Source organism: Camelus bactrianus, chromosome 15, assembly GCF_048773025.1.
Source record: "Camelus bactrianus isolate YW-2024 breed Bactrian camel chromosome 15, ASM4877302v1, whole genome shotgun sequence".
Lineage (NCBI taxonomy): Eukaryota > Metazoa > Chordata > Mammalia > Artiodactyla > Camelidae > Camelus > Camelus bactrianus.
The window spans coordinates 39,999,549-40,113,923 of NC_133553.1; the positions used below are offsets into that span (position 1 = coordinate 39,999,549).

Consider the following 114,375-nt stretch of genomic DNA (forward strand, 5'->3'; position numbering starts at 1 on the left):
CCTTCCTATCTTGTCGTTGAACGTGACCACAGAGCCGATGAGTCCTTTCTGTTCTCAGAAAAGGTTCTACTTTTTCAGAGACACCTTGCTAACTCCCGGGTTCCTGTGTTTATTATCTCCTGCTTTGGCAGAGAGGAACGAATACAAGTCAATGCTTTAAAGCAGACATATTTTTAATATTTTAAAAATAATACCTACATATTCTAATATAATCTTCTATTATAGTCACCTTTCTCTTGTATCATAACTATATTTTTATACATTTATTGCTTTAGAGAATTATTATGACCTCATAGCCTTTTGCAGTCTCACCTCCTGGATGTTTAATCTCTGACGGACACATTTTACTAAAGGGAGAGACTTGTGAATCGTTTGGTCTATTTCCTGAGGCTCCAGTAATATTCAAATAGTTTCCACCAAATTCTTGTTAATCAACAGCACAGCCTTGACCTTAGCAAAAACATCCGGCAGATTGAGTGGATTCAGTCACAAGACTGTCTCCTCTCTTGCCTCTTTGGGCTTAAATGGAAGGGACTTGCTTTCCTACCATTCCTAGAGTGGAAATTCATATCACAGAGAAACAAAAGCTGCTAATGCTTCTGAACACTGAACGGATTCTCACCTTAGGGTCTTCGCTCTTGCTGTCCCTTTTATTTGTTTACCCTAGAGCTTCAGACAGCTTCCCCCTCGTCTGCAGGTCTCAACTCAAACACTATTTCTCCAATAAGCCTTCTCTTGTTGCCTCAATTAAAGCAGCTCCATGCTCAGCCGCAGTCACTAATCATTTGTAGTAGCTTGAAAATTGTCTCCCCCCAAATTCACATCTAATCTGAACCTCAGCATGTGACCTTGTTTGGAAACAGATGTAATTAAGGTAACTGTTGCGATCAGATCATACTGCTTAGGATGGGACCTAAATCCAGTGAGCGTATCCTTGAAAAGACAGAAAAGTACACACAGAGACACAGAGAGAAGGCCGTGGAGAGACAGAGGCAGAGATTGGAGTGATGCTGCCACAGGCCAAGGAATGCAAGGAGCCACAGAGGCTAGAAGAGGCAAGGAAAGATTCTCTCCTAGAGCCTTTCGCTGCAGCATGGCCCTACTGACACCTTGATTTCAGACTTCTGGTCTCCTGAACTGCGAGAGAATAAATTCCTATTGTTGTAAGCCACCAAGTTTGTTATAATCTGTGAGGGCAGCCATAGGAAGCTAACACACCATCACGCCACCGCCCCGCATTATACTCCACACAGCACCTAGCCTCTTGTGGCTTCCCCACAGCCATCCTGCCTTCCATCTCTTCCTTGTTCATCGAGCCTCCAGTTGGTTTGGGGTGTTTACCCATCCGTGTGTTTAGAGAAAGTGAGCCCCCACCAACCTGGGGGCAGATGACCCATATAGTCATCCCACTCCTCTGACCCATGACTGACTTCAGCACGGGCACAAAATAAACTGCTGGACAATGAGCAGTGAGAGGAAGGGCCTCTGATTGTCTTAGTCTGCTGGGGCTGCCACAACAAAATACCATGGACTGGGTGGCTTACACAACAGAAATTTATTTTCTCAAAATTCTTGAGGCTGAGAAGCCCAAGGTCAAGGTGCTGGCTGGTTTGGTCCCCAGCAAGGGTTCTCTTTCTCACTTGTAGACAGCCACCATCTGACTGTGTGCTCACATGCCCTCCTCTCTGTGCACATGCACACGGAGACAGTATCCCTTCTTACAAGGGCACTCATCCCATCAGGAGGGCCCCACCCTCAGGACATCAGCTAACCCTAATTATCTCCCAAAGATCCCATCTCCCAATCCCACCACAATAAGTTTAAGGGCTTCAAGATATGAATTTGGTGAGGACAGAATGCAATCCATAGCAATAGTCATAAGAGATGCAAGGAAAAGAAGCAACCATTCCTGCTTTAGGATATGACTGTGTGAGGAGATGGTGCCTGGAGCTGCAGGAGACAGGCTGGTTCGTGAGGGACAGGCCCCGGGAGCAAGGCCAACATCCTGAGGGTGGCTGTGCAGTGGATGGAAGAGCTAGGTCTTCAGTTACACTGTTGGGTCTATGGATTGATGACCTCTGGAGTGGCCCAGTCTGGGCTGTTTCTTACCTGGGGATGTGTGTGTGTATGTGCGTGTGTGTGTGGTTATCCTCTAGGCCATCTGTAGTTGGATATTTTGTTGCTTGTACCCAAAAGCATCCTAAGTGATTCCTTGATATCTATAATTATCATGTATTATCTATTTCATATCTTTGTGTGCAATCATATTCCGCCCACTGGGGGGTAGCCTCCTCAACAGCAAGGCTCATCTGCCTTGTTCCTAGGACTCTCAAGTTTTTAGGTCTATGCTTAGCAGATTGTGAGTGTTCAACAAACATTTGCTAAGTGATCTGACTTTGATGATTCTTCCTACGTCCCCTTACATTCCCACCACCGTCACCTTGGTTCATCTTTATCAGCCCACACCTGGGCTCTTGCTAAGGGCTTCTCACTCATCGCCCTCCCAGTTTCTTCCCACATAAGTGCATGTTATGCTCCTCTCTTAGATTAACCTTATTAAAGCCTCCCATGGATAGATCTCTTGCCTTTTCAAAAACATTTGGTGGCTCCCCAGTGTCTACAGAACAAACTCCCAAATCCTTCCCTCTTCCTTAAAACCCTCCGTAGCACGACTGTCATCTACTTTGCCAGCCTTAGCATTGTGGGTTGCTACACTGACCATCCACTCCTGGAAAACTGATTTTTCTTCTGTCCCCAAACTTGGCCTTCACTTTTCTTCATGCATCTCTCTGTCAGTCCATTTTTCTACTGGGGAGCTTCTCCCTCTTCACACTTGAATTTGTCCAAATGTTACTCATCCTTCAAAGTATGATTCAAATCACAGAAATCTCACCTCTTCCATGGAGTCCATCCTGATGTGGCCCCACAGGACATAATGTCTGAAAGACTCTAACACCATTATTCACACACACCATTATGTTGCCTCTGTGTGTGTGTGTGTGTCTGTGTGTGTGTGTGTGTGTGTGGGTGGGTGGGTGTCTCCCTCCAGTGGGTCTTATGTGCTCCTGGAGAACAGGAGCCATTTTCAAAGCTGTCATTTGTCTGTCTGTTTGTTTTAGTTTTGTTTTTAGTATCATTTTCTGATTTATCCTTCCAGAGCCTTGAACGATATATAGAATGAGGGACAATATGTGGAATGAGTGACAGATTGCCTGCGTTATGTAGACAGATATACAGTGTATTCCTCTGCCAGCTCTGACCTTTAAAGCCTCCCCAAATGCCCCCAGGAGTCTCCAGGGGCCCTTAGGTGTGCTCTGTGTGTTCTTAAACAAGTCTCTCAGCCACAACCTGCTGGAACACAGTCTTCACGTGGTTTCTTGGTCAACATTATCAGATGGATCCAGAGGCAGAGAAGAGGGAAAGTGGCCAGTCCAGATGGCTGCTGAGATAATTTGAGAGGACTCAGGAAGCACCTCTTTGGGATTCCCAGAAATAATCAGGGAAACATTTAGAGGTCCCATACGATCAAGTGACGAGAGTCGGAAGCATATGCTGCCTACTTTGGGGTCACCATTACTGCCGCCTTCACCGCAGTGGTTGCTCCCTACTGTTGGCTGCCTGGAGTCACAGGGAGCCCAAACCACATGTCACTGAAATGTCTCTGCAGACAGAGAGCACACACCTTCTACACACACACAAACACCTAGGTCATTCACTGGACCAGTAGTCCCAGGCAGGGCTGTGCTGTCCTCCCAAAGTCTCAGAGACTTTGCAGAACCACAGTTTCAGTTCTGTGAGCCAAGCCTCTGTCCCTAGGACTCAAACAAAGCCAGTGAGTGCTGACTCCAGACGAAATCTGGCCCAGACCCCTTGGTGTGCTGCATTCCTCTAGCCATTCCTTAGGCGTTATCTTCTTTACCCCCAAATACCCTCCCTTCTTGCCCCAAACACGCTCCTTTCTCTCACCTTTGCATGCTCACAGGTCCTTTAGATTCCACAATCAGTCGTTTCAATACAAGGCTTATTTTTCACTTTGAAACTTTAAGGCTTGATACCCAGGAAACAAATTTTTACCCACCATCAAATTGAATCTGTTCATTGTGAGATGCCGCACCACTGAATTTCTCAGTGCAACAATCCAGTTGAAATACAAGTGAATGCGAACACTGTATTTGAAATACTTCCTCATGAAATATTCCATTCATCAAATAATTGAAAGCCCAAACCACTGATCAGGTTATAAAACTGTGAAATTATCTCGGTTGCCAGAACTAGTTTGAAATTAAACTGAAAAATGTCTTAGGGTCTCTAAGGAACAGGTATTAATTGTGGGAAGAGCTACGAAGAAAATGACACGCTCCAGTAAGATGCCAGCGTTCTTCCTTAGAGCTCTCCCGAGGTCAGAGGGCCAGTCACCTCCCTGCTGCCTTCCATGGCCCCCTCATGGCTGAGAAGTGCTCGTTCACCATGGAGTTTACTTCCAAACAGTAATTTACCATAACATACTTAATCTTACTTTCTGAAAAAAGTACTTCAACTTTGTATATTGACACCAGCTAACTATGAACATACTAAAGAGAAAGTTCCCATTTAATCTGGCCATTTATGGACACAGCACCCGGGGGAAAACTTTAAACTCTCTATCTCATAAATTAAGAAATTTCTTTGAGAGAGCTCTTGTTGAATTATAGCTGACAACAGTATGAGCGGCGCAGTCACGCCACTGAATTCTTTCCAGCTCCAGCTCCATAATTCACCCTCTCCCAAGTGTCCTCTTTTCTTGAACTTAGAAAATGCTTCTTAATAAGTGTCACTTATGGGATCCTAATTGCAGATGTAAGAGGGAAAAGGCTTAACAGCTCTTCCAGGACTTACAACATTGTAGGGAACAAACGCTGGATTTAAAGACTAAAAATTTAGGATTGAGTGCAGCGTCTACCAGATACAAGATGTGTTTTTCCCTGAGAAAGTCACCTGCCTTCTTTGACAAGTTCTCTTCAGTTTTCTCACCTATTAATTATTCAGTGGGTTCAGTCATTCACCATTGTTTTTATTATCTTCTAAAATCCCCTTTAGGTATTGTGATAGAGAGATGGCTGGCTGGCTGGCTAGATAGACAGACAGACAGACAGACAGATGATGGATAGAAGAGATGGGTAGGTAGATGGAGGGATAGAAACTGTTATGAGCTGAATTGTGTTGTCCCCTCCCAAATTCATATGTTGGAGCCTTAACCCCCAGTACCTCAGAAAGTGACTTCATTTGGAGATAGGGTCTTTAAAAAGATATTCCGGCTACAGTGGGATCATTTGGGTGCTTCCTAATCTAATCTAACTAGTATCCTTGTAAGACTAGGAGGTTGGGACCCAGAAACACAGAGAGAGAAGACAGCCATTTACAAGCCAAAGAGAGGGTCCTCAGAAGAAATCAACCTTGATCTCAGACTTCTGGCTGCCAGAACTGTGAGAAAATAAATTTCTGTTGTTTAAGCCACTCAGTCTATGGTGATTACTATGGCAGCCCTAGCAAACTAGGATAGCTGATAGATGATGATGATAGATAAGTAATAATAATAATAATAATAATAATAATAATAATAATAATAATAATAATAATAATAATAATGACTGATGATAGGTGGATAGATAGGCAATATGGGCCAGAGAGATCTATTGTAACTAAGATTCAGGTGTTCAAAGTGAGCAAACCCAAGTAAGAAGCATCTTTTTTTGTAATGCTGTCCTGGCAGAGTCAATAGTTCCTGTGTGGATGTGCTATTACAGAGATACAAATATTACCAAGATATGGGTTGCATTTTTTAAATGTAAAGAGCTAGAGGGTCAGCGGAGAACTCCAAATCCCCACTTTTCAGCTGTTTCCAAAGGCTCCTGAGGGAATTATGAAAACAGGAGGGCCCAAAATGATGTAAATTCCTTATTACCAGCGGGGCCTTAGGCCTGAGCCCTAGCCCTGCTGATCTGGGCTGGACATGTGAACAGGGAGGACTTCTCTTGCCCAGAAGGCCAGACCAGCACAGACCAAAAGCAGCAGAGTCGCCAAGTTGGCCTCGTCCCTGTGGCCCACACTCTCATCTGGGGGAGCTAAGGTCTTTGCAACTTGAAAAAGGAAGGAAGGATGAACCCAAGAAATGAGAGGAACGCGAGCTCTTCTCCTGGGGCTGAGAGCAGCTGCTCTGAGTCATCATTCCCTGTGCCTCATCCTGTTCTTGCTTGGCCTTCCCAGAACCAGACGCTCCCACATGTGAGGCAGCCCAGTGCCCTTTGTACTGCTCCAGAGGCCTGGGGAGTAGGATTCCAAATGGGCAGATCCAGCAGAAAAACCAAAGGGTCAATGCCGTAAATATATGAGCACCTTTAAACTCCCCTAACGTCTCCCCAGTAGTCTCCTCTCCCTGGTTGTGGGTCACACCCCATTTTCCCAATGAAGTTGGGGTCGGGGGATGGGGAACCAAGAAAATAGGCTGGAAAAAGCACCTTAGGAGTACAAATAAGAAGTCATAGGCTTCAGTACCAAGATGTCCATGTTTTGTCGTGAACAAATTTGGGGTGGTGCCTCTCCATGCCAGGCACTGTTGTAGGTACTCCTTCTGTTGGACCTTACATTCCAGCCCTGGTGAGAAGCGTGATAATGAAGTGTAGGACCTCACAGCCTGGCAATAATTCATTCTCTTACCTCTCTTCTAGACTCTTATGGTCCATTCTTTGTATCATTCTTTTTGTGTTGCCTTCGGGTGGCGCTCTCTGAACACCTTGCCCATGTGAAGCCCTCCAGGAATAAGACTACGCTTCAGTCTCCAGTGCGCTGTCAACGGCTCCCAGCCCAACACCTCCTCATAGAACGTTATGAGGTTAAACGTTAGTGGAAGGAAATATAAGAAAGGAAGAGAGTTTCTTATGGCTTTCTTTGGGAGACTTCTTACTTATTCAAGGAAGAATTAAATTAATAGTCATATATCATATATTTTGAACTCTCCACCTCACAACTGCCATATGTGGACCTATCCAACTGAAACCAACTTCCATTTTAGATGTGTCATTTTATAAAGCAAAGAATAAATCACCAAGGGGCTCTCAGAAACAGGTCATACTGCTCCACCACCGAGAGTGGTTGCCCCAGCAGCAGACACTGGGGTCTCTGACACTGCGTATCCTTGATTTATCGGAGGGGCTTTCCCAAGTGTTATTTTCATAAACAGTCAGATTAATATAGGGGCTTTTTCTTGCATTTGTTTGGAAAAATCTTGTCCTGATGTAGAACATTCAAGCTGCTCCCTACAAATAAGATAAATCTTTCTTCTGAGCTGTTGTCCCTGAGACTTCAATCTCATCTTGTCTGAAGCACAAAAAACAGGCTTAATTTTGTTTTGTTTTCCTTAAAATACAGAAACCACTTCAGGTCAAAGAACTGGAGAGAATGTGAATGCTGACTCTATGTTACGCTTTTAGTTATCTGTGGTTTCCTTCTGGTCTTACTCTACTGCGTTAGCACTATGTACTCCCATTCATCCCCTTTCCCCTACCCCAGGTATCGTTCTAACCTTGAAGGAGTGGCTTCCTAACTTACCTACAGCCACGAGAGGCCCACCACGTTCTAACAATCGTAGAGTTACACTGGGAGTCCAGATTTGCCAGTCACAAGTCTGAGAGGTCTTCCTGGGTCCACTGGGCTCAACGCTGCCTCCTCCAAGGTCCCATAAGCCACCCAAGATGGTTGATTGTCAGCGTCACCCTTTTCCTTTTCTAGCCAACAATCTTTGAAAGGAAAAAAAAAAAAGACCACTTTGCACCCATTTCTTTCCCAAATAATTCTGTTTAATGAATTCCTTATTAGGCCATATTCAGTGCTCTGTAATATCTGCCAAGCATGTCAGTCCACACAAAAGGGGTTTGAAAATAGCCAGGAGCTAGTGCGAGGAAAGAACATGTGAAAAGACTCGATGAGGACTTTCCCATCCATGGCCGGAGGTCCACCACTGCCTCGCTGTTTGCAGATTTGGGCTGAGCTATGCATCACATTGTTCATGTGAAGAAAAAGCAACTGTTCTCCCCGAGCGCCCCTTTCCCGCTCCGAATGGCTGTGATCAACAGCCCCAAGACCCTAATTGCCACAGCCTATTAGAAATAATGAGACTTACATGGCAGAAGCCAAGGGTAAAAGCGACATCTCACAACACGAAAGGTTAATATCAACATATACTGCTAGTGAGTGCAAAGGGCACATCAATTGGTGACTCATTACTGGGGGTTGACCCATGGGGAAAGTGTCATTCAGCAGAGGGGCTTTCTCAGGATGTGGCAGCAAAAGTTACAAAAGATAAGGACTTGCCTGTGGAACGCGCTCAACTAATGAGAGCTGAAAATTGTTTGAAACATCCCAATGACCTCACAGATGGGGGATGCTGATTAAGGTGGCTACATGAGGCTCCTTTCTTGTCTGACAGCCCATTGAGAAGCTTTGGTGAGATGTGACTAACAGGCCGTGAAGGTGTCTCCATCTTCTCTGACATGGTCCATGCTTTGGGCAAAACAAACACGAAAAATAAGTCCAAACTGATACACATGTTTGAGTTTAGTTTCCAGAGACCTGTTTTGGGAAAAGAGCACTGGTGGGGCCGTCAGCTATGATTTCTTTATGGCAAAGGGGGTTTGTGACTACTTGCGTGACTAATCGCATGACTGCGCTGGGGGTGAGCCAACGGCAAATTTAGGTCTTGAACACTCGACAAAACAATCCCACTGTTCTGTGGGTGAAACGCTATGGAGCTTCATGTGTAATTAAATGAAAATCTCACAAGAGTCTACACCTTAATCATTCTCAATGCTGATCTGTGGCACAAAAGAAGGCTTTTTGCCATATCAAATTGCATCCATGAAACAATGGAGAAATGAAACCAGATTTTTGTTTGCTTTGTCCAACATTTTCTGAGACAGAGACATTCCACCAAAGAAACCCTGGAGTTCTCTGGTTCTTCATTTAATGCCTGGGACTTTGAAAAAAGATCACCTTTATGGATACCTTGCCTGCATCTCACACTAGAGATGAGGATGAGAATGCATCTCATTGTTCATCTCAACTCCTTCTCCAGCAGAACCAGAAGTCAACACTTGCCCATTTGCCACCTCATTTAAAATTACGCCACTCACTCATGTCTTACAGCAATCGTCAGATCACCTCATAAAAAGAGCCTATCACTATATTAAATAAGGTTATACAAAGGTTTTTATAGTAAGATTTTGAAAAAACTTCTTCAAGATTTCCTAACTAGTTGTACTAGTTATCAACTGCTTCATAGCAAATCATCATAGTGGCTTAAACAACAATTAACTTTTATTATTTCACATAGTTTCTGTGGCCAGCCTCATTAGGTTGCAGTCAGGATGATGACCAGAGCTGTGATATCATGTGAAGGCTTGTCTGGGACTGGAGGATTCACCTCCGCACTGGCTTACTGTATTCCAGAGGCCTCAGTTCCTTGCCACTCAGCCTCTCCAAAGAGCTGATTGAGTGTCCTTAGCACATGGCAGCCAGCTTCCCCCAGAGCAACAATCCAAGGGAGAGACGGAAGCCACGACTTCTTTTATAACTCAGCCTCAGAGGTCACGCACCATCATACCCACAGGATCCTAGTGGTTACCCAGGTCAGTCCACGTGGGAGGAGAGTGAATATCAGGAGGCAAGACTCTTTGGGTGCCATCCCGCCTCAATTTTTAAAATATTAAAAGAATACCAGCCTGATTAAAAAATATGAAGAATATAGTTGTTGCTCTAGTCAACCAGAATTCTACAAAGAAGACAAAAAAAAAGAACTCTGCAGTAAAATTTCTGAAGAAAATATACTTCATTTGACTAAAAACTTGTTTATGATACTAACTAATATACACTTATATGTTATGCCTGTAAGGCCAAAGTGAAGAGGTGAATTAATATGTTATTCAAGAAAAGTTGGTGTTGGTAGATATAAAAAAAAAAAAAAAAGCAAGGTTTTTTTGTAAAACAATTTACTTTTTTTTTTTTTTACCTCAAGAGCAGGATTTTTGGATTTTTGACCTAAAGCAACTTAAAAAGTTCAGAGTTGCCCTTTTTCAGTACATATCTATGGAGTAATCTTCAATCATTCACCAATGTGCCAGGTACAGAGAATTCAAGAGTAACAAGGTGGAGAAAATCTAAATTGGCTGATTCTAGAATCCATGTTTGGGAGACATCCACCTCTTTAGGGAAATGAACTTGATAAACCTATTTAGGAAAAGTGAGTCCCTGTGAGTATGAATGTGGCCAAGGTTTATATATGTTCTCTATATATTAGAACTAAACTGATTTATAAATTTTATCAATATCTTATTTCATAAAAGAAATTCCTATTTAAACACTTGATGAACCAGTTTAATGAATCAATTTTTCCTATCTCTCTATAAATTATGTGGTAGACTTGTTTACTGAGTTTGATATTTTCACAAAATTAGATGTTCTATTTTTTTCATTTATATTGAATTCTTATATTCTGAATAAGAACCAAAATTTTCTTAGACTGCTTTTGTTTCATTTCACTTCCACCATCAACACTAGAAGTTGGTTTTCTTTTCTAGGCTATTTTTCATCAAAAAATAGAATTTTCATTACCTCATAAGAGTTATTAAATGCACCCTAATGAGTAGAGAGCTCTAATCAGATTTCAGAGGTGAATTCTAGGTAGTCAGCAGGGCTCACCCACTTCGTAGGACTCAAGACTCAAATTCCTGGGAAATGACTCTATGTTGTGTGTCTTCAAGATCACACACGCAGAATCAAGCCACAAATGTGAAATCCACACATGCCAAGGGTCTACTGTCTATTGTATATCTTCCAAACACAAGTAATAAAAGTAAGAGTTACTTACTTACAAGTAACAACTTAACCACTATTAAAATTGTTCATTTAATAGATCCATATATATTACACAGGGCTAAAACCTAGGTCCAAATGACCATCAATATATATTAGTCTCTCCTTTCACTGAAATATTTGAAGTCATTATTATCTTTTATTAGTAATGTAGATGTAATAGAATGTTCTCAGCACAATTAATAGAAATAGGGAAGTCAAGAAAAAGGCACATTTGGGTAAGGTGATAAGTTTAGTGTTGATCATCTAGATCTGAGCTACTTATATATGAAAAGGTAGAGAAGTTCAATAAGAAGGTATCAGCGTGGATCCAGCACTAGCTCAGGTGAGGGGCTGAGAATGGAAATAATCATATGCTTGGAGGGGGGATAGTAGAAGGACTAAGATAAAAATCTCTGGTAAATGCACAAAGAGAATAGGACCAGGCAAGGATCTGAAGAGCCAGAATCCAAGCCAGATCTATTAAATACCAAAGCATATATCTTTTCACTCTTTGGAACAAAATCCAGGAAAGTTTGTATGGCTCACTGGATGAGGCCGCTTCCAAGGTTATAGGTAAGTGTTTAACTTTAGTCTATTTCTCTGATTATGAAGTAAACAAACTCAAGCTATTACTGCTTCTTTGGCTCTAAGTCCCTATCATAAAAAACAAAACCGGTTACTTATGAGACTAGACTATGTGCTACAACAAACAGCTCCAAAATCTCAGTGGTTTAACATATTAAAATTTAATTCTGTCTCATACAAAGTTCAATATAGATGCCCCTGGTGGAGTAGCGCTCCTCTTCTCCGAGTGGTGACTTGGAGATCCAGGCTCCTTCCCTTCTTGGGTTGTCACCTCTTTAGCAGGAGACTCTTAAGGTCACCATGAAGGGTAATAAGCACATGGGAAACTCAACCACCTCGACCTGGAAGTGCCTGTCATTCCAGCTCACATTCTACAGACCAGAACTGGCCACACAGCCCCACCTGTACGCATGGGGACTGGGAAATGTCATTTCTGGCTGGGCAGCCACTTCCCAACAGTATGCTGCCCTGCAAAAAGGAAGCATGGATTGTCAGCTAGCTGTCTCCGCCACAGTTTGATTTTTCATTTGCGTTTGACCTGAAAGAATGATTTGCATCAATTAAATAAAACAAAAGGGTTATTTGGGCACCTCTTTTAAATAAAAACATGAATAACAGCGCTTTGCAGTTTTAGAATGGCTTCTCACATGCTTAGCTCATTTGGTTCTCATGGCAGTCCAATGGAAAAGGCAGTCCAAATGGCTATTGTCCACTATGCTAGTTACAGTTTTATGTTCCTATACTGGACAATGTGTTATCATGCTGCATTTGTCTACACATTTCTAAATATAATAGATATTTAGAAACCAAAACAGTGTAAAAATCTGAACAATGGAAGAGGACAAAGGTAGGATATGATTTAAAACCTGAGCATGTGATAAATTTGCTTTCAAAAAAGCAAAAAGATGTAGAAGAAGAAAAGGAAAAAGGAGAAGGAGGAGAAAGAGAAAGAAGAGGAGACTTTCTTCCAACTTTTGACACCAACAGTTAAATAATAATTGTGAGACTCATGACGGTTTAATGTTGATGACAAAATATTTTGTCTCCTACTCTAATTTCTTTGACTTAAATAAATGGAGACATATAGCATGTTCATAGATTAGAAAATGCTAAAGTGTTAAAATAGCAATGCTGCCCAAATTCTCCCCAAGATTCAACATGATCCCGCTCAAAATTCCTACAGAAATTTTGCAGAAATTGACAAGCTGATTCTAAGATTTATAGGGAAATTCGAATAACCTAAAATAGCCAAAGCACTTCCAACAAGGAACATAAAGGACTTACTCTACTCGATCTCAATATTTACTACAAAGTTACAATAATTCAGACTGTTTGGTATTGCTTAGGGATAGGCATATAGGTCAATGGAACAGAACAGAGTCAAGAAACAGGCCAATTGATTTTTGATAAAAACACCAAAGCAATTCAATGGGGAGAGGAAAGTCTTGTTAATAAACGTTGTTCAATCCACTAATTATCGATATTAAAAAATAATCATCATCCTTACTGCCTATCATCTACAAAAATTAACTCAAAATGTATCACATAGCTTAATGTGAAACCTGAAACTATGAAACTTCTAGAAAAAAAGGAAAAATGTTTGAGAACTTACGGCATGCAAAGATTTCTTAGATATGACACCAAAAGCACTATCCATAAAAGAAAAGATATAAATGATTTAACTTTATCAAAATTTAACACTTCTGCTCTTTGAAAGGTACCAGCAAGAAAACAAAAAGGCAAATAAAATACTGGTACAAAATAGTCACAACACATTTATCTGATAAAAGATTTGCATCCAAAATATAGAGAACTCTTAGATACTCAAAATGATATGAACAGAGACTTCTCACCAAAGAATAGATATAAGTCATCAATACATGAAAAGATATTTAACATCATTAGTCATCAGTTGTGACATATGTATAACGATGCAAATTAGAACCACAATGAGATACCACTACACACACATTAGTTTGGCTAAGATTAAAAAGACTGAACATACCAAGTGCTTGTGAAAATGCAGAAGAATTCAAACTCGGAATATAAAATGATGTAAACACTGCCAAAGCAAAACATGTACACAGAAAGCTGTAGTCCAAGATAGTATTAAAAAGAAGCAAATATGATATGAGAGAAGGTAATGGGAAGACCTCACAGAGAAAACAGTGCTTAAGCTGAGCCTGGAAGGATGGCAGCATCTCACCAGGAAATGCTGCTGAGGATACAGAAACTCTAGACATAACAGCACGGAGAAAGAAAGCAGGCACACTGGGAACACCAGACAACAGAGCAGCACCAGAGGGGCAAGGTTGTGTGAAAGCACGTGTGAGCCATGAGGGCAGATTCTAGAAGGTCTTGGATAGTAGACAAGGAGTTTGTGCTTCATTCTGAATATGCTGGGGTACTTTTGGATGTTTTGAGCCAAGGAATAATACTGTGTTGTATTTTAGCAGAATCACTATGGCAGGGATATGGCCAAAGGAGATATGAAAGGTGGAAAGAGCGACTCAGAAGCTTTTGTGATGAGCTAAATGGAGCCTAAACAGGGATGGTGGCTGAAAGGATGAGAGGTATGTAAGAATTGATTCTAACGTAGCAGCAAATTGATATAGTGACTAATTAAATTGGACCAGAGGAGAAAAACAAATCAAAGTGGCAAACTTGCTTGACTGGAAAGATGAGAAGACCATTATTAGAAGTACAGAAGTCAAAAATAAAAGGATATTTGAGCAGGATAAAAGGAGTGCTAATAATAAAGAGGAAAAAAAATGAATATTTGGATTACATTAAAATTCATAGTTCTGTTCATCCAAAAAACACCATTAAGAGAATGGAAAGCAAACCACAGAATAGTTGAAAATATCTAAAAAAGGAATCATCTCCAGTATATATAAGGGACTAGAATAAATCAATATGAAAAAAACAAACCAATGGAAAAATGGACAGAAAGACATGAACAGGTACTTCATAGGATGATTTGCAAATGGGCAATAAACATGAAAAGTTGCTTCACTTCATTAGTCACTAGGGAAATGTAAATTAAAACAATAATGAGATAACATTGAACACCAGAAATTACTAAAATGAAAAAAACAAAAAAGAAGCAATACCAAATAGTGGCAAAAATGTGGACCAATTGGTTTTTCATGCGTTGCTGGTAGAAAGGTTAATTGGTCTAGCCACTTTAGAAAACTGTTCAGCAATATCTACTAAAAATGAACACGTATCCGTGACCTAGCAATTCCATTCCCAAGCATGAACACAAGCGAAAAGCATATGTCCACCAAAAACTTACAAGAATGTTCAGAGCAACATTATTCATAACAGCTTGAAACTGGAAACTACCCAAACGTCTATTAACAACAGAATGGATTTTAAGAATTACAGTATATTTGCATAGTGGAATATGATTTATTAATGAGAATGGATAAACTATCTCTACATGGAACAACTTGGAATGATACTATAAACATGAGGTTGAGTGAAAAAGGACAGTCACAGAACACATAAATATAATTCCGTTTAAGTTCAAAAACAGAAAAAACTAATCTATTGTATTAAAAATCAGCATAGTGGTTATTTTGGGATGGCTATTTGTGGTAATGACTAGAAGAAGGGAGGAGGGGTGTATCCGGGGTGCTGATAATATTCTGTTTCTTGATCTTGGTGCTGGTTACAAGGGTGTGTTCCTGTTGTGAAAATTCCTTGAACTTGAACAGATTTCTCTGTACATTAATAAAAAATACATTCCTAAAAAAAGCAAGTTTACAGGTTAGATGATGCAGTCAGAACTAGAAATGATGGTTTTGGTGGAAATGCAGACGTAAAATAAGCAGGAAATATCTATGTTAGTAGTTGACAGGATGTTACTGGAGATAATTATATTTGTGTCATTCATTTCCATAGTCCTAGATAATGATAAAGAGAAATGAGGGAGAAGACTAAAGAAAGAATCTTATGCAATGTTTACCCATCGGTGTTAGAAGGAGAAAAATAGAGAAGAAAACAAAGAGAGAGAAAAGGATCAAGAGATGCATGCACATAAGCGACACAGAAGAATCTGTGGGGAGAAAATCATTAGAAGGATAGCACATTTCTCTCTTCAGAAACCATGGGGGCCAGAAGACAGCGTTACAATATTGCTCAGGTGCAGAACAAACAGAACTGTCAGCTCAGAATTCTAGACCCAGTGAAAATGTCTTTCAGGAATGAAGGGAAAAGACAGACATTCTCAGATGAAGGAAAACAGAATTTACTGCTGAAATATCTATCTTAATGGATGGATAAAGGAAGTTTTCTAAACAGAAGGGGAATAGAAAAAAGGAAACTTGGAACATTAGGAAGGCAGACAGAACTCTGTAAGCAGAAGTGTAGGTAACTATAATAGGTTTTCCTTCTTTTGAGTTTTCTAAATTGTTCGATATTTGAAGAAAAATTATGACACCGATGAGATTCTAAATGTGCATGCAAAAGATATTTAGGACAATTATATTAGAAGCAGGTAAAGGGGCATAAATGGAAGTAAAGTTTCAATATTTCACTCAAACTGGTAGGATGACACCAGTGGCCTGTGATGAGCTATGTGTATATATAATGTAATGCCTAGAACAGGCTACTTAAAAAGTCCTACAAAGAGATATACTTAAAAACACTATAGATGAATCAGTACGGAATTCTTTAAAACACTCAGGTAACTAATAATAATGCAGGAAAATGAAAAACAGAAAACAAAAAAAGGCACATTTAAGCCTTTATACATCATTAATTACATGAAATATAAATGGTTTAAATACACCAATTAAAAGAGATTGGTGGAGTACATTAAAAAAACATGACGCAACTATACTCTCTCTACAAGAAACTCATTTCAGATATCACATCAGCAGGCTGAAAGTAAACCACACTTGAGATGTCACTACACAACTATCAGAATGGCTAAAATAAAAAATAATGATGATGCCAATGGCTGGCAAGCCTGTGGAGAAACTATATCAGTCAGACTCTTGCGGTGGGAACATAAAATGGTACAGCCTCTCTGGAAAATAATTCAACAGTTTTTAAGAAACTAAACACTTAGTTTTCCTATAAAACTGATCTATCATAAAATTCAGCAATTGCACTCTTGGGCATTTATCCCAAAGCAATGAAGACTTATGTTCATACAAAGGCCTGTATACAAATGTTTATAGTAGCTTTATTCACAATAGCCCCAAACTGGAAATAACTCAGATGTCCTTCAATAGATGACTGCTTAAAAAAATTAAAAAAAAAAAAACCTGTAGTATAGTCATATGATGGAATACTACTCAGCCATAAAAAAGAATAAACTATTGATACGCACAACAACCTGGATGAGCTCCAGAGAATTATAAAAAGTTACATACCATGTGATTTCATTTATATACCATTCCAAAATGACAAAATTACAGAAATGGTGAACAAATTAGTGGTTGCCTAGGGTTAAGGAGGGGGTGAGGGTGAGAGGGAAGTGTGTGTGGCTTATAAAAAGGGACAACACAAGGGATCCTTGTGATGATGGAGATGCTCTTGACGGTATCAATGTCAATTTCCTGGTAATAGGATTACATTATAGTTTTCAAGATGTTACCTTTGGGAGAAATTGAGTAAGGGGCACATGAGATCTCTCAGTATTATTTCTTACAAGTGCATGTGAATCAGTAATTGTCTCAAAATAAAACCCATTTTTTATGTCACACTCTTTTTTGTAACAAACCCTCGATACTGAGAACAATATGTCCAAATCTTCAGGAATCCCCAAATATAGAAAATGGATGTGCTCCTACAGGCCTTCTCCCCCATCACACTTCCTCTAGAATCACAGGTCTCCTGGAACGTCCTCAGTTCACCTCACCACATTTTCAACTTTTGCTAGAGTTTTACCCCTCCCTTTATGTTCACTTCCACAGAGCCAGCCTTATTTCCCCAGAGTCACTGCACCCAGGGCCAAATGAAGAGCCATGGTGCTGCTTCAAGGGGCAGCAGATGCCAGGTCCTGGGCTGCTCAAATCTGGGCTGGGCAGGGCATGCCAGTCACTTTCTTTGTTCTCTCTCTCTTTTTTTTTTTATGAGAAAAAGGAGTCATTGATATCTATTCAGATGTGCCAAAAACATATATAATGCCAGGTAGGAATTATTCGTAAGTGAAGATAATGAAGGCCTTCTGTTTACGACACGCTTCTCTTGATTAGAGGCCTGTTTGAGTATTTCAGTGTAGAGCTACAGTCTAGATCTTCATCGCACTCCATTCAACCTGTAAGTTAAACACGAATCGCTCCCAGTGGAAAGCTCCTTACGTTTACCCAAGGTGTTGTCTTAGCCCGGGCTGCTAGAACAAATATACCATAGGCTGGGTGCTTATTCACCAAAGGAATTTATTTCTCACAGTTCTAGAGACTGGAATTCTAAGATTATGGTGCCAGAGGGGTTTGGTTCCGGTGAGAGCCCATTTCCTGGGCTATAAACAGCTGTATTCTCACTGTAACTTCCAGGAGGTAGAAGGGGCTAGAGAGCTCTCTGGGATCTCTTTGATAAGGGCACTCATCTCAGTGGCTTTCTTGATGATTATTTTTATAAAAGAAAAACCAGGATCTGCACCTTGCTGCTCACAGACACTCAGCACGGCGTCGGAGGGGTGAGACTTGCTGGTGGCAATAGGGGAAAAAATGAATGATTCTTCCTATGGACTCACACTCACTTGGGCGGGGGTCCTGGGCAGGAGGAGGCCCAGAAAGAATGCTCAGTGGGCACCTGGTGCAGCTGTGCTTGGGGCCCCGGGGCTGATGCCGAAGGCCCTCTGAGCACCTCCCCAGATGAAGTCCCAGCTGGATGCCAGAGCTGTTTTTTTAACCTTAACAAGATCTGTCATTAAACGTTACTGGAGCCTGACTTTGCCTCTTTCCCTCCGAGCCTTGCTGATGGAGGTCAAAGGTCACATCAGCCTTCAACACAGGCTCCTGGGCCTCCGGCTTTTGTTTGCCAGACCGCATAGTGATGATGAGCAAGCAGCCTCTGAGTCCAGGGAAGACACAAGAAACCAGCGAACCATGGTCTTTAACGAACGGGGCCCCTCCGAGGCCAGCCAGCAACAACCACTTATGATATTTACAGCTTTCTGTCCGTGCAGATTAAACACAGGGAACGAAAAATGGAACTCCTTTGTCCAGTAAACTTATGTCATTCCTTGTTAAGACAAATTGAGAACAAACCTAGATTTTGATGGGAAACAACTTTTGCTTCTAATGATAGTCCTGGAGGAGGATAGGAGCGTTCCTGGGGACAAGGACATCTTGTACAATATTTGTATTAAGTGACAGTGCTTTCTGGTAATTTCATAAACAGTTTAGCTGTATTGTTTTCTAGCAACAGAATATATTCTGGCCAAGGGCAATATTTCTCACTTGTTCGTTGGCAATTAGTGTTGTAAACAGATACCTTGCGGGTACATTCCTCAGCAAAGAATCAACACCAAAGCAGCAAGAGCTTGGCAGCCTGGGTTATCACTTTTGTTTGAACTATGGACATTTTTGTAAAGATTCATCAGCACTTTGGGTGCCGAGCTTAAGGGAAGTGTTCGGTTCACTGTCCTTGCAATCTGAGAACCATGGTTTAAGGGCAATGGATTTTGGCAGAGAAACTTTTTTTTTTTTTTTTTTTTTTCAAAAAAGACGTATGTGTGAGCCCAGTATGTTAATTTAAATTCAGAAATGCTCTGATTCAAACCAAGTAGGAAACTAGAGCTCACTTGATCAGCAACTCTCCTTCTCATGCCCACCCAACCCACTGTCCCCATCCACGGTGTCCCTGGACGAGGCTCAGCAAAGCATAGCTGGAAAACCACAGGTCTGTCGAGTGTGTCTGGAATGGTTGCCAGAAGACCTCGATGGAGGCGAGAACTTCTGCAAAGCTGTGTGAAACTGGGGACGCTCCATGGTCTCACTGTCTGGCTTTCTCGTCTGGTAGATATGAAATCCCTTATTCCACCTGCTCGGTGGAGCTGCAATCAATTCAGGATAGAGAGGGAAATCTGCCCATAAGCCCATGGCACCCCACCACTGCCCATAATAGTTTTCAAAAATAACTTTATTGAGATATAACTCACATATCATATAATTCACTCATTGAAAGAACACAACTCCACGGTTTTAGTATATTCCAAGTTTTACAACCATCACTACAGTCAGTATTAAAACATTTTCATCACTCCTAAAAGAAACCCTCATTAGCCGACCCTGCAAACCCTACACCCATTTCCTGAGAGGCTGCGTGGTTTGAGACAACTGAGTGTCTGTGGGTCTGCGTGCAACAGCGTCCTGGGACCTTCTCCGTGCCATCCCAGCCCAACTCAGCAGGCAGGGCTGTGCATGCAAAATTGCATGAAACTGTAAGAGCCTGGGGTTCAGGGGCAATCTCCCTCCTTATCTGGAGACTGGTAGAGGTGTCTCCTTTCAGGGAAAGACTAGATGTAAATAAGGACTCACATTTCTCTTTTCAAAATGAAGGACTCCAGAAGCAGCACATGTATTGACCGCACATCTGCTATGAGCCAGCATCTGCTTTGTGCAACATGATTGTTAATGAACTGAAAAGGATCCTGCTGCTCTTGATTTGAGGGCACAGGAAGCAAAGTGAGGAATTTATTCGCTCCTTAGTTATTTTTTCAGCAAATCCATATTGAGCACCTCCCCTGTGTAAAACAGAAAAGAAAACTAGAATTAAGTTATGGTCTGTTTTCTCTAGACAACGTGGAGGGAAAGGCCACAAGGTTGAGGAACTATATACCGTTGATGTGCCTCATGCGTGTTGAGCACTCAGCAGGGGAACTTATAGTCTGAAAATTACAAAACATTGTTGAAAGAATTTATAAGATCTAAATCAATGAGAAAACATTCGTGTTTAGGGACTGGAAGATTTAATATGGTTAAGATGGCAGTACTCCCCTATATGATCTACACATTCAATGCAATCTCTATCAGAATCCCAGCTGAATACTAAAATTCGTAAGGAAACTCAAGGAAACCAGAATAGCCAAAACAATCTTAAAAGAGAAGGACAAATTTGGAAGGCTTACACATCCTGATTTTAAAATTCACTATCAAGGGTAATAATAAAAAAAATCAATACAGTGTGTTACTGGCAAAAGGACAGATCTATCAGTCAATGAAATAGAATTGTGAGTTCAGAATTAAACCCATATATCTACATAAAAACTGGTACATGAATGCGTACAGTGGCATTATTCACAATATCCAAAAGGTGGAAACAACCCAAATGCCCACCAACTGATGAATGGATAAATAAAATGTGCATCCATTCAGAGGAGTTTTATTTGACCATAAAAAAGAAAGAAGTACTAATACATACTAGATGAATCTTGAAAACAATACGCCAAGTGAAAGAGAGCAGTCACCGAAAGTGATTCCACTTATATGAACTGTCCAGAATAAACAAATATATAGAGACTGAAGTAGCTGAGCTTAGGGCCAAGGGGGATGGGGATGATGGAGGATGATAGCTAGTGGGTATGGAATTTCTTTTTGAGTTGATGAAATGTTCTGAAATTGATTATGGTAATGGTTGCAGAACTCTGTGAATATACTAAAACTATTGAATTATACCCTTTATTGAGTCTATGAATTATATCTCAATGAAGCTGTAAGGAAAAACCCAGATATAAACATTCCTTTAGAGAACTTAATGCTCTTTTTTTAAAAGTGGCTTCAAACTGCATCCAGCTAAACTGTACACTAGGCACCCTTATATCCCACAGAAGGACAGAAGTGCATGACTGACTTCTCCTGGTTTCTGTTCCTATAAAAGAGGTGAACAGAGTGTTTGCACTGTCCCTGACTTCAATACCCAGAGTCCTACCCAGGGTCTATCCATCATATTCAGTGGATTCCTGGGAGTGTGTGTTGTCCTGGATGAATAATGTAATAGGATATTTTTGAGGCTTATCAAAGACTGCTGTTTCCAACACCCACTGCTTGGTACAGAACTCCGAGGGAAGGAGATGGGAAATGCTAATGGGGCTCAAGATACTTCCAAGGAGGAAACTGACCAAAACTTACATCTTCTCCTTCAAAAAGATCAATGTTATTAGAGTCTGTGTAATACAATGAGTTTTAACAGAGGTTTTCAGGCAAGAAAGGACACCAAAAAGAATCTCAACAGGGAGGAAAGGAACATGTAGAACAGAGACTGTCTCAGGGGAAGCTCTTGATTGGGGTGGGGCTGGGTGCTAGTGAATCCATCCAGGTGTCCCTCGCAGCCCCAAGACAGGAGCAGGCAGAATGGTAAAGAACACCCAGGGTCGTGGGCCTATAAGGTAGAGGGACTCTTGAGAGGGAGAGTCTGGGATTCCTGCCCAGAATACACATAAGTATACTATGCAGAATGGTGTGACTAAGACACAGCTCTGTTTGCTGGTTTAGGAGACTGAGATCTCATATGTAGGGAAAACTCTGCCAGCAGACAATTCTCCAATGCCAATTTTAATAAGATGTTACTTGCTAATTATGTAAAGGTGATTATCTTCAGCTAAAGACAGATTAGTGGAAGCAGCATGAAATAGGTATCTAACTTCATTATTTCTGGGACAGAAATTAGAAATGGAATTAAAAGTTGTTTGTTTGGTTTTTTTTCAAATGTGGTCATTACCATGGCCACTACAGTTGTTACTGAGCTGTAGCAAGTCAGCACACAGACAGGACATCCACACTGTGTGGACCCCCAACATGAATCCGGTTCTGTCTACTTCAGGAGAGATTCTTTTGCATGTTGCAGGATCTGTTCTCAAATTTCTCATATGATTACTCAGTTCACTCTCTACTTTTCTCCTTTCAAATTCCCAAGAAACCTATATTTGAAATCTTCATTTGACCTCATGGTCATAAACACAAACACCAACACTGAACAGAATCATATGAAGATCTTCTAGAGTAAAGGTAGTGAACTCTTTCTGTGAAGTGCCAGATGATAAATATTTTAGGTGTCATGGGCCATACACTTTCTTCACCATTTTCAACTGCACCACTGTAGCGTGAAAGCAGCCATACACATTACATAAACACGTGAGCACAGCTGTGTGTCAATAAAATCTGTTATACAAATAAACAGGTGGTGGGCTGGACTTAGTCCGTGCTTTGTTCTAGAATATCTTTAAATTATCCTAAATTTTACTTTATAATTAAAATGCAAACATAAATTTTTAAAGTGTTCTTAGAGAACTCTTGAACTCTTGAGAATGTGGATCTATGGACTTGTCTGAGGGGAAAAAAAAAATGTTGCCTCAGGAAGCCAGAGTATAAACACACAGATCAAGAATGGGAACCTTGACCCAGTCTGAAAGGCAAAGTATACACCATAAAAATTGACCTCAGATGGTCCGAGGACAGAGGCTTGGGTCGGCTGTGCCTATATCCCATGTTACATTTAGTGTAATGTCTTACCATCAGATAGTGCTCGATAAATGACCATTAAATGAATCAAGTAAAAATCAATAGACGACTTCTGGCTCAAACTCTGACACTGAAGAAGCTTGGAAGTTACCATTCCTGTACTCACAATAAGAAAAAAAAAGCTAAGCAAATTGAACATCAAAACTTTTCTTGGAAACATTAGAGAATTAAATTCACAGGGCAAACCTCCATCTAGAAATCTGGAGAGACAGGTGCATGTGGAAAACCAAAGCTAAGATCAGCTTACCTGAAGCAGAAGCCACTAGTGCCAGTAAGTAGCAGGAACTCTTTAATGGCAATTTTGAAGAATTAATAGAAGCTGAGTGTGGACCACTTGCAATTTAAAAACCCCAGTGGCCGAGGTGGTGGGAGGGGCATTTTGGGGGAAAAGGAGGGTAGGCTACATTTTCATGGTTTTTACCTCAAGGATCTCTACCAGGTTCTCCCAGTAAAGACTGAAGGACAATCCCCTCTTGTTTCCAGCAGAGGGAGGAGGGAAGTAGCCACTTTTTAAATGTACTAGGGGAAAAGTAATGATTTTGACATATGTCCAGAGTACTCTCCATAAGAAAAGCCTGTACTCTAAGGGAAATTATTTTTACTAGAGCCTTATCTGACCCAGGAGAAGGACAATTAGCCAACTCTAAGCCCCTCTAGTCTTCTTGTCTCACATAAGGGGAGAGAAAAGGTTAAGGAATGTTTCTGAAGGTCACAGCACAGGAACTCAGGCCCATTAAAAAGCTGAGATTTAATCACAATATTATAGAACACCTCCCCTCCCCCCATATCCAACTACCACCTCGACAGGGCTCCAGTACACTAACCATGGTATACAACGGAGAGCTCTGAGACACAGATTCTATGTAAGAAGTGTTTGGAGAGACACAAAAACAACAGGAGGAGGGGGGAAAATACAGAAACCAGAGGAAAATGAAGCCTCTGGCACCTACAGCTGTAGAAGACATTAAACATAGCACAGCTCATGCTAAGAACCTAATTACCTCAATTTCTTAACCTAATACATCATGTCCAGCCTTCAACAAGAAAATAAATAACATGCTGTGCAGAAGTGTCTTTGGTGGCCCCAGAGGCCAGACCCAGTGGCTCTCATGATGGATTTCACTCAGTGGCAGCAACCCTTGACCACCGCTAACCACAGCTGGCTTTGTGATCCTGAGAGTTTTTAACACTTGTGAATTTCCTCTGCGTTTCCTCCACAGTGTGTTCCAAAGGGTGTGTCACAGAAAACTAGTCCCCCAGATATTTAGTAGGTGGATTTCCATGTTTAGATGCTTTTGATAAATGCTAGACTGAACAATGAATAGCTCAATGGTTGATAGCGAACATCCCAAAGCCTTTATTATTCTGTGATATAATGTGTGGCTCCAGAACAGAGTATACAGTACTTACCAAATTTATTTGAGGAAAAAAAAAAAACACCCTCTCTACTTCAGTTGTTTGTTTTGGTGGGGGCAAGAGAATTTTATGGAATTGGTGTCATCATTTGGTACACACTTTGAGAAGTATTACTCTGTCATACGTCACATCAGTGATTCATGGGCCATGATTTATCTTGTTTGTCACTATGTCCCCTAGTATCTCCAGAACCAAGCACAGCAGTGAGTACACAGAAGGCTCTCAAATATTTGTTAAATAAGTGAATGAACAAATAAATTTTATTAAGATAATTGACTTAACAAAACTCTACACCTTCTGTATCTCTTCTAGATTTTAGTTACACTTCCCTACAGGGAACATTCCAATTTGAACAATCCACATAGGTGTGAAAGAAGGCAAAATATACATCCTCTCACCAGGACTTTCTCTCTTGATCCCAGAGGGTCTGCCACTTGCAAATGAAATTCTCTTCCCAGCTGAGAGTTAGGGACAAATCAAGGAAGATGGGCCTGTGGTTCATCTTACCCTTCCCCCCCCCCCCCAAATGCAACGTGCTTCACACGAGTCAGTTGAGAATGGCTTCCAAAGAAAACAACCAATTGGATGATGTGAAGTAAATGCGTGACTGTCAAAGCAATAAAGCCTTGCCCTTTCCCCTGCTCCACCAGAAGTTTAGCAAGGACATGCTTTCCCCACATAGCCTGATAACAGCTGTCCCAGAGGATAGATTGCACATGGATTACAACTAATTGGAGTCAAGAAAAGACTGCCTACAGTTTTGTAATACAAGAGCACTTCTTGGGCTGAGAGAGTGCATGTTCCCTCAAATATCTCCCTGCCTCCAGGCTTAGCCCCTGTGACACTTGTTTCTACCTTCCATGGGCTTCTGTCATTGAACAACTAAAGAGCTATTAGCTTCATTTCTTCTAAGGGCTGGAGCACTAGTCCCTCAAAAATACAAGAAAGGAAAAATTTGTTTGGCCAAAATTCAAGCATAAACTTTAAATCCAAATACTTGAAGTGGTCATGATGTCCACATGCTACAAAAATGCAACTTAAAAAAAAAAAACCTGGTGATTGTTGTACTATTTTATGCAGAATGCTGTTCAGTCTAGGGCCATTTCAAACTCTCAAAACTTTATACATGCAAGGAAAGCACACTGAAAGTGAAAGTCACTACGTTTACTCTTATTTCTAAGACTAGTTTCAATCTCCCTAGTTTTCAACATTCATGCCATTGTCCAGACTACTAGATGCAGCCACAGCGAGGGATTTCCTAAGTCACATAGAGAACCTGGACTAAATTACTCCAGAGGGATGTGTGCCATTTCTAAGTTTGTGGCTTGCTTCACCGTGTTTAAAGCAAAGGTTATTAGACACTAATGCTGCACAGATTTTCTAAATAATCTATATTGCCAATGGCAGAGCCAGATGTGAACCACATCAGGAGAGACATGCGTGACAGAGTTTTCCTAAAATGCCCGTGATGAATTATAATTTGCAAAGGGGAAAATTGCAGCTGTGTGGTGCCAGGGTAATTTCCTCCAAATACCACTCTCATCAGGTCATTTTCTCGTCAGGGAGAGTCAGGGCTCTCTTGTGTGTGAAATCGAAAGACGTCAGTCGTCTGCCTGCCCTACTGTGAGACTAGCCAAAAGGATCCCTGCTTCCCAAGACGACCTCTTTATTCTCCTCCTATGTATTTTGCTTGGGTGACTCCCTTTGGAATCCAAATCCAACTTCCATCAGAACCTGACTCAAACCTCATTATTTTCAAGGAGCCTTCCCTATCCAGCCTCTCTCCATGCCGACTACCCTCCTGTATTTGGCGTTCTCTGTAGTTATTTGTAAGTTGTCACTGTGACTGTTGGTGGGGCCACTGGAAAGCTTAGCATCAAATATGTGTCCCCCTTAAACCAAGTGTGTGAAACAGACTCCTTGGTGTGCATTTTCTGCACTTCCTCCTTTCCACTTTCTGTACCTTCCCAACTTTGATTTTGCTTTTTTTTCCATCACATCTAAGTTGTTACCTTGCTCTAATTTATCTATTTTTACATGTTATCTTAAATCCCTTCTGGATCAATGCAGAGAGTCAACGTAATTTTTCAGACCTCATTCATATGTGCTTTTCCCTTAGTACGTGTCCTCTCTGAGTGTTGTACCTCCCACTGCTTCATATGCTCCTCCGAGGAAAAAACTCTCTCAGAAGCAAGTTACTGTCTTCTGTTCTAGTTTTTGCAACTAACATTTTTTGTTCCTCATTTGATTAAAATACCGTATGTACAAGACCGTTTATATATATTATCTGAATCCAGAATTATCATCCTTTGTGATATCCATGAAGAATCATATAATGAGAAAAATTAGATGGTTGGCCCAGTGTCACTCAGCTAATAAGGTGGAGCTAAGGCTCAAACCCAGGTCTACCTGACTCCCAGACCCTTGACTCCGCATCCCCTAAACATACCTAGCACCATAATAGGCACTCGGTGGTCTGTACTAACTGATTGTTAAAGTATGACCAGGGAAATGATCAGGGAAACTTGGTCCAGAATTGAATAAAACCCTGGAGGCAAAGCTATAGAAGGTTGAAGTTGTAAAACTGAATTGTAAAAACAAATTGGCTTCATAAAAAGACTGAAGAGACCCTAAGTAGGTCTCTCTGGGAAACAAGTCAGATCTGTGAAGGGAACCAGAACATGTAGGGTGTAGGGTGAACACAACACTGAAAGAGATACCGTGTGCTGATGTCCAGGTTTGGGATACAGAGAAAAGAGTGGATGCGGCACACTTGTTTGGATTTAGGTCCAGGGCAATCTGATCCTGCTGTGCAACCATCATGACAATTTTAAGGTTTCAGTGAGGGTAACCTTGGTGGTTATCTCCTGAGGGAGGTCTGACAAAATGGGACAGACATACTTTTCACATCTGAAGCCAGAATACAGCATTTTTGTTCACTGCGAGCCTTCACACGTGGTATCTTCTCTGTAGCACTTCCCCTAACTCCTCCTCTGTGCTTCGTGTTTATGTAATATTTACCACATGCTGTTATACCAATGTGTCTGTCTTCCCCACTAGAGGACCACAGTATAATCTTTTGTAAACATCACACATGTCATTTCTCCCCAAACTGATCTAAAGATTGGATACAATTCGAATAAAAAGTCAAATAGAATTGTTGAGGAACTTGACTAATAATTCTCAAATTTGTATTGAGAAGCAAAGACCTAAGGATAAACAAGACACTCCTGAAGAGGAATATCAAGACTTCTTACAAAGCTGAAGTAATGAAGACAGTGTTGTACTCGCACGGATGCAGACAGTTTGCCCGTTGGAACAGACTAGAGTCCCCAGAAACACAGACAGAAAGAAAAGGGGAGGGGTGGGTCCTTGAGACATGATGGAGAAGGCACTGCACATCACTAAGGAAACAATGAATTCTTTAATAAATGGTGTGGGGTCAATTGGTTACCAATATGGGAAAACAACAACAACAGAAACTGTAATCAGATCCTGCTGCGCACCATGCAGAAAAATCAAAGCCTAGTGGATTTCAGACTTAGACGTAAAAGGCAAAACTCAAAAATTTTTTAAGACAGTGTAGGAGAATATCTTTAAGACCTCAGGGTGGCAAAGATTTCTTAAACAAAACATGAAAGTACAAACTACAAAAGAAAAAATAATAAATTTGGCTACTTTCAAATTAAGAACTTCTGTTTCACAATAGATCCTGTGATGAAAGCGATCAGAAAAGCCACAAGCCAGGAGAAGACACTTGCAGTATGTATAGCCAATAACACATACATAAAAAGGACTTTTTAAATCTTCAAAGTCCAATAAAATAAATGAATAAATACAAAGCCAATAGCCCAATAGAAAAATGGACAAAAGATAGGAACAGGCAGTTCACAGAACAGTAAACATGAGTCGTCCCTCAACACATCAAAGAAGACTCAACCTCATTAGTAATCCAAGAGACTAATTAAGACACCAGTGAGATACCGCTTTTCACCCCCTGGATTGGCAAAAATTAGGAAGTCAGACACAGTCAAAGTGAGGGTGTGAGTCAACTGGAATTTTTAATACACTGTTGGCAGGAGTCTACATTGGTGCAATTCCTTTGGAAAACATAAGCTGAAGTTTCACGTACGTTATAGCCCAGTATTTCTACCCTAGAGAAACTCTTGCACACATGCCTAAGATTCATGTGATACTACTTCTTTCTAAGTATAACTGTACAGAAGCTCTTGCATAGCGGTTTATGTACAGGACCAATCATAGCAACACTGTGATAACAACCTGGACAACCCTTGTCCAAGGGAGCTGGAGAATGAATAAACAATTATTTATTCATACTCATGCTATAAGATGTTACATACCATAGCAAAGATAATGAACTACCTGCCACATGGACCAATCTTAGAAATACAATATGGAGTGAGAAAAGCAAGCAAAAAGAAGACTGGGTATAGTAGAGGATAACACCATTTTTATAAAGCAAGCAAAATTCAATAATATATTATTTGATGTTGTAGACATAGGTGCTAACTTACTTTTTAAAACCAGGGGTTTACAGGAATAAAATTCAGAATGCTGGTCACTTCTAGGGCTCTGCAGGGCACAGTACAGGAAAGGAGCCCATGGGCTGGACGATGGTATTGGCTGTGATTTCTAAGGCTCACAGGTGTTCCTGATGTTATTCTGCTTCATTATCACCTGTGTGATACTCATCTTCTTTTGCAAATATCAACACTGACATAACAATAATAAAAGGAAAAAATCAGGTGGCCAAGGCTTTTCTGAGAACACGGAAGCAGGATTCTTCCAGTTACTCCTGATTTTGCTGGTACCCACAGGCTTGCTGACATCTGCTGTTAGAGGTGGACAGGGCAGCAAGGTCATCTAGGCCCATCACTAATTTTACAGGGGAGGAAACAGGCTCCGAAAGCATAGGCGACAGTTCTGTGATCGCCACCCAGAGCCAGGAGCCAAATCCAGATCTTCTGACACATCTTGCCTGGCATCAAGTCCCCAGGCTGTGCCCTTTGGTCTGGTGGATAATAAAAAGAAAAGAAAATTCTAATCTTCTTTATCTTTGCCTCTCTAAGACCTGGCACAAGGCCTGAGCATTTGTTTATTGGCTCTCAAAATGTCTGTTAATTGGATATGATGGAATTCTCAATGGATTGTCCACAAGGTGTCTCCAGAATGGTAAAAGGTAACTCTCTCTTCCAGTTTAAGAGCTTCAAACCACCCCCCACCCCCCCAAAAACAAAAAAACAAGATTCCTGGAAGCAAAACAGAAGAAGCTATCAGTCATGTCATTACCGGGCATTCCCAGAACGTAATGTATGGGCACAGGGGAGGAAGGATCTGGGGGAAGGGAGGCCAGAGATCTCAGCAGTAGCCACGGATGGGTTTCCCAGCTGGTCCCAGCAGGCCAGCCTTGCGTGACTGGCTTCTTTAGCTTGAGGTGTAGAACTCAGAAGAAAGGAGCCAATCCCTGTGAATATGTCTTTGTTGTCTCCCAGGCGAGGAGTTGCCAGCATCTGTGGTTTGGCTGCGGAATGAGCAGTGGAAGCACTTTCTCTTCCATTATCTCTGCATAACAGCCTGGCTGATCCCATGTCGTGTGAGTAACTTCCTGGCAAGGCAAGTGGATTCCATCTTACTTCACTGATGGCTTCCCTGAACCTCGGGTTTCCCCCATCCCTAATTCTGTGCCATGAAAGTCCCCTCAGGTATCAATCATTATTACTATTTTTTGGAAAAGTTTTATTGAGTACTAACCATTTATTCATTCACTTGAAATATTTTTTGGAACCCTCCTATGTACTATACGTTTTAAATATTAATTTACTAATATGATTACAACCTAAAGTCGATTTTATCTACAAATTACAGATGAAAAGACTGAAGCCATGTGAGTTTTGATAAGAGGTCCACAGTCGCAGAGTTGAATCAGTTACTACTGCTGTGGAAATACAGATTATTAAAGTAATAACAACACATTAAGCTTAAATTTCTGTGCCTCAGCAATTCAGGATGGTTTCCCAGTCTTGGCTAAACGAGGTCATACATTAGTGGTCAGCTCTGGGTTGATTAGGCAAAAAGCCTGGTGGCTGACTGGCTGGTGACTGAAGTCCCTCAGCTCTCCCCCGTGAGGTCTCCCACCGTGCAATAGACTGACTTGGCCTTACTATTACTCTGGATGCAAGAATCCAAAAGCAAATCAGCCCAATTCAAGTATCATTATTCTTCCTGCCCTGGTTTTACCAGACCTCCTCTATCACCAGAGACTGAGCCAGGGTCCTCATTTGTGGCTCTTAAAGCCTCTGTCTTCCTGTGAAACTTATTTGGGAATTTATATTATATCTATTTACATTTCAGCAGCTTTTGTCATTGAAAGATGCCTCCCCAGATTTTTTGTATCTCTACCTTGGGCTCTTGGTTTGATTACTTTCTAAAATAATTCCAAAATGTTTTGTCATAATTTTTTAAGATAGGCTTTATTCTTTATAGAAATTTTAGATCCATAGCAAATCGAGTGGAAAGTACAGAGGTCCCCTATCCCCCTCCCCAACGTACACAGCCTCCCCCACTAACAACACCCCCCACCAGAGCGGCACATTTATTACATCTGATGAACCTACACTGACACATCACTATCACTCAAAGTCCCTAGTTTACATCAAGGTTCACTGTTGGTATTGTATAGTCTATGGGTTTTGACAAATGAATGATGGCATGTATCCACCATGACGGTATCAAACAGAATAGTTTCACCACCTGGAAATCCTTGGTGCTCCACCTATTCACCCCTCCCCCTCACTAGCCCCTGGCAACCACTGATCTTTTTACTGTGGTCATAGTTTTGCCTTTTCCAGAATACCATGTAGTTGGAATCACACAGTATATGTAGCCTTTTCAGATTGGCTTCTTTCAATTAGTAATAATATGCATTTAAGTTTCCTCCAAATATTTTCATAGCTTAATAGTCCATTTCTTTTTAGCACTGAATAATATTCCATTGTTGGGAAGCGCCACACTTTATCCATTCACCTACGAAAGACATCTTGGTTGCTTCCAAGTTTTGGCAATTATGAAAAAATCTTCTATAAATATCAGTGTGCAGGTTTTTGTGAGGACAAAAATATGCAGCTCGTTTGGGCAAATACCAAGGAGCACAATTGCTGAATCATATGAAACTGCCAAACTGTCTCCCAAAGTGGCTGTCCCATTTTGCATTCCCATCAGCAATGAATGAGAGTTTCTGTTGCTTGACATCCTGCTCAGCATTTTGTATTGTCAGTGTTTTGAATTTGGGCCATTCTGCTAAGTGTAAAATGTTGTTTTAATGTCATAATTTTTATCAGCTAGACTGCAATGTTTTTCTGGAGCTTGGAATTCGTTTAATATTTGTTTTTCCCATTCCTTTCCTTCTTTCTTCATCTAATATCTTTGAATGTTAAAAGATCTTATGGTGGTTCCTTTTTTATTACTTCTTATAGAAGCAGGTGATATTTTCCTGTATCAGCTTTTTGCTTTCTTACTCACGTTACTTCGCTGTATAATTCCGCCACTTATGCTGAAATCAGTGGTGTGGAAGGAAGGGGAGAGATAAGGCACATCCCACAGTTCCTTTTCCTTTCAATCCTTCCTTACTTATCAGGAAGCCCAGGGTTCAGAGTGTAGCAGAATGTGCACATGCCAAGAAGCAAAGTGAAAACAACTGAGTTCATTGTGGGCAGTGTTCCTATTGTTCTGGTAAGGGCAAAATGCATGTGCGTGCGCAAGCTGCAAAACAAAAACTGTGTGATTTCAGTGGTTGTGCATATAAGTTAAATGCTCTTATAGTTAACAGTCTAACACAGGCATTGTGGAATATAAAGATGAATGGTAAAATTCACACTAATATTAAATTTTCTTAGCAAAACATTAAACAGTAAATTAAAAGATCATGATAAGAGAGAGAGAACATGGGAGAAAGGAAAGAGGTTCATATATTAGGACCTTCATTGGCACTTTTCCCCTGATTTTTGAGGAAGAGTCTTTCATTTTCACTCATACTGAGCCCAACAAATTAGGTAGCCAGCCCTGCGCAGGAGGTTAGCACTGAGAAGACCCTGTTATGCAGCTCAATCCCTTCATGGGACAAGGAAGATGAGGCCCAGAGAGGTGAACTAATGTCTTTCTTAAGAAATTAAAAGGGAAGGGTAGGATGGGAGGAACTTCCTCCATCTTCAGACCTCGAGAAGTGAGCTCAAAACATACTAAATCCAGAGGGAACTGCACCCCTCTAATCTGTCCCTGTCCAGTTTCTCTGGCGCCCATCCCCTCCCGTGATGATCCCAGGTTCCCAGAGCCAGCCTTGTCCCCTGGGTTCGAGCACAGTGGGGCCAAACTCCCAGCATTCTTTGTGGCCGCTGCATATTTTGGCTGCATTCCCACCATCCTGGATTCTCCCGCTAGGCATCACTCCCACACAGGCAACAGCCAGACAAGATTGTACACCACCAACTGTGTCTCGCCAGCCCTGAGCACCTGGGGACTTTCAACAGTGTTCTATTCTTGGGAATGTTCGGCTTCTAATAAGTCCACAAATCCTTTAAAAGTTTAGAAAATGAATTGTTCGAGGTGGGGTTTACAGGAGAAGGAGTCCTGATGCAGTGTCCTGAATCTTCCTCCCTTGGACAAATTTCTTCTTTTCTATGCAGAAAAAATAATAGGGAAAAGAAGGGAGTGTTCGGAGGACTGGCTTGGGAAAGATGTGATGTCTTTTCCTGTTGTCAAAATCCTTGCTGTGAGGCTTGGAAATGCTGATTTTGAAAGATTTAACAGTCTCTTTCCAAGGCAACTCACTGAATAACACATATAACAAGAGTCTTATCAGATGTCATGTCATCTGATATTCCAGCCAGCACCAAACACACACACACACACACACACACACACACACACACACACACACGCACATTGTTTTTACTTCTACAAGGAATAAAAAATGGGACACTTTTTCTTAAATTACAGTGAGATAATTTTATCCTCCCATGCAACCCTAGAGCCCAAGCCATTCCCAAAACACAGCAAAGCAAAGTTTGAAAGGACACCATGTACCATTTCATTCCCTTGGATGGAAACATGATTTTGAACTCCACCCTGCCGTCCCTCCACCTTCATTAAAACCCTAGAAGGACATTTCCTTCGAATGATATGTCTTCTGGGATTTCTTTGTGTTGCCTGAAAATTATTTCTTTTGAATCAAAACGTTTGGGGCTAGGTCATCGCTAGCGTGCAGTGGCAGAGCGGACTGGGACTGTGGTTATGTAGAAGGAAGACAGGCCTCGTACCCTGGGGACCACCACACCCTGTCCCAGCTTCCAGCTGCTCAAGCTTTCTTGGAGAAGGTCCTTTCCAGACACCACCAGCCACAGGGTTTACCAAAAAAAACAAAACAAAACAAAACAAAACAAAAAAAACCCCAGCCTCTGGCTTCTGTGCTGTGGGGGCAACTTCTGGCTCCACCTCTGCCTGGATCGTACCCCTCCCACCAGCCCTCCCACCAGACCCTTCACTTTGGTCGGGCTCTTTCTTTCTGCCAGCTCCTGTGTGCTGGGCTTTGGGATTCTCATTTGCTTCCTGAGCTTTCTTGCCAGGACTCAGAATCCAGTCCTGCTCAGTTCCCCTCATGCTCTTGCAAGAACCAGTCCAAATGCAACCTCCCCTCCAGGCCTCCCTCACCGTTCTGAGGCCTGTCCTAGAGCATCTGAGCAAGGCCAGTATTCTAGCACATTCTCTTCCCCCTTGTGTTTGCCTGCCCACTCAGTAATAATGATTTATTTTTCAATGCTTCTCCTTCCATCCCAATGCCTAACGCAGGACAGTATATAGGCACACAATAGGTGTTCAATAAAGATTAACTGTATAAATTAAAAGCTCTCCACTGTGAAAATATTTGCAAAACGATGAGACTGACAAAGGCTTAATTTCCAGAGTATACAAACAGCTCATAAAATTCAATAACAAAAAAACAAACAACCCAATCCAAAAATGGGCAGACAACCTCAACAAACATTTCTCCAGTGAAGACACACAAATAGCCAATAGGTACATGAAAATACTCAATACTGCTAATTATCAGAGAACTGCAAATCAAAACTATGATGAGGTATCACCTCACACCATTCAGAATGGCCGTCGTTAAAAAGTCCATAAAACATAAATGCTGGAGAGGGTGGGGAGAAAAAGGACCCTCCTACGCTGCTGGTGGGAATGTAAATTGGTGCAGCCATTATGGAAAACAGTATGAAAGTTCCTTAAAAAACTAAAAATAGACTTACTCTATGATCCAGCAATCCCACTCCTGGGCATATATCCAGAAGAAACTCTAATTCAAAAAGATACACACACCCCAACATTCATGGCAGCACTATTTACAATAGCCAAGACATGGAAGCAACCTGTCCATCAACAGATGAATGGATAACAAAGTTGCAGTATATATATATATATATGTATATATATATATATATATGTGTGTGTGTGTGTGTGTATATATATATATATATACATATATATATATATATATACACAATGGAATAATATTCAGCCATAAAAAGAGAATAAAATAATGCCATTGCAGCAACGTGGATGGAATTGGAGATCATCATACCAATTAAAGTAAGCCATAAAGAGAAAGAAAAATATCTTATGATATCACTCATATGTGGAATCTAAAAAAAAAGAGACACAAGTAAACTTATTTACAAAAGAGAGAGAGACTCACAAACATAGAAAACAAACTTAAGGTTACTGGGGGGAAAGGGGATGGGAAGGGATAAATCGGGAGTTCAGGATTTGCAGATACTAACTACTATATATAAAATAGGTAAACAACAAGAACTTACTGTATAGCACAGAGAACTGTATTCAATACCTTGTAATAGCCTATAATGAAAAAGAATATGAAAAGGAATATATATGTGTGTAACTGAATCACTATGCTGTACACCAGAAACAAACACAACATTGTAAATCGACTATACTTCATTAAAAAACAAAAAAGAAACAAGAAAACACCCCATTGCAAGCACAGCATTCTCTGTTAACATAACCTGCACAAAAACTCAGTAAACATATGTGGTGGGAACTTTGATTTCAGGTCCATAAATGTCTTTCAGCTGTGTTCTCCAAACCCCTCCTCCATCACTGCAAAGGCCATAAAGGAGGTTGTACCCGTGAGATCTGAAAAGTCACGTGGGCTGCTCTGCCCAGCTGTAGGGCACTAGGGGCGGTTGTTGAGCTTTGAACAAATCCTGGGATTATTTATAATTGAAAATCAGACTCCAAGAGCCTTCAGAGCCATGAAGGAGTTTATTATTCTCCACCCCACGTGCTTCCCCTCTGTCCTCTCACCTCCCCGCTCTGGCCTGACATCCTGCCACACTCACAGCAGGCTCAGGCCTCAGAGCACCTGGGCTGGGCAAGTGGCCGCCTTCCCGCCGGGTCAGTCCGGGAGTCAGGAGCTGCAGACCACCCTGCACGCCCACACATGCCCTTCTGACTGGGATGGAGCATCAAAGGATGAGAATGGCCAGCTGAGGCGGAAACTCGACAGGACTGCCTTAGTCCAGGCTTATCTCAGCGGGGGCCTGCTGAAGTCCGGGGAAGGGGTGGAGGCCACTGGGAGGACCTGGGTGGGAGCGCAGACCTGTCCCCACTCACATGACGAGCTCGCCTCCGCGCTCCCATGTGACCCCCCCTCAACCTTGCATGCTTGGCCTGAGCCCACCCCTCCTGTCAACACAGAAAGCTCTTCAGCCTCTAACGTAAACCGTGCCCAGGCCAGGTGACTAAGAAAGAGAAATCGTAAAGAACGTCAGCCCTGGAGAGGCAGGTACACATCTAAGCGACTGGACATAGAACTGCTGCAGAGCCCTTTCTTCAAAAGAACCTGACCAGAAAACCCAGTGAGCAGAATGATAAAGCCCCCGAGGAGCAGTCCGCACTGCCGCTCCTCCCTTCGCATCTGCCAGGCCAAGGTGTCTTCACTTTACTCACCTCCCGTACGTCCGCTCCTTCCTGACGTCTTGGAGCCCAGCCACGGTGTGCCCTCGGGGACGCCAAGGCCAGCAAAGCCAAGCCGCAGGCAGCCCTCTCTTGCAGGTCCGGGGATGGTGTTCATGGAGAGCCACAGAAGACAGGGACATTGACCAGAGCAATAGTTAGAATATTCCTTCTTGAGAGTGGTAGGAACCCAATACGAACAAGCTTAATTACAATGAGGCTTCACTGGAAAGATACTGGAACATCCAAATACATGTTTGGGCTCTTAATGCCTAGAATTGGGCCTCCGTGTCATGAAGACCGCTCTCTCTGTCTCTCCTCTCTCCTGACCCCTACTTGGCTTTATTCTCACCAGCGCAGGTGGGTTTTCTCCGTGTGACTGAGAACATAGACCCTGGAACCTAGATTCCCATCCAGCTCTCCAACCGCCCTGAGCTAAGATGGCTTCACCACCAGCTCTTCTTTGAACAGTCCTAGAAAGACATCTGATTGGCCCAGATTCTGTCATGTGCCCATCCCTGGAGCAGTCACTGTGGCCTGAGGGATGGATGCCTGCTTAAATCCTGGCCAAGAGCATGGGATTCTGGGATTGGCAGCTCCTCCCAACCACTAGGAAAGGGCACTGGGAGAAGTAGTTCCCCCAGAGAAAGAGGGGGCCCTGTTAGGTTAATGATGACCAACAGCCCAGATTCTTAACATTTTGACAAAGACTCTTTTGGAAGCAGTGCTGTAACTGAAAGAAATCTCCCATGAGTTCAACTTCAACTATTAGGGACTAGGGCAAGGAGAGCCTTGCAGGGCCCCTAGGGCCACCCACAGAGGGAGCCATCTGCCTCCCTCCCTGCACACCCAGAGCTAAACCCAGGCATTAGTGGGGAGCATATGTGTTGCTTTTCCTTTTAAACCTAATTCAACTCGAAAGGACTCTTCATCTTATCTTGTGCAAGTGAGCAAGGGAGAGTGTTGTTGGTTCAGTGGTGCAATAAATAACCTCTCATTATGAGAAACATGATGCCTCAGTCCCTAAGCCATTTGGTAACCATAATCTGACATTACAGAAGCTTTTCTTGTGAGACCAGAGATATCTGAGCCACTTCCCTTTTCAAACAACTTCAGCTAATGGCTTTCCATGCTATTAGTGGAACGAATCCAGGCTATCGTTGATTTGTGGTCACTTGATTGGGTCCTGAACGGGGAGGTGCAGCCTTGCGAGGAGGAATAATTGCCTGGGAACACTGCAAAGTGATACAATTGTATGGAGTTGGAGGAACCACAGATTTGGAGAAACTCGACTCCTCCGGAGAGATGAAAATATTTGTCCGGGTTTCTCACTCCCATGCTGGCCCCTTCCTCACTCTGATGGCTCACTTCAGCCCTCTCTGCCTCTCCATTGTTCCCGACCCTGGGAATGTTTTCTTAGAAAGGAGGGCCTTCTGCTTGGATCCTACTACACAAAGCCAGGAGCCATGTAGAAAATGATCCAGCTGCACAGCCTGGCTGGCAGGTCTAACCACTGTATCCGTAGGTAAATGTCAGTCCTGGGAAAGCTCCTAAAACTTTGCCTATGCATTTCAGACTCTGACTCCCGTTACCGTCACCACAGGGCAGTTAGAGTGAGCGCAGCAGTGGGTGTGGCCATTAAACAGATCTCTCTCTACTAGGAAAAGAGACACCATCTTGTATAGTAAAGTTGCCTGCCCACCTGCATGCTTCTGGGCTGCCCCACGGGCCCATTTTAGGAGACCTTGGTACCATCTGACCTAAAAGAAAAATGACAGTAGAACCTGACAACACGCTAAGCACACTTCACAGGGTGGAAGAAGGAACACCAGTGGGCCTGCATTTGTTTTGACATTGGAAATCTGGCTTCATTTTTCTGAACCATAACAACCAGAGGTTATCTCAGCCTTGGGAGGGACTTTTTCTTTTTAATAAACTTTTAATTTGGGAATAATTTTAGTTTTACCGAAAAGTTGCAAACATAATACAAAAAGTTCCCTTATACCCTTCACCCCGGGTCCACTAATGTTAACATCTTTCATGATCTCATGTGCTGCAGTTGTCAAAATTAAGTAATTCACATTGGTACCGTACCATCAGCTAACTCCACACACTATTCGTATCTCACCCATTTCTTCACTAACGTTTCAGGATCCCACATCGTGTTTAGTCATTGTGTCTCCTTTGTCTCCTCCAATCTGTGACAGTTTTTCTGTCCTTCCTGGACATGACCTCGATTACGGTGAAAAGTACCGGTCAGATACGTCCTAGAATGTCCCTTAGTTCAAGGGACATGTATGAGGTTGTCTCAGAATAGACGAAAGTTGCAGGTTTTGAAGAAGAAGACCCAGGGGTGAAGGGCCTGTGAGGGGCTTTTTAAAGAACAGGTAGCTCAGACGTTACAAGTTGACCTGCCTTCAAACCAAATCATATATTGTTCATTCTAATCTCAATTTTTAAGAAATGTCTGTGCCAATTTTGTGCTGGTTTTTCAATTCAGATTTCCAGTTTCTTTAAAAAATAGAAAGGGCCGGTAACTGCAGGCCCCCCTGGCAGTCACGATGGGCACTGGGAAGCAATGCCCCCACCGCACGCAGTGCATCCTCTTCCAGCCCCACCGGTCCGGTGGCCTCCCCAGCTCTCAGGTTCAGCGTCAGTTGCCATCGATCATCATGTCCATGGTGTTGATTTTCCTATAGTAAAGGGGTGGCTTCTGTGTTTCTATCACAACAGAAATGAACCCAGATGGCCCCATGCTTCAAGAGGGAGAATGCAAGAGCAAGAAGTGTGGTGAGCGGCATCTCAAGGAAACTGCAGGTTTCTGAACAACAGGAAAGGGGGTGAATGCAAACTCTGAAAACTGCACATGATTCTCTGTGACAGTTGTCCACCAGACACAGGCCTCACCAATTCTTTGGCAGCAGAAAGGAGGGGTGTGGGTCAGGAGGGAAGCCGAGAGGGAAGTAGACATGTGAAGGGAAAGGAGGATGTAGCCTCCACCTGTCCTGAGTTCCCTTCCCCAGGACAAATTCATGTCACTACCCAGGGATGGCCCTGTCGCCTAGTGGGCATGGCCACCTAGTAGGGTCTGTGCAGCTGGGCCTCCTCTGGGCAGGAATGTCCAGCACCGCCAACTCTACCTCAAAAGAGATCCTGCGAGCAGACAGAGGACCTCCTATATCTTTTGTACCCTCCCTGACATACAGGCCTGTTGGAGGCACAGTGGGGGTCTGTCTGATTCTCCTCTACATGGCCCCCTGACTTTGAGTCAGACATCCTCTGTTATATGAGCTAGAATTCTGAGCCCCAGCTCCACCCCCACCCAGGCCAAGCGATGATAGGTTCCCCAACTCCCCCTCCTCCTCTGCCCCTCTCCTATCACACCCATCACCCCAGCCTTAAAGGCTTTAGGATCTGTAGAATGTGACCACACCAGGTATTGGGATAGTGACCAAGCCAAGTCTCTAAGCACCCTGCTAATGTGATGAGTCCTACCCAACACATCACCAGAGCAAACCCACGTGGAGTGGAAACTCAGGCGAGAGGAGTGAGCACTGGACCAGGAGTCAGTGGATCTGGACTCCAGTCTTGATTCCAGTGCTGTGCAGTGTTGGGCCTATCACCTAACCTCTCTGAGCCTGAACTGTCTCAGCTATCAAATTGGGTGACATTTTTACCTGTCTTGGCAACCTCCTGATTTCTATGACGTGTGAAGACAAATCACACCACAGAATCAGCTTCATAACTTGTTCCTTTCACTCTCAAGCCTGAGTTCTATCCTTCACTGTGTGTCCAGAGCAGCCCGCCTTTCTCCAGCAGTGCACTAGCATCACGTCCCTGCATATTTGTTAACCCTGCACCCCTACTCCTAGTAGGACTGCCTTGAGGACAACATACTCATGTTGGAATATGGCCTGGTTGATATCTATTCCAGTGATTAGTACAGGGTATGTCAAGATTGTTTGTTGAATGAACAAAGTAATCAAGCAAGCAAGGAAATAACACAGTATATGTAAAAGCTCTTTGTCAGGCTTTATCTAAATAGGAGGGGCTAGGGTTGGTACCTGACTAGTTCCTGGGTAGCTGACCTGACCTAACCACCCTCCTCTCAGAGAACCTGTTCTGGCACACAGCCAGTGCTTTTTACCTTGCCCTGCCTTCTGATCAGCTGATTGGACCAGAGGTTGACACCTGACTTAAATTTGTCAATCTATTGGCTGACAAGCCGCCAGTCAGACTCTTTGAATGTTTGAGTTGTCACAGAGATGAAAAATCATGAGGTAAGTGTAGGTGATTGAACTGAGATGTTATGTAGAACCATGACTGCGGCAGCCATCATAGCCCAAGAAGCCCCTAGAGAGAGAGGAGATGGAGAAATAGCGATGAGAGAGGTCCTCTGAGCCTTAGAATCGGAGAGGGCAACCTCAGTTCCAATATTCCAGTTGCATTTCCGGTCTGGCTGCACTTTGTGTCTTGTGCTTGGATGCCTGAGAGATTTTCCCTTGACAGTGAATATAAACCCCTCTTTGCTTAAGCTGGGGGTGGCGTGGGGGTTAGAATATCTGTTCCTTATACCCAAATAATCTTTCACTTAGACCCTAGGCAAGCAAGACAGTCTCTCATTAACAAGTACAGACACACCTACGGGGAGAGGAAAGGGACACCGGAAGGGCTGAGGTGGACGCGAGGGCTTGCTGGGGGCAGGGGTAGGTCTGAGGGCTCTCCTGTGGCGCAGGACAGACCCTGAATCCCAGAGTTGATGACGGGAGTGGTATCTCCCTAAGGAGACACAAAGATACTTCTTTCAGATGAGCAGTGAAGGCTGAGCCATAAGCTTAAAAAACATTCCTAAGAAATAACCCTTCAGCCTGGCACGATATTGCTGGAGCTGAGGGCCACCTGTTAGTGGCTGGACCAGGAGGCTTCCCAGGACTCTCTGCAGAGGTGGACTGGCTCTGCAGGGCTGGAAACCTATCATACCAGGCGATAGCTAAGCTCACGATAGGCAAAAGTGCAAACAAGTCATATGAGCAAAGTGCCGAAACCAAGAGAAGGAGGCAAAGCCGACTTTGGGCCTGGCCAGTGGGATCCTGGTAAGAAAAGATTCCTCATCCAGGGACTCATCAGATGGTGTTTGTCGTAAGACTATGAAACACTGTGGAACTTGTGGTCCCTGTGATTTGTCTGTCTCAGAGGAGCTAATGTTTATGGACTTTCTTCTGTAAGAGGCAGAATTATCAATTTGGGTTGCCAGTTTTGAAAGTTCTCAAGTTTCTGGAAGAAACTTGACTGAAAAGAACTAGGCATCTCTGCATGGGTTTTATTCTTAATCCCAGAGGATGCTATAGCGACAGGCTTTACAAACACCCAAAACCATGTTCCTTTTCAAGTTCTCAGAAGTTGCAAGTGTTGGAAGAAATGAGCGTTTATGGAATAATGAACATGTGTCAGGCACTGAGCTGGGCCCTTTGATGAGACAGAAGGGAATTCAGTCCATGCAGGGTCTCCAAAAATTATTATACCTATTTCACTGAAGAGAAAATGGAATTGCAAAACAAAAATGAAATAGCTTGCCCAAAGTTCCACAGAAAAAATGGAGCCAAACTGAGATTCTGAGCCATGTCGTCTGTCTGTCTCAAGCTCCTAATCTTTCCTTGGCACGTACTGCCTCTCTGTGATGGGTTCTTCTCCAGCGTTTTGCATATTCTATGATCCTGTTGCAGCATTTGGAACTTCCAAAACGATAGTAAATAACGGTCAATAGTAATAGCGGTCAAAGCTACTTGTTCCTGATTTTTAAATGGCTTCACTGTTTCATAGCTTGCTACAGTCATTATCAGGTTTAAAAAGCTTTATTCTATCCCTATTTTACGTGGAATGTTTATTAGTAATTGCTGCTAGGTTTTATCAAATGCCTTTACTTTCGATTATTATAATAATGCAGTTTTTTTCTCTTTTAGTCTAGTAGTAAATTTTTTGGATAAATTTCCAAATTTTAAACTACCTTTACAAACCTGCAATAAACTTGGACTTAATTTCCTTTCATTCTTTTTTATAACTTTCTACTAGATTGTGCTTACTAATATTTGTTTAGCATTTTAGCTTTTACATTCACAAGTAAAACTGTTTTCTGTTCTTCTTTTTCTATTTTTATCAAGTTTTAATATCAGTAATACTTGGGAGCTATTTCCTCCTGTTTCTCTGGCCTTAAGATAGTTTAAATAATAACCTGCCAGTTTCATGGATGCTGGTACAAAACTCTGGGATCCAGGACAAAAGATAGTTTATTACTCACAGCAGTAGTTAGGAGTGAGAGATCAGCATTTTGGTGCCGATTTCCTCAGGGCGTGTTGAGAGGACCAGGTGACACCTGCGCCTGCAGTGGTTGGATTACAGGAGAGAGCCCTGGGTTTAGGGAACCTGATGATTTAATAATGGGCACTAAACATACCTGCTGTTTGCTCCAGTGCGAGACATACTCTGTCTTCCAAGGTTGTAAGAAATCTGCCCCTTATTCTGTAGGGAACCACTATCTCCACCTTCCATAGTCATTTACCATCCAGACATCCTTGAGAAGATGGCCCGGAACAAGGAGCCGTCAGTAGTTCACTCACAGAGGGTGTACACAAAGGTGAGAGACCCATGGGGAACGACTTCCTACAATGGATAGCTGAGGCCAAAGTGATGAAATATTAGTACTCGTTCACTCTTAGCAGTGGCATATGAATGTCGTTACATTATTTCCTGTCTTTTTCTATAAAGTTTAAACTTTACAGAAAAAAAAAAAAAAGGAAGAACAAGGAATGGAATAGCTATCTCAGGATTTGATGAGATTTCCAGCGGAATATGGTGACTTCCCTTTGGGGACACTGTGCATTCCTGAATTGGATGGGTGGGGCAGGGTAAGGCCCTTCTAATTAAAAGAATCTACAAAATTGAATGGTCAGCTCTGGATGGACTTCAGAGTTCCTTAGCTATTCCTACTTGTTACCTAGGCATTTCATTATATTCATAGGTGATGCAGGCATAGATGATTGGAAATCAAACACACACACACACAAACACACACACACACACAAACACACACACACACACAATTTCCAAACAACTCATGGATGGGATTATCCACGTTTCTTAAATCTCTTTAGTCTTTCCTTAATGAGCTCAGTGGGAGGGCTGTCATTTATGCTCCTAAAGTATTGGTGTATGAAAAACGTCCTGGGCCCAGGAAAGTCAGTGGTGAACAAGATAAACATGGCCCCATCCCACAGAACTTACTATCTAGTGGAGAAGATAAATAATTCAACAGAATAATAAGATGTGATTGGCTCTCAGATTCACTAGAAATTGATTTAGCTCCCTCCCCTTCCATAGCTGCTCACCCACTCGCTCTCTAGGGGGCTGTAGACAGTGCAAAATTAGTGCAGCTTTCCTGTGTTTGTCCCATAGAAAGTAATAGAACAGAAGGGCCAGGGAACCCATAGATGAATAAAAGATCCAGTAAGGTGCTGGTTGACAAAAGGTGTCACTCAGGTACCTTTCCTCTTGTCCAGATTTTCCTTTTCATAGGAAATCCCAACGTCTTGCTTCATACATCAAACAAATACTGATTGCTTTAAAGCACCCAGAAAATCTAACAGAGCATTAAATATTCAAAATTAGAATATTCTCTTGAGGTTCTTTGCCCAAATGGTCCTTTGCTCTCTTCTGCTCCCCTGATGCCATTCTTGTGACCGTAACAGTATGTCAAACACAGACACATGCATGCATTCTAAAATTTTCTCTTCATTTCTAAAATGCTCTCTTATTCACTCCAAAAGGCTGAGGGAGTAGGAGAGGCTACTACTTCTGAAACAGGAATAAGATTAGCTAATGAGAATGATGGTCTCTTTACCCATCCTCTCAGCAACAACCAAAACGCAGCTACAGTTCAATTTAAGCAAACCCCTACATGAAAATTCTGATTTATAGAAAATATTCAATTAAACTAATATCAAATCCATTGAATAGTCCTTACTTTTGAAAGCATTCAGAGTAGAACTCCTTTATTTAGCAAGCTCCCCTCACAATGATTCCCCAAAAATATTTACTCTGAAAGAGAAAATGTACCTGCAGTTTGGCTTCTTCCCACATTTGATACCAGAGGTACCTAAAGTCAGACAAGCAATGAGCAAAATGCAAAACCAGATGCTAGTTTCCTTCAAAAAGTGAGGTAACAGTTCTAACCTGCTACCAGCTAAGATGCTAGGCTGCCACGAATGATTCTGAAAGATGGACTTCATCTGCCCTCTGCTGTACTCCAGGCGAATGACAGGCCATCCTACGTTAGCAGCAGGAGATAAAGCCAAATTTGGCGTGCACCAGCATCTCTCGCTAGAATATAAAAGCTATGCAAAGACTGTGCCTGTGGTTCACCACTGTCTCCCCAGCATAAAGCGTAGTCAGAATAGAGCAGGCAATCAATATGTGCCTAGTGAGTCAACATCCAGGGAAGGAAGTGGGCTTACAAACTGTCTGCATAGGCATCATACCAAGAGCATTAGGGGCCCAAGGAAAAAATGTTTTGTAACTCCCTGTTCATAAGTGTTTGCAATAAATCGGCAGCAACTGGGCATGCCTGATGTCCTCTCATAATTCCCCTGGGTTAAACAAGATAATAAATTTGGAATATTCAGATTTAATGATAAAGGTCAATTTTCTAAACGTTGCTTACTGCCAAGAAATCAATGTTTGAGAGCTTAGGATCTAAAAGCCATGAGGTTAAAAAAAAAAAAAATACGATTGTCTCTGTCAATGGCAGAACCACTTGAGAGAGCACAAAGTTCTGTCATCTTTCATCCCTTTCTCCAGAGACCCCTGCTGCTACCAGCCCTCCAGTGACTGTCCGGGTGTCTCTCAGGCACTGGTGAAGGCAAGGATGGGAATGATAGGCGCCATCTTTCGTTGGGGGTGGATTTATTGAGTATGAGAGAAGTCACATTAGGGCTGAGATTTTGACATTTGATATACCTACATACTTAACCAGAAGCTTAGGCATCTCAGGGAGTCAAAAAAAAAAAATCAGTGTATGCAGAACAATTCTAAGTGATCTCTCTTTCTTGATGGGAGTAGGTATACACCCACTTTTTTCCATGACTACATTGTTTGCCATGTTAAGTTTGTCAGAAGGTTAAAAAAAATTAACTTATTTAAATAACAGGCCAAATGTCCACCATTCCGACCCCCTGACCAGAAAAAAAAAAAAGGTTATGGACAAGCTTCAGGAAGTAATTATTAGACTATTGGCCAAATAGAGCCAGTAGATGGAGCCTTTAAGATATGCGAAATTGAGTGCAAATTTCCTATGGTATCCGCTTCCCAAGTACCCTTCACATATCTGGTTCTCACCAATCCTGTGGGAAGGGGAAAACTGTCATAAACAGTCAGAAACTGTTAGCAGAGATCCAAGGTCTAGTGCTCTCTCCTCAAAACCCCATCTCCTCTCAGAAGGGTCAAAGAAACCATGTGAGCATTAAAGAATTACTTAATGGCCTAGGAAAATGTCCGTATTATATTTTTAAAAAATACATCATGTACAGGGCAATTCTATTTTTGTGTAAAATAAAAATCGAGTGTATTTTATGCATATATATGTATGTGTCAGTAAGCACAGGAAAAGATTCCAATAGCACACATACCAAAATAATGGTCACCTCTGAGGGATACAATCAGGACAGGAAGATTTTCACTCTTGCCTCATATTTATCTTTAATGTAGTATCATGAGTAATTTTCACCTTGGTTCAGTAGTAACAAATCTTTCCTCTACCTTTTAGTACTTTTCAGAGTGCAGCCAAGCCAAAGCTTTGAGTTAGGATCATTATTCATCTGCATCTGAAACTTCACACTGATGCAAACCCCTGAGGCGTAGAGTAGAATCCTGGGTCTGCAGGCCTGAGATCCCAAGATGCCTTTTGTGATAAAGTGCTCTCCTGAGCTACACAGAGGCTGTGATCGCCTCTCCTAAGCGTTTTTCTACTCATCTTTAGGCACTTCTGACCGGGTCAACTGCTAGCTTAAGCACTGAAGAACACAAGGACGTTAACAGTTGAACTGCACTGAAGTACATCAAGGGTAGGTCAATTCCTCAGCCTGAACTCCAGCAAACTGCAAATCTGGAGAATAAACTACTAAGATCTGATAGAAGACTGAGATAGACAAGGTGGCATTTCAAAGTCCTAATGTAGTTGTTCGCCCAAAAACCAGGTGGAAGATTCCCCAAAGTTAACCTCTCTGAGTTTTCAGATTGAATCTCTTGATTAGTAAACCCTGGCCAAGTAAGATGGCCACCAGGAACAGCTGCCAGCTCTCCAAGCTGATCTGCACCATCACCCCACAGCTAGGGCACAAGTCAATTCTCGTCAAAAGTACAGGAAAGTGCAGGCCAGGAACAAAACTGCTGAAACCTGAAAGTGTGTGTAACAGACCCAAGCAACCCACACGAGCAGAGCAGCAGCTAATCAGAAAGCTAAAAGGCTAAGCAACTGCTCAGAGACTTCCTGTGAGGCCGTTTTGAGTATTTACACAGTGGACCACTAACAGCAACGTCATAGTGTTTTCTGAAATTCTATAGTATTTTTAAATAGGTTCTTAACCAAGTTAAGACCCAAACTTTTTTTTTAAATCCCACAATAGTGAAATAATGTAACTAACACCAGTAGCCCTCATACCTACAGCAAGGGTAAAGTAACCTGCCCAGTTCTGGCAGTGAAATAACGAACGATGCCCAGCTCGGAGTTCTCTGAAAATATAAACCCTCACATGTAAAATTCTGCTATTTGGTTTCACAAATAGAGTATGTTCAGTGAAGGAAAGATGACTAGCCAGCTACATGAAAAATGCATAAGGCATACTCAATAGCAGGGTCACAAATGACTGTTTCTTCCACAAAAGTAAATTATTTATGTCTTAACTAGGAAGATACATTTGTTTGTCATTAAGTTTCTTTTTTAAAAACCTACCTTATTATACAGAGTACAAAAAAAATTTACCACAGAAAATATACTAACACCAAAGTTATTTCAGCCAACAGTTTTGAGTTTGTTTTTAATCCCTTTTATTGCTTCTTGCTTAACAATGTTCAGAGTCTTCCAGCTGAAATCAAAGTACTGTCTTGGAATCCTTTACAGAACTGTATCTTCTTTCGGGAAAAACACTCTTTCCAATAAGAAATACTGAGAAATCCCATGGTCTAGATTTCACAACTCTTTTGTTAAAAAAGTAAATAAATAAATAAGCTATGTGTCTTTAATTTCAGAAGAACTGCTATCACACAACAAACTTTTTATTTTTTCATTCATAAAAACAGTCCACAGCACTCATAAAACAAAGTGACAGAAGAAATAGAGACACTTTTCAGGTGGATTCTGTTTAAGAACAGATGAGTTGGTAGTAGTTTAATACAGATGGATTAACAAATACAACCCATATAAAAACAGGATTTGAAATGAGGAGGGAGGAGAGAGATCAACCAAAGTAAATTTAGAACTTTTGGGCATGCAAATCAGCATCTCAATTCTTTTCACTTAAAGACCAAACTAGGCGCTTTAACAGGTGTTCATAGAGAAGGCTACAAAAGTACTGCAAAATGTGAGCCTTACATATACCACCAAAAAAAAAAAAAAAAAAAAAAAAAAGACAGATGAAAGAAATTAATAAATCCCTTAGGCTAACCACAAGTTTTCCTAACAGAAGCAGACACAGAAAGTAACTTTTTACCAGCTTAGCTTCCAGGTACGATACCTCAGAGCTCTCACTTGGGTGTTTCCCGCTCATGTTCTTTTCAATATAAACAAATATGGTATATGTAACAGAACACATATTCGAAGAATTCCTTAAAAAAGAATCACAAGTTCCATTTTATATATACAACAAATTTTTAATTATGTACTGAAAATAAATTACAGGAAATAACTTTAAAATGCAACAGAGGACAAAGTCACGATAAACATTCCCATTGAATTCCCTTGGGGGGTGAGACTGCAGTGCTCAAGGAAGATAAATATCACAAATATATCAAAAACTTCAAATTGTCTATGCATTCACACACTGACATGAGCCACAAACATTCCTTCACAGGGACTGTACTCATTAGCCTACCACAGAACCAGATTTTGCCATAAACTACAAAACTTTTAATACAAAATTGTATTTATATATTTATAATTCATATACATGCCCTATCTGTGATTTTAGAAAATAAAAGCTACACACTGTACAGACACTCTTAACTCATAGCTGTAGGCAACATTTTTGGATGGAATTTCTCCCCCAATAAAATTAATGGCGTATTTTATGTACATGAAGGCTAAACTGCATAAAGACAGTTCAGTTTCCCAGATATGCATCTCCTTTTAGGGCAGGTTTATAAATTTAAAAAGGCAAGACAAATGTACACCTCAGAATCACTTTCTTAGCTACAAGAGTTGTCATGTAATTTCTGTGAAGTTTCTGACACATGCATTTATGTAATACTGGTATTAAAGGCAGTAAAGCAAATATATACTTTTAATGTCGTGGCTCAATAAAGGCTTCATTGTCATTCCAATCTGATTCTTGATACAGTGATTCATAACTTCTCTAACAATTAAAAATTTCAATGGGACACTGTGTTAAAGAGACTCTAAATAGATTTCTTAAAATATTTCCCTGAAATATCCTTTTACATAAGACAAATTTCACCAACATTAGATTAAGTAAAAAGGAAAAAAAAAAAAAAAGAATTAAACATGGCACAAGTTGTGCATGATAAACGTACGCTCCTCAGCCAATCGTCATGTCTTAGGAGCCATGAACAGAATGCTTAAAACCAACAAACAATTTCACACTCTGTGGCAGCCATCTGTGAAGCCAGTTATACTAAACTACTTCTACAGTTGATTGTAAACTTTGGTTTATTTTTATTTGAGTTCTCATTGTACAGCAAGCATGAAAAAGAGGGAGAGTGGAGTCCATGAGGAGATGAACTGTCAGTCTGTCTTTAATCTGGCATGATGAGACACCTGGTCAGTCAGGCCTGCTTTGATAGAGTTTGTTACAGACTGCCTTATGTTTTCCTCCATCAAATTATCACCCAGGGGCTTCAATACCTGTGGTATGAGAAATGTGCAAAACAAATAAAAACATGAGGTAAAAGAAGAGTTACATATAAAAATAGATATAAAAATTCAATTCAAAACAATGAAGAAAATAACCAGGAATGTGGGAAATAAAAAGATGCTTCTCCCAAAAAAAGTTATGACGCTACAAATAATGCAGTTAGACATTTTATAATGCAACAAAAATGACTTTCCTCCTAGTCAAACCATTTACAATTCCTATGAGATGGATGTGCAATTCCATACCCTATGTGCAGCATCAAATCTGGTATGTATACAGCATTTATGCAGACCGGCCCAGACGGTCCTGCTTAGTGTCCTACATGTGTAAGTGTGAACACTTCAGATAGAGAAAAAAGTTAAAAATACTGTCTAATTTTTCTTCTTGTTATTGTTGGATGACAGTCTCTGTCGCTGAGCTGATGAAAGAGCACGGTGAACCATTCGACGTCTAGTAACTTCAAACAGTTTGGAAAACACCTAAAACACGGAGTGATTTGTTAGGAGAATGACTCAGAGTGCCTTGAAGTTAAAGAGTTTAAGACTACAACAATTTGAGACTTTTCTAGTTTTCTCACCTTCCTGGGACTCCTCTGAAGCAAAAGAAAAGAGAAATGCAGAAAAATTTAGACAAGGTTTGTTGACACAACACGGATCTTCTGACTACTTATCATCTTACCTCAGCTATACTGAAAATAATTTTACATACTTTAGATTCTTCCATTTAACTGTTTTGTAATAGTGGCACCTCTACAATCCTAGAATCAATGCTGTACAGGAGACGACTGGAAGACACTGTACAATTACTGAAATTCGTGTTGCAGAAAATTAGTAATGTTCCAAAATTTTAAAGTAGATAATATTTTTTTAAAGTGAGGCTGTGATAACTTTTAATCCATGTTCTATCAGAAGGTATCAAAAGAATATGAAGAATGTTATTTTTTAAAGATATAAAAATTTAAATTTAACAAATATCCAAACACAAGCTTCTAAATCAGATTTGAATAAATGGAGCAATTCTCTAAAGAACAAACATAAAATCCAAAGGTAGTGGGTCACTGTATAAAATAGTAATGACATTATTATAAGAAAAGTCAATATCCAATCAACTTTCTTCAAAAAATGGTTTACTTCTTCAGTCTTGGAATTTGAAGCCAAAACCAACCTGGACCTACATATCCTAGATCTTCAAATAAGCCTAATACTTCACTGGCCCAGAAATGGTATCTGAAAACCCCTTTTATACTGCCAATTGTAATAACTGTAGCTTTCATTCTGGTTCTTGACATGATGCTCAAATATTTCATGATGATCATTTTAATGACAACATCCTTAAATGGAATTTTCTCAACACAGGCAATTCCAGACAACAGTTGGCTGATATACAACATGGCTTTCCTTAGTAGATACTTGTCAGGCCCAACTCTGAAATCTGGTTTGACATAAAAAATCATGATATGAACTCTGGTTGAGGCAACAAATTATGATTAAGAGAAGCTGGTTCCCTGTGGTACTTTGCTTTGTTCATTAGCATTTCCATAGTACAGAGGTCTAACAAAGTTTCTTTGATGTAAGAAATCCCTGTAAGGTCGTTCCTTGTGTACATCAGTAAATCACCACTATCTTCATGGCAGGCAATGAAGACCTGAATACCATCCAGTATTTTTCCTGGAATGTAAGGATGCATTGTTTCTTGCCAATATTAGTAAGAAACTTCTTTTGCTTTCCTAAAGCAAAAGAAGTGCACTTCCAAACTTCTTTCCTTACCTTTGTAACTCTTGCACTAATTATATTTTCTTTTCTCAAAAAAAAAAAAAAAAAAATCCTTAAAGACTCTAGCCCTGACCATTTGTCTGGTATAATCAGGCCTATGACTAAGAATCTATCAAAAGGGTATTACAGATTTAAGTCGACCATAGCACACAGTAATTATGACTTTAAAGGAAAAAAAAAAAACCTCTTCAGTTCATACTTTCAAAGATTATATATCTAAACAAAATAGAAAACAGCCTTTTGACATTCCCCATATGAAGGAAAAGTAGGTGCGCAAATACTAGGGAGTGGGGACGGGGGACGGGTGCAGAGTCACAGGGATGAGACTAGTCACTGAAAAATCACAAGACAGATACCAACCTGTTCCCATAGTGTTTCAGCAATCTGATCAATCATTGTTCCAATTTCTCTGAACTCCCCAGAGTATTTAACATATGCCCAAGTACAAAGAGATGTCAGTGCTAATCCCATGACAAGGTTACACAAGACGGCTATAGAGTTTAGGCCAACGAAGCCAGTCAGTCCTGAGATTATATACATTGCAAACATGACTGCAAACAGCGTAGCAGGGGTACGAGCAGCATAGAAGATATTTTTGCCATCATTGTGCTTTATAAAATTTGCATAGGTTTCTTCAATTTCAGCCTCAAGCTGGTCCTGGTAACGACGGCAGAATTCATCTCCACCCATTTTTTTCACAGAACGAAACTGTTTAATCGCCACATCCTTGAGATCCAGGTGTTTTCGCTCCAGATCTGAAGGTGCAATGTAAGGCTTGTCACCACCACATACCTGTACAGACAGGATTACAGTAGGACAAATTACATGCTGGAAATAATTCCCACTGGAAGAAGTTTCCTGCTCATAGTTTTTAGTCTCAAAAAAATCAAACTACCTACATGATTCAGTTTTAAATTTGTTCATAATACTTCACACATTATCATAACCTACTTATTTCTTACATGTTTAACTGACTCAGGAAAAATAAATTTTCCAAATTAGTTATATACCAATAAAGACCAAAAAATTACACTGCAATCTGTATCTCACTTCATTTGACCCACCAATACACCAAGAGTACAAAAGACTGCTGGCAAGAGAGTGGGTAAAAGATAACACATAAAAAAGGACTTTAATGTTTGAGTTAGCAAGCTTAGCACAGAAATTGCTATGAACCTAAAGCTAATGTTACTGACATCAGAAGCTACTAATAACAGCACTCTGAATCATGAGTCAGAAAATAATTCACTACCTGTATCCTGCACTTTAACCATGTGAATAATTTTCTTAGTTTATTTCCAGCAGAGATGATAAAGGGAAATTAAGGAATTATGTAAAATGACAATGCATAAGGAGCACAAATTGGTTCACTTATTTTAAATATAAAAGTCTTCTATCTCACTCTAGTGTCAAATTTAGATTTTAGTTACAAACCTGCTCCATACTTTTGCAATAGATCTCTCTTGCTCCTGCTACTGCAGCAAGATTATTAGCTTCCGCTGTTGCCTAAGAAATAAAATAAAATGTGCCAATTTTATGCAAAAAAAAAAAGCCTGATGACTAGAAATTCTAATAAATACAACGAATTATGTATAATGAACCAAAGTCTAAAAATGAATCAGAGAAAATATTACCAACTTCCAGTTTTCCTTTCTAGTGAAGGAAATACTAGTATGAAGGATGTAATAATTGCTTGTAATCGGACTACCTGCTTAATTTTCTTGTGCTTAGGTTTGTTAAAATGGGTTTGCAGCAAATACCACATATGCCCAGGAAGTTATACAGAATTAAACAGTTACAACCCTAAAATATGTTAAGTCTCCAGATAAAAAGAATCAAGAATTATTCTTAAGGTTCTCTTTCTCATAATCAGTATTACACAGGATATACTTTTAAATCCACAAAACGGCTTATTTCATGAGTTTTATGGGGGGAAAAAAACAACAACAACACTGTTTAATCCACTGTAAAACTGAGAAATTACTCAAAGTGGCAAATCTTTACAAAATGAATTAGGGTAAAATAACACTGTCCCCAAAGAATACCTTTTTTAAAAAAGAAAAAAAAATCTATATTTACTAGAAGGAGCTCCCAATCATTAACATCAAGAGCAAATAAGCCTTATTTCAAACAACATTCATTGTCAAAGACTCAGAGACAGAAGCAGCTTGGTTCAGCGAGGCCCATGTGAAGCTATCTTCTGAAACAGGAATTTACCTACACGTTTTGAGCAACTGAAGAGAAGGTACAGAGGGCCCTCATTTCTTGGGGCCTGTGTGTGTAAGGCCTGCTATTGGTAGTTAGAAAAACTCATATAAAAACCTCAGGACCCATGACATGTACTGCCTTAAGTATCTAAAATACATTTGCATGCAAAGAAGCACCACTCCATTTTCAGCATTTATCTCTAAAGCAAAGACTTTTTCTCCTTCATAAATAAATGTATATACAACGCACACACTACCTGAAGCATGGATTTTGGATGTGGAAGTTCCTCTCCTTGGTAAATTTTAATGTAAGCCTAAAAATACAGAAGACTCATTATATCGGTAGGTTATGTAATTTGGCTCCACATCCCCAAAGAAAGAAAAACCATTAAGTAGAAAAATGATTCACAATATTAAAAGCAAAGTCTAGGCTTTAAAAATCATACACTCTCATTCCAGCAAAGTTAACCTATTCTCAATATTGTTAAATGCATGTTGCTAAACAGTAGCAGAGAGAAATGTCTCTAAATATAATTCCAACTTTGCAGGAAAGTTATGTCTCATAATTAAGTTATATACAAAATGCCATCCACTTTATAAAAAGAAATCCATAATTCTCCCCTACTGCCAACATTTCAAATAAATATGTAAGAACATTTTAACTCAGTATTTTACATTGACCAGCTTAAAGTATATTTCAGTTCAAAAAAAATTACCCACTTTGTGGTTTAACAGTAAGAAGGAAAGATGGGAGTTTTTAAGTAAGTCTACATGGGAATCTTTCATCTCAACTTTCTACTGACTCTAAATTAATTCATAACTAAACAAAAATAGTATGAAGGTGATCATTAAGTGTCCATTAAATAACAAAAAAATATACTCTTAGTTAACTGTATTTTCTCTTTCACCTATTTACAACTACGACGAACAAATACAACTCTCTGGCAAGCAAGCTATACAGACTAGAGAAGAGCAGAGAAAAAAAAAAAGTGACTAATTTACTTGAGCTCAAAAACCAGTTTTGATACTTTTGGCTGTTCTTATCAAGTCCTCAGAACTCTGAGAGAAAGCTTTTGTGAAAACTCAAGATGTAGATTTACGCTCCCAGTACCTCTTACCACTCTCAAATGATAAAGTGGTATCGCAATAACATGATGAATGGTCTTTCTCTCCCTCAGAGCTGGAGAAAAAGGACTGACTATAAACAAAATCACTGCCTGGAAGATACAAGTTGTTGGGTACAATTTTAAATATCCTTAAATATTGATACACCCAATTCAAGGCAGAAAAATAAATTACAAATTTTAATTTTCTGCTTTAAAATAAAGATAAGAAATTTCTTATACATACAGAAGAGTTTTAAGTTAGCTATTTTTCTAACTTAGACAAAGTCATTTAATGTAAGAGTTTTCCTACCTTAAAGTATTCTACAAGATCTCTACAAGTGACTTTAGATCCACTTATCTCTTTTTCTACCAAATTTTCCGGGGCAAGTAGCAATGGAACCAGATTTCGAAGCTCTCGCTTAAAATCTTCATCAATATCTAGTGGACATGAAATTAGTCAACATGTTAGTCAAAAAACACACAAAAACAAGAAGAAGTCCCCAGTGGTAAGAGTTAATAAAATTCTGTTTCATGAAATAAGAGTACAATATCTTATTACCTAAGTGCAGATTCATTTTTAAAAACTCATCCAAACACTGTCACACTGTAACATCTCCTAGGAAAAAATGTAAGTCCCTCTACTCCACTACCCTATTTCCTTCATCTCCCAATAACTCTTTCAGCTCAAATAATAAATAAAACAAACTGTGGATTACCAAAACAAATTCCACATTAAGTATTAACTAAACTACCCTTTTCAAATGGCAAGCAATTCATGAAAGTGTATCAAATTTTAATACTAAATTTTGTTTCTCTAGCCATACTGTTAAGTTTTGTCAATCCTCAAGCCTTTTGCCATCATGCTCAAAATAATCCTAAAACATACACAAAAAATTATACTATCACCCCCTAAACAGATTTAAATCTAATTACATCAATATATTGGTAAAGCTTTTTTAGCAGACTGCAATCAGATGAAATACTGAAAGGTTCTCAGCTTTCAGCATTTTTAGGACATCAGTGCTGGGCAAAAGACCACATTATAAAATATGTTAATCAATATGCTAGGTGTTTCCAACAAACCAGTGGGAAGCTAGAAAGACTACACAGAGCATTAAAATCATGTAATTAACAATGCATCAAAATGCTCTCCAAAAGTAAGAGAGAAAATTTAAGGAACCAAGAATTTTTTTAACTTTCAACCTCTAAAAATTAAGTTCTGATTTTAGCAAGAATGGGAACTCCCACCTTTCAATCTCCCATCAAAACTAGGATTAGTTGCAACTTTAAGACCAGGATGTGGCAAAAGGAAGCAACCAAGATTTGAGAAACAATTGTGAATGTGCTTCCTTACATTCTGTAGCTCTTCATGTTGATTTTGTTTTACCTGGGGACAGAAGGAGACAGGATTATGGTGCAAACAAGAGAAAAAAAAATTTTTTTAAACACACACACACACACACACACACACACTCACATGCATGCACACTAACTCAGATGCTACTCCAGATGGGTGATTTTTGACAATATGGAATTTTACTAAAGACCATTTCTGACTATTTTGTAAGACTTCACTCTGTCTTAAATCAGAAAAGATGTTTTTTCCCACGTGAGCTGCCAAGGATATGAAAAAATACAAATAATAATCAATCATAGTATCTAACACCAGAACAACAAGGTGTGGCTATAATTTATAAACCAGTAAATAAAGTGAAAATTTGCCTTTATAGTACTTATAATGGCAAAGAGAAAAACAAAGTACTAATTTGCCTACAAATAAAAAGGTCAGCCATTGAACAAAATAACAGCTATGCTGAAAGGCTCCAGTGCAGTGCAAAGAATCTTAAAAATCTGTTAGGATTCAGCACTCACTCCAAATGATTATTTATGACCTATGTCAGTTATCAGTGTTTTTCATAAGAGACTGCTATGTATTTTCTGAAAGAAAATCCTAAACTTAGATTTTTAACAACTAGTTATCCCAATGTAACTCACATATTCTCCCAAACTCTTCTCAAAACCATTCTAAAAAAAATTTACGATTCATAATCAATAAAACTTGGAAACTACCTAAATGTCCATCAAGAGTAAAATGAAAAAATTGTTGCTTATTCATATAATGGAATGCTGTATAGCAATGAGACTAAAGAGAACTAAACTACATGCAACAAAACGGATTAATCTCAGAATACATACTGTATGTGATTCTTTTCATAAAAACTCCAAAAACAAAGCCTGTTAGAGGTCAAAATAGCAGTAGAGTGTTGGGGGGGGGGGCTTAGTGGACAGAGGCAGGTGTTTCTGGGTGGTTACATGGCTGTGTTCAATTTGTACAAATTCATCAAGCTGAGCATTTCTGATTTGAGCACTTTCTGTATCACTTCAGTAAGATGTTAAAAAATCTTCTTGTCTTTGAAATACATAATTCTCACTCTACTTAGTATGCCTGATGTGCTTTGTGCTCATTTCTTCAGAACAAATTAGAGAAAATACTGATGAATGAAATTATCTCTCACAGCAGAGTCTGGAAATGCATTTTAAACAATCCAAGAAGAAGTTGGTTTTATTTATTTTCTTTTTACTGGAGGTACTAGGGATTGAACCCAGGACCTCCAGCATGCTAAGCATGTGCTCTACCACCGAGCTATATCCACTCCCGAGAAGTTGGTTTTAATCTCATTTTAGGATTAAGAAAGTTATATCGTACCCAGAGCCTTTGAATGTGGTTGAAAAACTTAATGCATCTTTCCACAGGCAAACAAAATTTTATTAACCCAAAGAGAGAAACCTCCTACTTATGAATAAAGGGATGTTTATGTATCTTTTGTGATGTAAGTAGATGTGCAGTATCTGACCTGAGGGTTTCCCAAGTACTTCCATGGGAGGGTATCTTTAGGAATAAAGGATCATGCTGGTAAGGTTATTTTCTAGGAATGCCTTGGTGTGGTATATTGCATGAGTCAGGCCTGGAGTCCGGATGTTGGGTCCTATTCTCAGTTATCCATAATTAGTTAAGTGACCAAAGGTAAGTCACTTTTCTGGGTCCCAGTTTTGGGGGGTGTGTGCGTGAGTGAGTGCGTGTGTGTGTGTACACTAATGTTTAAGATCCCTTTTCTAGCTCTGTATGCTGCCACTCTATGAGACAGTATTCCTTGGAAAGAGGGCCTCACATCATCTGTGTTCAGTGCATGCACATTAGATTTTCCAGCCTGTTCCAAGTGTTCAGAAGCTCAGCTGGGCCAGAAAGAGACGTGCATGCAATCTAAATAGATTAAAAAGTTAGTCTCCTTTAAACTTTTATCCTCTGAATATTGATTTGCTGGCGGGGCAACTGGCTAAGGAGAGAAATACGTGTTCCTTAATTTCTATTCAAGGGTATTTCTGTTGTCCACTTTAGCAAGAGTGCTACCACGTTTACTTCTCATCAATTATGTATGCAGTTATCTGGGCTAACTTGGGGTACTCAACTTGTTCCAATGACACTTAAGATTTTGGTAGTCTAAGCAGCAGTCCAGGCGGCTCACTCCTTTACCTGGCGTGGTGCTTATGCTGTCCTCTCTAAGAAAGGGGGGCTTACCTGTAATCTCTTTTCAAGGAATTGTTTTCCACCTTCCAAACCGTATGAATGTTCATAAGGATAACTCCAATCTCGAATCAAAAACATTAATGTCTACAGACAGAAGAGAAAAAAGAGAGAAGCCGTTTCTTATAAAAATTTACAAAAAATCACTATTTTAACAACTAAAGCCTCCTTTACTCCCCAAAACATTCCTTATCAAAGTTAACCAAATGGTTTAATACTACTCATTGTTACATCAAGAGCCTACATAAGTCAACAACACTCCCAGTTTCTATTCCAAGCAATTACCTCCATTTGAAAACTTCACGTGTATAAAGAATCACCACATGCAGTAACACAGGATTTTAAAAAACGAAAACCATATCAGAACATACAGGTCACAATTTTAAGTCAAGATTGTGTAACTAGAAACCATCTAACCTAATTCTAGGCCAACTAATTCCTTTCATAGAATGTTTTATTCATACATGCTTAGGTTTCTCAGCCTTAGCACTATCGACATCTTGGGTCACATAATTCTTAGCTGTGCAAGGCTGGCCCATGCACTGTAAGATGCTAAACAGCATGTCTGGTCTCTAAACTAGATGCCGGTGGCATTAAACGTCCTCCCCCAAACTGTGACAACCAAAAATGTCTCCAGACATTGGCAAATGTCCTCTGGGTGTCAAAATTACCCCAGTTCACAAAAACTGGTATAGGCCAAATAGAGTGTATTTCATCCACATACACAAAATGATCCCATAACCTGCCCAAATATTTCATAAAAGTGATCACCTGAGCCAGACAAGACCTACTAAGAATCACGAGTGATGCCAACACACAGAAAGGACTTCATAAACTAACGAACAAACAGGGTAGTCATTCTCACCTACTATAATATATCTAACTAGATAGTACTATGTCAACTTATAAACTATACTTACTTCAAAAAAGAAACTACCTGAAATCAGCTTTGACTCCACAGAAGCAATCAGAGCACATGCTTCTCAAATAATTCCACCCAGGTTAATTTTTAACTTAATATTCTATACTTAGTATTTAAAAGGAATAAAAAAACACATGAGGCTAGAGGGAGTGGAAGAGGGGGAAGAGATATAATAAATTCTCAAACTTTTCTATTTAAAACAAAAATAAAGAATAACAAGTCTAACCTCAACTTTCACTACACATACACACACACAAAACCAATAATATTTTGTAGTAGTTTATCACATATAAAAGAAATCTGCATGACTATCTCAAGTTTTAGAATTAACGTCTAGTTAAGAGAAATGTTATTAACCTCTTAATCTAAGAAAAGTGTTAAGAATCAACCTATATTCATTTGTTCTATTTCCTATCCTTTTACCTGCCACTGATAAGTTGGTGGTGACATTACCATAAATTAATTTCAATTCTGCTGAATGTGTTGCTCAAAATGAGTTTGATGTAATATACTCATGTCTTCAGAGATGCATGATGAGATGGCTTAATAGCTTTACATAGATGAATTTTTTTTAATGACAAAATATTTATTTACCTGAAATGGCTTCTGGTAGATTTCTTCCATTGCAAGTCTGCCATACTCTGTAAATAACTATTAAATCAAATTATTTAAAATAATGTCCCAAAGAGGTAGAAAGAAGACATCTGTAAAGCTGTTCTATATCAGACCACTAGATGTCAGAGCCTTTAAAATCATTTGAAAGTCAAGTATTTAATTTTTTTTAAGTCTGGGTATATATTAAAATTTCTTCTAGTTAAGATGTCGTACATCAGTTTAAAACCATATAATAGCCAATCTTCTTACAATATTATAGGTTCTTGGTGTAAAGTCACCATAAAGTGGGAACTAAATTCTCAATACTCTGGCATACATTCTTTGAGACATACATACTTGCAAATGTTGAAGATCATCTTCTTGAATATTTTGAGACAAATTATATACCTGTTGAAACAAAATTTTGTTTTTATTAGTGTTTTACTTTGAATACCCAGCTATGTATAACTTTACTTGCGGAAATGAAGGCCATTTCATACCTCAACACAAATGTATGACTTAGTCACTATCTTAACCAGTGGCACATGAAAAAGATTTTCTTTTTCCCTAATAACAGTCAGCATAAAACATTAGGGGGGAAGCAGTGGCGGTAAACTTTGTAAAAATCATAAATACACGCATATGGGACCTAGAAGGCAGCAGACTTCTTTTTCTAAGTACATTATGTACTAAGATGCTCTATACTATGACTTTTTTTTTTAACATTTTTTATTGATTTATAATCATTTTACAATGTTGTGTCAAATTCCAGTGTTCAGCACAATCTTTCAGTCATTCATGGACATATACACACTCATTGTCACATTTTTTTCTCTGTGAGTTATCGTAACATTTTGTGTATATTTCCCTGTGCTATACAGTATAATCTTGTTTATCTATTCTACAATTTTGACTTTTTTTTTAAGTGAAGAGTTTCCACAACTATTTTTCTAAGTCAATAAATGTGAAGGGCATAGTCCTACAAAGATAAATTCCTTGGAACATTTGTAGTATGTAGTTTATAGTTATTCTGTAGGTGCCTCAACTACCATCAACTCTAATTGGTTTTCCCTTTTTACTTAAGCAAACTCATCAGTCTAAATAGCTTAATATGAAAATTTTACCAGACAGTAGTAGCTTAAAAAAATTACAGTAGGTGGCACTGTTGACTGTTCTACAATTTTTTAGGAGGCTTTCCAAGGCACACAGACCAGAACTGACTAAGTACGCTCAAGAAAGAGAAACTGGAGAAAAGCTCAATAGGTTCAGTCTTTCTGAGTCAAGTCTTTAAAAGATGACCTAGGCCATCAAAAGAGAAAAGTGGATGTCCACAGTTGTCACCTCTGCTAAGAAATAACTCAGGTCTAAAAAAATAGGATTACTCCAAATATAAAACAATCTGTTCTAAGAGCAAGTAAGTGATAATCTAACTGAAGCACTTGGAGGTCGAGAATATAAACAGCCAATATAGGCTAACAAGCCTAAAATGATATTCTCAGCTGACGAATTCCAACCAGGTACTTAAAAATTAATTAATGGCTGAGATGATTAAACTCCTGATTTAAATTTAAAAACTAAAACCATGACCAACATATTCTTACTCATATGGTCCTCAGCTTTTAGAAAACAGGCCCAGATCTTTTTATTGGCAGGGCCAGGAGAAAAATAGTAAAGACAAAAAAATATTTGTTTGTTGTAGATCATTAGTACTTAGCATACCGTATTGTACTTAATAGACGCTCAATGATTATTTGTTGGGAGAATAAATGACAAAAGGATCAATTTGTCATTGATCTATCAGCCAGATAGCTTATCTAGGGAAGAAGAAAAATCTAGCCTCAATAACCAGGAAAAAGGCAATAATAAAAAATAATTTTAATCTTCTAGATTATTTGTAGTTTACAAAGCACTTTCTTATCAATTATCTCATTTGGATCTCATTTCTGACTGCACACAAAACCACATATGAGATAGACAAGATGGGCAAAATCCTCATTTTACTGATAAGAAAGTGACTGAGTGGCTTTAAGTCCAAAACCAGGACCCTTGCTATCATAAAGCTGAATCAACAAAGCTGAATCAACAAGAGATCAAGGTACAAGTTTTAGGATAGAGAACTCCTTCATTATAATTTAAGTTAAGCCATAGAACCAACTAATCTAAAGGGCTATAATGTGATAACATAAACACAAAGATGTGGCTTCTGCTTGCCTCAAGAACATGGATGGCAGTTGTGCCACCTTGCAAGATCAGAGAAAAAGAGGTAGAACAAACTGAGAGACTCTGAGGATTCCCAATAGCATCATTTAGTTTGTAATGACAGATATGCCCATCCCTATAATAAAAAGAAGCCATTCCTCTTTTATCACATAATAATATCCGAAACTTGTTTCCACTCTGACAGCTACATACTCTGAAATGAGGAAGGAAGGAAATGGAAACTTTGAGACTGGTCATGTATTCCAGATATTACTGGAAAGTGTCACAAAAATTCCAAGACACTATGACAGTATCACCTATAATCTACCAACAGTAAGAAATATCTCTTATCTCAGGAGAAGTACATACTTTTTTTTAACTTTCACAAATACACATCTTGACATATCACCAGCTGGACCTAACCACCGTATTTCAATAATTTAGTAATAATTTTCAGCCAGAGAAATATCAACCGCAGATGATCTCAGAAATGAGAAAGAAAAGAAATAACAAAATGACCTGTGGTGGTTTAATTCAATCCAATCAGTCTAAACTATACAGAAAAAAGATGGCCTAGCGTGAAGAGACTAGAACTTGACAGAACAGCAAACACAATTAGGGTACAGTGTAAGTGAAAAAACAGCAAGGATTTTACCCCTTTCTAAATGAAACAGGTGCTATAAGTCCTTAGTTTATTATATAAACATCATTTAGGTTTCCTAAGTTAAATATGAATTAATTCTTATGCTTCTACCCCTATTAGTTCAAATAATTGAGTACTAGTTGTCATATATATCAAATAAAGAACAAAATTTAATTATTTGGTTTTGTTGTTTGTCTGATTTAGCCAAAAAATAAAGATATATTCTGTATCTTACTGTATCTTGGCATATGCCAGAACTCAGCTGAATTTAGTATCAACTGAATATCCTTGAATTCAATTAAGGATAACATGCAATAATATCTTTTCATTTAAAAGGGAAATAAGTATAAATGCTATGATGAAATACCAAAGGGACTGGCTACTGGCTTACTGTTTCCCTGGTAAGCACTCAAAAGTAGGAAATTTCACATTGTGAGCCTGAATAACAAGTATAGAAATACAAATAACCAAGAGCTTTCTTTAATTTTAATCTTTTTCTTTTCTTCAATCCAAAAGTGTTCTGAGGAAGAAAAAAAGGAATTAGGATTATCTAAACTGATCATACCACAGCATCTCTGTGTCTCACCTGGACAGAGCTAGTCATAGTGCTCAGAGCAAACACTGTTGCACAATCTTTGATAGTTGACTGGCTATCAAAGGCACCCTGGGTATCCATTAGCAGCACAGCCACCTAAGAATTTAAAAGTTTGAAATACTAAGTAAAATATTCACCAACAGTAAAATATTCACCAATTCACCAATAGAATCACCAATAGTGACTATAAAAATTAAATATAAAATGATTAATATCAAAACCAATAATTAAGTCAAGGAAAGTACTCTAAGTTAAATACCTCAAACATTTTGACAAGATAATCCACGTATGTTAATGTTACCAGACATTAATAGTTTTTTGTTGTTTTGATCTTTAATACTAGAAAATTGTTCAAGAAAGAACACGGAAGGAAAAAATAGCAAAAAAAAGAGAATTTTACTTTTGTTCCATTAGGTCTGTCAATCACAAACACTTCATTCCAGACTTGTATGCCTGTTGTTTCTCTTTCACAACCACCCCGCCATGTAAAGCCAGTCAATGGTTCATTGTTTCCACCAATCCAACTTTGAGAATCCTGTTAAAATCAAGCACAAATATACAATAAAACACAAAATATTAAGAACTCAAAAGGAATGTCATCCATTCCTTATTTTACAGATGAGGAAGCTAAATCCAGGGAGACAAAATATACTGTAACAGTATATTAGTAGTTAAAAATGTGGTCTCAAATCCCACCTGGGCTGCTCTTAGAGAGGTGTGGTCTTCCTCCAAACCTGAACTTTCTCAAATCTGCTCACATTTTTAGACTCTAGGCCTCTAGATAAGTGGAGTCACACCCACTTTCTCCCATTTTGGAGAGATTTCCTATAATGTTTACAAATCATATAAAAGATAGACAGTAGCTATTTTGACACCACCTTGTACAGATAAGCAAAACGAAGTTCCAAACAAAGTGGCTCTCTTAGAATAGCTTATACTAAAATGTTTCACACTGCCTTAAAAAATTAACTTTAAAAATAATCACAAGACTTGTTTGAAACCTGAAACTATGCAACTATAAAATATAAAAGTCTTTTTTGAACCCAAAAGAGAAACCTGAACTCAGAATGGGTATTTATATTAGATGGTGTTAAGTTGGGGTAAAGATGATTATTTGGTGCGATAATGATATTGTGGCTGTATTAATAATAACAACAACAACAATCATAATAATGAAGTCCTTATTTGTTAAATACTCAAGTACTTATAGTGAAAGAATACACCTGGCATTTGCTTTAAACTATTTCAGGAAGAAGAAAAAAAAAAAAGAATACAAGGGCAAGGAGGAAAAAAGATGAAACAAGACCAGCAAAATGTTGATAGGTGCATTGGGGTTCATTATACTATACTATCTTGGGGTATATTCAAAATTTTCCATATTAAAATGTTCTAAGTTAAACAACAGGGCTAAACTGTTATAATTAAATCTTATAAAATTACATAAAAGTTAATATACCATAAGGCAATCTCTCTAGAAAATTAAATCTGGGACATAATAAATGAATTAACTTTGACATATATCACAAGCCCTGTACTTTAGTATATTTAAAGCCCACATATCCTTTCCTCAAAGTACCCCCCACATAAGAAAAATGCCTTTGTTTCAGAAATACTTCTAATAAGTTTCACTATATAGTCCAAAACATATAACAAAGCTCAAATTAGGGGCAGAGAAAAGATGGGTAAGGTAGGCTCAATGAGGGATGGAGCAACTTACGAAAAGGAGATAAAAGGTGGGAGAAAAAAGTATTGTCCAGATGATCACTACCTAATGTAAAGATCAGTCTTAAACTTTAAACCATCTATAATTATTATTCCACAAAACTCCCATCCCCAGTAGGTTACCTATCCTATCAATTACAAAATTCTCTTGGACTGCCTTTCCTTTCAGTATCTTCAACTTAAGGCCCACATCCCTCTGTTGGTCACAAGGCTGCCACATGGCACAACTCCATTCATTCTATATACAATAGACTTGAGCTTCAGAACGCACCTTTCACAGGGTTTAGAGGATTAATAGTACCCCGTAGACAAGCCCAATGGTGGTCTTGTCCCTAGGCTATACTTTAGATGCTCCAAATAGACCTGCATCTCCTTCCTGTACCCTCCAACCCATCCTTCCCATAGTCACTTAATTCTTTCAACAAGAAATGTAATCACCCCACTGTATGCTGAAGTCACCTGTGGCTCCCCATTTACTTACTTACAGGACCATCTGGAGACCTGCTCCATACAATCTACCTTTAATTTCTTTACTTTTCCTACCTTTGCTCCTGATATTCTCCATTAGTTTCCCTAACACCCACATACACACACACATCTCTTCCTGTTTCTATCACACCAAAAAGGTCACTATCCTTATATGAGGTCACTAGGGTAGTCAGAGTCATAGAGACAGAAAGTAGAGAAGTGGTTATCAGGGGCTGACAGGAGGGGAGGAATGGGGGAGTTTAATGTGTACAGAGTTTCAGTTTGGGAAGATGAAAAAGCTCTGGAGACGGACTGGTGCTGATGGTTGTACAATAATATGAATATACTTAATGCTACTTAACTGTACACTTAAAATGGTTAAAATCATATGTTTTGTTATGCATTATTAACCATATTTTAAAAAGTGTTCTTCTGTGCTACCAGAACAGAATGAGGAAACACCTTATTAAATTTAGGTTTGGTGTGGGGATCTGACTTTATAGTCTTCCACTGGACTTCCAGTTTTAGCCCTCCCATGGAAAAGGCTAAGAAGTCACCACACCAATCTCACAACAAGAAAAAAGCTGAATAGTGTGAAAACCAATGACTTCTTTCTTAGATCAGAGAACTGAGGTACCAGGGCAAATTACACCCCAAAATCTAGAGAGACAGGCAAATACAAAGAATCATAAGTTGAGGTCAGTTTAATAGGAGCCGAAAGAAGCTGCTGGAGCAATTGGAAGAAACACAAATGGTCATTTGGACAAACTGTTGGAAGCTAAGAGTGGACAAGTTCTTGAGACCTAAGAACTGCAGAGGTTCAGGCTTCACAGGCCCCCATTTTCGTAGGTTTTACCTCAAGGAGCACCCTAAAGTTAAGGGAGATATGAAAAAACTTCCCTCAGGACCTGGGGCAGGGGGCACCGTGCAGTAACCATTTTCAAATACGCTCAGAGACCAAAGAAATCCTAAACTATAACCCATGAACCAAACAACAAAATTGTCCCAGGAGAGTTGAGGAAGAAGAGTTAATTTTCTCTTCCAAAACAGGACCTCAAATCATACAAAACTGTTTAACTCCCCAAATGTTTTAAAGCTGGTGTTTGAGTAATCAGTGCAACACTACATTACTTAAGGTATTCTTCAATAAATGACCTTATAAAGTCGATTGTTTTAGAAATAGTAAATTTTAACTTACAAGAACAAAGACTTCAGAATGGGAAAAGGTCTACTGGAACAAATAATTTATGATTTCTCAAGTCCCAAACTGAAACATGTGATGATATAGGTATGATAACATTGATATTACAAAACAGAAGAATCTACATTTGGGACTTAAAGCTGGAAAAGTATTTCAAAGGCTACGAATGACAGAATATTTTCAGGAAACAGATTCAGGAATGCAACCAAGAAAGGCCATCCTAAAACACAGCAATAAGGACTTTGAACAATATATTGTAGACTCCTCCATCTCATCTGTTTCTGATTCCTCTAGCTTTGGTAATTTCTAATTGAAATTATACTAATTTTAAACTTGCATACAAAAAAAAACCACCAAAATTAAAATTTAGAAACCAAAATTGGGACAGGGGTGGGGAGGATCCAATGTGCTAATGGAAAGAAAGTAGTCCATAGTCCACATAACCTCTATACTCAACCCTTTACCTTATTTTCAGGGAACAAAATAAGCCCACCAATTTTTACTTTTCTCATTGAATCTTATAATTCTGAAATTTTACCTGCTTCTTACATAGGCAAAAATAGTAATATAAAATTTAAAATTTCAGCAGCTTGTTAACATAAGTTATGTAGTGTTTCTTTTGTAATAAGAGCAAATTCAGCTAAAGTAGTAATTAAATGAATAAGCTAAACTTCTACATTAAATCAGGCAATTTTGTGAGCATATGAACCTGAATAGAGTATGGTGATGACTTAAAATTAACAAAACACACACCTATCAGAATGGCCAAAATTTAAAAGACTGACAATACTGTTTGTAAGGTAGAGAGAAATTAAAAAATTTATATTGCTGGTGGAAGTGCAAATTGGTAAAACCACAAAAATTTTGGACCCCATGACCCAACATTCCTACTCCTTCCTGGGTATAAATCCAACAGAAGTAAGTGCTTACATCACCAAGACTTTTACAAGGATGTTCATTAGTGCTTTATTCACAATAGCCAAAAATTACAAACAACCCATATGCCTATCAACAGAAGAAGGAGTAAATAAATTGTGATACCTTCATTCAATGAAATACCACTTGGCAATTAAAAACAACAATTACTGACACATCTAACAACATGGATCAACCTCTTAGGCTTAATACTGAGTGAAAGAAACCAGACACAGGAGTGCAAACTTGATGACTACATTTACGTGAAGTTCAAAAGTAGGCAAAATAAGTGGTATTAAGCCAGAATAGCAGTGGACCCTGAGAGCTGGGGACAGTAATAACTGGGAAGGAGAATGAAAGAGCCTTCTGGAGTGCTGGAAGTGCTCTTTTCCCTGATCTGTGAGGCAGTGGTTACAAAGGTATAGGTAAGTGAAAATTCATTGGCTGGTACTAAGGCTTATGTACTTTATTGTATGTAACTTACACCACACAAAAAATAAATATCATCGTCATCATCATCATCCTAGGAAGAAACTTGTAAAATATATTGCTCTTCCTCTAAATACATTTCTTTCTTAGAAAGAACATGAAACCAAGTTTTTCCTCATGGATTCACACATTTCCAAGTCTTATACCTCAGGCACTGTTAGAGGAAAAGGGGAAATCAAGTTTAACATCCCATTTAGCTGATCCTGAGATAGTTGGACTTTCGGCAAATTATATGCAGCAGCACATATATTCCTCAAAGATAGTTCTTACTCCTGATCTCTAGAAGCAGTTCTGGGAACAACTCTGTAAACAGTAAAGGATTATATACAGCTCCCCTTAAAGTATCCTAGCAATTATGCTATAAGTGGAGCGAAAACTCTTTACTCATTAAGCATAGACACCAGAGGGCAACAAGAAAAATACCATGCTGCACTACTCTCTATACTTCAACTTCTCAAGTAAACATTGAAAAGTGAACATTTACAAAAGAACAATTAGCAAAAATATGGACAAAGACCAAACGTCATTTTACACAGTTTTTAGAATAAAGGTTTTGGTATCAAATTGCTTGGTTTGGAATCCTAGCCTTGCCATTCACTTTCAGCCTCATTTCTTCAACCAAGTTGAAATACTAATATTACTGCATAGGGTTATTGTGAATACTGAGTTAATACCTATTAATTACTTAGGAGAGCACTTAGAAATCAGTAAAGATTCAAAACTGTTATCTTAGAATATGTGCCTCCTCATGGAAGAATACATCATCTGTGAAGTTCTCTTGCCAGAAAGCTGAACCTCAGTCTGATCAAGTCTCTAAATTCAACAATTTACAGGAAATTCACAGAACAAATGAACATGTAAAACTATTACAATGGGATAAAGTCAGCAAATCCAGACTGGGAAACTCTTTATAAGACCAACAGTCAGTTTCTTCGACAAATAAATTTACAAAGACTAGGAAATGGAGTGAAACCTTGGAAGAGTTAAAAATACTTTAAAGACAACCAGTTACAATGTGGACCCCATTTGGTTGGATATTGATTCAAACAAACCATTAAAAAAAAATTTAAAGCATATAAGGGAACTAGGAAATTGATCACTTATAAGATACTATACTACTTACGGAATAATTGAATTTTATGTGTGATAATGCTATTATAATATCAAAAAAGTCCTTATCTTTAAAGAGATACATACTGAAATATTTATAAATGAAATACGGTAACTGGCTATACTTCAAAACTTACATAACATGCGGAATGAGTTGGGGTATAGATAAAATGAGACTGGCGAGTTGATAATTGCTAAAATGGACATTCATCATATTATCTACTTCTACATGTGTTAAAAATTCTTCATAAAAGTTTTTTAAAAAATAAGGAATGCTATAAAAGTTGAAGCTACTGTAAAGAATTAAGAATCTTATCTAGAAGAGTTCAGTAACAGCTATTATTACTATTCACTGTTCAATATATCCCAAGTATTAAGTTTTACATACATTATATAATTCCACTAAACTAAGCTTCTATCTTCCTAAACTGATTCTTGAAATTGAAATTATTTTTACATGACAACTTGATCAGTCAGCATTTTTCTAACAATTCCTCTAGACACTAGAGTAATCTACTTCACTTTGGAAGCATGTGATTCATAAAAATCAACTTACTAAAACTTTTAAGATCAAAGCAAATATCCATTGGCCGTTAAATGGACAAAATATGATATAATCATATGGTGCAATACTAAAGTCACAAAAATAATGGACTATCACTAGATGCAAAACATGGGTACATTTCACAGATACGTTAATAAAATAAGCCAAACATAAACCCATATGGTATGACTTCATTCATTCATGTGTTCAAAAACAGGCAAAACCAGTCTGTGATGAGAGAGTTCTGAAGAGTGGTTATCTTTTGGGAAGGATATAATGGGAGGTTCTGTATCATCATCTGAGTAGTGGTAACATGGGTGTACACATATATAAAATTTTGTCAAGCTATACACTTAAGATGTGTACTTTACTTTGTGTAAATTATACTTCAAAAAAAGAACAATTTTTAAAAAGAATAACTATATTTACCTGAACCACACCTCTGAATAACCAAATCACCACTTTGAAAGGGAAAGGCTTACAATACTTGAGAGTGTATATACATATTCCAGAGGGGAAAGTCAACCCCCTTCCACCACCACCACTTGTGTCTCTCAAAACAGATTTTAATCTCCTCTCCTGTTAACTCCTGCTTTTACACATGAAATAATATGGTGATTTTTTAAAAAATACTGACATAATAGACCTAATAGTTCTCACATAAATTTTTATAATTATTTCATTTTGTAACTTCCCAAGAATGACTTTTACAGTAGTAAGTAGTCTCCTTACAAATTAAGTACATCAATAATACCTGAATTTCTGTGGTATCCATCATATACAGCATTCATAGTGAATGTCATAAGTGATATCCTTTTAAGTTCAAAATATTTCATGCATAATGAATTCAATAAATCAGCAATTCTAGTTACACTCTCATATCTTACATTTCATGGTAAATACTTAACTATAATAATTGATTAATTCTCACATGACATGAGGAAATTTTATTCTAGAAAAATTTTTAGTTCATCTCTCAAGTTTACAAAAGTCTCATTTCTTTCCTCCTATATTTCAACTAAAAAACCCCTCTATTTTCACAATACAAGTAGCAGCTCAAAAAAACTGTACAAGAAGCTGTCTACCTCACAAAAAAGTGAGACCTAAAAACCAGAATTTCCACTGTAATTTGGAAGTGTTTGGTAAAACTCTCAGAATATTCTTAGTTTTAAGAACTCAGCTACTGAAATTTTTGTTGTTATCCAACAGAAAAAAGCCCACATTCAGCTGTTATGATTCCTTTACTAGTTAATCAAAATTAAAACACTTCTCTATTTCTAAATCATAAAGTGAAATGTTTAGTTCCTTTCATGAACTGCACCCTTACATAAATTCACTCCGGTCAATGCAAAAGGTGTACAAAGTCAGTGCAATAGGTCCTCTGGATGCAAAACCCACAGATACAGAGGGCCGACTGTATACACCATTTTATATAAGGGACTTGAACATCCAGGGATTTTGGTATCCGCTGGGGGTCTTAGAATCAACACCCACCCCCTCTCCCCGGGATACCCAGGGACGACTAAAAGTCACTGCTCCTCTTCTATCTTCTTCAATTAGCATTCCACCTTTGCAGGGATACAGGTTAATTAAATAGTCCAAAACCATCCCATTGTTATTTCTCCTTTACTTTCATCTCCTAGGAAAAGCATGACCCACCACTAAGTCAGTACAAGTAGAGTCATGTTATCCCCCAAATCAGACACTGTTTAATGCAATTTTCAATTAACAGAATAAAATAATTTACATCAGGAATCCAATATGGAAACCTTATGAATGAAAATTAATAAAGACATTTCAGCTTAGAAACCACTAACTAGGTGTGTAGCCTCACTCAGGCCCTCACTACCTTTCTATGATCAGTGTCTTCCCCATGAAAGAGAAAATTATATTAGTTCAGAGACTTCAAATATATGACACATGTGTGGGCTGATACTCTCCCACCCCCCAAACCCCACCAAACAGCCACTACCGATTGATCAGAGATCAAATAAGAAATGGGACAGGAGGTGAAACTTGCTAGACAAGTGATCTAAGCTTCCTTATTTTGTCTGTCACCTACCTGGAATCAAATACATTTGCAGTGAACAGCTTAGACACAGATAGATACAATATACACAAGTTAACTTAAGGAATCACAATCTCAAAATACAGAAATTCTTTATCATCTCTAAATGTGTAGTCTTTAAAAAAAAAAAGAATATGTCACTAAACATTTGTCTATTTCAGATGTAAAATTCTGGAAAATAACCAAGTCTAAGTGGAAAAACTTAAAAATTCTCTACCTTTCTCAATTTCTAACTTGTATAAAAATGTTCTTTAACATGAACTACATTCTCGATACTCAAGTATATTTGAACATACCTGAAGAGATTCCCTATGAAAAGAATTTACTGAAAAGCTTTTTGGAAAATTAACTAGGAATGTTTTACCTTATTATTTATCTCAAGGCAGATGCATAGCCAGTTTCAGATTTATGCAGAACTCACAAAGGTTAACACCCCTGACAGATGTTTAGAAAATGACATAATTCTGTCAAAGCTTTATTTCTAGCATCTTCATGTGTCTTCTGAATGTCTAAAGCCCCCTGTAAAGTCCTTCCCTCTAAGTGCTCCACTCCAAATGTCCAATTCCTCCTTAGTTCCTATCCAACTCCCATTCCCTCAGCCCTACTTTCAACTGTTAGAACATTCTGACTCAAGTAAAAAAAAAAAAAAATTTCTTTTTTTACAGGGAAAAAAATGTCTAAATCAGGGAGGGGTGAGGAGTAACAATTGTCTGGTACCATCAACAAGTGAAAACGTGCAGAGAATGGGAGATTCATCAGTAAAAATAGAAAATAAGTGTTTACTATGCGCCAATTATATGCTAGGCATGGGAGATACGGTAATCAAGATAAGGCCCACTCACAAAAGAAGTTAAACTAGCCAGGACAAATAAGTAACTAAAGTAGTATCAATGAAACACAAGATCTGTGCCAAATGGTCATAACACAGTCTTAGAAATCAGGGAAGGTTTCCTATGGAAAGATTAGTCAACAGTACACCAACATTGGAGAGGTAACATGACATACTCAAGGAACTGCAAAAACATACAGAGGCAAGGGGTGAGACTCAGAGATGATGGAAGGCCATGAAAGCCACTTTAAGGAACTAAGCCTTATCTCAAAAAGTAAAAGTCTCTGAAGGAGATTTATTTGAGGAGTGTTAAGTATATCTTTACAGAAGTTTCTATCAGCCTACTTCACCCACTGTTTAAAGGTGATCAAGAAGGGGAAGGTGTGAGGAAATAACAAAAAGGGAGAGACTGAATAGTACTTTAGAGGCTTTAGCTATATTCAGACATCTTGGGTTAGAGCTTGGAACAGAAGTGCTCATCATATGCATCAATATGTACTACATGCAAAAAGGAATTATGGAGATGAAGAATCAAGACCTCAAACAAACTTACAGTACTGTCTTAACTGAGAAGTCTTATCAAGAACTGTATTTTTGTAAAAGTAAAGATACAGCTCTTACTGCTTTTTGTCTATTATTTTTAAACAAGAATGGTTGGTTAGTAATTTTTGTTTTTAACTGGGTTCAATATAAAAGACACTATTCACCTTGTTATACATATATCTAAGCATGAAGTCCAGAAGAAATGATTTCCCTTTACGAAAAGCTCCTGCCACGGATACCACTACTATGTTAAGATCTCGTATGTGCTCCTGTAGCAAAATCTGCTCCAAAGCTTCTTCATCAAGCTCAAAGTTATGGTCATCTTCATGAGCAAGGACAATCTGTACTGGACATGGTTTCTTCATAACCTCATCAGTGTATAGGTCAACATCTTCATAATTCTCACCTAGAGTTAAAAAAAGAGAAACAGGTTACTTTGATTCCTGCATTCTGAACTTTTCCTAAAGGATCACAACTAAAGCAAATTTTCAAATAACTTCTTCTCCATTATAGATCATTTGGAAATAGCTGCAAAAAGTGATGTCAAATACATACTGGATTTCTTATTTTCTCTATAATTAGACCAAGAATAACAGTCAATTTCCTACTATATATACGGATAAGCAACAGTACTATGTATGGCCTCTATCACAATTAAGTCTTAATAACTAAATGGGAGCAGCAGGTGTTCTTGAATACTGTATGATTTTATAAACAACTTTTGCTACTGTATGCACACAAAAACTAGATACAGAGAGTGGAAAATCAATTTCACCTAATAATTCAGGTTCCAATTTTCCCTGTAGGTATCACCTGGAAATTACTCCAAGTTACAAAGATTAAAACATATACATAAATTGTAAACGTTACTTTTCATTTTGAAACTTAAAGGGCTAAGTTAAAGTCTTAAGAAGTCTCCAAAAATGGCACATGATAAAGCTAATGGGTCCTTAACTTAATAAGAGTTACATAACAGTACAGTCTCCTTCATTAAAGCACAGTACAGTATTAATGTTTTAATGGAAGACACAAGAATGGTCAGTGGGGTAGAGAGTTTCATCTGCCTTTAGGGCTCTCTTTTACCAAATACCACAGCCACCACTTCAAAGACACGTAGCTCCTAAAAAACAGCTATATAAGGTCTTGTTCAACCAGCACACCAAAAGAAAGTAACCTCTGCGAAGAGGGTATAGCTCAGCAGTAGAGTGCATGCCTAGAATGCACAAGGTCCTGGGTTCAATCCCCAGTACCTTCATTAAAATATTAATTAATTAATAAAAATTTAATTACCTCCCCGCAAAATAAAATGATAAATAAATTTTTTTAAAAAGAAGGTAACCTTTGCAGAAGAACTTTACTGAATTGTAATGAAGAAATAACTATAGAATATGTAACAGCAGAAACAAATTTCTAAAGTTTAGGTCTCTGTTCTTTAAAACAAACAAACAAAAAGAACTCCATCTAATAGTTTCAGAGGCTATGCACCTTGTCTGGGTTTCTTGCCTATCAACTGCTTGATCCCACACAGCAACAAGTTACTCCTGGGGCCTTATCCTCTCCCACATCAACATTCTAAAGAGACTCTCCACCTGAGCTTGTCTACTAAGTGCCAGTTTCCAATCTAAGGAGACATACAGTATCTACCGTGTTCAGTGCAATGACAGCCCCTCCTCTCCTAGGAGGGAGCCAGCCTACTGAGGAGTGGCACGTTATTAGTGCAACAATATCTTACCCACATAATAACCACTATCTCAGAGCAAAGACTATATACATTAATGAACTTTAAATCTCTTTACAGAAAGAAACATCGCACTTATCTGATTTGAAAAGACTACTAGAGCCTTTACCTTCACATCACACGGCACCTTTAACAGTATATAGCAAAATCAACATTATTCCAAAAAGTGCTGCAAACAGTAACAATATAATAAAAGAGCATGCAATTTCAAAGGAGAATCTTTGAAAATAAAAGCAATCAATATTTAATTAAAGAGGATATTACCACTGCCTGTTTCAGTGGTATATAGCCAGACATGCTATTTGAATGCACAAAAAGTAAACTTTCCAGTACAACATAAATTCCAATTTAATATATTATTAAGAGAGTCTAGATAAATCTAGATAAATACAAATTGTGCAATTAAAACCTTCCAAGCCTTATCAGTGGTTAAGACATGAACTAGGGAGTAAAATTGCCTTGATGCATGTCACTTCTCTGTGCCTATTTTTGCATCTGTAACATGGGGATAATAACAGCACCTACCTCATAACGTTGTCATCAAGATTAAATGAGTTGAAATATACCTGATACACAGTAAGCATTGTAAGTCCTTGTCATTAAGGTGACAGTCATTTTTAAATAATCAATCCCACAGAAGCTTTTATTTACACCCTGAAACGCTAAAACTCTACAGTGACTGTGTAGCTGTGTAACGACATCACCATCCATCAATTTGCTCAGGCATGTGATATATTCGCTATCCATGATACAGCTCTCCTTTTCTTTACCCCTAAATCTAACCAATAACCAAGTTCTTAAATTTGTCCTCATTCAAAATCTACTGATACCATCCCTATTCCCATCACCACCATCTTACCTTACTTAAAAGTGGTACTTAACTGATCTCCCTTCCTGCCCCCTCCTCCAATCCAATCCTCACAGAGTAGCAACTAAATAATATGGTTAAATGTAAATGTGATTAAGTTACTCTCCTTAAAGTCACTGTTAGAGGATTAACAACTACAAACCCTACACATGCCTCTTGAGATCCTGTACTCACTGCCAAATCTCTCCTGCCCCATTTGGTGCTACTTTCCTCCCTGTAAACTACAAATGGACAAGCTAGCCTTTATTCAGATCTTCATGGCATTAAGCTCTTTCTAGACTCATATTTCACTCATGATATTCCTCTGCCTGGAATACTCTCGCCTATGTTGTTCCCCTAATTAATTCATACTTATTCCTTAAATCTCAGTTTAAATGTCATTACCTCAGGAATATCTTCCCTGAGACTCTTAATCAAATTTAGTCCTCCTACACTCTCCCAATCTTAATCCACCCATCATTTGAATATTTATGTAAGTACTTAATTATTATGTCTCCCCTCCTAGACTGCCAGTCTTCTGCTTAAAATCCTCAATTAGTTTCCCACTGTAACCAGAAAATAGGAGGGGGGAAAAAAAACTTCTAAGATCCTTACCATAGCCCCCACAGTCCTGTGTGATCTGGCCCTGCAATCTGTCCCTCTTGCTGTTCCCTGAACAAGCCAAACTTGTTTCCTACCTTAGAATCTTTGTCCTGTGTTCTCCTGTCTGGAATGCTCTGTACCTAGAAATATACATGGCTTGGTTCTCCATTATCCAGGTCTCAGTGCAAAAGTTATCCATTCCGCGTGGCTTTCCTCAACCACTCGGTTTAAATTACAGATTCTGTCCCCCATTACTTTAATGAAACAGGTTTTTTTCCCCATAGCCCTTTTCAGTATCTAAAACAAATTCTTTCATTTGTTTACATGTGTACCTTATATATCCCCCTCCATAGAATGTATGTGCCACAAAAATAAGGATCCCAATCACCATGTTGACCCCTCGATCTCTCAGCACTTAAAACACTGCCCAGCACCCAACAGGTGCTTAACAAATATTTCTTGAATGAATGAAAGTTACATATTTTACTCAGTGGTTTTACACCTGCCCTTACCTATTTTATAAGCAAATTTGACAATCACATAATTAGTTTGGGGAAATACTTCTAGCAACTGAAGAGTAGTATACTTGTCACAAAATTACAATTAAAAGCATGAAGTTCTACCAAGTAACACATTTTGATAAAAAGAACTGAAAATTAATAAATGCTAAAATATCATAATAACTAAATTTGGAGATCGCAGATTTTGTTAGAACTGATAGTCTTATTCTTATTGTAAAGAAAACACTAACTGGTTTCTTAAAAATAAAAACAAAAACAAACAAATCACTTGGCAGGAAATCTTTTGTCAACTTGAAATTTGACCTAAATTAAATGACTACATTTACCATGTTTTCTTTTATTAGCTTGGATAACGACAGACAGATCTCAGATAGACAGCTTAGCTCAGCAAACCTCAAGTAGGGTAAACACAAAGAAAACCACATCAATCAGATGGCTAAAAACCAAAGGAAAGGGAAAATCTTTAACAAAGTGGTGTGATGGAGGGAATAATTCAAATGACTGCTTCTCATTAGAAGCAACAGAGGCCAGAAGACAATAAAATGATATCTTTAGGATACTTTAATAAAAAAGCATGTCAACTCAAACTTCTATATTTAGTGAAACTATCACTGAAAAATGAAAGCAAAATAAAGACAATGAGCAAAAAGGCTAAGCAGATTTGTCACTAGCAGATGTGACTGCATGGGATGCTAAATGTTCTTCACTCTTCAGGTTGAAAAGAAATGGAAAGCCTCTCCATTCCTTCCTGTAGTATCCAAAGTAGTAAATAAGTGGATAAAAATAAGACCGGTTGTTTCCCCCAAGTAATTTCCTTAAAAGATCATTTAGAACAAAAATAACAGATTGTAACGTGGGGTTTATAATGTACATAGAAATAAAAGAAAAAAATTAAGACAAATGTTGTGAGGCCAGTAAATTAAATTATATACTAAGGTTATTATGACTTTACAGTGGAAAGTGGTTAAAAAAAACAACACTCATTCTAAATAGATTCTGATATATCAGAGATGCATATTGTTAGCTCTAGAGCAACACCTAAAAAATAAAGAGGTATAGCTTAGAAAGCCAATAAGGAACCAAAATGAAACACTAAAAAATATTCAATTAACCCAAAGAAAAAACAAGAACAAATGACAAAAGAAACAAATGGAAAACAAATAGCAAGATGGCAAACTTAAACCCAACTAAATCAATAATTACATCAAACATAAATACACAAAATATTCCAATGAAAAGACAGAGATTCTCAGACTGGATAATAAGTGCAAAAACTACATACTGTGTACAGTAGCAGCCCTTTTAATATAAAGATAGAGATAGGTTGAAAATACATAATAGAAAAAAGATACGCATGCAAATAACCACAGGAAAGCTGATGTAGCTACATGACTATCAAAGAAGACTTCAAGACTAAAAGTATTACTAGACATAAAATGGATAAACAGCAAAGACATAACAACCCTAAGAAAGAGATTAAAAATACATGAAACAAAAATTTGGAGAACTAATGAGAAAAATAGACAAATGCATAATAAATTTTAACAACCATCTCAAGTAACTGATACAGGCAGACAAAAAATTACCAGTAAGACTACAGGATAGCTCTGTCCACATGAAAATATGAGACACACGTGTAATTTTAAGTTTTCTTTAGTCACATTAAAAAGTAAAAAGAAATAATTTAATATTATTTTATTTATTAACCCAATATAGCCAACATGCTGTCCTTTCAACTCATAATTAATGTTTTAAAATTAAGATGATTAAATTCTTCTTTCACACTGTCTTTGAAATCCACTGTATTTTACACTTAAAGCACATTTCAATTCAGATACTAAATGCTTATCAAAAATACATGTCTCCTGGATTTCATAAAATTTACAACTGAAAAAGTAGATTCACATACACAAGTTGTTCCAAACATACTTAAAGTTTTCCAATAACTGAATCAAAAACAAAAAATAATTTTCCATTCATGTTTGCATCTATGCTGACAAAACTACTTCTATTTTTAAAAACATAAACTAAAATTAAACAAAATTTAAAAAAAATTTTTAGTCACACTATCCATTTTGCTTTAATATGCATATCTTTGACAAAGGCTGACCATTTTTCTATGTATATTTGTTTCCTCTTATGTGAACTGTCTATTCAAATATAGATAGCTTTAAGAAAACAAACAGTAAATTACCACCCAAAAGTCCCTTTAATTCTCAGTGGCAAATTATTAAACACAAACAGTATATTTTGCAGATAGTTTTTTAAATTCGAAAAAATTTATGCACTGCTCTTTCATGTTTTAGAATACAGTGGAGGGAAATTAATACTGAAAACTAATCAAAAAGGTTCATAATTGCTATACATTTGTTTGTATAATATATAATGATTTACTTCTTACAAAACGCTCAGCCAGGAATGCAGCTTTCAATTTAACATTATAAAGCAAACTGTGTTTTTCCCATAGGAACAAGGTGGTTCTCTCAAGTGAACGGGGGTAAAAAGCTGGAACTGGCTATTAAACAAACAACAGACAGCAAAACTACCTAAAGACCCATCACTGCCTCTCTGCAAGCAGAAATAAGCAAATCCTCAAACTGAAATGGCTTTACTTTCAATAACCCTATCCTGCTTTCATGATCTTTATTACAAATAAGATTCTCACATAAGGGTCAAAATTCAAATTTATAACTATAAATATTATGACCAACTCAAAACTAAGGATCACTGGCTAATGAGCTGAGGTTAATAATCCAGCAGAAAACCTGAAGTCTATGCTTAGCACAAATTTGTACTCTGCTCTCTACTTTTTAAAAATTTTCTTCAAATTTTGGATCTTTCTCTCCCTTATGATTTAAAAAAAAAAAAAAAGTAAACCACCAAAAGCTAAATTTTTTTAAAGTAAAAAAACTCACTCTAGAAACAAAACATGGCATTTTAAATCTACAGAAGTGAGGAATAAGAGTATCAGTTATCTTTCAGGTTCAAACTTTCATGGTTCAACGAAGCACAACTGTGAAACATAAAGAACTATAACTGAAAGCAGCATAAATCTCTAAGTCAATACAATAACCAGTAATTTTTGTTAAAAGAAACAAACTGATTAATGATGTGGGAAAACTTGATAGAATACATGTATCAGCCAAACCATAAAACTCTGAACCAAATAGATTATTTTTTTAAAGGCACTGAATATGTACAGTCTTGAAAATGCTTAAAACTGGGTGAGCTATGAAAGGAATAAGTTTTTAGCTCAAAAGATGGTTTGAGTAACCCCTAATGAAAAAGGATATGAAAACGAATATATGTATGTATACATATGACTGAACTACTATTCTGTATATTCTGAACTGTGTATTCTGCAGTACACCAGAAATTGACACAACACTGTAAACTGATGGTATTTAAATTAAAAAAAAAAAAAAAAGATGGTGGACGGTATAGCTCGATCGTAGAGCACGTGCTTGGTGTGCACGAGGTCCTGGGTTCAACCCCCAGTACCTCTGTTAAGGGGAAAGAAATAAAAATAGTTTTTTTTTAATTAAGAGATGGTATGAGAGGTTTAGGAAGAAAACTGACTGGCACTGAAAATTCAGTAGGAAGTGTTAAATGCCATTACAGGTGGACTGAAGAATTTTCCACTAATGTTACCTAGAGGTTAACAAGGAAATAACTATTTGAAATCACTATCAACAAAACAAAATTTTTTAGAAAGTGAATGCATTAGTAAAGCCAAGAAAAAGACAGCAATGCATAGTTTCAAGGCAAAATTGACCTAGTTGTTAGAATCTTACTCAAAATAGTTCAGCAACAAAGCATTTTCGAAGTGGAAAAGCAAAGAATCATTGAAGACAGTATTTGCTATTCAAAATTTTAGAGCATCATCAAGAAAAATATGAACCAGATGATAATAACTTTAGATATAACTATAAGGTCTTTGGAATAATGTAGACCTCCTAAGCTTGCTAAAGCAAATTCTACAAGGGAAAAAAGAGGGTAGGTATCCTGCCTTACACTCTGTCATGCTCTTAGAAGAGGCTCTAAGAAGCCTCAATCAATTAATTCAGCCGATCTAGTTCAAGAAGAAAAATTTCTTAAAAGGTTGTATTAATGTTAAGTACATAATCATTACTAAATAATAATGTATTTATACTAGATATCTAGTTTATGTTCTTAATAAATGAAGGAAGCATTTGTTCAATCTTCTTTTATTTTCGAGATCAAGCATGATAGAGAGTGAAACAGATCTAAAACAGAACTCAATTAGAAATAATGCACATTTATAGGAACTAATGATCTGACTTAAGACTGTACCCAAGAACCAATTAAGTAGAAAGGTCTAAGGTTTTGCATAAAGAGAATCCAGGTGGTCTTCACTCCCTAGAAATGGGGACTTCAAAAAGGCAGCGATGCACAATGATTAATGGGTGAGAAGCTGATGGGGTAGATTATAATGGATAGATTAACCCCTAACCTCCTGAATCAATCTTAACATTACACAGACAATCAAAAGTTTTGCGGCTCCTGATCTGATACATCAGCAAGCACATAAAGATGTGTTTCTGAAGAAAAACTTTTTTAAAGTATGAAACTTATCAAGCCTCTAGATCCAACTATGGGAAAGAAGAGATAGGAGACACATTCACCACTACCACCACCACAGAGATGGCGTCAGAAATTTCTAGGCTATGGGAAATTCCACTGGAAAAACCAACAAATGGACAAATAAATCGCAAAAGCAAAGGGGAAAAACGAAAACCTACAGAAAAGAGACTTAAGAGCCATATCAACCAAATGCAGTGTGTGGGTTTCAAGTGAATTAACTATTAAAAAATCTGAAATAATTAGGAAAATATGAACTCTGGATATTTGGTGTTAAGGAATTATTTTTCTACTGTGATAATAGTATCATGACTATGTTTTCAAAAAATCTTTAAAAGACACAAAACATTCATACAATCTGTTATTTGCTTCAAAATAATCTGGTAGGGAGGCTGACTATGAAAAATAGATAAAACCAAGTGGTCATTATATTGAAAAATTATTTAATCCAGGAGATGTGTATACACAGGTTCCTTATGTTGCTCTCTTCACTTCTGTACATATCCAAAAATTTCCATAATAGTAAGCTTTTTGTTTAAAGTGGTGAGGCTAATAAAGGTTTTATTAGATGAAGCAGATCTAAGTACAAAATAGAGAAATACAGGCCAGTGCTATTAGAAGAAAGAGGAAGTCCTCAATATTCTAGTCTCTCAAATATTCTAGAACACTGCTGCTCAACATTTCTTTTACTTCCCCAGCATTTTAGTGATTGGGAGGGGCAGGAAGGTACCATGAAGGACCAAGAAAAAAATTTTCAAAATAAACAAGACAAGGTCAAGTGACTGTAAAATTTTGAGCCTACTCCACCATACCCCTCATCCCATTTCCTCAGAAATACAGTTCTAAACATGTATCAATTCTACCGTCCTAAAATCTGGAAGGAAGAACCTTATTCTAAGAAACTCATTAATCATTGGCTAACTAAAAGAACATGCTCATTCTTTAGTAGGGAAAACTGAAAAGAATCAGGTTTAAAATCAAATGCATTAAACACCCTAAAAAGAAAACTTAAAGCCCAGATGGCTTCACTGGTGAATTTGGTGAACTACCAAACATTTAAGGATGAAATTATGCCAGTTCTACAAAGACTTTTACAGAAAAAAAGGGAAAGGAACATTTCCCAACTCATTATTATTATCCCAATCCAATATCAAAACCAATATCAAAACAAGACAAAGACATTACAAGAAAACAAAACTATTAACATCCCTCATGAACAGACAAAAACCCTTAATCAAAATCCAGTATTCAGAATACATAAACAACTCTTACAACTCAATACAAACAATTCCATTTTAAAATGGACAAGAGATTTTAAAAAACACTTCAAAGAAGATATATGAATGGCCAATAAGCACATGAAAATACACTCACACAATCAGATCCTAAGGAAATATAAATTAACACCACAATGAGATATCACTACACACTCACTAGAATAGCTAAAATTTACAAAACTGACAAAAACAGAGCTGGTGGGGAACAACTAGCACTCACATATATTTCTGGTGAGAGTATAAAATGAAAAAAACCACTTTAAAAAACTTTCTGGCAATACCATATATAAACACATACCATACAACCAGCAATCACACTGTGAGGTACTTAAAAGAGAAATTAAACACAGGATAACGAAAGACTGAAATACAAATGTTCACTGCAGCTTTATTCATAACGGCCATAAACTGGAAGCAACCTAAATGTTTATTTACTGGAAAACGAATAAATTGTATTAAATCCATACAATGGACTACTACTTGGCAATGAAAAGAAATGAATCACTGAAATACACAGATAAATCTAAAAAGCATTATACTAAGTGAAAGAAGCCATACACAAAAATTGTACTGCATGATTCCATTTACATTAAATTCTAGAAAAAGCAAAACAACACAAACAGAAAGCAGATCAGTAGTTGCTAGGAGCTGAAGTTAAAGGAAGAGAATTGACTACTACTATGAACTGAATGTGAATCCCCCAAATTGGTATGTTGAAGCCCTTATCTCCAATGTGACATATCTGGGGTGGGGCCTTTGGGGATAATGAGGTCATGAGGGTGGAGCCCTCATGCATGGGATTAGTAAGAGACTTGAAAGAGATATCCCTCACTCCACCAAATGAAGATACACCAAGACAGCCATCTGCAAACCAGAAAGAGGGTTCCACTATACATCAAATCTACTGGCACCTTGATCTTGGACTTCCCAGTCTCCATAACTGAGAAATAAACTCATTTGTTTCTGTTGTTTAACACACTGAATCTATGGTAATTTGCTATAGCATTCCAAGCCAGCACAACTATAAAGGAATACAAGGGAACTTTTAGAGATGACGGAAAAGTTCTATACCATGATTTTGGTGATGGTCATTACAAAACTATACATTTATCAAAACTCATCAAACTACACTTAAAAATCAGTGAATTTCATATAAATTATTTCAGTCAAGCAGATTTTGAAAAAATCAAATCCAGCCTATTCCCCTTAGCACTTTCATTTATTAAATGAGGATAAAGCAATCCAACCAATTTATTCATCACTTTCCAGAACAAAAATATTCTAATTAGTATTGTCCCCTTCAAGGATAATTGCCTATGAAAGTTATACTCCAGTATGTTGAAAAACTAGGGCTGTCCATCAATTCTGACACTGTTCAAATTTAATTTATTTTCTCCTGACCTGAATTCAGGACTTGGAAAGATAATTCTGAGTGTCTCCAATGGTGACAAATTCACACATTTGTAAATCAATTCCTGAGAATTTTCATCAAGCCAAGATATTTTGGTAAAGTTGTAAAAAAGTATTATGAAATTACATACTTATTTTTTAAAGAACTCCAAAGACAGAATTTTATACTGGAAAGGGGGACATTTTAACTCCTACAAGTATTTTAAGCACCAAGAGAATACGCATTCAATCCCTAACATGTCAAGTCATTTAGGACATTCAAGTTCTAGTACAGATGCCTAAAAATTAGCCTCAGTACTCAAAATTAAATCTAACATATCACCCAGAGGGGCTTTAGAGATTATGCAGCCAAATTCACTCATTTTAAAGATTAAAAAAAAAAAAATCACATGACTAGACCACTGGAGGGAGAACTGGGCAAGGTCTTATTAATTCAGTGTTATTTCCGCTACATTAGTGCTTCTCAAACTTTTAACATGCATATGAATCACCTGAGGAACTTGTTTAAATGCCTATTCTGATTCAGGAAATCTGAGATGGAGCCTGAAACTGCGTTTCTCACTAACTCTAACGTGATGCCAACACTGATGATCCTCTGAACATAAGAGTACCAAAGATCATGATATTTTACAGGTATTTAGTACGTAAAGATCGTTCATTTTATTTTATTTTTATTCCAGGTAGTTTCTAGTGATGTTAAAGTTATCACTGAAGGAAAAAAGCTTTCAAGCTAAACTATAATCCTCCATTCTTCCTGGAAGACTGCTAAAAACTCTGATAGAACCAATCACGCCAGTCAAGCTACTGTGGATTTGGTACAAAGTGAAAAGAGGCAGTGTACACAGACATCCCTACTTTAAAAATAAAAATGTAGAAAATGCTTTAATATGCTGACATGATAGATAGCTAGGGGTGAAAATTATTGGTTTGGAATTATCAGTCACTTGGGTGAGCTTTTAATAGCGAGCTTTCCTTCCCCTGCCCAAAACAAGAGTAACAGCAAAGACACAAACCTGGATTCCAAAAAGGTTTTTTTTTAAGGAGAGAAGTGGCTATTAGCCAATCATGTACTATAAGAAAAGGTTTTAACTATTTGATCCTATAAAATAATGCTACTCAGAACTTACAATGTTAAACTTCTCTCATATACAACTGAACTATGATGCAAATTGCAAAAATAAAAACTTCAAGGACTCCAGAAGAGGAACTCTTAATAATGTCAGATATCAGATACTTTCCCTCATTAGCTTTGCCTCTTTGACCAACAAGACCATCTTAAATGACCAATCTTTAAAAATACTCTCAATGTGTATATAATGTAGTTCATATTTCCTTCCTACATTACTATCAAAGCAGGAGATTAAAAAACAATTATTTTCCTATAAGATTCACATATTATTTTCCACTTGAAATCTATTCTGCTTCCATAGTAATCAGCACTGATGTCACAGAATCTTTGTTCTTCCCATTTAAAGAATACTGAGGAATAAAAATGCTTTTACCCATTTATCTAAATAGATGAACAAAAATGTAAAATACATTGCAAAATATTTTCCCAAAGCTTACCGTCAAACATTAACCACCTCTTAAGCATAGATTTCCTGAAGTGTACTTAAAGATAAGAAAAACGTTTTTAGACTGAACCTAATTTAGGTTACTTTAAATGAGGTTGCAGTTTATAGTCAATTTTGTTCGCTAGTTAGGAGATGCTAGAATAAATAATGGTTTTGGATACCCTAAGCAATAAGACAGAAATTTAGAAAAATTCTTACTTAGGTTCTGCAACTTAGAGTCTTCTCTATTTTCTTCTAAAGGGAAGTCTTGCAGGATATCTCTCCAAGTCACCCCAGGGGTCTTTCATCTGTTAAGTACTTTTCTTAAAATACTTTTGTTGTGTGGTCCAAATTTTTAAAGAATTAGAGTACACAATACTGAAACTTTCAAAATTTAATTTCCAATTAAGTTATTTATATGCTAGAGGAATTCTTACACATATGTACAGAAGAGACAAGGTTCCTTGTTCAATGAACTACTGTTTGTAACTGAAAAAAAAAAAATTGGAACAACCAAAACATCCATGAATAAAACATGAAATAGAGAACTAAAATTAACAAATAAGATTTAAATACATACATATGTTTAAACCTCAAAACCAATGTCAAATGAAAAAAACAAATCAAGACACAAATACATAGTCTGAACCACTTACTAAAAATGTTTAAATATAGCACAATATTATATATTGTTCACAGAAAAAATTTAATGTTATAGGACTATTAAAAACCAGGAAACACATACACCAACTTCTAGATAGGTGTATATCTAGGGAGGGAGGGAAGAGGAGAAAAGAAAGATGTCTGGAGAACCCTTCGACTGTACAGTAACATTTTATTTCTCTTTAAAAAAGGATTCAAAACAAATATGGCAAGTATTATGGTATTAGAGCTATGCAATGGGCACTTGGGTAACCATTATATTTTTCCCTGTTATTTTTATAAGTTTGATTATAATCATTTCTATTATAATAATTTCTAATGAAGCATTTTAAGTTGCTTAAGAATTTACATCCACAGGGAAAGGAACTTAATGACTGTGACTTTATGCCAGGCACTTTGATAGGAATCCTCTCAACAACCCTGTAACTTAGCAATTATTCCCATTTCAGAGAGAAAATGTGGACATTCAAAGTCAAAAACAAAACAAAACAAAAAAACCTCTTCAAGACTCTACCTCTAAAAATTAGTATATGAATCAAGATTTCTATTTAGGGCTTTTAATTAAGCCAATGCTATTTCCTCTATACCAAACTGCCTTTCAGTGTTACAGGATAATTCTTATTAAGATCAGTCTTTGTTCCCCAGTGGCAGAGCCATATGAAAGAGGCTCAGATCAGTCCATAGCTTTGAGTGATGCTTATCATTTAAAATAAATCCCTAATATCAGCTCATCTATTATTATGAGTTAAAAATAACAAGTAGAGATTAAGTGTGGGTTTAAAGGGTTTGGTTTGTTTGGGAGAGGTAGACTGATAAACATATAGTATTTTGAGATTTTCAACTTTAAGTTCTGGATTAAACTGAATTTCTGGACAAAAACTAGAGTATCCAAAACAATCAAAACTACAGATACACAACTCTTCCTTGACAGATCAACAGGAAAGAAACTGTTTGCTACAGAACAGTTGATTCTTCTGTAACTTAATTATACATGGGTCTGAAACTTAGTTATACTGTCAATATTTAATGAGCCACACCACAAAACATACTGAAGCTTAAGAACCACTTCGTTTGGAATACAGATTCTTGGATCTCACCTCCAGAGTTGATTTAACTCATCAGGTATGGGATCCAGGAACCTACAACTGTAACAAGCACCAAAGTAATTCTGATGCAGAGGTGAAAGGACTAGAGTAGGGGTGCACAAGACTTTATTCCTTCAGTAAATATTCACCTATGACCTGGTTCTAAGAACTGCAGACTCAATACCACTAACAAAATAAACAATAAAAAAGAAAAAATCCTGCCCTTAGGAGTTTACTACATCTTAAAGGTGAGGAGATAGAAGACAGATAGATGACAGCAGCTGGTGTTAAGTGCTACAGAGAAAAAATAAAGCAGGTTAAGGGAAACGGATGGAAATGCACCATTTCACAAAAGAATGGTCAGGCAAGGTTTCTTTAATAAGGAGACATTTGAGCAGAGAACAAAAAGAAGTGGCTATCTAGGAGAAGAGGTGAAAACATTAGTAACTTTCTCATTCCTTGAAATAATTTATTGTATGAAATAATTTTAGGTATTCTACCTCTTACCAGAGAAAAGAGAAAAACACTTGGAGTACCTACTCTGTGCTATTAACTATGTAATCCTCAAAATCACTTTGTGGAATAGCTACGAGTTTCCTTGTTTGTATAAAGAAGGACACTGAGGCTTAGTTTAAGCAATTTGCAAGGACTTACATTTTTTAAGTAATCAAATCAGGATGCATACTCAGGTCTCTGTCAGATCCGTCATCTTCCAACTAAGCCAAATGAGCATGTTTGCTGAATAAACAGAAGTTAATTCTTACGTTTTTAAGATTTTTAGAAAGGTGAGAAAAGTTACCAACAATACAATTTGTTTAGAAGCAGAGAAGTTTCTCATCTTCATAACATATCTTGGCATACAGCTGTATTTCCCTTTACTTTTTCCAAAAATTTCCTTGTCAAAACTTAATCATTTATTATAATCAGCAAATCATTTTTAAAAGCCCCCAACATTTGGGAAACAATTTTGTCTTTGTAAGCTTTCTAGAAGGGCAGATTTTAAATTGTAGACTTTTGAAATGTAAGATGCAATAAAATTATATTCTCCCATTTTTGGTAAGATATGCATTCAGTTCATTGTGTCATATTCACTGACTCCCAACAATGCTCCACAAACCTACACAGTGTTATGAACTGAGGAAGGCTTCCCCACCCTACCTACTTCAAATTAGTAATCAGAGAGCAAGGCATTATGCTAGATGCTAGGAAAGTACAATTCACTACTAATAGTCCTTACTCTCAAAGTTCTGACATGAACAAGTATAAAAGGACAGTATAAAGAAAGAGCTACATTGGATTATTCAAACTAGGGTTACCAATGAATACATTCTGGAGAAGGCTGCTTCCCTCTGAGCCCTGAGAATCAAATTAAGCTAACCTTAAAAGTTTAGGCTAAGAATATTATCATGAGGAGAGCCACGGAAAATTTTAAAGCAGAGTGATAGGATCAAAGCTGTGCTGCAGAGATAAACTGAAAGTGATGAGAGAGTAAGAAGAATAATGAGTTTAAAAACAGGGAAATCAGATATAAGGCAACTGGAAGAGCCTGAGCAAGAGGAGAAAAGCCGAAAGTCAAGAGGTGACAGTAAAAATAGAAAGATGCATGCAAGAGCTAGCTAGTTCTTCAACATCCTTCTTTGGGGTAGGCAACAGATAACACTAAATTATTCCATTTTTTTTTTTTTTACAAAGGACATTCTCTTTTCTTATAAGCCTTTATAAAGTGACAATGCACTAAATTTCCATTTCCAAAAGTATTATTGGTACAGTGACTCCAAGGTTTTGTAACACAGTGATCACGAATCCAACAAAACCAGAATAAATTGCCTTGATTTAGGCAAATAGTTTAACTGTTTTCTTTGTGGCCCCCAAATTAACTCTGTAATAAGTTAAAAGACATTAAACTCATAGAAGAGCTATTGAAATTTAGGATAACCAGTTAGCAAAGGAGTTATTAAAAGAAAAACACACACAAACTTAAATTTAGAATAGAGTTTTCATGACAAATCTCAAAGAGGTATCTGCCAAGACTCTGGAAATAAGACACTGAGTTCCATTTTGCTACCACTCTACCTCATATGACTTATTACAGCAGCAGTTTTAAAAAAAAAAAGAAAGAAAAACAAAGTATACACTCAAATCCCAACCTTGGCCCAGTACAGGCAAAATTCCTACTAAGAGAGCAACTATAAAAAGGGAATAGTGCCAAAGAGAGACAAACAAACATCCTTCCAGCTAGATAAAATGTGGCTAATTTTTAAAAAACAAAAGGGATAAGAGAGTCAAAGGTTCCAACTATACTCTCCTTTTGTCTTTCTCTAGTTTGGAGATTTTAAGTACATGTCAGGATTCCTGGTGGTAGAGAAACACACATGCTCAAAAATAAGGGCAGGGAGCACACATCTTTACAATTTTTATGAAGCCACATTTGGGGGACTATTCAGAGAGTTTTTCCAGGAATTATTCAGTTATTGAAATCAATTCTTTGCTCTATTTGGCCACAGAAAAACAACCCACTTCCCTTTTTATTAAGCATGCTCTTAACACATTTGATCTTTCATTTCAGTTGCTTCTAATTGCTTTTAAAGACTTTTTAAGCAACCCTTTTAGAAAAATTCTTAGAAAGCAGGGACAAGTGCTCTATTTTATAAAAAAGCATCCCAACAAAATGCCTATCTTTTTATCATCAAACAAGTGATAGATCCTACAACTGTGCTGAGACCCACCCATCTTCAAGGCCTGACAAGCCCAACCTCCCCCATGAAGTCTTCCTCAACAATACTAAGACACGGTAATTTCTACCTCTGAAATTGTAAACTTAATGATAAACTTTACTCATGAATATGCATAAGGTCTCTCTGACCTTCCATCCACATGAAAGCCTAGAATCAGGGATCTGTTCTACACTTTTCTATGTAGGAATTCATTACAAGCAACAGAAAAGTTTTTTTTAATTAAGATAGGTGCTCCATATGTCAACATAACATCAAGACAAAGCTAGTTCTTTGTCTAAATATGGTCCTCTACCTGCCTGCCCTACTCCAGGTCTCTACTCCCAAAGAAAACTAATCCCAGCCTCGTCAGATACTCCTTTACCCTGAGAAGGAGTAACTTTCTTTGTACATTCAACACATTCCAAGTGCTTTTAAGACATTTTCTTTAAACTTAAATGCCTAAAGTAGGTTTTTTTTAGTTAAGGATGCTGAAGCTTGGTGAAGGTGGTAGTGATGTGAACCCAGCTCCTAAGCATGAAGCTTCTACAATATACTGGGCACTGAAGCAGATGCCCATACTCTGGCATTAAAAAAAAGAGACAGGAATAAACAATCAATATCTCACAAAGAATTGAAAACAGTAAAAAGAAAGAAAACAAAAAACCAAAAACTCCAGTGGGATACCTAAGGATTCAGAAGAGACTAGCACAAGCACTAAGTTAGTAAGTTGACAGTTGCCCATTCATTAAGAAAAACACTCATACAGACCCACTTTAAATGCTTTTAAAACATACTATTCTCCTCCCCTCAAAACACCCCCACAAAATTAAAAGATAAACATGAAAAAGAATTTCTTCATAAGGTCCTTGGTTCAATCCCCAGCACCTCCATTAAAAGGTGAATTTTGTGGAATGCGAATTTTCTTTCAAAAAGCTATAAGCAAACTTTTTTTTAAAAAAAGAATTTCTTGTACGCAAAACGACTTTTACAAAAACATGAGGAACACTGAGAGGCACTGAGAAAAAATGCAATTTTCTCAGTTAAAGAAAAAGAATTCACATTCAATTACCATATTAAAATTTAAACATTAACTGTAATCAAAGAAATGCAAATGAAACAGTGAGATCCCCATTTTTCCTGTGTGTTGACATTAATTTTTAATTAACAACACCCACTTCTGAATAGGCACAAATCCAACCTTAATGGAAAGAGACTAAATGGGTACAATTTTTCTGAATGGATTTGCTGATTGTGTATCTTCAATCTTGAAAATGTACAGGGCATTCGACCCAGCAATCTACTCTTAAGAGTCAAGGTTTATCTATAAAGATGTTTAACCAGCAATAGTGACAAGAAATAACCCCATAACCAAGAGGAGTTTTAGTTAAGTAGTAGTATAATGCCATTTTAAAAATCATGTTGTTAACTTAAAAGACGTATTTCTAAATGAAAGAAGCCAGTCTGAAAAGGCTACAAACTGTATGATTCCAACCAAGTGACATTCTGGAAAAGGCACAGCTACAGAAACAATAAAAGATCATGGTTTCCAGGGGGTTGGGGAGAGGGAATGAGGGAGGAATGAATAGATGGAGCAAAAGGGATTTTTAGGGCAATGAAATTATTCTGTATGATACTATAGTTGTGGCTACATGTCACTATGCATTTGTCAAAACCCATAGAATGTACAGCATCAAAAGTGAACCCTAATGTAAACTAAGGACTTTGGTTGATAATAATGTGCCCATGTTGGTTCATCGATTATACCAAATATGCCACACTGGTGAAGGATGTTGAGGGTAGGGGAGTAGATATATGTGTGGGTGGGGAGGGCTATATGGGAACTCTCTGTATTTTCTGCTCAATTCTGTTGTGAACCTGAAATTGCTCTAAAAGAATAAAGTCTGTTAAAAAAATGTTGTAGAGATTATCTAATCAAATAGGGAAATACAATATGAAGTGAAAAAGTAAATTACAAAACTACAACAAGATCCCAATCTGGGAAAAATTATATTAGTCATTTAAAAAAGGATGTATACTAAAATGTTAGCAGTGGTTACCAACAGTTGGTATGATTTTTACTTTCTTTTTTCCTTTATTAGTATTTTCCAAAGTGTCTACAAAGATTCACTGCTTTTGAAATTAAACTGTAAACTTTTTTGACAAAGCAATAATTACCATATTACTTGATTACTCGATTAGGTTAACAGTGATCACAAGCCCTGTTCAATCACAAATTTAGTTGTAACTTAAAGGCAGTAAATTTGTATCTTAATATCCAGTTGTAAGACATTTGGTATCAGCTACATTGCTCAACCTTCCCAAGGACTTCTAGCCTACTTCAGAATTTTTTGAGAAAAAATACCTAAGTGCATGGCCCTTTTCCTGCAATATAAAACCTCTTGACTCTAAACAAAAATTCCACATAGCCTGCTCATATTGTCATATCTATTTTAGTGCTGCTGAAAAGAAAACAGCAATTTCTGATGATTAATAACTGTCGTCAAAAAATCTAAGAACCTGGGTGATTTCTGTGTCAAAATTTCTCTCCAACTTATCATTCAAAACTCAACTCCCCCACACCATTCTGATAAAAGTGAACTTAATCCAACTTTTAATATCTCAGAAATCAATTCACTCAAATATGAAAAGAGCAGCTTGTTGAGTGTGCCAATTTCACCCCCTTTAAGAGTTTCTTTATAGAAGGCTTTAAAGTTTCTAAAGTGCCTTCATGGATTATCTATTTAATAAAAAAATTTTTTTTAATTTTAATTTTAAAAAGAAAGACCTACAAGTTTACTAGGGTAGATATTAACCACCAGAAAGGAAAAAATATTCCATTTAGAAGGCCATAGGAAGTTTGCAGAAATTAAAAGTCTTTGGTTAAAGTAAGGACATTCTTATCACTACCCATGACTCTACAGTTAATGCTAATTACACGAAGGGGAAAAAAGCTTTTTATGGGATCCATAATTGGTGTGGTTTCAAGTCAGTCTTTTTTTAGGCATTCTTGTGCGTTCTTGTGCGTAACAGACGTAAATTAGATTTTGCACATTTACTGTTTGAAAAGCCAATGCACGCTACTTGAAAACTCTCATAACCTTAACTAAAACATTAATTCATATTGAATTCCATAATTGAAACAAATAATTTCAGGAGAGTATTTCACCACATGATTAAATGATTCTCTAAAATGCAAATTAAAATAAGGATAGCTGAGAAGCATGAATGTATATTTTTATCTTATAAAAACTGAACAAAGAGCTTTCAAGTCACCAATTTTAAAAATTAAATGTGTAGTTCAAAGTCTCAGTCTTAACCACACATTATAGTAGTAACTACCATCAAATAGAATGTTTGCCAGTGGGTTAAGCACATTTATTCACATTTAATACAATAACTCATGAACACATTATCAGCATTTTACAAATAAAGTTAAAAATTTATCCACCACCCTTGCCCAAACTAAACCTGTGTCCACATTACAGGGAAAAAAATTATAAGACTTTCTGATTGCAAAATATACATATATAATAGAACAAGTAGTCAAACTGGCACGTTCTTACTTATATGTTACTGTGTCTCACACACAGCTTTACAATCAAGAAAACACTTGTACTGTATCACCTCTTTTGTTTCCCACAACAGCCCGTATGGGATTATTATCACTACTGTAAGGGGTTTCAAGACTCAGAGTTTAAATGAAGTCACTCAGCTTTTGATTCCACATTCTTTTTTCCACTACACTATCTTGATTCCCTATGATTAAAGAAGCACTGCCCCCACAGAGTATTATGCAATAAAAAGGTGAAATGTACTAGCGATCCGGATAAGCACCTTTCACCAATAAGTTATTAGTCACTGGTTATTTTGATGCCAATCATAGAAATACAAGTTGTACAAACAGTTTTTATTAAACTGGTACTTTAGCAAGGGAATCCCCTAAATTCTACTTGTACTGAACAGCAGACTAACCCCAAAGTCTACTTTATTTATTCTTCTACTTCTTTCTACCATAGCCACCTTTTCCCTTCCTACTCTTAGTGACTTGCCCTATATTTAGTTTTAAACTGCCCCATCTTCTCACCAGTATGATTTCAAACTTCATTCAACAAAGTGTGACCCAGTCATCTCTAATTATATGTGATAATTTACAATGAATAAAGGTGCCTACCCTCCACCAAATCTGATGAGCAGTAAGAGTACCTCTGAGTAGTTTCTGCAAGTGTAGACAAGTCACAATCACTCCCTTTAATGGGAGTAACTTAATTTTCTCACAGGAAGGTTTTAAGAAATAAAATCAGAGCAAGATGTTTAAAGTACTTTATAAAGTATCAAGTATTATCCAACTGACTTCATAGTTTCAGTTTGGTGTTTTTTTCCCTGGATATCCATTTTTAAAACTATGGAGAAAGCCCTCAATAGTTCTTCTGTACTATGGGTAGTGAAGAAGAGTAAAAGATAGGAAGAAACTTACATGAGTAATGAATTCATTGGGGAATCAAATTTACATAGAATATATTCCATATTCGCATTTATCTTCCTTAGTTAAATAATGCCCAAGAAAATAAATAATACAATCCCCAAATGGTTACACATCAGAATACCATTACACTTAAAAAAAAAGGGGGGTAGGGGGGTGGGAATAGCTGTCCCTGCACCCACCCTAGAGAAAAACTCCTTCTGTAAAGCTATAAATCACCATTACAAAAAAGTTGAACTTCTATTCCTACCCCTTCCATTTCTGGCTCTTTGACAGTCTGCCAAACAGCTTTGCTTACAATTGTGTATGTCAAAGAAAATCTTTCAATTAAGTATAAACAAATTTTTTAAACGTACCTTATTACTAGGTCTCACAATTTAAAAAATATGTCTTGAACGCCAGCATCAAACTAGGTGACAGTCCTCCAGGTATACTTTGAGCAGCTGCTTAACAGCAGACGAATGGAAAACGTACAATTTTGGAAAAGATCTAACAATTTCAAGAAAGTTACTTTCATTTATGAATATTAAAAAACTTCATCCTAAAGTTAAAACACAGGGGCAAACTAAAAATGAATCTGAAAATAGGTGCACTCAACTTAAGGCCAGAATCTCATTTTAATTCATGGTTTACTTGCCCTCTAATAAATACCTCTTTATTGTAAGGCAACTCCTTCTTACCCAGTAAAGAATTTTGAAGGATTTCAAAACATTTTACTAAATAGATTTAATCACATCCACAAATTCTTATCATTCCACAGTCATTAATACAGAAGAGTTCGTAAGTGCTTTAAAAAGGTCTTATATTTCTAAAAAGAGTAAGCACTTCTCTTTAAGAGACACAAAGCATCTTCCTAAGACTACTACTAGAGTGGCACCTGACTCATCCCAACTCAGCTCTTCAACTTTTATCCAGAAAGCAGGAGACAGTTTCTACATCTAAAATTAGATGAGTCTCTACTCATTCACAGCCTGTTGGTTTTTACTTTAAACACAAATCTTCATAAGTTTATTGGGTTTTTAATGTAGTAATGGATGACTCAGAGCAAATTAGCAGGGAGAGGGACTATTTTAGGCAGTCATTTGATAGGAATGGCTATCAAGTGAAGGACTAACTCCACACCAAAAAAAAAAAAAGACAAACATTTGAGTAGCAGAGCATTTAATAAATGATGAACCCTATTTATCAAGTTTTAAGAACTGCATTTCACCTCCATGTGCCACAGCCTAAAAATGACGTTCATAACCATGCATCATAAAGCTATGCTTCTCCTAATAAGGTAAGCACATTAAACACTGTGCAACTACATCTAAAACGGTTATTTTAAGTTTTTTTTTAAACTCATACATGTATTTTCTTGGGGGGGGGTAATTAGGTTTGTTTGTTTATTTTTAAAGGAGATACTGAGGAATGAAATCAGGAACTCATGCATGTTAAGCACGCCCTCCACCACTTGAGCTATATCCTCCTAAAACGGTTATTTTAAATAAATGAGCATGCGCAACCCCAAGGTCCAAAAAAGCTAAACTAACCAATCCATCAGCATTCCAGAACAACTAATTACTTGAGACTTCCAAACAGAAGAGATTTAAGGCAACTCTCTCTTCTCTACTAGCATTTTTCCTATGTAAACAGTTCTATCAAGTGCTTCGGTTGGCAAGAAATAATAAAATAAGCTTTATTTCCTGTTTGTCCCCTTAGCAAAACTCTAGTTTGTCATCACCTCTGACCTACGTTCAACACGTCCAAGGGTTATCGTGAATGACAAAGGATTTTTCACATAAACTTTTCTATTAAAGTGAGTCTTCATGGCTAATATTTTATCAAAATGTTTCACATCTTATCCCACAAAACCTTTATCACATCTGAAAAACACAGTTCATATTTAGTGTAGTTAATAGACTCTATGCCACAGCCATACTAACCTAACCATAAGCTTTTACTATTTACAAGCCTTTGAAAAACTTTATGCCTTTAAGTACCATCAAAATTCTCAATCAGGATTTCAGGCTTTCAATTCACACCACAGAGAAAGATTAAATGCTAAAGTACTAAAAATAGGGGCTTTATAAGTGAGGGACAGACAACACGCCGCCGCCAAGGCGAACCCGTCTTCCAAGGGGCAGGGGGGCTCCTCGTACACGTACAGTAGGAGCTCACATTCAGTAAGACCGGGAGCGAAGGATCAGGTGACTTCACACCACCGGCACTTTCAGTGTGACCGGGCCATGCTATGGTTTGAGTACTAGTAGACGGCTCATAACCCCAGTTTGACAACTAAATCTGAACTTGTATACCAGCTCCGTGCTACCCGCGTGAATGGGGTTCAGGAACCAAGGGGCCCTGGAACGCGAGCCCCCGAGCCTGGCCTGCGGACTGCGGTTCCCTTTTGGAAGGGTGTCTGGAGAGTTCTCCGACCTGTCAGCGAGGTGTCTGCTCCTCCCGCGGGCTGTGCGTCCTCCTCCTCCACGGGGCCCATCGCGACCTGGTTAACCCTTCCTCCCTTTCCGAGCGAGGGACAGTAGGCAGCGAGTGTCCGCCGGGTGACAGGTCGCCCGGCCGCGTACGGAGCTCCCCAGGACAGAGCCGCGCCGCCGCCGACCTGCCCGCGCCCCGGGTCTGCGGCCCCGGCTCAAGGCCGCCCCCTCAGGTCGGGGCGGACGCTACGGCAGCCACGCGGCGGGCGGGCAGGGGGCCGGGCCGGGCGCAGACGCGCGCGCCGCCCGTTCGCCCGACAGCTGCGGGAGCCACGGCCCAAGAACCGCCCTTTCAGGCCGCGCGCCGCGGGAGCACGGGGTGCGGCGGGGGCTAGGCCTGACGGTCAGACGCGGCGGCGGGAGGAGGGCTGAGCCAGCCGCGGACGACGACCCCACCGCCTGCCGCCGGTGCCCGCGAGCCCGGAGCGGCCCGCGCCCTCTCCCCACCTGGGCCCTGCGGCCTCCGCCCCGCCGGCCCGTACCTAGGAGGGTCGTGGACGAGACGTGGTTAACCGCGGTGCTTGGGTCGCTGGTCCGCCTCCGGCGTCGCAGCCCCTGGTGCGGCTGCTGCCTCCGCGCTGCCTCGTCCCCCTCCGCCATCTTGTACCGATTTAAAATTAACTCCCCACTGACGTCAAACGCCGCCGCCGCTTTATCAACCTCCCAGGAGCAGGCAGAGCAACGACGGGTCCTAGCGCCGCCCGCAGCCCGGGCCTCCTTGTCCGCCCCACGCCCTCCTTCGTCCCGCCCATTGGCGCCCTCGCTCCGCCTCCGTCCTGCTTGCCGGCCTGCTTGCCTGCCGCTCAATTTTCCCAGCCTTCCACTTCTGGCAGAAATTGGGCGGCGCCCCCACTGCGACCGTCTCACACCCCGATCGCCCTAAACTCAATACCACACCCCCTTAGTTCTGGGCTGGTCTGGGTAAACGGACAAAGGATCTCCGGAGAACAAATTCCCTCCTTCCCAATTTAGAAACCCAGTTCTCTTCACAGCACCTCTCCGTAATCAATGACTCGTGCATTGCACGTGAGGTTGCTTTCACACTCCTTTCTCCCCTTCTTATCCCCCACCTCCGCCCCCACAGCTATTCTCCCACCTTCCTCCCTCGCTTTCCCGTACTCCCGAGCTATTGCTTGTGCCCTGCTTCTCCTCTTGATCTTTCCTCGCACAAGTCTCTAATGTTGTTTCCCATTCAGAGACCATCCTACAGTTTGCCATAGCCCCCTTCTACTTAGGAGACACTACTCGTGTCTTCTCAACGGTGCATACCCCTACCCTCCTGCTACCAGCACCTTGCAGCGGCCAGCCAGAAAGCACTCTAATCAGAAAATGACTTACAGCAGGTCCTTTCCCAACTGTGGTGAACCTTCTTGTGGAGATCCAGTAACATCCTATAGAAAGTTCAGGTTACTTTTAAAAATACCCATCAGCCTCTGTAGTCTTCTGTGAACTGTGATCCCTATTGTTTTGGATTTTTACCAGTCTCACCAGCTGCATGAGAAATTCCCTTTTCTGCGGTAAAAAGCATGTATCCATATGTCCATATCGCTTGTCCAGGTTTTCGTACAGCCTTTCATCCTGCATGACCTCTAGGAAAGCACTGGTGTCATCGGAGCTTACAGGGTGACTTCTAGATGGATTTTTGTTAGGCTGTTTGTTTATTCATCTGTTTATTAATGGAAAGGGATTTGGAGATCCTCCTGGACTTCCTAACTCATTGTATCCTAGTTCGATGCCCCTGGGGCAACCTAAACCCCAAGTCATAACCCCTGCTTGATGATGGATTTCCTTTCATAATCTCCCTATGAGGCATCTATTTAATACTGCCCACAGTCTGCTTTATGCAGGGTGTCATCTAAGGCGTGAGAGGTGGTGCAGAGATGAGTACTTTGGTTATCAAAGAATGAACTTCCAGTTAGAATTAGCAGTTAACTGAGCACGCCCCATCAGGGATCTCCTCTCCCCCCCAACTCCTGCCAGAGAGTTAAGGCTGCACTGCCAGTCAGCTGACCTCCTAACTGGTGTCCTTTCCACTATTAGACACTGTTTATCTCATAGGAGAGGTCCAAAGCTCCTGACTCCAAGGAGTGTAGAGAGGCCAAACACAAGTACAGTCAAGAGATTGAGAACTGTCCCATGGTCACCTCAAATTTAAAAGGCTTTCCCCTATTTTCCTCAGTCAGCCATCCCCCTTCAACTTTTTTTTTTCCACTGAGGCATTTTATTTGCACGTATGTATCACATCCCTAGAAAAAGAATCCAAGGATTTTCCCTCCTGTGTGTTTTCACCTTGCTTCTTCATGGTCCGTGATGCCAGCTGAGGTTGTTAGTACAATGAAACCAAACTGATGGGATGGGAGCAGGTTATTCTGCCATTTTTCTACATCTTTGAGTTGCACATCAAATCTGGGGCTGATCACTCCACACTTATTTAGCCTGCCTGTGAGGTTCATAACAATTTTCCCAGCTCTGTGATCATCGATGATTTCAAATTCGCCAATGCAACCATGCTTCATCATCACAGTTAGAAACTAGACAATGACTTTGGAGCACGGCATATTAAGAACCTGGCGTTTGCCTCTCTTTTTGGTATTGTTGATGCTCTTGAGAGGATCAGCCAGGACGTTCATGCGCATCATTATGGCGGCACGGAAAGATGGCAGAAAGAGACCCCTTCAACTTCTTATCACAATGAAACCTCAGTGTTACTGCCCACTTCCTCCCTCCCTCTACACCCAGCAAGTCCGCGAGAAGTCAGCTCTGACTTCTGAATCTCTGTCCAGCTCACCTCATCTCCATGCCCTCAGCCTCCCTCTTAATTCAGACCCCAGCACCTCCCACTAGACTTACTGTAACCACCTGCCTGCTGTTCCCTCTTCTCCTCTGGGTCCTCCCTCCATACAGACTTTGCTTGTATGCAGATCGGTTCATGTGACTTTTCTGCTCTGGATAAAGTACAAACTCTTCAGAATAGTTGACAAAGTCTTCCATGATTTGGGTCCTACCTATGCATCAAGCCTCACTACTCTCATTTATTCCTTCATTCTTTCCTTTAACAAATGAATTTCAATACTGTTGTGTGTGCTGAACAGATGAGTAATGAACAAGACAGACAAAATTGGTTTCCTTGGGCTTTGCTTCTTTCCATATCCCACACAACCCCTCCACCACACAAAAAAGTGAGCTTCCCAGAGTGCAAAGATCTGTCTTGTTCAGGCTGTATCTCCAGCACCTAAACCAGTGCCCAGTACATAACAGAGCCTCAAAAAATATCTGTGGAGTGAATGAATGAGTTACAATTCTGATTATATCACTGATTCACCTGATGTTTCTAAACTTTCAGGTCCTCATTTTTCATAATTAACTATATAACAGGATTCCTATGGGATCAAATCAATGTTTTGAGAGCATTTTCTTGATTCTAAAATAGCCAACATGTATGGCGTGTTTACTGCTCAACACACTTTACATATGTTAAGTCATTTAATCCTAACAATAATCCTAAGAGGTAAATGCTTATGTTATTCTCGTCTTACAGATGGAGAACCTGAGGCACCAAGAGGTTAAAAACTTGCCTAGGTGGCAGGACTGGCATTTGAAGGCAGGCAGTCTGGGTCGAGAGCTTCTGCTCATCTCCACCGTGACAGTGTTCAGCTTACAGACTGAACTCCTGGAGGGCAGAATCCATAGCTTATCCACAGCAGGTACTTTGGGATTCTGCCTTCAGTTCATGTAGATTGTATTAAGAACTATTTCTGCCAAATAAACAACTTAAAAATTTTTACATCCTACTAATAAATGGGCAAAAGATATCCACAGACAATTCACCAAAAAGAATTATCAAAGTGGACCTTAAACATATGCCAAAATGTTCAGTTTTATTCATAATAAAAGAAATGCAAATTAAAACGACACTGAGACACCATTTCTCACCCATCACGTTGGCAAAAATTCAAAAGCTTATGATTACACTCTGTTGGCAAGGATGTGGGGGAAAACAGGCACTCTCATACACTGCATTCTCGCTGGGAATGCAAAATGGTATAACCCCTATGGTGAAGAACTTGGCAACATCCAACAAATTTCATTCACATTTACACTTCGACATGCCAATCTCACTTCTGGGCATTAACTCTGAAGATACAACTCCAATAATACACAAAAAATATTTGCACAAGGTAATTCACTGTAGCATTATTTGCAGTTGCAAAATATTGGAGACTAGCATAGGTGATTGGTTAAGTAAACTATGATAATTACTCATGATGAGCACTCTATAACTGTAAAGAAAGAGGGGAAGATCTCTATGAACTGATACAGAGTGATTTCCAAGAGACATTGTGTGTGTGTGTGTGTGTGTGGTGAAGGAAAGTGTGGCATTTATTGCAGGACACCAAGCAAGGATTCTAGAGCAGCTTATGCTCGAAACACTCGAACTCCTTCTAAGAGACATTCTTCAGTGAAAAAAACCAAATGGCAAAAGAACGTAAGTAGTATGCTACCTTTTGTGTGAGAGAGAGAAGTAAGAAAACATACATATATCTATTCATCTGTCCAAAAGGAAACTTGGAAAAGTTAAACAAAAAACAATAAAGTTAGTTCCCTCCAAGGAGTGGGGAGGGAAGGGAATAGGGTAGAAATAATACAGAATAGAGCACACCTTTTTATATTGCGCTGACTTTTGGAAATATGTTCTACACGATCAAAAAAAACGAATTAAACCAACAAGGATGTGAAGAGGGTACTAAAACTGAATGCAAAACAAATAAATGATAACAGTATTTAAATGAATAACATAACCAAACTGAAGAGGGAAGATAAGAAACCCAACTAATCTAAGTAATGTACAAACAGCACTGAACTACAAATACTTCTCAGTCTTGGTCAAGGTGAGGGGAAGATAGGAAACAAATCTTGAACTCTTTTTAGTAGACTTGTCTATGCAGAGGTATGGGCAAAGCAATTCTGAACCTGTTTTCAATGTGTTATAGAAGTAAATAAATGAGTAAGTGTGTTTTATTGTTGAGAGCCAGGGTTCTTGATGGGAAAGAAGGGACATACAAATAATGAAAGGGGGAGGCAAGATAAACCATAGGGGATGGATTAAATTGGAGGTACTGATATGGACCAGAGATTTCTAAAACATGTGTATGAATGTGTGTGTGCAAGTGTAAACATTCATGTCCATGTGCACGCATGTGTACAGATGTGTATATATGTATATACATGCATATATTTCCTCGCTCTGTCCACAGAAAAGGCCTATAAGCAAAGACACCCAGGTAGCAATGATCATACCTAGCGCCCACACAATCTCTAATACCATTCCCTCCTAAAAAGAAGTGGAGTCCTTGGAGAAACAGCTGGTCCCAGAGCTGGGGCAGGGTGGGTACAAGGTGAGCCATGAGCATCACTTTTGTGGCAGAAATTAAGGAGAAAGTCAAAAAATGATGGGGCCTATCTCAGGGAGACTTTATTTCTGAGGCTTCTAGGGAAGGAAAGCACAGGGTACTGAGCTTATGAAAGCTGGCTGGAACCGACTCTAGGATTTTTTAACCTCCATGGAAATGGTGTAAGTTGGAAGCAATCTCCCTCCCTAGAAGAGGTAGAGATTTGCATATCCACGAGTGGAAACCGTTACCTTGATTTAGGGGACACCAAATGGATGGGGCAGGGTTACAGCAGGGGAACAGGTAAACAGATACAAAACAGTGACCACAATAGGAAAGATGTTGGATATGGCTGTCTCTAAAATGAGATAAATTGCTCTCTGAGAATGAAAAAGTTTGTGTTAGAGGCAAATGGCATCTCTGTGGACCTTACCCATTCAGTGATGTGTTGCTTAGAAGTATAATTTAAGGTACAACATGTTTGCAAATTGTTGCTCCTTCGTATGAAGATATGTGCTTTTTTGGTCCAAGAATGGTTGACAGAAGATGAATGAGCCATTTCCCTGAGACAACGTGAGACTAGTTCTGGGTGCAGGAAGGATTGCTTCAGGGCTCAATTGACAAAAGGAAGAACAAGGCTGGGAAATCAGCCCGGAGACTGGCAGCGCTGGGAGCACTGATGAGTTTGACCCAATCACTGGCAGCTCTTGGTGGATTCTGCAGGCTCCTCTCATTGACTTCAGAGGCAGTGGCCACTCATTAACCCCAAAAGTTGTGCAGTGACTGTGGCTAACAAACCAATTTGCCTCATCTGAGGCTTTCTTTGGGATTAACATTTTGAGGGAGGGGCCAGAGAGGAAATTTTTTGCAGGGAAGGAGGGAAATCAAAGTTCCTGCTGGAGTAGTTGTGAACAAGAATAGGGGCTCTGAGTTATTGACTGGCAGGGACATTTTATTTATATCCAAAGCTGATAAGCCAGTGTCAGTGAATTATATCCTATAAAGGAGATCAAATCCACAACATCAAGGGTTTCTTGGGGCTAACACTGGGAGGACCCTGGCCATGGGTGCACACCCCTCTGACACCGCCGCGCTGCTCTCGCATTGAGAACTGAGGGCCTCCTGAAAGGTAGTTGCTCCACATGGAACACTGTGGGCAGATGGGCTTCCACCCAGCTTGCTGCTTAATATTTGGTGTCCACTGTTCTCTGGAGCAAGGGACAGCTGTCCCTCATGAATGTAAGAGGGAAATAATGACCCTTCCAATCCATATTCATCCTCAGAACAATGATTTGAACTGAGGTATTTGAGCATCAGTGTCACTTAGAGAAAAGAACACCAACTCTGGGGTTCAGACCCCAGCTCTACTGGTTGGTTTTATGACCTTGATAAAGTTAATTAACCTCTTTGACCCTCAGTTTCCTCTGCTGTAAAGTAAAGCTCTATTCCTAGCATTCTTTCATGATGATTACAGATAATACAGATAAAGTGGCTGGCATATAGCAATAAATGATAACCATCATGATTATTACTCCAATCAAGTCTAAGGAGAGACTGAAGAGCAGGAGCATAGTGAATAACAATAATACCTATTCATAATTTCACTTAATCTATAAAACACCTCTATTTGGCAAGGATTATTGACACCATCAGCCTTTTACAGAAAAAGAAGCTGGGGCTTTAAAAGGTGGCATAATTTTTTCAAGGCCACATGATTAGTAAATTGTGGAGCTGAGATTTAAATGCTGCTCTGTCTGCCTCCAGAGTCGATGTTTTTAACCATACATCTCTAGATAACATGCTGGTCTTGGGATGGGCACTGGAATCTCTGTAATCCTAAGAACCATGTATGCAGGCCACTAGTAGCTAGAAACAGCTACTGGATGTCCAGGGAACTGTTCCAGGTAGCTGGAGTGCAGGGAAACACCACCGAAGTCCAGCACAAGGGCACCCATGAGCACCGTGACAAGCACTCTCCTTGCCCAACGGGAACATCAACTTGAATGATCAACTTCTATGAAATTCACAGATGTCTTGTAGTCACTGAAACAGTTGAGTAGTGGGAGTAACAAAAATCCAAATTCTTGAACTGGACTTTGACTTTTGCTTGAGCACATTTTGCAAAGTAGATAGTGACTAGCATTTAAATTAATACCAGCATACAAAAGTCAGGAACTCCTTAGGAACTGTGTTATATTCTGTAACACTTTTTGAAAAGTAAAGATGAGGGAGTGAACTCAGCCACCAGGATACAGAAAATGTGCTTGTAGCTTGAAGCAAACACTGCCCTGTGCTTTCAACTCCTATGAGAACAGGGCAGTGAACGTATCTACTGCAGACAGCCTATCCAGAGGCACCTAACATCCCCCCAGAGCTCCCGCCCTCAGGAATGCCTTTGAAGTCAGTGGGAAATCCATGCTTCATGGAAGGAAGTGCCTATCTTTTAAGATTAAGACATTGTCCACATTGGCCTTATTACAATCAATGTCCTTTATTTGTAACTGAAGAGCAGCCGAACCTTTCTTTCTATCTCACACCCAAGCTCAATTCCAAACTCCCCAAAACCGGCTGGCTAGTTGGCAGGCAAAACATCCACCTTGATAACGCCCTTAGAATTACCTGTCCTTGTGGTAACCTACTTAATTTTAATCCTCGGATTCCCTGCCACTAGTAGTTTCATCATTAAATTTTGACCATTAAATCTGCACCTCACCTCAAACACCTCCCCCTAGCCCAGCGCCGTTTCTCCCCTCCCTCAATGTTTTTGAGGTCTGCCTTCAAGTTTATATACTCAGGAAATGAGTTCCTTCTTTCTGTTTCCCGTTTCAGTTCTTTGCTCAAGCTGAGATACCTGCAAGTAATGCCACTGCCACCTGATCTGCCTGGCAAATATTTATCTTTCAAGCTTGTCCTGATCACCCCCCAAGAAGGTGAGCTATCATAAGACATAATGATATGATTGTTATTTTAGCTTTAAATCTACAGCAGTAGATAACCAGACCCCAGACCACGTGCACATAGGGTAATACCAATGTGTGAACATATATATGCAGTAAAAGTACAAAGTACTATTACAAACTGCTATTGCTCCATAGCAATAATACACACTAAACTGAGGATAGTGGTTATGGCTCTGGCAGAGTTACCTGTTTGCTTCTGCTGTCTACAGCAGCGGTTCTGTGTTGTGTTGTTTTGTCTTGTTTGATAGCGATACACATGATAAACGGCATTCACTTCCAGGTCACACTCCCACAGACGTGCACAAATACCCACTGGTGGCCGCTGTCAGTTATACTACTGACCACGTGTCTCCCTCAGGAGCAGATCCAGGATGTGTGGGGTCTAAAAGCATCTACAAATTTCCGGAAATTCTTTAAGAAAACAAATTATGACTCAAACTTAGATTTGAAAGTTAAGATGTATTTAGAATGAGAAAAGAAATCACATATTTTATAAAGCTAACATTTCACAAATGTACAGAAAAAGTATACTTTTATTGATTACCTTCATGGCATACTTCTCTAAAACTTTTCTTCTGGCCTTTTTTGGCTGCATAGTCTTTGATTGGCTGTCTTCATATCATACAAATTTGGGTCCATTTCCTAAAGAGAAAATAGAATGACGATTTAGTTTTTCCTCTAACGTAGTTAATAAGGTTTTTGTTGATTGATGGCTTAGAAAAGTCCGTTTCAGCTTCATAACATTTTATGGTTGGTATGTATGTTTTTAGGATTATTGTCAACTTTGGCCAAAATCTCTATCAGGTCTCTTTCACGTACGAGCTTGAGATTTCGGGGCATATTAAGTTTCCTCTTCAGTGACTAATCTCAATACTCTTTAAATTGAAAATGCAGGGGCATTTATAATTGCATATGCTGCATTCTGCAGTAGATTCTGAACAGGAGACAGATTCCATCTTTAATTATAATTGGTAAGGACACAGTCTTCTTTTCATAATTTTACCCATCAAGTGTTGAAGGAATTTTCCACAGATTAGTTTCTGGCTTCATACTTTTCAAACAGTGTTTTCCCTCTGCTCCCCACATACACATTGTCAGTGTTGGGCTCTCTGGGACACTTTTCCTTCTGACCCTGCACATGAACTTTGAGTCTGCAAACAGGAATAGAGAGACAAACGGTACATGTGTTCTGGTCTGTCTCTAAAGGTCTTATATCCAGGAAGTCAATGTTAAATAAATTGAAGAGAAAACAAGATTAAAAAAATTTTTTTTCTTCTGTATAGCACAGGGAACTATATTCAATCTCTTGTAGTAACCTATAATGAAAAAAATATGAAAACGAATATATATATGACTGAAACATTATGCTGTACACCAGAAATGGACACATTGTAACTGACTATACTTCAATAAATTAAAAATAAATAAACAAAATAAAAAAAACCCCAGAAAGTCAAGGGGGTCTGTGTCCTGTTCCCCCATTTAGTACTCGGGGAGAGAACTACTCCACTGAGTGGCCTTTCTCCTTCAAGAAATGGTTATAGCAGGTTAAGAACAATGGTGCATGGAGTTAGGTGGAAATAGGCCTTAGTTACCCGCTTCTGAGCATCCTTTGGCTAGGGCCTAGAGGTCATCACATACATCATGGAGGACTAGGAAGGCAGCTAAGTTGGGAACCAGAGGTCATCGTTGGGACCCAAGTGTTCAACCCAAGCTAGGAATCAGATGGAGGTTGTAGGCAAGGTCCAGACAGGTGTACCACACCACAGCGACCTGAATCAGCAAAAAAGAGTCGTGGGTTCTGGACACATCGAAGAACAAAACACAGGCAGTCAGCTCCATCTCCAGCTCTTCAGATTAGTGCAGCATGCATACGGACCTGACCAGCCAAGCTACCTCACAGTGGATCCAGCAAGGCCCCGCACGAGAGCACTGGGGTCCATGTATCCGGGACCCCTCTCTTGCCAAGTGGTCACCTGAGTAAGCTTTCCTCTCTCTCTGCAACCCTGTTCCTTTAGATATTGCTCTAGGAAGAAGTAGAAACAGTGGAGCCCAACATACTAGAATCAGATTTTAAAGTGATAGGGGAAGATTCCTGGAATCCTCTACTAAGACTTCTAACAACAAAAGGAAAAAATTTTTTTCTTTTTCTTTCATTTTGTATCTATATAAGGTGGTGGATGTTCACTAAACTTACTGTGATAATCATTGCATGATGTAAGTCAAATCATTATACATAACACCTTAAACTTGTACACTGCTGTATGTTAATTATATCTCAATAAAATTGGAAGAAAAAAATCAAGTGCATTTCTTGCATGCAAAAAAAAAAAATGTAACATTTACCAGGTATTTATATGTGTCTGGTAATACATAGTACCATAATAAGATAATATATTTTATTATATTAATTTTCTTTTAGTTAAGCTTCACAATTAACTCCAAAGTAGAGGTACTATCACTATCTCCATTTTACACCAAGAAACCTGAAGCCAAGAGAAATTGAATAATTTGCTCAATGACACCCAGCTTATAAAAGAGTGGAACTAGTCTTTGAACCTGCTAGTGGAACTCAGGAGTTTATACTTGGAACTACTAAATTCTGTTTTCCTGTAGCAACTTGATGAACTCCAACTGTACGACACCAAGAGCTCCTTGGGATTGGCTTGACTATCCCCTACTACAAGTCCCTTCCTTGTCACCACATGACATCAGTGGCAGGTCTCAGAATATAGGATTGTTGCTTCAGTGCAGTAAGTATAGTCTGCTTCTCAAATTCAGAGCCCAGACTGCTTCAGGGGAAGGTCACCTGTTGCTGGAGAAGAACTACACATCAGCCATAATCACCCTGTGGATAACACCCCGGGCCATGCTGGCAGCGGCCAACCTCACCCTCCATCACATACCCATTCTCCACTCCATTCCAGCAGCCTGTGTTGCATTTTAAAGGCATGCTCACTCCCAGCACAGCCATGTTTTAATTTATGGAAATTCATCCTTAGAAACAATCACCCTTGCTAAGGATAACCCAGAAACTGGAGCAGCAAGGACTCCAGATTGCAATTCTGACTCTCTGCTAAGAACCCTTGAAAATGCATTTAATCTTTATGGACTTTCATTTCCACAGAATGAATGGGGGTAAAACATATCACTGTCATTTATAGGCTGTTTGGTTTGTTTTTTCTTGGGCAAGAATTCATATTCAGGGTACTTCTCTGCCCAGCCTTGCCGTCTCCTCCAACATCCCATCCCATCAGCGTCTGCTTTCTTCATAGCTCTTGAGGACAAAGCCATATCCTTGCTGGCAGTACCCGTGGAGAGAGCGAGGATCTGTGCCAAGCATGCAGACTGCTGATGCTCCCAGAACCTCTGGTCCACTGGGTCCCACAGCTGAGAAGATTCCATACAAAGGCAGTGAGATCAGCCTCCAACCAGCTCTGCCACGCTTTGTTCTAAGCAGTTCTGCTTGTGCCTAAAGATTCCTAATGTCTCTCCTGATGGAGACTTTGCAGTTTCTTCCTCTTACCTCTTGCTGCCTCAAAGTCTTATGAAGCCATTTCCTCCATTTCTGGTCTCACTCCTCCAACCAAGGGTCTCCAGCAGCTTCCAGAGAACAGGCAGGGAACAGACACTGTTCCTTTCCTCTACTGCCCTCCTCTCAGGCCCTCCCTTCAACTAACCCTGCCTGTCTCCCCCCAAGGGCACTGGATGTCTGACCAACCCAGCACAAAACGATGCACAGTAGTGATAATGATGGGTGCAAAGCTGAAAAGAATTTGAAGGAGAAATATTTTGACCCCAGCTCTGCACAGCAAAATTGCCCTGTAACAGATGTGAAAAATAAACACACTTAGGAATTTCAGCATATTTTCCTCCTGTTCTTACTTTACAGATGTAGAACCAAAAAAATGTGCACCTCCATTCGGAAAACAGCATTTAAAATTTTTAGATCATGGACATATTTCAATCTGAAGGTCATGACCAACAGCACCCTGGATCCTGTGGCTGGGACTCTCTCCTCACAAACATTCAGGTTTTCTTTTATTTCATCCTTAATTGATGGTGACTGATAGGATGGATTAAATTCAGGTCAATGGAGAAAAACTATGGGAATGACTGTAGGTAGGGTACTTGTTCTTTACAAGGTAAGCACATTGTTTCCCATGATAAAAGTTGCAGTTGTATAAAAGGATGCAAAAGCTTTCAGCCTAATACTTTAATAAGGAAAATGATTACAGAGTGGCTTATAACACCTTTCCTTATGCTTATTTGCGATCTGAGGAACTGGTAGCCATTCTGTGAGGAGGTTAAGTGATATATGCAGAAGACTGGTGCACAGCTATGTCCCCAAAATTAAGTCAGGAGAGCTCAAAGAAACCCCTGAAATTCCAGGGGCGCACACAGATGCTCTGGGGAGGGTGGAAGGAAAATAAAAGGCTTCTGGTGAAAAGAAAGGAAAAGAGATACAATGGGATAAAGGAGCTAGCCATGAGCAGTTAAGCATGGGAAAGAGAGGCTAAGAGGAAGCCAGACTTGTGAAGGTGAGAAAAAGCCCATGGTGGATCAAAAGCGAGGAGAGAGAAATTAGGTGACGTAAATTCAGGAATGGAAAAAAAAAGAGAGAGAGAGAGAAAGAGAGAGAGAATAAATGGGATGCATTAAAGTCCCACATGAGTCTGGGAACTCTGCATGTGCCCACTAAATGTTGGTGTTCCCAAGCCCCACAAGCAAGGACATGAAGAATTAGAAGATCTTGGTTTCTGGTCCATCCTCTCCAACAACCACCAAAGCAATTTGGCCAGGTGTTCTCTCTTGGGAGGCAGGGGGATAACGGTAGATTTAGGCAACAAAGGTGGAGGGAAATATAAAGGACAACAAGCAGCAAATATATAAATACAGAGACTTGGGAGATGCTGCCGAGGAAAACCTGGAGATGAGCGCAGGATCTACAGTGAGCTGGGCATCTGGCAGACTGAGCCTCAGGGTGTCTAGCACTGGGCTTGCAACTGGTGATCACAGTCAAAAGGCAACTTCCCGGGCTCATAGATCTTTGATAATTTCAATTATCTGCAGTTCAGTGAGTGTGGGGGATTTAAATCTAGGACAAAAATTTCCCTTAGACTTTCTCTCAGTCACATTGCTCAGAGCTGCTACCCATGCTGATTTCCAAACTAATCTCTGACAAGGAAAATGGACTTACTTGATGTGATGTAAGTAAGATCCACCCTGCGCTGGGCTGGTACCAGCTCTCCTGCAGCACGTAAGCTGCCAGATACCTGAACAAAGTTGAGATATTGTTAGCAAGGATGAAGGGAGGAATGGTCAGTGGAGGAGCAGCTGATGGTGTCTGTCATAGATCAGAACATGGAGCATGACTTCCCAATGCACCCTGACCTACCAGCTCCTCCTCTTCTGCTCCAGGGATCCACTTGCCACAAGGAAAATAAACTTACCCTCACATTCCTCAAATTTGGGCATAACCAAAGTAATGAAGGCCTTTCTATAACAGGCTAGGAGCAGCCTGGAAGCCCTGAGACCCAGTCAAGAAATCTACAATGATCAGAGAAATTAATGTGAGTCATAGGCAGCTTATATTGAAACCTGCCACCAACTGAGAAGCGTAAGTTACCCGATCAATGGTGATAAAGAACTTACCAACTCTCAGTAAGTACCAGTCAGGTGTGCTCCTATTCAGCCCTTGACCTGGCATGTTTGTAGAGTTGATGGCTTTCTATGAGGCTTGTTGCATGGTTGAAAATCCTGTTTCTCTTATTGTCACACATCTCCTTATCATATGGATCTTCCTCCACTTTATGATGGGATAAATCCATCGTAAACCCATAAACCTAACTTAAGGTTAAAGTGTCATAAGTGGTAAAAGCATTTAATACACCTAACTTACCAAATATTATCATTCAGCCTAACCTACCTTAAATGTGTTCAGAACACTTATAATAACCTACAGTTGGGCAGAATCATCCAACACAAAGCTTATTTTATAATAAAGTGTTGACTACGTCATATAATTCATTGAATAGTGGAAGTGAAAAACAGAATGGTTGTATGGGAACAGAAGTGTTTTAAGTGTGTTGGTTGCTTCCCCTTGTGGTGGGGTGGATGACTGGGAGCCAAGCTCACTGCCTCTGCCCAGCATCACGAGAGAGTACTGTACTGCACGTCACCAGCCCAGGGAAAAGATCAAAATTCAAAATTTGAAGTACAACTTCTCCTGAATGCATACTGCTTTCACACCATCGTAAAGTTGAAAAATCATAAAGTTGAACCATCACCAGTAGGGGACCATCTGTCTAGTCCTCTATGACTTGAGGTGACTTAAATAAGTTGGGTTTTTCCCACCAGAAAATCAATTTAACCTAGAGACTCAGGCTTGGAAGCTGAATGAGACCTACAGATTTGTTTTGTTTGATACTCAGAGTTGGCCTGCAAAGTGATTTTGTTTTAAATTTTGAATTAATATCAAACATTGAAAAATCAGCAAATTACACACATTTTTAAAGAAGAATCTGGATTTCTGGCTTTTCTTGAAAAATAAGAAGATCTGATCACCTGGGCTGGCCTACCTCCATAGTGGCCATTGTCTGACTGTACCCTCTTTTCAAAGAGAAACAGACTCTCCAGCTTGCCATAAACCCCATTTCATATTCATGCTGCCTGCTTGATCCACCCCAAGCATTTGCACTGACAGCACCTAATCAAATATACCCATGGAGTATCCTAATGGACCTGAATTTAATAAACCCAAGCGTCACAGCCAGTTGAATCTGAGACTGAAAAGAAAGTACATACATGAAGGGAGAAACATGTATGTAACATGTGGCCTCCTATCAGGAGATCTGAGACATAAGACCCATCCTCAGAGGAAAACCATTCTGAAACTCACAGCCCTCCTCTCTCTCCCCACAAATCTTGGGCAGCTGGCCAGCCCTGTTAGGAGAGACTCAAACAGCCCATCGTTTTTTGGTCTGGTCTACAACCATCACTGTGTTAGGGGAGGCCCCAGAGCACTAGATCTGATTACCTGCTGATGGTGATTTCAGACTGCAGAACAAGCCTGGTCCCATGAGTGACTGTGTACAATTACAACCTGATATGCTTTGGGGATCTTACCACAATTTTCTTTTCAGGGTTTCCCATTTCTTCCACCCCACTCCTACACACACAGACACACACACTCTCTACCTTGACTTGCCTGACAGCAGGAGGCCCATATGGAGTCTGGAAACTGGCTTAGTTTCATCAGTACTCTATACGTGTTTTTCAAGGTCCACATTTTCTTCCTTTAATGCCTCCCTCATGACCATGCCCTTTAAAACCCATCTTCCTTGCTGAATGTCAGAGTCTAAAACTGAAAGAAAAAGGGGGTGGGTGGTGGTGGATATTTCCACCAATTGTTTTCAATAAGTGCCTAATTCCAAACTACAACAGAACTGTTAAAATGAATGAACTTAACATCTCAGGATCTCCATCCAGAAACAGCCAATATCCAATATGAACAAAGATGTGCAGAGCATGACACAAAGCTGCGTGTTGAAATGGGCAATCAACTGAGCACAGATCCTTTAGCTGATGAGATTTCAGAAATAGTTCTTAAAAATTGGGACAGATAAAAAAAATAAGCAAAAAAGGGAACTAAGTATCCTAGAGATTACTGTGGCCTTTGGAGAGATGTCTGTCGAACTGCATGCAGCCATAGGGAAATCAGGGTCATGTAATAAGATCAGACATTTTGAGTCCAAAGCACCCCTTCAAGCATGGAAGGACACAAACAATACTCTCTCCTGAAAGCCCGGGTGAGACAGTCCTTCTGTCGGCCCTGCCTTCTGGTCGGCTCAGGTTCATGCCCCAGGAAAATCCTTTTGAAAATAGAGGGGCTCATTCTACCTAAAATGTTTTAGCACTTGGAATGTAGGCTCTAAAGGAACATGAAGGAATTGGACATTTTCTAGAATTCCTCACTCCTGGTCCTTTTATCATCCTAGGAAGTGCCTGGAAGTGGAGTGATCAGGCAGGAAACCATGAATAGGGACGTTGGTGGGTTTGCCTCCATCATTAGTTCAGCTCAATTCAATCAGGAGTTACTGGGCACCTCCTCTGTGCCCAGCACTGTGCTGAGGGCTATAACAACTATGAAAGGAGCCCTTGACCCCCAGAAGTCTGCCTTCTTGTCAGGTGGGCTGCACCTGTACATATGAAGGAATTAGAGAAACACACAGGACAAGAATATGACTGAGCATTAAAACTGACCTGAAGTAGTAAACCAACTATACCCCAGTTTTTAAAAAATGATCCAATGTCTACCTAATCTCAGGTTCCTTAGGTACCATCTCACAAATATACTTACTAAATTATAACTAAATCAATTATAGTTTAAATATATTAAAATCCATCATGGGTCACATTCCAGCAGAGCTAGAATGAGAAGATAGATAATGCCAAGTGTTAAGAAGAAGGTGGAGTATTTAGACCTCTCATACACCAGTGATGGGAGAACAAATTGGTAAAATCACTTGGGAAAACTCTTTGGTTGTATCTATGAATAGAAGTATATCCTATGATCCAGCAATTCTACTCCTGGATTCACACAAACTGAAAACTATATATGTTTTCACCAAAAGACATGTGTAAGCGTGGTCACTGCAGCACTGTTTATAATAGCCTCAAACTGGAAACAACCCAAATGACCATCAATAGGAGAATAGATATATAACATATTTAGGCAATAAATTATTATATAGCAGTGAAAAAAACCTATAACTATGCACAACAATATGAATGAATCTCACCAACATAATGTGGAACAAAAGAAGCCAGTCCAAAAAAAATGACTACATACGCTATGATTAAATGTTTCAAAAAGCAGATAAAACTCACCTATTGTGCGAGCTCAGGATAGTGTTTACCTTCATTTGAGAAGACTAGTTATTGAGATGAGAGGTAAGAGGAGGATTCGGGGGTGCTGGTAATGATCGACTTCT

General features: G+C 39.0%; 1 protein-coding gene, 2 long non-coding RNA genes, 1 other non-coding gene and 1 pseudogene across 6 annotated transcripts; 2 read left to right on the forward strand and 3 right to left on the reverse strand.

The window, feature by feature from the left end:
* The first annotated feature begins 5,692 nt into the window (after positions 1 to 5,692).
* On the forward strand, positions 5,693 to 47,657 carry LOC141579849 (uncharacterized). The gene is made up of 3 exons (XR_012511868.1): positions 5,693 to 14,042; positions 29,879 to 29,979; positions 39,147 to 47,657. It is a non-coding gene; the product is annotated as an uncharacterized LOC141579849 (long non-coding RNA).
* Positions 47,658 to 47,717: 60 nt separating this feature from the next.
* ATL2 (atlastin GTPase 2) lies at positions 47,718 to 97,669 on the reverse strand. 3 transcript variants are annotated; one of them, XM_074378735.1, is made up of 13 exons: positions 97,512 to 97,669; positions 73,224 to 73,465; positions 63,571 to 63,705; positions 63,162 to 63,266; positions 60,091 to 60,141; positions 59,734 to 59,790; positions 58,212 to 58,304; positions 55,883 to 56,021; positions 54,945 to 55,072; positions 53,786 to 53,842; positions 52,756 to 52,827; positions 51,682 to 52,113; positions 47,718 to 49,539 (listed from the first exon to the last, which is right to left on the reverse strand). In XM_074378735.1, exons 1-13 carry the CDS (start codon positions 97,627 to 97,629, stop codon positions 49,420 to 49,422), a joined length of 1,749 nt encoding a protein of 582 aa, XP_074234836.1. In that variant the 5' UTR covers positions 97,630 to 97,669; the 3' UTR covers positions 47,718 to 49,419. The 3 variants fall into 3 exon arrangements, with proteins under 3 accessions (XP_074234836.1, XP_074234837.1, XP_010965968.1); XM_074378736.1 differs by having other exon boundaries at positions 47,718 to 50,028; XM_010967666.3 differs by lacking the exon at positions 97,512 to 97,669 and adding an exon at positions 96,971 to 97,193.
* TRNAS-AGA (transfer RNA serine (anticodon AGA)) lies at positions 74,243 to 74,314 on the forward strand. The gene has a single exon. It is a non-coding gene; the product is annotated as a tRNA-Ser (tRNA).
* A 1,606-nt stretch (positions 97,670 to 99,275) lies between the features above and the next one.
* LOC141573404 (small ribosomal subunit protein uS8-like) lies at positions 99,276 to 99,684 on the reverse strand (annotated as a pseudogene).
* A 3,481-nt stretch (positions 99,685 to 103,165) lies between these two features.
* LOC141579850 (uncharacterized) lies at positions 103,166 to 111,401 on the reverse strand. Its single transcript, XR_012511869.1, has 3 exons — positions 110,580 to 111,401; positions 105,924 to 106,021; positions 103,166 to 105,790 (listed from the first exon to the last, which is right to left on the reverse strand). It is a non-coding gene; the product is annotated as an uncharacterized LOC141579850 (long non-coding RNA).
* Positions 111,402 to 114,375: the final 2,974 nt, after the last annotated feature.

Excerpts from the sequence above, each read along its gene's own strand:
- ATL2 (XM_074378735.1), bottom strand. The coding sequence starts at position 97,629 with ATGGCGGAGGGGGACGAGGCAGCGCGGAGGCAGCAGCCGCACCAGGGG. Across the intron at positions 59,791-60,090 it reads ATGATCTTCAACATTTGCAA|TTATTTACAGAGTATGGCAG; the intron begins GTATGTATGTCT and ends TTGATTTAATAG. Across the intron at positions 55,073-55,882 it reads TTTTGATGGGAGATTGAAAG|ATATTGATGAAGATTTTAAG; the intron begins GTGGGAGTTCCC and ends CATGTCCACTAG.